The sequence below is a fragment of the Oncorhynchus nerka genome, linkage group LG3, assembly GCF_034236695.1.
Source record: "Oncorhynchus nerka isolate Pitt River linkage group LG3, Oner_Uvic_2.0, whole genome shotgun sequence".
NCBI lineage: Eukaryota > Metazoa > Chordata > Actinopteri > Salmoniformes > Salmonidae > Oncorhynchus > Oncorhynchus nerka.
In genome coordinates this window covers 21,705,790-21,849,256 of record NC_088398.1, presented here as the reverse complement: position 1 = coordinate 21,849,256, position 143,467 = coordinate 21,705,790, and the positions used below count along the sequence as shown (strand labels likewise).

The 143,467-nt window shown below is 42.7% G+C and overlaps 3 protein-coding genes and 1 long non-coding RNA gene across 4 annotated transcripts in view; 2 read left to right on the top strand and 2 right to left on the bottom strand.

Annotated features, from left to right (window-relative positions):
* Positions 1 to 67,275: 67,275 nt before the first annotated feature.
* znf385d (zinc finger protein 385D) lies at positions 67,276 to 116,969 on the top strand. The gene is made up of 8 exons (XM_029625933.2): positions 67,276 to 68,525; positions 76,642 to 76,787; positions 95,271 to 95,378; positions 99,058 to 99,226; positions 109,242 to 109,592; positions 109,859 to 110,040; positions 114,480 to 114,581; positions 115,400 to 116,969. The coding sequence occupies exons 1-8, from the start codon at positions 68,504 to 68,506 to the stop codon at positions 115,643 to 115,645; spliced, it is 1,326 nt and encodes a 441-aa protein (XP_029481793.1). The 5' UTR covers positions 67,276 to 68,503; the 3' UTR covers positions 115,646 to 116,969.
* LOC115104584 (uncharacterized) lies at positions 81,742 to 90,222 on the bottom strand. The gene is made up of 6 exons (XR_003859773.1): positions 90,137 to 90,222; positions 83,685 to 84,069; positions 83,279 to 83,382; positions 83,085 to 83,168; positions 82,687 to 82,970; positions 81,742 to 82,584 (listed from the first exon to the last, which is right to left on the bottom strand). It is a non-coding gene; the product is annotated as an uncharacterized LOC115104584 (long non-coding RNA).
* Positions 116,970 to 129,050: 12,081 nt separating the features above from the next.
* rab5ab (RAB5A, member RAS oncogene family, b) lies at positions 129,051 to 135,598 on the bottom strand. The gene is made up of 6 exons (XM_029625924.2): positions 135,432 to 135,598; positions 134,256 to 134,484; positions 133,882 to 134,033; positions 129,611 to 129,733; positions 129,378 to 129,471; positions 129,051 to 129,267 (listed from the first exon to the last, which is right to left on the bottom strand). The coding sequence occupies exons 2-6, from the start codon at positions 134,419 to 134,421 to the stop codon at positions 129,152 to 129,154; spliced, it is 651 nt and encodes a 216-aa protein (XP_029481784.1). The 5' UTR covers positions 134,422 to 134,484; positions 135,432 to 135,598; the 3' UTR covers positions 129,051 to 129,151.
* A 1,478-nt stretch (positions 135,599 to 137,076) lies between these two features.
* The window catches only part of efhb (EF-hand domain family, member B), a 7,894-nt gene continuing 1,503 nt past the window's right edge, over positions 137,077 to 143,467 (top strand). The window contains exons 1-11 of the mRNA XM_029625900.2: positions 137,077 to 137,316; positions 137,473 to 137,535; positions 137,792 to 137,935; positions 138,356 to 138,536; positions 138,656 to 138,766; positions 138,994 to 139,123; positions 139,259 to 139,342; positions 139,479 to 139,546; positions 139,735 to 139,889; positions 142,063 to 142,270; positions 142,396 to 142,617. Of these exons, the coding sequence (XP_029481760.2) occupies positions 137,248 to 137,316; positions 137,473 to 137,535; positions 137,792 to 137,935; positions 138,356 to 138,536; positions 138,656 to 138,766; positions 138,994 to 139,123; positions 139,259 to 139,342; positions 139,479 to 139,546; positions 139,735 to 139,889; positions 142,063 to 142,270; positions 142,396 to 142,617 (1,435 nt within the window). The 5' untranslated portion in view covers positions 137,077 to 137,247. The remainder of the gene's footprint in view (positions 137,317 to 137,472; positions 137,536 to 137,791; positions 137,936 to 138,355; positions 138,537 to 138,655; positions 138,767 to 138,993; positions 139,124 to 139,258; positions 139,343 to 139,478; positions 139,547 to 139,734; positions 139,890 to 142,062; positions 142,271 to 142,395; positions 142,618 to 143,467) is intronic.

Sequence of the window (143,467 nt, the reverse complement as noted above, 5' to 3'; positions counted from 1 at the left end):
GAACATTATTATTGCGAGGACACTGTCAATTCTGTCAGTCAATTCTGCGAGCTGCTGGAGGAATACCAGACAGAATACAGCAACTTGATATTTCACAATGAGGTGAGATGGCTGTCTCGTGGCAGAGTTTTGGAAAGATTTATCTCTCTCCTCCCTCAAACCATGAATTTGTTGCAAGCAAGGGGAGAGAGAAGCCAGAGCTGGGTGATCCACAGTGGATATTAAAGCTGGCTTTTGTAACCGACATCACCTGTCACCTGAACATGGGGAATCTCCAGTTCCAAGGGAAAACTAAAACTCCGGGCAAAATGCTGCGTGTGGTCACAGAATTTCAAATTAAAATCACCACATGTTCATACCTGATAGAAAGTTTGTTCATTTACCAAAACTCAGAGCTGTCATAACATCCTACCCAAACATACTGCAACATGTTTAGCTATGATGCATTTGTGTGTGTGTTGGAAGAGTTGAAGTTGGAGTTTGAGTCTAGATTCAAGCGTCATTTGAGTGTGTTGAGTCACTGACGTGATCTTCCTGTCTGGGTTGACGCTCCCCTTGGGTTGTGCCGTGGCGGAGATCTTTGTGGGCTATACTCGGCCTTGTCTCAGGATGGTAAGTTGGTGGTTGACAATATCCCTCTAGTGGTGTGTGGGCTGTGCTTTGGCAAATTGGTTGGGGTTATATCCTGCCTGTTTGACCCTGTCCGGGGGTATCATCGGATGGGGCCACAGTGTCTCCTGACCCATCCTGTCTCAGCCTCCAGTATTTATGCTGCAGTAGTTTATGTGTCGGGGGGCTAGGGTCAGTCTGTTATATCTGGAGTACTTCTCCTGTCTTATCCGGTGTCGTGTCTTTGGCTATGCCGGATTAAGTGATATGACATGCTATTCTATAAAATAATTTATCCGTAATTAATATTACCTGATTATATATTTATAGAGCTGTTATCTTCCGAATAAACTCTTAAAGACCTAGTAATATTTTACATCAATAGCAGTCAATATTAATCGTCATCTTAATTCAGTTTCATCTGAAAGTTGTAAATTCTTAGTTATCTGCACGAACCCTGGCTAACAAGTTGAATCAGCAATACAAAATTGGGTTTAATTATTTATTTACTAAATACCTAACTAATCACACAGAATTATACATACACATATTTATATCATAACTTGATTACAAATTACGTCATAAAGGAAAGAGTCCCTAGCGGGCAGAACAGATATGACACCTGGTTACACAAAAGAAAAGGGCTGGGTTTGAGTGAAAGAGCAGGAAGACTGAGGAACAAAGGGCGAAGCTGTGCTATCGTAAATACAGTATCTTATGCATTCTAAATTACCGCCCATTTGGAAAAGGAAAATGCAATAAATATTTACTCTGAGCTGCGCTTCGGTAGGTTGGTGGTAGATGGAAGGCCGTGTTGCCCAACCGAGTCCTTTGTACTTTGAAAAATGTCTCTGGTTGTCAATTGGATACGTTGTAGTAACGTCTTTGTGTGATAGACGGGATACTCTGTCTGTTCCTTCCTAAGCCTCGTTTGCAGCAGCTGTTGCTAACTCAACGGCTAGGAGGTATTACTTCTGTAGTGAATAAGAGTTCAAAGTTCATACCATTCGCAACCAAAGCTCACGATGATGTTGGCTTCGTTCTGTAGTTATTATCTGAACCATTCTGACATCGGACCGTCGTCCCCACATCCTCGGAACAGGACGTTATATTGTCGTCAAGGGCTTATATAGGAAGGGGGAGGAGGGCGTGTTTGAAAAGTTTTATAGCCCATGTCCCTTCACAGGGGCGGGCCACTGATTGAGCAGAGCCCTATCTTATGAAAACCCAAATCTCACATTTTAGAAGCTAAAATCACATTTCATCCCATCACGAATAATTTCATATTCAAAAATTTAAATTGAACAACAATTCCATGTGAATCCGACAGTAGTGTGCCCTGGGCCTGGGGCCTGGGCCTTCAGTGAAGTCCTACACAGTCCCACCCGAATTAATCCACCTCTTATTACCATCATTATGATGCCATGGCTCTAGACACTATACATTTAGACAGAAACGCAGTATAACCAGGCGTTGCGTCACCTTGAAATTGACATTTCTATTCAGAGAATTGCAGGGGAAGAGTACAATAACTTTTCCTTGTGCAGCTTCGTTGCCCTGTGCGCTTGTTCGTTGTGCTGTAGATCCACTCGGGTGTCCCCAAAAGTTTTCAAAAGCACCATTGCTTGTAAGTGCCCAGCCGTACTTTGGTGTCTTGTTGCTCCCTTGGTTAGACAACTCAGGTTTGCAAAGCCAGTGTGGCTCCAAACACCAAATCGATCACTTGCAAATAATAGGCATTCCCAGCAGTACAGTTTGCAGTGCTTCTCGGAGCCTGTGAGCCATTGATAGCGCTCGTAGTTGGAACTTTGAAAGTGGCGAACGAACCTCTTTCCCGCCTGTGACAGGCTTTGTAGCGTCGGTGTCGACCACTCCTGACAATGTCTAACTTTTCTTGAAAAGTTTGTCTTGAGAATGGCGTAATAATTATATCCTCGACCAAATCGATATCTTCTCCTTCCGCCATTGTGGGTTGAAAAAACAGCTTAGTAGTACGCAAATTAATTTGTTTATCAATTTCAGTTTCCTAGTTCTGAGTTTCATAGTTCTGAGACCTGCCCATATAGGACCTGCCTCTTAATATTGGTAATCCAATCAAAAGACGTGCACGCACTACGCCTGCTAGCTGGCTCCTGTGTAACACAATTTTAATTTCCATTCACTTTAAGCTACAAGCGCCCGCACTGTTGATTCTGAAGGCCTGAGGGCAGATTTTAGACCCCTGGCAACACATGATGGCTGAATATGATTGGATAAAAGATCTAACACCAGCCCTCCAAATCTCAACCTGGGGCTGGAAGCAGTGCAACCGAGAGGAAAGCTATGAAATGAAGAGTGTAACTCTTACTCTGGGGAATAATTTAATACATATTTGTGGGAAAATATATTTAAAAAATATATATATTCTGATGATGTTTAGGCCAGCAGAGAAGGCCTTGCTGGCCCTGACGGCCCACCACTGGAATCCGATAACTCTGATGTGTAGACTTTCCACTGTAGAGTTTACGTCATCTTATCATTGATGAGAATGTCTCAGATGACAACCGAACTGACATCATATTCATTAAGTACCACTGCATATGTTCCATTGGTCGGATTACCAGAATATAGTTAATTTCCCCCCACCTTCTGATGTTCCCAGAATCTCAATGTTAACCAAGGGTTTTGCAAATGTTACATCAGTAGGGTAGAGAGAGGAAAAAGGGGTGCTGACTTGTTGCACCCTCAACAACTACTGTGATTATTATTATTTGACCATGCTGGTAATTTATGAACATTTGAACATCTTGGCCATGTTCTGTTATAGTCTCCACCCGACACAGCCAGATTTGGACTGGCCACCCCTCATAGCCTGGTTCCTCTTTAGGTTTCTTCCTAAGTTTTGGCCTTTCAAGGGAGTTTTTCCTAGCCACCGTGCTTCTACACCTGCATTGCTTGCTGTTTGGGGTTTTAGGCTGGGCTTCTGTACAGCACTTTGAGATATCAGCTGATGTAAGAAGGGCTATATAAATACACTTGATTTGATTTGAGTACAAGGAGTTTTTCAACTTCATGAGAACCACTTTCATGTGCCAGTGTCATCTCTGACCCCAGTCATCACAGCCCTCTGTCCTGACCGTGCTGGAATAGAGAGTGCGATATGGAGCTTCAGGCAAAAGACACATTGCAAGGTGAACTAAGATCAGGTGTTACCCATTTCTGGAGCCTTGTGTCAGACACAGAGCATCCACTTCTGAAGCAGTGTGTGCAAAAAGTGCCATTTTTTGTCAGCACTTATATATGTGAAGCAACATTTTCAACAATGAACATTGTGAAACAAAAACAGAGAAACAGACTGACCAATGCACACATGGATTGCCTCACAAGGATAGCAACAACAGACTATACATTTAGAATTTATTCAGTCAAGGACAAGAAGAGACATTTTTGCTCATCCAACTACTGAGGTAACCCTTAATATGGGTCTTATACATGTGATGTAGCCTATTTGATGTGTGTATGTATATTTTTGTAATGTGCTGTACATCAAATCAATTGCATGTGCTCTATTGCTCTGAATATTTTCTCAATTGATAATTGATCATATTGGAAGAAAAAGTACAAAAAATGTAAGATCTGTGTGGCCCTCTGAATAATTGTCTCAACCCAAAGTGACCCCCTTACAAAAGAAAATAGTGAGTAACACTGAGCTAGGTTGACTATGAAGGTTTGGCTTGGAATTGTTTTTCCGCCACAAACAGCTGATGTGTTGTGGACTGAAGCCCACAAGCGAAGGAAAAAGGTCAATGGAGGAGAGCACATAGATAGATGCAAGAAGGAATTGTATATACAACAAGCTGTTTGTATGTGGCTGCTATGAAAGTGAACTGTGTTTGCGTGTGCTCAGGGGTGAATTCATTGCGCAGATTCTGTTGAAAAACTTTTCTTAAACGGAAGCAAACTGAACGAAACAGGGATAAACATATCTGAATTTGTCCAATAGACACTCTCGTTTGCAACTGCTGGACTAATGATTACACCCTAGATCAGCTAAATGGAGGCAAGAGTGTGCAAGGCGGTATTGAATGTGTCACTGTCTCTCAACTTGATTACATAAAAATATCTCGACCTGTGCACCTACGTTGTATACTTTAATTCATAGGCTAGGTTGTAACAACCTCATGATGGGTACAGGGAAAATTGTAGCATCATGTAGTAGCCTCAACCTATCGATGTTACATTGAGCTGGATGAATGGAATATGACTGACAGTCATCCAATATGCTGTAATAGGCACAAGGCCATGTTCATTCAAACATTTAAGGTTTGAATTCAAACAAAGTCTTTCCCTGCAAAAATAGCCTAATACAACACACTGTCATACAGGGCAGAGCTTCTCCTGTGCAGGGCAGAGCTTCTCCTGTATGGACTGTGAGATACTTCATTATGACACACTGCCTCACCATTTGATCCAAACTTATTCAATCAAATAATTCAATGTAGCCCTCCCATGCAATGCCTCCATGTTCCTCCCTCATTGAATGTTTATGAATTCTGATCCTCATTCTAATGAAGGCCTTTTGGATTACCCTTCACAGCCATTAGATCAACATAACAATAGCCTTCGGCCGTGGAAGGTCCTGACAGCGACCTACGGGCCAGTGTGTGAATAGAGTTGGCTGCAGCACAAGCACTTCCTGAGTCTCCCCCGACAAGGCTCAAGGTCAGCTCTGCACTGTGCGGAGGGCCTTTGTGATGGAAATTGCAGTGGATGAGTTTAAACCCAGAACAATTGGGAACTTCGTCCTCCATGTTCATCAGGTCCCCTCTCCACACTGAAACCAATGGAGAAGGAATGCTGAGTCTCCTGGGGCAGTTCACAGTTCGGGCCTACTAGGCTTGTCTTCAGATTGGCTGGAACTTGAGTTCGTGGCTGTTGTGCTTTTTGTGTGCGTTGAACAGTTGAGTGGAGTGACATTAGATTCACCAAATTCAACACAGATGTTGTGCTGCTTGAGAGAAACACATGCAATTAGGTCCATCTGGGCGAATGTGTCAGTGGATTGTATGGGGTGTAAATAGTATTTCACTGATAAAGCTGTTGAGCAAATGTAGGATTATTTGGAAGTAGTATCGATATTTGATATATTGAATTGTAGTTTTGTTATAGGCTACATGTCCACTGATAACACAATCACTAATTAAATGAAAACGACATAACATCTTTATAGAGAGTTATTCAAGCTACAACATATTCAACATAGCATTAGCTACAGCATATTCAATACCTTCCGCAGCAAAGCATGAGGAATAAGTAAGTATTGTGCCATCAAATGTCCAAGATTTGACCTGAGAGAGCGGCTCAGTTAAGCATTATGCATATCTATATACACTGCTCAAAAAAATAAAGGGAACACTTAAACAACACAATGTAACTCCAAGTCAATCACACTTCTGTGAAATCAAACTGTCCACTTAGGAAGCAACATTGATTGACAATACATTTCACATGCTGTTGTGCAAATGGAATAGACAACAGGTGGAAATTATAGGCAATTAGCAAGACACCCCCAATAAAGGAGTGGTTCTGCAGGTGGTGACCACAGACCACTTCTCAGTTCCTATGCTTCCTGGCTGATGTTTTGGTCACTTTTGAATGCTGGCGGTGCTTTCACTCTAGTGGTAGCATGAGACGGAGTCTACAACCCACACAAGTGCAGCTCATCCAGGATGGAACATCAATGCAAGCTGTGGCAAGAAGGTTTGCTTTGTCTGTCAGCGTAGTGTCCAGAGCATGGAGGTGCTACCAGGAGACAGGCCAGTACATCAGGAGACGTGGAGGAGGCCATAGGAGCACAACAACCCAGCAGCAGGACCGCTACCTCCGCCTTTGTGCAAGGAGGAGCACTGCCAGAGCCCTGCAAAATGACCTCCAGCAGATCACAAATGTGCATGTGTCTGCTCAAATGGTCAGAAACAGACTCCATGAGGGTCAAATTCGCCACTGTGCTCTTCACAGATGAAAGCAGGTTCACACTGAGCACATGTGACAGACGTGACAGAGTCTGGAGATGCCGTGGAGAACGTTCTGCTGCCTGCAACATCCTCCAGCATGACCGGTTTGGCAGTGGGTCAGTCATGGTGTGGGGTGGCATTTCTTTGGGGGACCGCACAGCCCTCCATGTGCATGTAGCCTGACTGCCATTAGGTACCGAGATGAGATCCTCAGACCCCTTGTGAGACCATATGCTGGTGCGGTTGGCCCTGGGTTCCTCCTAATGCAAGACAATGCTAGACCTCATGTGGCTGGAGTGTGTCAGCAGTTCCTGCAAGAGGAAGGCATTGATGCTATGGACTGGCCCGCCCGTTCCCCAGACCTGAATCCAATTGAGCACATCTGGGACATCATGTCTCGCTCCATCCACCAACGCCACGTTGCACCACAGACTGTACAGGAGTTGGTGGATGCTTTAGTCCAGGTCTGGGAGGAGATCCCTCAGGAGACCATCCGCCACCTCATCAGAAGCATGCCCAGGCGTTGTAGGGAGGTCATGCAGGCACGTGGAGGCCACACACACTACTGAGCCTCATTTTGACTTGTTTTAAGGACATTACATCAAAGTTGGATCAGCCTGTAGTGTGGTTTTCCACTTTAATTTCGAGTGTGACTCCAAATCCAGACCTCCATGGGTTGATAAATTTGATTTCCATTGATCATTTTTTGTGTGGTTTTGTTGTCAGCACATTCAACTATATAAAGAAAAAAGTATTTAATAAGAATATTTCATTCATTCAGATCTAGGATGTATTATTTTAGTGTTCCCTTTATTTTTTTGAGCAGTGTATATATTTTTTTTAACCTTTATTAGGCAAGTCAGTTAAGAACAAATTCTTATTTTCAATGACGGCCTAGGAACAGTGGGTTAACTGCCTGTTCAGGGGCAGAACAACTGATTTGTACCTTGTCAGCTCAGGGATTTGAACTTGCAACCCTCCGGTTACTAGTCCAACGCTCTAACCACTAGGCTACCGCCCCAGCGGCAGGGTGTATTATAAAGGCTTTATGTTGATGGCGCTCACATCAGTTGTTATTAGGGATACACGATATATCAGATGAAATCTCGCGTCTTGTGACGGCCGGCCGCCCAACAACCTGCCCACTTGACCCTATCCCCTCCTCTCTTCTCCAGACCATTTCCGGAGACCTTCTCCCTTACCTCACCTCGCTCATCAACTCATCCCTGACCGCTGGCTACGTCCCTTCCATCTTCAAGAGAGCGAGAGTTGCACCCCTTCTGAAAAAACCTACACTCGATCCCTCCGATGTCAACAACTACAGACCAGTATCCCTTCTTTCTTTTCTCTCCAAAACTCTTGAACGTGCCGTCCTTGGCCAGCTCTCCCGCTATCTCTCTCAGAATGACCTTCTTGATCCAAATCAGTCAGGTTTCAAGACTAGTCATTCAACTGAGACTGCTCTTCTCTGTATCACGGAGGCGCTCCGCACTGCTAAAGCTAACTCTCTCTCCTCTGCTCTCATCCTTCTAGACCTATCGGCTGCCTTCGATACTGTGAACCATCAGATCCTCCTCTCCACCCTCTCCGAGTTGGGCATCTCCGGCGCGGCCCACGCTTGGATTGCGTCCTACCTGACAGGTCGCTCCTACCAGGTGGCGTGGCGAGAATCTGTCTCCTCACCACGTGCTCTCACCACTGGTGTCCCCCAGGGCTCTGTTCTAGGCCCTCTCCTATTCTCGCTATACACCAAGTCACTTGGCTCTGTCATAACCTCACATGGTCTCTCCTATCATTGCTATGCAGACGACACACAATTAATCTTCTCCTTTCCCCCTTCTGATGACCAGGTGGCGAATCACATCTCTGCATGTCTGGCAGACATATCAGTGTGGATGACAGATCACCACCTCAAGCTGAACCTCGGCAAGACGGAGCTGCTCTTCCTCCCGGGGAAGGACTGCCCGTTCCATGATCTCGCCATCACGGTTGACAACTCCATTGTGTCCTCCTCCCAGAGCGCTAAGAACCTTGGCGTGATCCTGGACAACACCCTGTCGTTCTCAAATAACATCAAGGCGGTGGCCCGTTCCTGTAGGTTCATGCTCTACAACATCCGCAGAGTACGACCCTGCCTCACACAGGAAGCGGCGCAGGTCCTAATCCAGGCACTTGTCATCTCCCGTCTGGATTACTGCAACTCGCTGTTGGCTGGGCTCCCTGCCTGTGCCATTAAACCCCTACAACTCATCCAGAACGCCGCAGCCCGTCTGGTGTTCAACCTTCCCAAGTTCTCTCACGTCACCCCGCTCCTCCGCTCTCTCCACTGGCTTCCAGTTGAAGCTCGCATCCGCTACAAGACCATGGTGCTTGCCTACGGAGCTGTGAGGGGAACGGCAGGCTCTGATCAGGCCCTACACCCAAACAAGGGCACTGCGTTCATCCACCTCTGGCCTGCTCGCCTCCCTACCACTGAGGAAGTACAGTTCCCGCTCAGCCCAGTCAAAACTGTTCGCTGCTCTGGCCCCCCAATGGTGGAACAAACTCCCTCACGACGCCAGGACAGCGGAGTCAATCACCACCTTCCGGAGACACCTGAAACCCCACCTCTTTAAGGAATACCTAGGATAGGATAAAGTAATCCTTCTCACCCCCCTTAAAAGATTTAGATGCACTATTGTAAAGTGGCTGTTCCACTGGATGTCATAAGGTGAATGCACCAATTTGTAAGTCGCTCTGGATAAGAGCGTCTGCTAAATGACTTAAATGTAAATGTAAATGATATCGGTGAGCATATTGGAATCGGCCGATATAGCTAAAAATGCCAACACCGGTATCGACCCGATGTCTAGTTTAACGCCGATGTGCAAAACCCGTTGTCAAAGCTGACGTGCATACATGTACCCATGTACCCATACATGTACCCATACATGTACCCATATAACACAGCTTGGTTGGGTTGTGTTTCGGGGGACGCATGGCTCTCGACCTTGGCCTCTCCCGAGTCCGTATGGGAGTTGCCATGATGAGACAAGACCAATTGGATACCACACAATTAGGGAGAAAAAAGGGGTAAAAACAAACACACAAAAAACATAGGTAGATGACGTAATGACACCACTAAAAATGCAGCGCTACACAGAACAAAAGCAGAAAAATACTAAGCGCACACTTCCAACAACTAAACAAGTTAAAGTCGAGCAATCATTTGAAAGAGTAAGACAATTTCAGCAACTCAGAGGTGAAGTCCATTAATGCCAAACTAATCATTGCCCTTGACAATCAACCGTTCTCTGTCGCAGATGATGTTGGCTTTCGCCGACTGGTCGAGCACCGGTACACACCACCTACAGTAGGTGCTATTTTTCAGATGTTGCCCTATTGTTGAAACACATCCATGAGCTACTTGCTATGGGCGTCACTGCTATTAGCTTCCCCACTGACATTTGGACCAGCGATGTCAGCCCTATGAGCATACTCAGTCTGACAGCACAGTGGGTCGACGAGGATTTCGTACTGAGGAAAGCTGTATTGCATGCTCATGGGGCTGGAGTGTGCTGGTTCTCATACACCTGCTGTCATTTCAGTGGCATTTGAGAACATGTTTGAAACTTGGAAACATGAACACACTCCTCGCTCCATTCGAACAACTGACTGGAGAAATAAGCTCATCCACTGCGTCTGCAGCAGACATGATACCCTCTGTCATGGCATTGAAACGCCTGCTCAACAAAACTGCTGACACAGACCGTGGGGTTAAAACTTGCAAAAGTACTGGAGGCTGTGAACAAGTGATTAGGTGGTATTCTCTCTGAGCCTCTTTACTGTGTCACCACCATGCTTGATGCTAGGTACAAGGTCCGCTACTTCAATGCAGACAAGAAACAGGGTTAACGTGAAATGTTACAGACATAGCTGGACAAGATGGAAATGGACACAGTGACAGTGGGCACGGAGGAAGAGAGGCCATGGACAGACAGAGCTGAATCTTCGCTTCTTAACATGTATGATGAAATCCTGGTTGAGAATGAAACGACTGAACAAATGAATAACGAAACAGAACAGCAAGTAAGTGAAAGAAATAGGTTTTGATTATGTTTTACTGGTAATGGGCACATACAGTACGTAAATGCCAACAAAATAACTTTTTGGTCAGTTTGTGGTGTGTGTGTGTGTGTAACCTTTATTTAACTAGGCAAGTCAGTTAAGACCGAATTCTTATGGCCTTCCCCGGCCAAACCCGGACAACTTTGGGCCAATTGCCCTACGGAACTCCCAATCACGGCCGGCTGTGATATAGCCTGGATTCGAACCAGGTACTGTAGTGACACCTCTTGCACTGAGATTCAGTGCCTTAGACTGCTGCGTCTGTGTGTGTGTGTGTTAACTATTTAACTGTACTAGAATGCTTAAAAGGCAGCTAAAATGTTAAATATTGGTAATCGGTATCATTTTTTTGGCAAGGAAAATGTTGGATATCGGTATTGGCCAAAAATGTCATATCGGTGCATCCCTTGTTGTCCAACATTTATATGTTGAATCTATTTGAAGGCCCTATTCAATGGCAGACACAGTGATCAGATCCTGTCTGACATAAAATACATTGAAATGGCTCAACATCCTGAGATTCAGTGTGTATTAATCCTTTCCTGGTGTTGAACACAAGGTGGGGCTATGACACCTGCCACTGTGGCCTAATCAACTATCCTCTCCTGGACTTTCTCACTCTCTTCTGTACTGTTCTCCTCATGCCTGTATATACCCATGTTATTCTGTGGTCTGATACCACACTGACACCCGTGACATTTCTGTCATCTTAATGTCATGGTGATGTGGTGAGGACAAGGGGAGAGGAGGCCAGGGGACTGTCTGTCTGTCTGTCTGGCTGTCTGCTACTCGTCCATCCCAGGGACTGGCAGCAATTCAGGCTGAGAGACACTGATTGGACAGGAAGCCAGGGACAAGCAAACTCAAACATAAATATTTTCTTTCAGAGGGTGACTATCAATAGGAGCTTTGAGGAGTTTCTATTATCAAAGGACCTGTAAGTAGAGAGACCAAGGTGTTCTGGTGTTGTGTTTATTGATTATATTCAGGGGTTGAATTTGGAATATTCTCACTAGATATCTATTCAACGGCATCTGTTTTGCCCATCCAAAGGCAATGAAATGTAGTCTTATCTTATTATGGGAACCCAGACCAAGAGTAAAGTGTTTTGAGAGTCTCCTTTAACTCTTATAGAAGGGAATGACATGACTATTATCCACATGTAGATTGATAAATTATCCTATAGCATTACAATGTCAACATTGGTCTTACAGATTCAGCACTTTTGTTCATATCCGGCACCACTATAATCCTGTTTGAACTAATCCTGATTAAGTCAGTGTCCATAGATTCCCATCCATGTTCAGGAGATGGACTGAAGCCGGTGGTTTAGTCCTATACCTGATTAGTAAGCCTGCAGACATCACAGCCTTCTCATTTCAGAGTTGGCTGCTCCTGTTGTGAGAGCCACAAAGAATTCCTTTAAAAAAACATTCACTCAGCACATCTACCTATCATACCCAAGCCCATTGAAACCAAGAAGAGCTTTTCTGAGACAGACTTGAAACTTTTCCAATAATCACATAAGGCCTTGGACTGTGTAGAAATCATTCAAGTGTGCAATAGTGTTCTTTTGTGGTTGTCTTGTCCTATTTCAAGGCAAATTGTGTGAAACTGATTCTCTTGACAAAATGGAGCTGGACACCTGCCAGTTTGTTGCTGTTGCACTCAAGAATGATCGCCTCTGTTCAGAAGAAAATAAAAATCGACAAACATTTTCAGGGGTTAGTGATTTTTGAATTGTACTTGTGTATCTGAACCCAATACATATTTTTGGTTGCTTTTCTATTATGTAAGCATTAATCCAACCATGGGAATGCCATAAAACATTCCTTATCTCTAATGATTTTTAGCACAACGAAAATGTGCATCTTTCAAGGCATCCATACGTTGAACTGTCCAATAACCTTGATTTTAAATCTATGTAAGGGCATTTCAATGAAAAGGAAAGTTTATAGGAGGATATCAAATTGGGTGTCAAATGAAAGCTAAGAGTCTATATTTTTGAGAATGAAAACATACAATGCCTTTGGAAAGTACTCAGACCCCTTGACTTTTTTCACATTATAGCCTTATTCTAAAATTGATTTAAAAATAATAATCAGCAATCCACACAAAATACTCAATGAAGACAAAGCGAGAACAGGTTTAGACATTTTTGCAAATATATTAAAAATAAAAAACAGAAATACCTTATGTACATAAGTATTCAGATCCTTTACTATGAGACTTGAAGTTGAGCTCAGATGCATGCTGTTTCTATTGATCATCCTTGAGATGCTTCTACAACTTGGAGTCCACCTGGATTGGACATGATTTGGAAAGGTGCACACACCTGTCTATATAAGTTGACACTGCATGTCAGAGCAAAAACAAAGCCATAAGGTCGTAGGAATTGTCCGTAGAGCGCCGAGACAGGATTGTGTCGAGGCACAGATCTGGGGAAGGGTACCAAAACATTTCTGCAGCATTGAAGGTCCTGAAGAACACAGTGGCCTCCATCATTCTTAAATTGAAGACATTTGGAACCACCAAGACTCTTCCTAGAGCTGGCTGCCCAGCCAAACAAGGTCCTGTATTAGTGGCCTTTACGAGTCCTGTATTAGTGGACCAATATAGCCGTCTGAAGGTCAGGCAAAACATAATTTTATGCGCTCACATCAGTAGCCGGCAGCATATAATGCCCAACTTGGCAGTGGTCACATATCAATCACTGACTATTCAAACAAAATGAATAGTGTTTTGTTTTGGAATGAAAACTCCACTCAAATTACTAATACAATCACAGCTGATTGGTGCAGTGTATGTTGGTCAGAATCCAAAGAGATCAAGTTCTCATTGGCACTGACACAGCTAGTTACCTCCAAAGAAAGGAGAGAGAAATGTTGAAATGGTACACCTGTTCCACAATCTCTTAAATGATGACAGGGTATCAAATGAAAACATGCATCAATATGGATTTGCTATGGAATGTAAATATTACTGTATGTATTGATAATGGGATCAGTACTCAATAAAGGTCCTTAATAAATGGTCCAAACTCACAATAGGATAGTAACTCTATTCCTTGAAAACCAGAGTATTGGTTTTCCCATAGCGACCTATAAAATAGGGACCTTGTAGCAGTGGTAAGAGTGGAAATGTTGCAGGGAGGATCAGGCACAGTAGTTATGCTTTCCTTTGTTGAAAATGTATGGTCCATAGATTCAATTGGCAATATGATGATAAAAAAATATAAACTTCTCAATTTTACATGGGGTGGCAGGGGAGCCTAGTGGTTAGAGCATTGGACTAGTATCTGAAAAGTTGCAAGATCAAATCCCAGAGCTGGGCAGAACAACAGATTTGTCGTTCTGCCCAGCTCGGGGATTTGATCTTGCAACCTGAACAAGGCAGTTAACCCACTGTTCCTAGGCCGTCATTGAAAATAAGAATTTGTTCTTAACTGACTTGCCTAGTTAAATAAAAAACAAATAATGGAAAAGAAAATGCCAAGAGCAGGCAAACCTGTCTATACAGTAAGACTAAGGTTGGGGTATCTGAGGTACATGTCAGCCAAAATTAAAGACGAATCAGCCAAAGCGAACCCCAAACAGGTGTTTACATTCCACTAGCCTTTCCCTGGGATATACCACTGTTAAAATGGACAATTAACCAAATTACATGGTGTTCAAATCAAATTTTATTTGTCACATACTGTACACATGGTTAGCAGATGTTAATGCGTGAGTGTGACTGTGCTGAAATGCTTGTGCTTCTAGTTCCGACAATGCAGTAATATCCAACGAGTAATCTAACCTAACAATTTGACAACAATTACCTTATACACACACAAGTGTAAAGGAATGAATATGTACATAAATGTATGAATGAGTGATGGTATAGAACGGCATAGGTAAGATGCAGTGGATGGTATAGAGTACAGTATATACATATGAGATGAGTAATGTAGGGTATGTAAACATATAAAAGTGGCATTGTTTAAAGTGGCTAGTGATACATTACATCAAGATGGCAAGTAATGTAGGGTATGTAAACATTATATGAAGTGGCATTGTTTAAAGTGGCTAGTGATACATTTATTACATCAATTTTTCCAGTGGCTGGAGTTGAGTCAGTATGTTGGCAGCAGCCACACAATGTTAGTGATGGCTGTTTAACAGTCTGATGGCCTTGAGATAGAAGCTGTTTTTCAGTCTCTCGGTCCCTGCTTTGATGCACCTGTACTGACCTCATCTTCTGGATGATAGCGGGGTGAACAGGCATTGGCTCGGGTGGTGGTCGTCCTTGATGATCTTTATGGCCTTCCTGTGACATCGGGTGGTGTAGGTGTCCTGGAGGGCAGGTAGTTTGTCCCCGGTGATGCGTTGTGCAGACCTCACTACCCTCTGGAGAGCTTTACGGTTATGGGCGGAGCAGTGCGCCCTCTGCTGTTTCCTGAAGTCCACAATCATCTCCTTTGTTTTATTGACTTTGAATGTGAGGTTATATTCCTGACACCACACTCCGAGGGCCCTCACCTCCTCCCTGTAGGCCGTCTCATCGTTGTTGGTAATCAAGCCTACCACTGTAGTGTCGTCTGCAAACTTGATGATTGAGTTGGAGGCGTGCATGGCCACGCAGTCGTGGGTGAACAGGGAGTACAGGAGAGGGCTGAGAACGCACCCTTGTGGGGCCCCAGTGTTGAGGATCAGTGGGGTAGAGATGTTGTTACCTACCCTCACCACCTGGGGCGGCCCGTCAGGAAGTCCAGGACCCAGTTGCACAGGACGGGGTCGAGACCCAGGGTCTCGAGCTTGATGACGAGGTTGGAGGGTACTATGTTGTTAAATGCTGAGCTGTAGTCGATGAACAGCATTCTCACATAGGTATTCCTCTTGTCCAGATGAGTTAGGGCAGTGTGCGGTGTGATTGCGATTGTGTCGTCTGAGGACCTATTGGGGTGGTAAGCAAATTGGAGTGGGTCTAGGGTGTCAGGTAGGGTGGAGGTGATATAGTCCTTGACTAGTCTCTCAAAGCACTTCATGATGACGGAAGTGAGTGCTACGGGGTGGTAGTCATTTAGCTCAGTTACCTTAGCTTTCTTGGGAACAGGAACAATGGTGGCCCTCTTGAAGCATGTGGGGACAGCAGACTGGGATAAGGATTGCTTGAATATGTCCGTAAACACACCAGCCAGCTGGTCTGGGCATGCTCTGAGGACGCGGCTAGGGATGCCGTCTGGGCCTGCAGCCTTGAGAGGGTTGACACGTTTAAATGTTTTGCTCACGTCGGCTGCAGTGAAGGAGAGCTCGCATGTTTTGGTAGCTGGCCGTGTCAGTGGCACTGTGTTGTCCTCAAAGCGAGCAAAGAAGTTGTTTAGCCTGTCTGGGATTTTTTTATAGTCCGTGATTGACTGTAGACCCTGCCACATACCTCTCATGTCTGAGCCGTTGTATTGCGACTCTACTTTGTCTCTATACTGACGCTTAGCTTGTTTGATTGCTTTGCGGAGGGAATAGCTACACTGTTTTGTATTCGGTCATATTCAATGCAAAAGGGATGTTCCGGCATTGCGGATAGAGTTTTTAATTTAAATCAGGACTAGGCTAATTCTACTTAAATAAATCCAGATTTTAAAAATGGTTTTATGAGATTTGGCTTAACTTCAGATTAATTAATTAATTATAAACTAGGGAGTCCCAGACTACAGTAATTAAGGACCAACCAGTTAATCTTTGAAGCCTGATTCGTTTTTTAAATTTTATTTTACTGGGCAAGTCAGTTAAGAACAAATTCTTATTTTCAATGACGGCCTAGGAACAGTGGGTTAACTGCCTGTTCAGGGGCAGAACGACAGATTTTGTACCTTGTCAGCTCGGAGATTTGAACTTGTAACCTTTCGGTTACTAGTCGGTTACTAGTCGGTTACTAGTCGGTTACTAGTCCAATGCTCTAACCACTAGGCTACCCTGCCGCCCGCATTAACAATGCGCACTTGGTGCTGACCTGAGGATGATTCAAAAACCAGGGATGGGACACTAATACAATATAAGTATTGTGTGGAATTGGAGCAAGTCACCGAAACAAAAAAATGGATGGAGGTAAAAGAAAATGTTCAAAGAATTTCAATGACTTTGAAGAAAAATTTGTTTCAAGAGGTAAACGAGGACAAACAAAAAACAAGAATAAGAATGCCTGGACTACCATTTGTAATGAATTCATCTCGAAAGAAAAAAGTTTAACAAAAAGGATGCTACAACAACTTCAGGTAAGATACTGTATTTATTGTTGGCCCACTTTTACAAATCAGAGTCACTTTGGAATGTTAGTTGTCTTGTGTAACACAACATAGTGGGGCCTAAATGTATTTGTGTGACAGAAATGTAACACAAACAATACCATACATAATTACTAATAACATTTCTATGTTGTCTTGTCTTTCTAAGGTCCTGTGGAAAAACATAAAAATCTACTTAAAGAAGACATGCTGTTGCTCAAAGGGAGCGTTTCAAGACTGTATAGACCAGCGACCGAGAGAGAAAAATAAAAAAAAGCTGGGGGACTTGTTGACCAGGATCATTGATAGCCAGCAACCCCTGGAAGGTATCCCCGATGATGACCATTTGGACAGTTCAGATGGGGGACCGTTCCAATCCTCATTTGGTAGGACACATTCATTCAACATGTGTCATCCCTGGACTGCAAGGAATATGTCATGTTGTCAGTCATCTCTTGCACTCCCATAATAATAATTATGTAATGAACTCAACTCTTGACATGTTCTCTAATGCAGCAATGTCATCATTTTCTAGAGGCAGATCACCGTAGCTTGGAGGGGACTTGTCTTAACAGGAAGGTCAGCTCGTTACATCTGCAGCAGCCAAGAGGGAAGATTGTGTTACTAATCCGGGCCGGAGGACAAAGACAAAGAGGCTGAGCATGCATGAGAAACTGCCCATGGAATTTCACGAGTTCAATCTAATGTATTTAAAAGGGCATGCTATGAAGATGCAAATCCTGCATGTTGAGCTGGCTATGAAGGAGGAGGAGAGAAACACGAAGCAGCACCAGTTGTGGGTCTTGACATTTCCACTTGTGAATTAAAAACCTTTTTGTTACCAATACATGGGTGTTGTTTGCTTCAATCACAATCTATCTCTGCAGGCTTGACCATTTCTGTTATTGTCCGCTTCAACTATTGGAACATCTGGGTCATTCTCATCTTCAATGCGAGGATCTGGGCAGCCATGTATGAGGTAATTGTGAAGCACTGCTTTTGTAATTATGACAACGCAGCAGCTTTGTTGAAATCACAGTGTGTTTCTGAGACAATGGAAATGACTCGTCCATACAACAAACATGCGCTCAACTACATCTCTGGTGTGGATATGAGCTTGGTTGTGCCATTGTTGCTCAGGTCCGTTTGTGTGAAGATAGGGGGTGAACAAGCAGTTGGTTTGTGCATACCCACTGTTACCAAGTATGATTCAACTCTGCTCCTTCAAGCTGAGCATACAAAGAGGATCCTTAAGTCATTAGATGCACCTTTTCAACATACAATGTTGGAGAACTGCAAATTGGGAGTGAACACACTTTGTACATTTATTGAGAACCAGTTAAGATTCCAGTACTCCTCAGCATCAGCTGTAGAGGGACACTTGATGGGAATACGACATCATACAGCCAATGACTCCATATTTATATAACTATACCTTGTAGGTGGCTTGGGCAGCAGCATCAGGAAACTTGATGTAATTGTCTTTTAGTTCACATATAGCATTGCAGACTTTGTGGACTATTCTGCATAGAGTCAGTTCACATACACCACACAAATGTTCTGTTTCACAATGGAAGGTTCCAGATGTACTGATCAACTCAAGGTGATCAGTACATGGAGGGATGGGACTTCCCCAAAGAGATTCAGATGAAAGCCTTGGATCAAGCAAACAAATGTCAGCTGCATTTACTTTTGTACATACAGAAATGGTCACGGAAATCGATTTAATCAAAATCATTCACTGGGTTGCTTCTGTCTATAACCACCCTTCTGTCTGGCCTTGGTGGTGCTCTTTGATTATCATTGAAATAGTCCAGGTAATCAATTGTCCTCCATTGCCAAGGAGGGGGTCAACATCCATTCATCTGAAGTTAAACCTGCCTCTGGCCAGGTTCAATTTAAGCCTTCACTTATACTGAACAAAAATATAAACGCAACAGGCAACCATTTCTAAGATTTCACATGACTGGGAATACAGATATGCATCTGCTGGTCACAGATACCTTTTTTTTTTAAAAGTAGGGTGGCGTGTGTCAGAAAACCAGTCCGTATCTGGTGTGACCACCATTTACTTCATGCATCATAACACATCTCTTTAGCATAGGGTTGATCAGGCTGTTGATTGTGGCCTGTGGAATGTTCTCCCACTCTTCAACGGCTGTATGATGTTGCTGGATATTGGTGGGAACTGGAACACGCTGTTGTACACGTTAGTTCAGTGCATCCCAAACAAGCTCAATTGGTGACATGTCTGGTGAGTATGCAGGCCATGGAAGAACTGGTCCATTTTTAGCTTCCAGGAATAGTGTATGGATTCTTGCCACATGGGGCCGTGCATTATAATGCTGAAACGTGAGGTGATGGCGGCAGATGAATGGCACAACAATGGGCCTTAGGATCTCATCACAGTATCTCTGTGAATTCAAATTGCCATCGATAAAATGCAATTGTGTTCATTGTCTGTAGCTTATGCCTGCCCATACCATAACCTCACCGCCACCATGGGGCACTCTGTTCACAATGTTGACATCAGCAAACAGCTCGCCCCCACACGATGCCATTCACGTGGTCTGCGGTTGTGAGGCCGGTTGGTACTGCCAAATTCTCTAAAACGACATTGGAGGCGGCTTATGGCAGAGAAATTAACATTCAATATTCTGGCAACAGCTCTGGTGGACATTTTTTAGACAGCATGTCAATTGCATGCTCCCTCAACTTGAAACATCTGTGGCATTGTGTTGTGTGACAAAACTGCACATTTTAGAGTGGTCCTTTATTGTCTACTTCTTGATATTCCGCACCTGTCAGGTGGATGGATTTTCTTGGCAAAGAAGAAATGCTCACTAAAAGGGATGTAAACTAATTTGAGCATAACATTTGAGAGAAATAAGCTTTTTGTGTGTATGTAAAATTCCTGGGATATTTTATTTCAGCTCATGAAGCATGGGACCAACATTTTACATGTTACGTTTATATTTATATTCAGTGTAGATCTAGATGAACTCTAATCATCCTTCTCAAAATCAGACTTTTTAAATCAAGACAAGGGCAAATCTGAGACTATTTTAAACCATGTCTGAGAAATGTAATTTCAGTTAGTCCAGTTTAAAAGTGCAAAACCGCCCCTAAGAGTCCTTAGAAGTTTCAAGTGACTAAAGTGTGGCCAGTGAAGTGATATGGATTGTGCAGTCTTCTTTATTTGTAGTCCCATCAGTTATTGCACAACTCTCTTCAAAATGATACATTTTCATATATAATTCCCTCAACGTCTTTATAATCTTTTTAAAATAGAAAACAATATGTCAGTGGCTATGTCTAGCAGACTGGTAGCATAGAAATGACTAGCAGGTTAAATTAAAACATTATTATATATTACCTCACACTGTACCTTATACACCTTACTATTTAACCATAAAACATCTACTTGAATAAATCTGCCAATACAACCCCCCCAATCCCAATGTGCACCCCTTGGGGTCCTGAGGACCCGTTTAGGAAACCCTGCTTTATAGGGACATAATTTATAGTTCACTGGAAACATCATTACACGAGGGAGGAGAGGACGATTTATGCAGTTCCAAATGTGACCTGCAGATGACAGCAGCAGCATGCGCGTCACATAACGGTAGACCAATTAGCCAAGTAAAACTTAACTCCACGATGTACTTCACATCAACCGAGTTGAGGTAACCGGCGTGGGGGAACTGGAGCTCCGGCATCACATAAAATAGAGTTTTTATCAAAAACTACGGATTTTCAGCAACCACAGACTATCCCGCAATTAAAAGGGACGATGTCGAAGCTTTAGTCAACCCACACTAGTCGCCGCTCAACTCCGTGGATGTGAAGTACATTGTGGAGTAGAGTTTTACTTGGCTATAGACCAGTATACTGCTAGGCACTGTTGCATAATCTGAAACATGCTCTGAAATACCATACCCTCAGTGAGCAAAAACACTGATAATGTATCAGGAAGTGCATTTGCTCTAATTTAATCAAACTTGTCTTTTCTCCTGAAATTCTCCTGAATTTGTTTAACCTTTTTGTGGTTAATTAAAAGGAAGCTCAGAAGACTTCCCTTACCTGCACTGCAGTCTACGATAACACGTTTTATTTGATTCATGTTCCCTCACTACCAAAATGAAAGTTTCACACATACCTACTCATTCTCAGTGCAATATGTCCCCTTACCTTTAAACAGTGGTATTTTTTTTATTGAGGAGCAGTCCATCTCCAAAAAGGAAGCTAGGAGCAGATCTGCACTCAAGTGAAAAATGGATTCGATTTTTTTTTCTCATTTGGTTCAAAGTGGGGACATTTATTTCACAGTCCTGTACAATTCCAATAATGTCTCAGTGTGGGTTGAACTGCTGAGCGGGCCAATTGGAGCATTTTTCACAGTTTTTACCTCACTCCCAAGACTTTGTAACAAATGTCCACTAAGAGAAGGAAATGGCTTTGCTGACTTTTCACTTCAGTGTTTCAAACTGTGACATAGTGTTTTCTTTTATTTATACACAAACCAGACATTTTCATGACAGGTTTATAAAGACTTAAAAACTACTCTCAAATTTGACTGCTGGACGTCATCATGCTATGTGTGAGTGAGTCACTGTGTTAATTAGTTAGACACAGGAAAGTACTGTAGCATGACAGAAAAACAACACATTTGGGACAGATTAGGTGAGTGTTTCGGTAGATGCACTTTTTTGCATCAACCTTTTTCCGCACAAACGTTTTTTTTTCTCATTACATCACGCTGCTGCTACTGTTTCTTATCTGTCACTTTATTATTAGTTATATGTTCATATCTACCTCAATGACCTCGTACCCCTGCACAACTAGTACAACAAGTTATCGTTACTCATTGTGTATCTATTATGACTTGTATTATTACGTGTTTTACTTTTCTATTATTCCTCTACTTTCTTTCATTCTGCATTGTTGGAAAGGCCCAGAGAACATTTCACTGTTAGTCCACACCAGTCGTTGATGAAGCAAGTGACGAATAAAATGTGATTTAGATGTATTGTTCCTGCCATTAAACCTCAACACATATAGACGGACAGGGTAGCACAAGAGAAGGCGCCTGTACAGACACTATACTTAGAGATTTACTCCACACTTTCCAAGGGGGTTGGATCACTTTAATAAACAATGGGCTGACATACAGCTGTTCACACTATAGCAGAGAGCTTTGCAGGACGTCCAATTAAATGCCAGTCACAGTCCTAGAAAACCAGAGGGCTGTATACATCACTCATTTTGGCTGGATTTTATTGGTCTGTCTTGGAAGTAGAGGACCTCTCATAAAGCCACTTTATATGACTTCAAAGTACTCCGTATGGCAGTGCACCAGTCTGAGAAAGAATTCACAGAGCATTACCTCAAGGCTAATAGCTAGAGAATCTGACAATGGATGTCTGCTGCAAAATGCTAATCATAATCAACAAAGTGATGTCGACGACAAGATATTTAGCCTCGTACACACCAGTGCCAATTGCTGTTAGCATGTGTTATGGTAGTCTCTGCTTGATACAGTGGAGCAGCATTTACAACCTCTGTAAAGGACATGCAACTCATTGGGGACATCAAGGGGGTTCTGTGTTTTGGAGCGGAGGTGAAATGAAGTGGGAGAGACGTGAGTCAAGTCTATTATGTAGAGGACAGGATCAGGGAGAGATGTTTGTTTTGTTCCCAGGCATGATGAGGAAAAGGCCTAGAGTTGCTCACTGGCTCAGCTCTGTCACTACTCCTGATTACCAGGGGAAAGAAACCATGGGGGTCACCGAGGATATAGCAATGGTCTGTCACTACTCCTGATTACCAGGGGAAAGAAACCATGGGGGTCACCGAGGATATTGCAATGTTGCTTATCACCAACTAGCTGTAATAATGTCAGTTCTAGTAAACTGCATTTCTTTGTAGTGCTCTGTAATCCATGGGGGACCGTAAATGGTGTAGACATTGCATTTAACATGAGAGCTTGTGATGTGGAAGAGATGCTTTGATGTTCACACACACACACACGCAAACACAAGCGCGCTCACACGCACACACACTTTTCAAGCACTCTCTGTTGGCTTCTATTCAAACTAATGTGATCACCCTCAGTGCAAACCCTGCATTTTCCACATTCAATTTAGTGGATTGCGCTTGTTTTTGGGGACAGGCATTTGGGAGATAAAGTGGATGATAACTCTCAGGCAACAGTGCTCTTTTCCCCAACCAAATTGCAGTGGAGAGCACAGAGGAATTTTAAAAGACACATTTATCTGCTCCCGACAAGAACTTCATGCAGTGAATAATTAATGCAGTGGGCGTGATGTGTCTTCCAGCTCTGTCCTTTAAGGCTGTTGTCTCGGGGGACGTTGAGTGTTGAGTTGAGCGTCCAGAGGTTGTTTGCATGGAAGTCTTACGATACCCACGTTGGGCCATATATTTGTGTCTAATAGTCGATTTACCATAGGGGTTTGCTTCACTGGCCAAAGAAAATTGTACTATGAATTACCAGAGTAGTAGCTAAGCCACGTTGTTTTTTAAATTTTTTTAATCGGATAAATAAATCCAGAGCAATAAAAGGCTGAACTGTGATAGTAAAAGCCATTACTGATAGTGAGGAGAGGCTAAATGGATTGTAATGGCTGTGTGGAGTATGATGAGAGAGCGGAGATGACACTTTTTCTTGCTAACTCCCTGATGAAATATAGACATTATATGACATTATGTGTTATTATACTTTTTATTAGCTTTAGGCCAATATGAAAGGATATTTCAGGAAGAAAGACACTTTCGATATGCAGCGTTACACTGTCATATTAATAACATCAACATTTGTCTCAAATGCTCAGCAATGCAGCCATGGGCAGACAGTATCATTTTGATTTTAGGTGACGACAGTGTGATGCTGGTTTTACACTGCAGCATGGATTGTCAATGTAAAGGTATTGTAAGGTCAAGTATCTAGTGGAGCGTTGTCACTCGTTACCATATTCAACACGAGGTGAGATTAAGCTCCAACATACTAGGCTTCCAAATCCTGTGGCTTCACATTTTGCACATATTTCTCATATTTCTAAGTGTAATACAATAGCTTTAATCCTCTCTTCCCTTGCCTATGGCTATAGTTCTAGTACCTCTCCGTCTCTACACTCCCACTGTCATTTGGATACTTACTTTTCTGTGGCATTGATTACGGGTTGAGTGCGGATGTAGAGGATTTAAAGGGAATTAAGACACACTGTCGCACGCCAACGAGGTTTCCCCCAAATCCTTGGAGACTTGATTTTGTTTATCTGATGTTCACAGCTGTGAGGTCAGCTTATCGTCTTCTTTCACAGCCCTCAATTTATCTGGATTTCATCGAACGGAAATCTTGATGCACAGTTTTGTATTCGTTTGCTAACAACAAAACATGCACTATATACCTTTTTCTGTGTTATCTGACTGGGATTAGGCAATAGGGACAAAGTATCATTTTAACATGGATTTCAATTGAAGTCAATGTCTTCACTTTCATAGATTCACTTTAATGTGTAGATGTGAGCTTTCCCTTGTCTTTGTGTGTGATCTCAGTAAGAGACGATTTCCATGTCTCCGGATAATGCTTGCTTAATATACATTGATATGATAAAACTGGCCAGATTAGGTTAAATAATCAAATGATAACAGTTTCAGGGATGTGCAGCAGGTCTCTAAAACGGAGGTTATTCTGGTCCTCAAAGCCTGGGGATCGAGGTTGCTCAGGTTGACAGCTAGGAACATTGATTATCTTTCCCAGAAGTCGTCTGTGAAATAATCTGTGCTCTGAGGTGCTGGGGCTTACTGCGGGTAATTGACCTCAACGTTTCCAAAGTGTTATGTTCTTTTACAGGCAGTGGCCAATGTCTCAGAGTGATGGAGGGCTATTACGGCTCCTTTTGGAATATGATCTCATTTATCTCGGATTATGTTCAGTTTATGACCGTTCACCACAGACAAATATTTATAGGAATCTTAACTCAGCAAAAAACGAAACGCCCTCTCACTGTCAACTGCGTTTATTTTCAGCAAACTTAACATGTGTAAATATTTGTATGAACATAACAAGATTCAACAACTGAGACATAAACTGAACAAGTTCCACAGACATGTGACTAACAGAAATTGAATAATGTGTCCCTGAACAAAGGGGGGTGGGGTCAAAATCAAAAGTAACAGTCAGTATCTGGTGTGGCCACCAGCTGCATTAAGCACTGCAGTGCTCCTCCTCCTCATGGACTGCACCAAATTTGCCAGTTCTTGCTGTGAGATGTTCCCCCTCTCTTCCACCAAGGCACCTGCAAGTTCCTGGACATTTCTGGGGGGAATGGCCCTAGCCCTCACCCTCCGATCCAACAGGTCCCAGATGTGCTCAATGGGATTGAGATCCGGGCTCTTTGCTGGCCATGGCAGAACACCGACATTCCTGTCTTGCAGGGAATCACGCACAGAACGAGCAGTATGGCTGGTTGCATTGTCATTCTGGAGGGACATGTCAGGATGAGCCTGCAGGAAGGGTACCAGATGAGGGAGGAGGATGTCTTCCCTGTAATGCACAGCGTTGAGATTGCCTGCAATGACAACAAGCTCAGTCCGATGAGGCTGTGACATACCGCCCCAGACCATGACGGACCCTCCACCTCTAAATCGAAACCCGCTCCAGAGTACAGGCCTCGGTGTAACGCTCATTCCTTTGATGATAAACGCGAATCCGACCATCACCCCTGGTGAGACAAAACCGCGACTCGTCAGTGAAGAGCACTTTTTGCCAGTCCTGTCTGGTCCAGCGACGGTGGGTTTGTGCCCATAGGCGACGTTGTTGCCGGTGATGTCTGGTGAGGACCTGCCTTACAACAGGCCTACAAGCCCTCAGTCCAGCCTCTCTCAGCCTATTGCGAACAGTCTGAGCACTGATGGAGGGATTGTGCGTTCCTGGTGTAACTCGGGCAGTTGTTGTTGCCATCCTGTACCTGTCCTGCAGGTGTGATGTTCGGATGCACCGATCCTGTGCAGGTGTTGTTTCAAGTTGTCTGCCACTGCAAGGGCGCTCAGCTGTCCGTCCTGTCTCCCTTAGGCGTCTCACAGTACGGACTTTGCAATTTATTGCCCTGGCCACATCTGCAGTCCTCATGCCTCCTTGCAGCATGCCTAAGTCACGTTCACGCAGATGAGCAGGGACCTTGAGCATCTTTCTTTTGGTGTTTTTCAGAGTCAGTAGAAAGGCCTCTTTAATTTCCTAAGTTTTCATAACTGTGACCTTAATTGCCTACCATCTGTAAGCTGTTAGTGTCTTAACGACCGTTCCACAGGTACATGTTCATTAATTGTTTATGGTTCATTGAACAAGCATGGCAAACAGTGTATAAACTCTTTAAATCAAATCAAATCAACAGTGCAGTAATGCAGTAATAACCAACGAGTAATCTAACCTAACAATTCCAAAACTACTACCTTATACACACAAGTGTAAAGGGATAAAGAATATGTACATAAAGACATATGAATGAGTGAAGGTACAGAACGGCATAGGCAAGATGCAGTAGATGGTATCGAGTACAGTATATACATATGAGATGAGAAATGTAGGGTATGTAAACAAAGTGGCATAGTTTAAAATGGCTAGTGATACATGTATTACATAAAGATGCAGTAGATGATATAGAGTACAGTATATACATATGAGATGAGTAATGTAGGGCATGTAAACATTATATTAAGTAGCATTGTTTAAAGTGGCTAGTGATATATTTTTACATCAATTTCCATCAATTTCCATTATTAAAGTGGCTGGAGTTGAGTCAGTGTGTTGGCAGCAGCCACTCAATGTTAGTGGTGGCTGTTTAACAGTCTGATGGCCTTGAGATAGAAGCTGTTTTTCAGTCTCTCGGTCCCAGCTTTGATGCACCTGTACTGACCTCGCCTTCTGGATGATAGCGGGGTGAACAGGCAGTGGCTCGGGTGGTTGTTGTCCTTGATGATCTTTATGACCTTCCTGTGACATCGGGTGGTGTAGGTGTCCTGGAGGGCAGGTAGTTTGCCCCCGGTGATGCGTTGTGCAGACCTCACTACCCTCTGGAGAGCCGTATGGTTATGGGCGGAGCAGTTGCCGTACCAGGCGATGATACAGCCCGACAGGATGCTCTCAATTGTGCATCTGTAGAAGTTTGTGAGTGCTTTTGGTGACAAGCCGAATTTCTTCAGCCTCCTGAGGTTGAAGAGGCGCTGCTGCGCCTTCTTCACGACGCTGTCTGTGTGGGTGGACCAATTCAGTTTGTCCGTGATGTGTACGCCAAGGTACTTAAAACTTACTACCCTCTCCACTACTGTTCCATCGATGTTGATAGGGGGGTGTTCCTTCTGCTGTTTCCTGAAGTCCACAATCATCTCATCTGTTTTGTTGACGTTGAGTGTGAGGTTATTTTCCTGACACCACACTCCGAGGGCCCTCACCTCCTCCCTGTAGGCCGTATCGTCGTTGTTGGTAATCAAGCCTACCACTGTAGTGTCGTCCGCAAACTTGATGATTGAGTTGAAGGCGTGCATGGCCACGCAGTCGTGGGTGAACAGGGAGTACAGGAGAGGGCGCAGAACGCACCCTTGTGTGGCCCCAGTGTTGAAGATCAGCAGGGTGGAGATGTTGTTACCTACCCTCACCACCTGGGGGCGGCCCGTCAGGAAGTCCAGTACCCAGTTGCACAGGGCGGGGTAGAGACCCAGGGTCTCGAGCTAGATGACGAGTTTGGAGGGTACTATGGTGTTAAATGCTGAGCTGTAGTCGATGAACAGCATTCTCACATAGGTATTCCTCTTGTCCAGATGGGTTAGGGCAGTGTGGTTGCGATTGCGTCGTCTGTGGACCTATTTGGGCGGTAAGCAAATTGGAGTGGGTCTAGGGTGTCAGGTAGGGTGGAGGTGATATGGTCCTTGACTAGTATCTCAAAGCACTTCATGATGGCGGAAATGAATGCTACGGGGCGGTAGTCGTTTAGCTCAGTTACCTTAGCTTTCTTGGGAACAGGGACAATGAAGATCTTTACAATGAAGATCTGTGAAGTTATTTGGATTATTACGAATTATCTTTGAAAGACAGGGTTCTGAAAAAGGACATTTCTTTTTTTGCTGAGTTCATTTAATGTCAGTATGAGTAGTTCTATTGTATAACAAAAACACTAGTCAGAGATAACATGTATTTTTAGATTTTCTCTATGAATCATAGAGAATCAAAACATACAAGATAGAGCTATTTCTTCATCATTATATTACATTATATTCTTCCATAATGAAGAAATAGCTTTATTTTGTATGTTTTTGTCTATGATTTATAGAGAGAACCTAAGAATGGATGTTATCTCTGACTAGTGTTTTTGTTATACAATAGAACTACTCTTATCTCTTCACTTGCCATATTGGTTCTTCTCAACTCTACCCTACTTCTTTTCACATTCTTAGCAATCTTCTTTCTAAAACAAATTCTATATGCTATGTGACATGTATTGAAACACTGATATTATTTTATTGCCTAAATTACACCTTTTTGTTAGGCTAAATCATGAGGGACACTTTAGTTATTAGCCTTTGCATAGCTGAGAGTTTCTCTGAGGCAGTAGTGGTTAAGTGCCTTACTCAAGGACAGCTGTATCCTCTCATGGGAAACACATGAATGCAGTGGATGATCTCTCTGCCAAACCACAGGCCATAGACGAGGCTGGCTACTGGAGCTAATGCATGAACTGTGTACAAACTAGTGGTCGACCGATTAATTGGAATGAAGGATTAATTAGGGCCGATTTCAAGTTTTCATAACAATTGGAAATCGGTATTTTGGGACGCCGATTTTGCCGATTATATAAAAAAAAATTACGCCTTTATTTAACTAGGCAAGTCAGAACACATTCTTATTTTCAATGACGGCCTAGGAACCGTGGGTTAACTGCCTTGTTCAGGGGCAGAATGACAGATTTTTACCTTGTCAGCTCGGGGATTCAATCTTGCAACCTTACAGTTAACTAGTCCAACGCTCTAACCACCTGCCTCACGAGGAGCCTGCCTGTTACGCAAATGCAGTAAGAAGCCAAGGTAAGTTGCTAGCTAGCATTAAGCTTATCTTATAAAAAACAATCAATCAATCAATCATAATCACCAGTTATAACTACACATGGTTGATGATATTACTAGTTTATCTATCGTGTCCTGCGTTGCATATAATCGATGCGGTGCGCATTCGCGAAAAAGGACTGTCGTTGCTCCAACGTGTACCTAACCATAAACATCAATGCCTTTCTTAAAATCAATACACAGAAGTACATATTTTTAAACCTGCATATTTAGCTAAAAGAAATCTAGGTTAGCAGGCAATATTAACCAGGTGAAATTGTGTCACTTCTCCTGCGTTCATTGCACGTAGAGTCAGGGTATATGCAACAGTTTGGGCCGCCTGGCTCTTTGCGAACTAATTTGCCAGAATTTTACGTAATTATGACATAACATTGAAGGTTAAGCAATGTAACAGGAATATTTAGACTTATGGATGCCACCCATTAGATGAAATACGAAACGGTTCCATATTTCACTGAAAGAATAAACGTTTTGTTTTCGAGATGATAGTTTCCGGATTCGACCATGTTAATGACCTAAGGCTCATATTTCTGTGTGTTATTATGTTATAATTAAGTCTATGATTTAATAGAGGAGTCTGACTGAGCGATGGTAGGCACCAGCAGGCTCGTAAGCATTCATTCAAACAGCACTTTCGTGCGTTTTGCCAGCAGCTCTTCGCAATGCTTCAAGCATATCAACTCTTGAGATTAGGCTGGTGTAACCGATGTGAAATGGCTAGCTAGTTAGCGGGGTGTGCGCTAATAGCGTTTCAAACGTCACTCGTTCTGAGACTTGGAGTAGTTGTTCCCCTTGCTCTGCATGAGTAACGCTGCTTCGAGGGTGGCTGTTGTCGATGTGTTCCTGGTTCGAGCCCAGGTAGGAGCGAGGAGAGGGATGGAAGCTATACTGTTACACTGGCAATACTAAAGTGCCAATAAGAACATCCAATAGTCAAAGGTATATGAAATACAAATCGTATAGAGAGAAATAGTCCTACAATTCCTATAATAACTACAACCTAAAACTTCTTACCTGGGAATATTGAAGACTCATGTTTAAAGGAACCACCAGCTTTCACATGTTCTCATGTTCTGAGCAAGGAACTTAAACGTTAGCTTTTTTATATGGCACATATTGCACTTTTACTTTCTTCTCCAACACTTTGTTTTTGCATTACAGTAGAGTGCTAATACTGTAAGCATTCTTTAGTGTTAAGCAATGTGGCAAACAGATTATTATATACTGGCTAGACCAGATTAACTATGGTGAAATAATCTTAAGTGGCTTCAATTGCACCATAAACCCCTATAAAAGGAATCAAATTAATAGTGGTCATACAGTTGAAGTCGGAAGATAACATACACTCTGGTTGGAGTCATTAAAACAAATTATTCAACCACTCCACAAATTCCTTGTTAACAAACTATAGTTTTGGCAAGTCGGTTAGGACATCTCCTTTGTGCATGACACAGGTAATTTTTCCAACAATTGTTTACAGACAGATTATTTCACTTATAATTCACTGTATCACAATTCCAGTGGGTCAGAAGTTTACATACACTAAGTTGACTGTGCCTTTAAACGGCTTGGAAAATTCCAGAAAATAATGTCATGGCTTTAGAAGCTTCTGATAGGCTAATTCACATCATTTGAGTCAATTGGAGGTGTACCTGTGGCTGTATTTCAAGGTCTACCTTCAAACACAGTGCCTCTTTGCTTGACATCATAGGAAAATAAAAAGAAATCAGCCAAGACCTCAGAAAAAACATTGTAGATTTCCACAAGTCTGGTTCATCCTTGGGAGCAATTTCCAAACACCTGAAGGTATAAACACTATGGGACCACGCAGCCATCATACCGCTCAGGAAGGAGACGCGACCTGTCTCCTAGAGATGAATGTACTTTGGTGCGAAAAGTGCAAATCAATCCCAGAACAACAGCAAAGGACATTGTGAAGATGCTGGAGGAAACATGTACAAAAGTATCTATATCCACAGTAAAACGAGTCCTATATCGACATAACCTGAAAGGCCGCTCACAAGGAAGAAGCCACTGCTCCAAAACCGCCATAAAAAGTCAGACTACGGTTTGCAACTGCACATGGCGATAAAGATTGTACTTTTTGGAGAAATGTCCTCTGGTCTGATGAAACAAAAATAGAATTGTTTGGCCATAATGGCCATCGTTATATTTGGAGGAAAAAGGGGAGGCTTGCAAGCCAAAGAACACCATCCCAACCATGAAGCATAGGGGTAACAGCATCATGTTGTGGGGGTGCTTTGCTGCAGGAGGGACTGGTGCACTTCACAAAATAGATGGCAACATGAGGGAGGAAAATGATGTGGCTATATTGAAGCAATACCTCAAGACATTAGTCAGGAAGTTAAAAATTGGTCGCAAATGGGTCTTCCAAATGGACAATGACCCCAAACATACTTCCAAAGTTGTGGCAAAATGGCTTAAGGACAACAATGTCAAGGTATTGGAGTGGCCATCACAAAGCCCTGACCTCAATCCTATAGAGAATTTGTGGGCAGAACTGAAAAAGTGTGTGCGAGCAAGGAGGCCTACTAACCTGACTCAGTTACACCAGCTATGTCAGGAAGAATGGCCAGAATTCACCCAACTTATTCTGGGAAGCTTGTGGAAGGCTACCCGAAATGTTTGACCCAAGTTAAACAATTTAAAGGCAATGCTACCAAATACTAATTAAGTGTATGTAAACTTCTGGCCCACTGGGAATGTAATGAAAGAAATTAAAGCTGAAATAAATCATTCTCTCTAGTATTATTCTGACATTTCACATTCTTAAAATAAAGTGGTGTTCCTATCTGACCTTGGACAGGGAATTTTTACTATATGTCAGGAATTATGAAAAACTGAGTTTAAATGTATTTGACTGAGGTGTATGTAAACCTCCGTCTTCAACTGTAACAACAAGGCACCAACGTACTATAGGTTATGCCACTATAGTTCCATGATTGTAATACATAGTCTTATTGCATGGGATTTATCCTCTGTTTCCCATCATGCACTGAGACAGCTAGAATAATTAGTTATTGATAGAGGGCCGGTAATTAATGATGATGAGTCTAGGTGCAATATTAGCTGCCCGTGATTGCATCTGAGTGGCCTCTGTGATTGGTTCAGAGAGTCACGGAGACATGGACACTCGTTTGTTGTCCCTTGAACTGAATCTGGGGTAATGGGATGGAGTCACACAGTGATGGAAGGGGACCAAATTCTCTGCACCCCAGTCAATAGTTCTGAAATGGTCAGTGGGATTCATTAAGTGTTTATGAATTGGTAAGAGATATTGATGGTTACATATGAATGTTTATTAACTATTTACAGTAATCAATGGCATACTTTTGATAGAACCAAACAGAATAATTATCTGTTTTATAATATGTAGAACTACTCTGAATAATCGTAATAATCTTAAACTTCTAGCCGTTGAGATAATTGAGCTATGAAATGCAATAAAGAACATTTGATTTGCTTGAAATATATAATGTATCCCTTAGGAGTAGAGAAAGTGAGGACTGGAGCCTCTTGAAGGTCCCAGTGTGTGCCGTGTGTGTGTGTGTGTGTGTGTGTGTGTGTGTGTGTGTGTGTGTGTGTGTGTGTGTGTGTGTGTGTGTGTGTGTGTGTGTGTGTGTGTGAGATGTTTTTGCCTCTGTAACTAATGCTACTCAGCAAAGTCTCATAACACATATCTGCTTGCAGATCTTTATACCCAGCAGGAATGTAAACAACAAGGAATTAATTCCTATTATTCTTGACCCGTCCAATCAAAATCACCCCAGCATCCATCCATGCATGTTTGGATGTTTCATAGATTGAATATGTGAGTGCATGTGTGTGTAGCCTACGTGTGGAAGTGATCGTCTGTGTCCCTGCTCCCCCTGTGGGGACGTGTGTGTGAGTGATGGCTCTGTGTCTGAAACGGCGTTGTGTGTGAGCAGCAGAGCGTGTAATGAACGTTACCGTCACCCCCACTCCCCCCTCGTTCTCCTTCATCCCTCACTCTGCTACAGCAGATCCTGTACAGGGCCATTCCCATCACGCACATCACAGTACAACCCTCCTAATCACTCGAAGTTATCAGACCACACACACTCCAGAGAGTACAGTACACTAGTCCCTACGTTCTGCACTGATGACAACGTATGAACACAGACGCATAGGCTACAAGGAAGTCTGATCATCTCATTCACTCCATGACAATGGCATACAGTGTGATATTCTGTGCGCATAATTATTTTGTTATGTCTGACCTATGATACATGATGCTTGTGAAAGGTCAATGTGTCTACATCTAATTAGCTCATTTGAACACAGTTGATGTAATTCTGTGAAATTTAGGGGAAATATGATATTGGAAACAGGATGGAAACAGAAAAAAAGCTTTGTCAGGTTGGATGGGGAGCGTCACTGCACAGCTATTTTCAGGTCTCTCCGGAGATGTTCGATCGAGTTCAAGTCCGGGCTCTGGCTGGGCCACTCAAGGACATTCAGAGACTGTTCCCGAAGCCTCTCCTGTGTTGTCTTTGCTGTGTGCTTAGGGTCGTTGTCGTGTTGGAAGGTGAACTTTCGCCACAGTTCTGAGGTCCTGAGTTCTGGAGCAGGTTTCCACAAAGGATCTCTCTGTACTTTGCTCCATTCATCTTTCCTTTTGATCCTGACATCCCCCCCAGCATGATGCTGCCACCACCATGCTTCACCGTAGAGATGGTGCCAGGTGACGCTTGGCATTTAGGCCAAAGAGTTCAATGTTAGTTTCATCAGATCAGAGAATCTTGTTTCTCATGGTCTGAGAGTCCTTTAGGTGCCTTTTGGCAAACTCCAAGCGGGCTGTCATGTGCTTTTTACTGAGGAGTGTCTTCCATCTGGCGACTCTACCATAAAGGCCTGATTGGTGGAGTGCTGCAGAGATGGTTGTCCTTCTGGAAGTTTCTCCCATTTCCACAGAGGAACTATGGAGCTCTGTCAGAGTGACCATTGGGTACTTGCTCACCTCCCTGACCAAGGCCCTTCTCCCCCGATTGCTCAGTTTGGCTGGGAGAGTCTTTGCTCTAGGAAGAGTCTTTGTGGTTCCAAACGTCTTCCATTTAAGAATGATGGTGGCCACTGTGTTCTTGGGGACCCTTTTTGGTACCCTTCCCCAGATCTGTGCCTTGACACAATCCTGTCTCGGTCCTCTACGGACAATTCCTTCGACCTCATGGCTTGGTTTTTGCTCTGACATGCACTGTTAACTGTGGGACCTTTAAATAGACAGGTGTGTGTCTTTCCAAATCATGTCCAATCAATTGAATTTACCACAGGTGGTAGAAACATCAAGGATGATCAATGGAAACAGGATGCACCCGAGCTCAATTTCAAATCTCATAGCAAAAGGTCTGAATACTTATGTAAAAAGGTATTTCTGTTTTTTATTTTAATACATTTCTAAAAACCTGTTTTTGTTTTGTCATTATGGGGTATGGTGTGTAGATGGACAAATATGTGTATTTATTTAATCAATTTTAGAATAAGGCTGTAATGTTACAAAATATGGAAAAAGTCAAGGGGTCTGAATAATTTCCGAATGCACTGTATATCTAGATAAGCACACCGATTCCTAGAAAACATTTAGTAGTGCCGGCACACCTCAATGCTACAAATATACGTACATTATGCTTTGTGACACACATTCTGCTTATTAATCAGTACTCTTAAAGGCAAACAGTTGTACTTCTGGCTAGTGTTAACCCTTTTAGGGCAGGCAAAGCAACTTTATTTTACATATCAACATATTTCCTGAGACGGTATAGAAGTCCTGATTGGGTGAAATTTCTAAATCACCACTACATACAGGCATTCTATTACCAAAGCTACAGAGGGAGAGTCTGCTTCCCAAATGGCCCCCTATTCCCTACACTGTGCCCTACTTTTGATAGGGCTCTAGTCAAAAGTAGTGCACTAAATAGGGAATGTGTCATCTGGGAAGCCACCTGACTGTCCCTCTGTAGTTGTCTTAATGGAATGCCTGTATGTAGTGGTGATTTTGAAATTTCACCCAATCAGGAACTTTATACCATCTCAGGAAATATGTTGATACATTAAAGAAAGATGTGGCTGTAGGTTTTAAGGCTGACAGGTCACAGTTCGACGTCGAGGTGTTACCTGTTCTGAGGAGATTGGTTTTGTGATGAATTGTTCGATGCTTGTTGTCGCCTGCAGCGTATGTTCTTTTCTCTTCCCTCCACTTAGTTGAAATGCAGCCAGGGCCAAAGGTCCTTCCCATTCATCAGGCAACTGATGCCATCATCTGGCAAACTGCTGCATATGGGAGAAAATGTGGAAGGAAGGAAAATAGTGTGTATAGGAGGATTGATCCAAACATGTGATCTGTGATCAGTAGAACTGTCAAGAACGATCAAAATAGATACAATGCTAACTGGATTCAATCTATGAAACATCCAAACATGCATGGATGGATGCTGGGGTGATTTTGATTGGACGGGTCAAGAATAATAGGAATTAATTCCTTGTTGTTTACATTCCTGCTGGGTATAAAGATCTGCAAGCAGATATGTGTTATGAGACTTTGCTGAGTAGCATTAGTTACAGAGGCAAAAACATCTCACACACACACACACACGCGCACACACACACACACACACACACACACACACACACACACACACACACACACACACACACACACACACACACACACACACACACACACACAAAGAGAGCAGGAATTCCATCTGCTGGAAATATTATAGCTCATAATTTTCTTTGACCCAACATTTTTTGAAGATACAGTACATGTTTTCGGAAAAGGTTCGATGAACGCAGAGAATACAAACATCTGGGATGTGTGTTGCTTTCCACAGCTTTTGCAATTGATCCTTATTGTTGCCATTATTGTCAATTAGTTGAACACGTGGCTCATGGAACATGACTAACGATGGTGAGTTATGTAAGCATTATAAAGACCAGAAGGTTGTCAGAGATTACTGATGTGGTGGGAAGGATTTCTGTGGCGTTCTCGCTGGGCACTGCCTTTATCAAAGAGAGCTATCTTCTCCAACAGATGCTAATTGATACCAGCTCTGGCTTCTGGGAAATGTTGGAGACAGTTTTTTTCCCCACTCCTTTAAAGAATCCGCATGTTACCTTACGGGGTTCTGATGTCACAACTTTAAACGGTCTGTATCTCATTTTCGGTGATTGATACCACCGTTGTTTTTGAAGAATTGACATAGACTTTAATGGGTACAGTACTAGCATTAGAGAGATCAAGAGAGCTATTATAGTTATAAACAGTTTATTATCTTCTTGAAGCAATTTTGAGAAATGAGATTTACTCATCTCCACACGTGACACAGTAAATGTGTTTCGGATTGTGTGAAAAGGAAATAGGAAAGGTTTCGAGACAAACAAACAAAGGGATCAATGTCTGCCTCTGTATATCTCCAAGCATTTTTTTGTGTGCGTGTTTGATTTTAAAAAATGTAACCGTTATTTAACTAGGCAAGTCAGTTAAGAACAAATTCTTATTTACAATGATGGCCTACCAGGGAACAGTGAGTTAACTGCCTTGTTCAGGGGCAGAACAACAGATTTTTACCGTGTAAGCTCGGGGAGCCGATCCAGCAACCTTTCGGTTACTGGCCCAACGCTCTAACCAATAGGCTACCTGCCGCCCCAAAATACACTAACACACTGACAGGTTTGGAATGTTATGTCTCTAATGAGACAAGAGGCATTACTCTTTCTTGTCAACATTCTTTCCAAGCAGGGCAAAAAGGAATGCACGCCCTTTCTTGTCTGTCATATTGAAGAATGGGTTTCATTTTCATTCGTTAATGCTTTCAAATGTTTATGAATAATTCTCTGATAAGAGCTGAGGACCATCGGCTTCCAGATCTTTATATATGAGTTCCATAATCATACATCTAGTATGTTGATTGATGTATATATACTGTATGTATGATAAGATCTATATCTGTATCCTTATCATAAAGGGTTATCCTCATCTGTCTTTCTATGTCTCATTATCTTGCCTTTGCTGCAGAGTTCGTTACATGAAATGACTTGGTTTCAGAATTGCTTAACATTTCATTTAAAATCTCAGCATTTCTCCACATCGCCCTCTTCTAACTCATCTGCAGATTATCTGTACTTGCAAGATTGTAATCTCAAGAAATACTGCCACCCTCCAACGACTCCTTCAAGGTACAGTGGCTTGCGAAAGTATTCACCCCCTTGGCATTTTTTCCTATTTTGTTGCCTTATAACCTGGAATTCAAATCGATTTTTGGGGGGATTTGTATCATTTGATTTACACAACATGCCTACCACTTTGAAGATGCAAAATCATTTTTATTGTGAAAATATCTGTACATTAGGAGGATGTTGAGCACAGATATTACTGCTTACACTAACCTGTGATCACATTATTTATGACCAAACAAATGCAAATATTTGAGGACCCAACCTTGAGAATGAGATATTGCTCATGTTCCAGAGTGGTGATTCCTGATACAGTGACTTTTGGGGGTTTGTATCATTTGATTTACACAACATATCCTTTGGATTTGCAAAATATTTTTTAATAATAATAATAAGACAAACTTGAGCATGTATAACTATTCACCCCCCAAAGTCGATACTTTGTAGAGCCACCTTTATGCAGCAATTACAGCTGCAAGTCTGTTGGGGTATGTCTCTATAAGCTTGGCACATCTAGCCACTGGGATTTTTGCCCATTCTTCAAGGCAAAACTGCTCCAGCTCCTTCAAGTTGGATGGGTTCCGCTGGTGTTCAGCAATCTTTAAGTCATACCACAGATTCTCAATTGGATTGAGGTCTGGGCATTAACTAGGCCATTCCAATACATTTAAATGTTTCCCTTTAAACCACTCTAGTGTTGCTTTAGCAGTATGCTTAGGGTAATTGTCCTGCTGGAAGGTGAATCTCCGTCCCAGTCTCAAATCTCTGGAAGACTGAAACAGGTCCCTCAAGCATTTTCCTGTATTTAGCGCCATCCATCATTCCTTCAATTCTGACCAGTTTCCCAGTCCCTGCCGATTAAAAACATCCCCACAGTATGATGCTGCAACCGCCATCCCCATGTGGGGATGTTATTCTCGGGGTGATGAGAGGTGTTGGGTTTGCGCTAGACATAGCTTTTCCTAGATGGCTTTTTTTCTGGCCACTCTTCCATAAAGCCCAGCTCTGTGGAGTGTACGGCTTACAGTGGTCCTATGGACAGATACTCCAATCTCAGCTGTGGAGCTTTGCAGCTCCTTCAGGGTTATCTTTGGTCTCTTTGTTGCCTCTCTGATTAATGCCTTCCTTTCCTGGTCCGTGAGTTTTGGTGGGCGGCCCTCTCTTGGCAGGTTTGTTGTGATACTATATTCTTACAATGTTTTAACAGTGGATTTAATGGTGCTCCGTGGGATGTTCAAAGTTTCTGATATTTTTTTATAACACAACCCTGATCCGTACTTCTCCACAACTTTGTCCCTAACCTGTTTGGAGGGCTCCTTGGTCTTCAAGGTGTTTGGTTGGTGGTAACCCTTGCTTAGTGGCGTTGCAGAATCTGGGGACTTTCAGAACAATATACTGAGATCATGTGACAGATCGTGTAACACTTAGATTGCACACAGGTGGACTTTATTTAACAAATTATGTGACTTCTGAAGGTAATTGGTTGCACCAGATCTTATTTAGGGGCTTCATAGCAAAGGGGGTGAATACATATGCAGGCATCACTTTTCCGTTTTTTATGTTTTAGAATTTTTTGAAACAAGTCATTTTTTTCATTTCACTTCACCAATTTGGCCTATTTTGTGTATGTGCATTACATGAAATACAAATAGAAATCCATTTAAATTATAGGTTGTAATGCAACAAAATAGGAAAAACGCCAAGGGTGGTGAATACTTTTGCAAGACACTGTAGTTGATCATCATTGGCCAGGAGCAAGTGATGTGCAAATAAACCCGTGGAGATGTTACTAAGAGGTTTTAATAATGGATGAATCATCATTCAAATGTAAGGCAAATGTAGGGCAAAAAGGACAGGTGCATTCGGTTTTACTACTTCCTGTATGAGTCGTTAACGAACTAGGTACCCACTCTCAAAAGATATCAGTCTCACTGCAGCACTCACACACAAGGTGACAGAGGCCAGGTAGATCATTGTGGGAGCGTCCATCATCCATGCAGAAAGGACAGGGAACCTTTCAGTCACCAGGCCCATATTGTTCAATGAAGGTCAGTGACAAGGGGGAAATGAAATAGGGTGACACAGCAGAGAGATAACACATAATGGAGAGGAATCTGTCTTGCTGACATGTATTATGCCAACATAAAACATATTCATAACCACTCTATATCACTTAGAAGCAGCTGGTAAAATCCAATCATCTTATATATGTGCTCACTTACAGGGCTTTCCCAACAATGCAGAGAGAAACAAAGAACAATTACAGAAACATAATAACACAAGGAATAAATACACAATGTGTAATGATAACATCGCTATATACACATGGTACCAGTACCGAGTCAATGTGCAGGGGTACGAGGTAATTGAGGTAGATACTGTATGTGCATATGAGGTAGATACTGTATGTGCATTACTGCAACTCGCTGTTGGCTGGGCTCCCTGCCTGTGCCATTAAACCCCTACAACTCATCCAGAACGCCGCAGCCCGTCTGGTGTTCAACCTCCCCAAGTTCTCTCACGTCACCCCGCTCCTCCGCTCTCTCCACTGGCTTCCAGTTGAAGCTCGCATCCGCTACAAGACCATGGTGCTTGCCTACGGAGCTGTGAGGGGAACGGCACCTCAGTACCTCCAGGCTCTGATCAGGCCCTACACCCAAACAAGGGCACTGCGTTCATCCACCTCTGGCCTGCTCGCCTCCCTACCACTGAGGAAGTACAGTTCCCGCTCAGCCCAGTCAAAACTGTTCGCTGCTCTGGCCCCCCAATGGTGGAACAAACTCCCTCACGACGCAGATACATCATGTAAATACTGTCCAGTCGGAAAACACGTTTATTGGGTAATATTTTAAATAAATCAAAAGACTAGTTGGAGGCATGGGCAAACTAATGGTAAACAACATGCTGCGCACAGTACTCTGGAGTCATAATTCTGTCTGGAAAGCTTCCCAGGCAAGTCGGGCTCAGCACGAGTCTTTATGTACAGTCTTCTTTGAATTAGATCCCCTGGAATGATTAAACCTTTACAACCTAAAGGGATAAGTGAACAGCCCCCCCCCCCTCCAAGCAAATCAGAACCTCCTGTGTATTTCATCAATAATGATTTAGTCTCAAATGACTTTCATATTTTTGGATACAGATATTAAGTCCTCTGCTCTTTATCATGAGCTTTTATTTGAATAGGAAATGACATCACTGGAAGCCCAAGATGGGCCCGTTAATGGACAAAACAACCGCACTGCCCATTGGGACAAACATGCTAGGGGCGGTTTGTTTTTTTCACAGATGAGGGAACTGAAATTAAGGGTATTTTTTTCACTTACACTCTAGGGTCCAAAAAAGATTATGTTGGGACTTGCAGAGACAGCTGGATAGTTTTTTGTTTTAAAGGGGGAAAGAGGAAAATCCCCAGAAAGAAGCCTGGTCTTAATTACAAAAGGCTGATGGGAATGGTTGAATAGAGGAGCTTTGGAGAGCAGATATTTGCAGCGGGATCAAAGGAGAAACGAGGGATGACAAATAACCCCTGGACCAAGTCTGCTGGAATCCAACTGGTAGACAGTCTAACCCGAGGGATAGGGAGAGAGAAGGAGAGAGAGAGATAAAAGGGGGATGGGGATTGCATCCATCTATTTGAGTTTCCCTTTTCCGGCTTTTTTCCTGCAACGTTTTAGCATCATTTGTATCTACAAAATAAGGAGCAGATGGACCTTGCCAATACTATCTTTTAAACAATTGCAATCTCCTCGAGCTGTACCAATACAGTACTGTTTTACAACTTTTTATTTTGCCATCGCAGCATTTCAAAGTCATCAACAAACGACAGCAGAGTAGGAGAGTTTCTTTCAGCTCTTGTCGTGATGTGTTTTCAATGTCCAGTTCAATGTTTCACCAGCGCTGTCAACGGAACTGTCACGTTCGGCAAGCTTTGGTGAATTGAGAGTGCGGGTTACAAAAACAGGAAATAAAATCACCCGTCTTTCCTCTCATTCCGGCATTTGGATTCCCAGCTCAGCCACAGTATGAGTCCCAATTGTTTACACACTTCCTCTATCAACACCAGGCCGACTTTATGAGAGGCTTTATTGTGTGTTTGTAGGCTGTTCTTAGACCAGGAATAGGGATCAAGACTAAATGAAAGAGGATTGCCAATAATGTGACAATAGGCAATCCTTTTTGTTTGACATCTGTTTTCACTGGCGAGTGGTATCTTGAGTCATAGTCGCAGGAAGTAGGGGTGCTGAGGATGCTGCAGCACCCCTGAAGAATCGTAATATATCTATATTTTTTTCCACAGAAGTAGTATACTTGGCTTTTAATAGTTCTGTATTAGAGGACCGATATAGCCGTCTGAAGCGCAAACACAATTTAAAAGGATTGCACCTGATCATCTACTGTACCTTTGACATTACTGTAAGATAATTCAAGTACTGAGCTAATGCAGTATATTTTTCTTCCTGTCCTGTTCATGTAACTAACTGTGCCCAGTGCTTAAAAATCACCCATACAAAGGATTGCGAAACCGTTGTCAAATTGTTTCAAGGGGTTCGACCGGAAATCACATTAAGCTACAGTATGTCAATATTGTTACAGGTTTAAAAAATAGCCAAAGTAATCTTCTTCAATCTTTCCAGATGTTAGTATGGTGATAGAAGACATACAGTGGCAAGAGAAAGTATGTGAACCCTTTGGAATTACCTGGATTTCTGCATAAAATTGTAATCAAATTTGATCTGACCTTCACCTTCATTTGTGCTTAAACTAATAACACACAAACAATTATACGTTTTCATGTCTTCACTGAACACACCGCGTAAACATTCACAGTGCAGGGTGGGAAAAGTATGTTAACCCTTAAATTTAATAACTGGTTGACCCTCCTTTGCAGCAATAACCTCAACCAAACGTTTTCTGTAGTTGATCAGACCTGCACAACGATCAGGAGGAATTTCGGACCATTCCTCTATACAAAACTGTTTCAGTTCAGCAATATTCTTGTGAAGTCTGGTGTGAACCGCTCTCTTGAGGTCATGCCACTGCATCTCAATCGGGTTGAGGTCAGGACTCTGCCCCAGAAGGCGCATTTTCTTCTGTTGAAACCATTCTGTTGTTGATTTACTTCTGTGTTTTGGGTCGTTGTCCTGTTGCATCACCCAACTTCTGTTGAGCTTCAATTTGCTTCACCAGATATTCTTATATTCTCCTGCAAAACGTATTGATAAACTTGGGAATTCATTTTTCCATTGATGATAGCAAGCTGTCCAGGCCCTGAGGCAGCAAAGCAGACCTAAACCATGATGCTCCCGCCACCATACTTTACAGTTGGGATGAGGTTTTGATGTTGGTGTGCTGTGCCTTTTTTTCTCCACACATAATGTTGTGTGTTCCTTCCAAACAACTCAACTTTAGTTGAATCTGTCCACAGAATATATTGGCTGTAGCACTGTGAAACATCCAGGTGCTCTTTTGCGAACGTTTTTTGTTTTGGACAGCAGTGGCTTCTTCCGTGGTGTTCTCCCATGAACAACATTCTTGGTTAGTGTTTTACATATCGTAGACTCGTCAACAGAGATGTTATCATGTTCCAGAGATTTCTGCAAGTCTTTAGCTGACACTAGGATTCTTCTTTAAGCATTCTTTGCCTCTTTAAGCATTCTGCACTGTGCTCTTGCAGTTATCTTTGCAGGGCGGCCAGTCCTAGGGAGAGTAGCAACAGTGCTGAACTTTCTCCATTTAAAGACAATTTATTTTGCTGTGGACTGATGAACATCAAGGCTTTTAGAAATAATTTTGTAACCCTTTCCAGCTTTATGCAAGTCAACAATTCTTAATCTTAGGTCTTCTGAGATCTCTTTTGTTCAAGGCATGGTTCACATCAGGCAATGCTTCTTGTGTGTGTTTTGTATAGGGCAGGGCAACTCTAACAAACATCTCCAATCTCATCTCATTGATTGGACTCCAGGTTAGCTGACTCCTGACTCAAAGTCATTAGTCTAGGGGTTAACATACTATTTCCACCCTACACTGAATTTTTTAATTATGTATTCAGTATAGACAAGAAAAATAAAATAATTTGTGTGTTATTAGTTTAAGCACACTGTGTGTGTCTATTGTTGTGGCTTAGATGAAGGTCAGATCAAATTTTATGACCAATTTATGCAGAAATCCAAGTAGCTCCAAAGGGTTCACATACTTTTTCTTGCCACTGTACCCCAGTACCAACCCCATTCTAAAACACATCACAGGAAAGAGAAGAGTAGCATTACAAAACGGTCCCTGGGGGATCTCAAGTTGGTCTATATAAAATAAAGCCGTCTGGTAGGGGAAATGAGCGAGGAACATGCATTGAGTTACCTAAGAAGTAATACCTTCATCCAGTCCATTGATTTACAGTGGTGGCTAGTATTCTATGTTGCAGTAATTGGCTTTTTAGATAACAAAACAACTTTAATAGGTTTGTGCTGACAGGCTGAGCAGGCTTGTTGTTATCAGTAGTGCAGTGCACTTTGGATGATGGATTATGTGAGTGGTCTCAGTCACACGATGACTGGGTTTTTGAAAAATGTAACCTTATCTTGCTGATGTCATCAACGAGAGACTGTTGCCATGACTCATGATACAGCAATCATACATGTCTGGAATGTACAATCACAAGGGCAAAGTAATTACTTTTCCTGAGAGATATTTCTATTTCCTCACTGATTTACTGGAGTAAAGATACTTGACATTGGTTATGAATTTGAAATTCAAATATACCACTTGTGTTACTGGATAGCCATAGTCATGTTTACTGGATAGCCATGCTTAGTTTGGTGTAATTGGGAATAAAGTTGAAAGCACACAGAGAGCTTTTAAGGTGCTAAAACATCATTTCTGCGGTGAAGGAGAACTAATGAATGTCGGCCAAACAGTTTCCACCCTAGGAAAGAACATGGTTTATTGAATCTCTGTGTGTTCCACTATATCTGAGGCAAATTACATTCTAGAAGCCCTGTAATGGATTGTGCTGTCTGCTATTGTATTGGGCTTTCAATATCCGCCTCAGCTGGGGCAATACAGCCCTTCTACTCAGTGCCAAAGTTGCCGTTAGCCCAGTGAAAGTAGCCTGTTGCTTCTTTCCTCCCCCAGTTTTTTCTTTAAAATTGGATAAAGCCAAAGTTGTCCAAGTTGCTTCAATATGCTGACCCAAAACAACATAGCAGTAAGGGGAAGGCAAGTTGGTTGAAAACACATGGTTGTTTGTGTAACGGTTTTCCTCCTCTTCTGAGGAGTAGTAGGAAGGATCGGACCAATATGCAGCGTGGTAAGTGTTCGTCATTTTATTAAACTGAACTGAACACTACAATACAAAAAGAACAACCGAAACAGTTCCGTCTGGTAACTAATACAAAGACAGAAAACAACTACCCACAAACCATAGTGGGAAAACAGGCTGCCTAAGTATGGTTCTCAATCAGAGACAACGATTGACAGCTCACGCCCTGACCAAACTAAAATAGAGACATAAAAAAGGAACTAAGGTCAGGACGTGACAGTTTGTGTGATTTTTTTTGGTAGGTTTCATTTTGGGGGGTTATGAGATCCAGATGCATGTAAAATGAATAACCACTAACCAGTTATGAATATCTATCTATCTAATGTCAGATGTTGGCTTAAGTTAATATTATGTCAAGTGATTATTTAAAGCCCATGTTCCTCAGACACAGGGCAGACCCTTTAATTTAGGAATTTCATGTGTGCTCCCTCTCCGGCCTCTAGGTCACCAGGCTGCTCGTTATGGCGCACACCTGTCCCCATTGTTATGCGCATCAGCACATTATGATACTCACCTGGACTCCATCAGCTCCTTGATTACCTGCCCTATATATGTCACTCCCTGTCAGATCTCCCAAAGGAGACGTGGGTGTAGAGTCAGGCGCAGGAGAAACAAGTTCCGAAGGAAAAGGGCGTTTATTTTAACAAGTTCAAAATAACAGGACACCAGACTACAACAGTAGCCACAAAACCCCACTCAGACACAGTCCAGGGAAAAACCAACCAAAACTCACTGACAGTCAAACAAAAACAATCCCGCACAAAAACCCAAAGGAAATGGTGAGATTAAATACCCCCCTAATTAACCAAAATGGTGCCAGGTGAAACACAAAACAGACATAACCTCAAAAAAAGGAAAAGGGATGGGTGGCATCTAGTAGACCGGCGACAACGACCGCCGAGCGCCGCCCAAACAGGGCGAGGCACAGGGCGATCAGGATGGAGGCGGTGGAACTCACAAGATGTCCACCACCGGCACCCAGCACCTCTCCTCCGGATCCTACCCCTCCCAATCCACGAGGTACTGCAGGCCCCCCACCCGATGTCTAGAGTCCAGGATGGACTGTATAGTGTACACTGGACCCCCCTCGATGTCCAGGGGGGGCAAAGGGACCTCCCGCACCTCAACGTCCTGTAGTGGACGGCTCTCCAGGTCTCTTTTGAGCGCTGCACCCAATCCTCCACCGCAGGAGCCTCGGTCTGACTGATGCCACGGTACCAGGACCGGCTGATAGCCCAACACGCACTGAAACGGCAACAGGTCCATGGAGGAGTGGCGAAGTGAATTCTGGGCCATCTCGGCCTATGGGACGAACCTCGCCCACTCTCCAGGCCGGTCCTGGCAATATGACCGGTTCCGTATTTCACTGAATGAATAAACGTTTCATTTTTGAAATTATAGTTTCCGGATTTGACCATATTAATGACCTAAGGCTCGTATTTCTGTGTGTTATTATATTATAATTAAGTCTATGGATTGATATTTGATAGAGAAGTCTGACTGAGTGGTGGTAGGCAACAGCAGGCTCATAAGCATTCATTCAAACAGCACTTTCCTGTGTTCACCAGCAGCTCTTTCCAATGCTTGAAGCGCAGCGCTGTTTATGACTTCAAGCCTATCAACTCCCGAGATTAGGCTGGCAATACTATAGTGCCTATAAGAACATCCAATAGTCAAAGGTTCATGAAATACAAATGGTATAGAGAGAAATAGTCCTATAATTCCTATAATAACTACAACCTAAAACTTCTTTACTGGGAATATTGAAGACTCATGTTAAAAGGAACCACCAGCATTCATATGTTCTCATGTTCTGAGCAAGGAACTTAAATGTTAGCTTTTTTACATGGTACATATTGCACTTTTACTTTCTTCTCCAACACTGTGTTTTTGCATTATTTAAACTAAATTGAACATGTTTCATTATTTATTTGAGACTAAATAGATTTTGTTTACTGTATGTATTATTTTAAGTTAAAATAAAAGTGTTCATTCAGTATTGTTGTATTTGTCATTATTACAAATATATATATAAAAATCGGCTGATTAATCGGTATCGGGTTTTTTTTTTTTGGTCCTCCAATAATCGGTATTGGTATCGGCGTTGAAAAATCATAATCGGTCGACCTCTAAATAAAACTTCATTTAAAAAAATGTGTCAGCCTTGTCCAGGACTGGACTCTACACCTACTGGTGCACCATAGCCAATAAGAGCCACAGTAGGCCTATATGCAAATAAGTAATTTGCCACATGGGCCTGCCATCATTCACTTTGAACTGGACTGTGTGTTTACAGGCAGTAGCAACAGCGGAACTTTAGATCATTAGAAAGCATTTTCCAAAAGCCACAAAATAAACCTGAATGGATTTCTGTAAATATTTAAATACATTTACATTTAAGTCATTTAGCAGACGCTCTTATCCAGAGCGACTTACAAATACCACAGGATTCCTCTTAAATTTGGGAACTTTACAGTCCTATTAATCAAACATCCATGAAAAGGTAGGTCCTCTCTCCCTGAGTTGCTTATGCACATCAACAACAACAAGGTCAACAACTAATGTTACCCAGTGCAAGATGAGCTAAAATCTATTGAGGGAACAGTAGATAAACCCTCTCAAAATTGTTTAGCTTGTAGTTGGCCGTCAAAATTGCACTGATAAACAATGGGGAATAGTACCCTGCTCGCCCCTCTGCAGCTTTCCTGCCAATACATGCTTGTCCAACCCATGTTTTGACAACTGAATGGAAACTTGCCTACCTGCCCTCCCATTTGCTTGATGCCAAATGCATTTGATTTGCTAACTGTGGATAACAGTTGTTCAAGTTCAGCATAGCTAACTAGCAAAGTGATATCTAACCAAATGACACCTGCCACTGGAAAACAAACGATATGGGGGAAAAAGAGGGCCACTCGTCCAATGACATGAGATGCTTCCAGCAGCTAGCTAGTTAATGTTAGGCTCCATGTTTTTAGCATGCTAAATAAATAGCTACATAAATAGATAGCCTATTAGCCACGTTATGACTCTCTTGTGGTCATTGCCCTTGCTAGTTTGATTGTATTGACACTCCTAGCCTTAGTCATCCATTTTTGTTCGAAACATTGAGTCATTGAAACTGAAACATTGCATCCCGAACGGCTGGATGTACCAGGTCAGCTGTGATTTTCAACCTCTAATAGCACTATTTGTTGGACTACCAAGAAAAGTATTGTTGAATTAGCTATATTATTCATGCATTGAACTGCATCCATCTATTCTGCCAACAATGCCTTACATGCTGAACACACAGCCCACGTTGCATGCGCGAGCGTTGCAAAATAAATGTACAATTACATGTTATTCAATAATTTCATCCAAACTGCTCGCATGCGTCAACAAGCCTCTGTGTAGCCAGGTACAAAAATAGAACTTGGTTCTATTTTTGATGCTTCACAAGCTGCAAGTCCCGCCTCTCCCTTCTCCTCATTGGTTTTTAGGAGAACATACCAATGTGGGTGATTTGAAAGATGAACTGAGATCCACACTCCAGTCCAGTTGGTGGCAGTAATGCCCCTTAAAGTTGGTTGCCAACCGCCATATCAAGTCCACAGAAGAAGACTGAAGGAGGAGAGATTACTAGAAACTAACTAGGTTTCCCCTTTTATCTATGGATTCATTGTCAAAGTAGAGGACACAAGATTTTGTGTGACTCAAATTTTTTTGGAATTCTACAAAGATCCAGAAAAAAAGGACCCAATGTTTATATCCCAGGAGAAATTAGCTAGCAACATCAAGCTAGCTACAGTTGAAGTCGGATGTTTACATACACCTTAGCCAAATACATTTAAACTCAGTTTTTCATAATTCCTATTCCTATCATAAATCCTATTAAAAATCCCCCCTCTGAGGTCAGTTAGGATCACCAATTTATTTTAAGAATGTGAAATGTCAGAATAATAGTAGAGAGAATGATTTATTTCAGCTTTAATTTCTTTCATCACATTCCCAGTGGGTCAGACGTTTACATACACTCAATTAGTATTTGGTAGCATTGCCTTTAAATTGTTTAACTTTGGTCAAATGTTTTGGGGAGCCTTCCACAAGCTTCCCACAATAAGTTGGGTGAATTTTGGCCCATTCCTCCTGACAGAGCTGAGTCAGGAGCTGAGTCAGGTTTGTAGGCCTCCTTGCTCGCACACGCTTTTTCTGTTCTGCCCACAAATTCTCTATAGGATTGAGGTCAGGGCTTTGTGATGGCCACTTCAATATCTTGACATTGTTGTCCTTAAGCCATTTTGCTACAACTTTGGAAGTATGCTTGGGGTCATTGTCCATTTGGAAGACCCATTTGCGACAAATCTTTAACTTCCTGACTGATGTCTTGAGATGTTGCTTCAATATATCCACATATATACATTTTCCTCCCTCATGTTGCCATATATTTTGTGAATTGCATCAGTCCCTCTTGCAGCAAAGCACCCCCACAACATGATGCTGTTACCCCCATGCTTCACGGTTGGGATGGTGGTCTTTGGCTTAGGCCTTTTTCCTCCAAACATAACGATGGTCATTATGGCCAAACAGTTCTATTTTTGTTTCATCAGACCAGAGGACATTGATCCAAAAAGTACAATCTTTGTCCCCATGTGCAGTTGCAAACTGTAGTCTGGCTATTTTATGGCAGTTTTGGAGCAGTGGTTTCTTCCTTGCTGAACGTCCTTTCAAGTTATGTCGATATATGACTCATTTTACTGTGGATATAGATACTTTTGTACCTGTTTCCTCCAGCATCTTCACAAGGTCCTTTGCTGTTGTCCTGAGATTGATTTGCCCTTTTCGCACCAAAGTACGTTGATCTCTAGAGGACAGAACGCGTCTCCTTCCTGAGCGGTATGTCAGCTGCGTGGTTCCATGGTGTTTATATTTGCATACTATTGTTTTTACAGATGAACATGGTACCTTCAGGCATTTGGAAATTGCTCCCAAGGATGAACCAGACTTGTGGAGGTCTACAATGTTTTTTCTGAGGTCTTGGCTGGTTTCTTTTTATTTTCCTATGATGTCAAGCAAAGAGGCACTTCTTTTGAAGGTAGGCCTTGAAATACATCCACAGGTACACCTCCAATTGACTCAAATTATGTGAATTAGCCTATCAGTAGCTTCTGAAGCCAAAACATCATTTACTGAAAATGTCCAAGCTGTTTAAAGGCACAGTCAACTTAGTGTATGTAAACTTCTGACCCACCGGAATTGTGATACAGTGAATTATAAGTGAAACAATCTGTCTGTAAACAATTGTTGGAAAAATTACTTGAATCATGAACAAAGTAGATATGCGAACAGACTTACCAAAACTATAGTTTGTTAACAAGGAATTTGTGGAGTTTTAATGACTCCAACCTGACTCCAAACTTCCGTCATCAACTGTACCTAAATGTCATGTGTTTCGACCTGTCCCCAAATGAATATAGTTGGTTCAGAGTTTGTTTATATATTTCAACCTGCGTGTCCTGATGGCGTCTAGTGTGGATGGACAAAATCAACATACACACGATGGCGCACGCACGTGCCCGGTCTCGTCAGCATTTTACTCAATGTCATGGAATTTGTCAAATGGAACCTTTTTTAAAACCTTGAATTTGGTTTTGTAGCATTAACTGGGATTTTTGTATTTTTCACTGATTATGGTGGTCTGTTTTGTTTCACATCTGCGTAGTAATTAAAACGCTGTCAGTTCCACTTTAAGATAAGTTTTACCCAGTATTTCATTAGAGCATCATAGGCAGTATAATGCAGGAGGGATGGCACAAGCATGGCAGGTGAAACGCTGTGTATAATGACAATGACACTGAGATTGTATTACAAGTGTCAGGAAAGTGTAGTATTGCACTTGCTTTCCCAGAACTGAGGCAGGCCCTGAGAATGGCATGATACCAAAATACTTTGAAGTTAAAATAAATGCGCTGTTCCACTGATGACCTTTGAGATATAAGACATTTCAAAATCAGTTAAAATCTTATATATTTCTGCAGCGTTGAAGGTCCCCAAGAACACAGTGGCCTCCATCATTCTTAAATTGAATTGAAGAAGTTTGGAACCACCAAGACTCTTCCTAGAGCTGGCCACCCGGCCAAACTGAGCAATCGGGGGAGAAGGGACTTGGTCAGGGAGGTGACCAAGAGCCCAATGGTCACTCTGACAGATCTTCAGAGTTCCTCTGAGGAGGATAACCATCTCTGCAGCACTCTACCAATCAGTCCTTTATGGTAGAGTGGCCAGACGGAAGCCACTCCTCAGTAAAAGGCACATGACAGCCAGCTTGGAGTTTGCCAAAAAGCACCAGAAGGACTCTCAGAACATGAGAAACCAGATTATCTGGTCCGATGAAACCAAGCCATCCCTATGGTGAAGCATGGTAGTGGCAGCATCATGCTGAGGGGATGTTTTTCAGCGGAAGGGACTGGGAGACTAGTCAGGATAGAGGGAAAGATGAATGGAGAAAAGTACATAGAGATCCTTGATGAAAACCTGCTCCAGAGTGCTAAGGACCTCAGACTGGGGCTTACCTTCCAACAGGACAACGACCCTAAGCACACAGCCAAGACAACGCAGGAGTAGCATTGGGATAAGTCTCTGAATGTCTATGAGTGGCCCAGCCAAAGCCCAGACTTGAACCCGATAGAACATCTCTGGAGAGCCTCCCGGGTGGCGCAGTGGTTAAGGGTGCTGTACTGCAGCGCCAGCTGTGCCACCAGAGACTCTGGTGTCACGCCCAGGCTCTGTCGTAACCGGCCGCGACCGGCAGGTCTGTGGGGCGACGTACAATTGGCCTAGCGTCTTCTGGTTTAGGGAGGGTTTGGCCGGTAGGGAAATCCTTGTCTCATTGCGCACTAGTGACTCCTGTGGCGGGCCGGGCACAGTGGGCGCTAACCAGGTGCTTCCTCCGACACATTGATGCAGCTGGCTTCCGGGTTGGATGGCGCTGTGTTAAGAAGCAGTGCGGCTTGGTTGGGTTGTGTATCTGAGGATGCATGACTTTCAAAATTAGTCTCTCCCGAGCCTGTACGGGAGTTGTAGCGATGAGACAAGATAGTTGGATAGAAAAGGGTGTTACATTTTTTTTTTAAAGAACATCTCTGGAGAGACCTGAAAATAGCTGTGCAGCAGTGCTCCCCAACCAACTTGACAGAGCTTAAGAGGATCTACAGAGAAGTAAAATGACAAATGACAATGCTACATTCTGTGTAGATTGGTGAGGGGGGAAAAACAATTTAATACATTCTAGACTACGACGTAACAAAATGTGGGAAAAGTCAAGGGGTCTAAATACTTTCCGAATGCACTGTATATGAACAGATTTCAATAAGATTTCATGTTGCTAAAATGCTGTCACTTCCACTTTTAAAGTGGTTTTTTATTTAACTTAATATGGTTGTCAGTCTCTTTTGTCCAATAGAAAAATAACCATGTTTTAACTTTGATTCTCACAGCTGGTGTCAGTTCCCATTTGTTAGGTGTGGAATGAGCACGGCAACCGATACATATGTAAAAGTGGAATGCATTTTAAGTTCTCCGTGATTCATATGCAAGCATTACTTAGGTGTATATCAGGTTTCTGTTTGCGTATTCATTGGATAGATGTCACAGAGTCAACATTGAAGTAGGGATGGTGTTGTTATGCACTGCTTTGTGCAGTCAGGGAAGTTGAGGTAACCATAGAGGCAATCAACTGGGAGACAGACATCATATTGAGTTCTGGATGCTGGTTGGATGTTTGAAGATACCGAAGTTGAGCCTCACTGTTTAGTGTATGTCACTGTGTTAAATAAGGGCTCAATGAAATGCGGGGTTCATCACATTGAAGTGGATGAAATTAGATGTCTCATTGGCCAGTGCAGATCTCATCAAAGCAGAAAGGTCAGTGTTCTGAGAGCTTTCACTATCTACAGCAAGACCCTCCCCCTCTCATCACTGTGTTAATCTCTCTCTCTCTCTCTCTCTCTCTCTCTCTCACTCCATTTGCCTTCCACTCTTCCAATCCTCTCTCCTTCCATCTTCTTAGCATTCCTCCTTTAGCTTTCTCCTCTGTCTGCCTGTCTTCTTTTTCTCTCTCTTTCTCTTTTCTTCTTCGTCCTGTTGTCTTCTGCTAGGGTGACAGTGATACTAGGAAGTAGCAACCGTCTATTGTTCACACAAGCGTTTCATACATTGACACAGTCCTGGTGTCTCGTAGAATAGATCTCACTAACAAATCAAAATCAAATCAAATGTATTTATATAGCCCTTCGTACATCAGCTGATATCTCAAAGTGCTGCACAGAAACCCAGCCTAAAACCCCAAACAGCAAGCAATGCAGGTGTTGAAGCACGTTGGCTAGGAAAAACTCCCTAGAAAGGCCAAAACCTAGGAAGAAACCTAGAGAGGAACCAGGCTATGAGGGGTGGCCAATCCTCTTCTGGCTGTGCCGGGTGGAGATTATTACAGAACATGGCCAAGATGTTCAAATGTTCATAAATGACCAGCATGGTCAAATAATAGGTCTGGGACAGGTAGCACGACCGGTGAACAGGTCATGATTCCATAGCCGCAGGCAGAACAGTTGAAACTGGAGCAGCAGCACGGCCAGGTGGACTGGGGACAGAAAGGAGTCATCGTGCCAGGTAGTCCTGAGGCATGGTCCTAGGGCTCAGGTCCTCCGAGAGAGAGAAAGAAAGAGAGAAAGAGAGAATTAGAGAGAGCATACTTAAATTCACACAGGACACCGGATAAGACAGGATAAGTACTCCATATATAACAAACAGACCCTAGCCCCCTGACACATAAACTACTGCAGCATAAATACTAGAGGCTGAGACAGGAGGGATCAGAAGACACTGTGGCCCCATCCAATGATACCCCCGGACAGGGCCAAACAGGAAGGATATAACCCCACCCACTTTGCCAAAGCACAGCCCCCACACCACTAGAGGGATATCTTCAACCACCAATTTACCATCCTGAGACAAGGCCGAGTATAGCCCACAAAGATCTCCGCCATGGCACAACCCAAGGGGGGGCGCCAACCCAGACAGGAAAATCACATCAGTGACTCAACCCACTCAAGTGACGCACCCCCCCCTAGGGACGGCATGAAAGAGCACCAGTAAGCCAGTGACTCAGCCCCTGTAATAGGGTTAGAGGCAGAAAATCCCAGTGGAAAGAGTGGAACCGGCCAGGCAGAGACAGCAAGGGCGGTACGTTGCTCCAGAGCCATTCCGTTCACCTTCACACTCCTGGGCCAGACTACACTCAATCAAATGACCCACTGAAGAGATGAGTCTTCAGTAAAGACTTAAAGGTTGAGACCGAATTTGCATCTCTCATATGGGTAGGCAGACCATTCCATAAAAATGGAGCTCTATAGGAGAAAGCCCTGCATCCAGCTGTTTGCTTAGAAATTCTAGGGACAATTAGGAGGCCTTTGTGACCGTAGCGTACGTGTAGGTATGTACGGCAGGACCAAATCAGAGAGATAGGTAGGAGCAAGCCCATGTAATGCTTTGTAGGTTAGCAGTAAAACCTTGAAATCAGCCCTTGCCTTGACAGGAAGCCAGTGTAGGGAGGCTTGCACTGGAGTAATATGATAAAATTTTGGGGTTCTAGTCAGGATTCTAGCAGCAGTATTTAGCACTAACTGAAGTTTATTTAGTGCTTTATCCGGGTAGCCGGAAAGTAGAGCATTGCAGTAGTCTAACCTAGAAGTAACAAAAGCATGGATAAATTTTTCTGCATCATTTTTGGACAGAAAGTTTCAGATTTTTGCAATGTTACGTAGATGGAAAAAAACTGTCCTTGAAACAGTCTTGATATGTTCGTCAAAAGAGAGATCAGGGTCCAGAGTAACGCCGAGGTCCTTCACAGTTTTATTTGAGACGACTGTACAACCATTAAGATTAATTGTCAGATTCAACAGAAGACCTAGAACAAGCATCTCTGTTTTGTCCGAGTTTAAAAGTAGAACATTTGCAGCCATCCACTTCCTTATGTCTAAAACACAGGCTTCTAGCGAGGGCAATTTTGGGGCTTCACCATGTTTCATTGAAATATACAGATGTGTGTCATCCACATAGCAGTGAAAGTTAACAGTTTCCGGATGACATCACCAAGAGGTAAAATATATAGTGAAAACAGTAGTGGTCCTAAAACGGAACCTTGAGGAACACCGAAATTTACAGTTGATTTGTCAGAGGACAAGCCATTCACAGAGACAAACTGATATCTTTTCGACAGATAAGATCTAAACCAGGCCAGAACTTGTCCGTGTAGACCAATTTGGGTTTCCAATCTCTCCAAAAGAATGTGGTGATCAATGGTATCAAAAGCAGATATTGCTCGTGCTCCTAGACTAAGGTCTAGGAGCACGAGGACAGATGCAGAGCCTCGGTCTGATGCCATTAAAAGGTAATTTACCACCTTCACAAGTGCAGTCTCAGTGCTATAATGGGATCTAAAACCAGACTGAAGCATTTCGTATACATTGTTTGTCTTCCGGAAAGCAGTGAGTTGCTGCGCAACCGCTTTTTCTAAAAATGTTGAGAGGAATGGAAGATTCGATATAGGCCGATAGTTTTTGATATTTTCTGGGTCAAGGTTTGGCTTTTTCAAGAGAGGCTTTATTACTGCCACTTTTAGTGAGTTTGGTACACATCTGGTGGATAGAGAGCTGTTTATTATGTTCAACATAGGAGGGCCAAGCACAGGAAGCAGCTCTTTCAGTAGTTTAGTTGGAATAGAGTCCAGTATGCAGCTTGAAGGTTTAGAGGCCATGATTATCTTCATCATTGTATCAAGAGATATAGTACTAAAACACTTGAGTGTCTCTCTTGATTCTAGGTCCTGGCAGAGTTGTGCAGACTCAGGACAACTGAGCTTTGAAGGAATACGCAGATGTAAAGTGGAGTCTGTAATTTGCTTGGGGAATGCTGCTTTTTAGTTAGCTTTGCGACAGTATCAAAAATACATTTTGAATTGTTCTTATTTTCCTCAATTAAGTTGGAAAAATAGGATGACCGAGCAGCAGTAAGGGCTCTTCGATACTGCACAGTACTGTCTTTCCAAGCTAGTCGGAAGACTTCCAGTTTGGTGTGGCGCCATTTCCGTTCCAATTTTCTGGAAGCTTACTTCAGAGCTCGGGTATTTTCTGTATACCAGGGAGCTAGTATCTTATGAGAAATGTTTTTAGTTGTTTTGGGTGCAACTGCATCTAGGGTATTGCGCAAGGTTAAATTGAGTTCCTCAGTTAGGTGGTTAACTGATTTTTGTCCTCTGATGTCCTTGGGTAGGCAGAGGGAGTCTGGAAGGGCATCAAGGAATCTTTGTAACTATACAGGTAAATACAGTTAGTCCTAGTTGCTTTCTCTACTGTGCTGAGTCAAATGGTGCAGACATTTTAACATTAGTTTCCATTTTAGTTTTAGGATGGGGAAGGGAAAAGTAAGTTGAGTGTTGAAGAAGTAGGTTGCAATTTGAAATATAGGTTTGTTATTAATCAAATATAACAGTTGGCATTGAATCACATTGGTTTTACAGTTGACACATTTTTTTTAGTTTGACCCAAAGAGTCATTTTTTTTCTAGTGTGGTTGGTGTACATGTCTTGGTTATTGCAGTTAGGTTTTTTCTTCTTCTTCAGCGCTGTAGACTAATGTTTTCCTTCTCCGCTCTCCATCTGATGTGGAATGTATTTGCTTGCCTGATGTCGGTATTACAGTCTAGGACACGGGCTCACCTCAAAGCCAAGGTGTCAGCACTTGTTTCCAACCCTTTGCCATTGCTCAACGACAGTCGAGTCAGTGTCGACTACAAGCTCTCCTCCATTCAGTTAGTTCCCTGACTGGTAATTACAGCATTGTGATCTGTGTGTCCGCCTAACAAACAGCCCACCGCTCATGATTGGCCAGCTCAAGGGCGACCGGGCAGCCCACCCTGTCCGCTGCCATTGCTCAACTGTCGGTCCCGGTTCACCGCCGTTCACGCACCCTCCCTGATTCCATGACTCTCCTGCCAGGTGCTATCCTCCTTCACCCTGCCAGGGAAGACACATCAGGATGTTTCCACAGGATGTTTCCACATATATCTTGGTGATCGAGTTGGCAATGGAAAATAGGTTTGAATATCCAATAAAGTGCATCTTTCCTCGCTAATCTTGACAGAGGCAGGGGGAGGATGGAGGATGCGTCCATTTATCTTGCAGCTCCTTGGCGGGCCAGGGCATTTATTAGGATTTACGTGTCACTCGATGACAAGGTGCACATTCTTTCCGTTCATTATGGGTTGGACGATAGCGGTTCGAAAACAGTTAATAACCTCAAGGTTATATATTTTATTGAGTTAAACATTGTCGAATTTACGATTGGGACGAGGCCCACAGAGAAAACGATACAACTACAATACCCAATGGAATGTATAAGGATGTGTAGAAAAATATCTGTTTTCCAGGAGGGGTTCTTGTTTGGCCTGCATCATGTATCATAATGTTATGAATCAATTCATGGCAGTACCTGGACGTGTCAGAACAAATTCGTTTTGAGTTAAATTATGTGCACTCACACTGAATCGAAATAACTAATGTATGTTCACGCTATCTATGAATAAAATATTAACGGTATAACACATTTAGTGATGAGCCGTGCAGCTATGGGATGTGACTATAGCGATAATGAGATATCTGCAGAACTCATCCTTTGTAAGGATATTAATGTCCTCATGATTGAATGTTGCCCTAGTGTCATCAAGTTAGCCAAATCGGGTATAATATTGGGGGGTTGCATTAGTTCTACATTGGAGAATTTCCTCTTGTAGTACTCAAATCCAGGAATGATTCAAATGGATTAAATAAGCACAACAACCATTGTCTCACATATTTCACAATAGCAACCTATATGGACCAGCCTAGAAAGTTTGTATTGGGCTAACAATATTGGGTGTCATCGATGACGTGCTTGACTGGAGAGACTGAATCCCTTCGTTTTGTACTTCCCTCAGCCAAGCGGTGTTGTGGAAAAACACTAACAGTGGGGGATCCAAGATGGAGATCGATTGTTCAAAGTCCTACTCACATCAGTTTTTCACGAGTAAGCAAAACTGGAATCGACGATTTGATTCTATGACAGTTGGCTCTGGTTTCTGATGGGAGGAAAAGTTGAAGGAAGTGTTCCCTGCAGGAGAAGCTAGATAACTCAGGCTTGGTTAGGTTCTGCTGATCAAATCCACAATGTCTCTTTAATTACTTGCCTGCACACTCAGCAACCTCCTCAGAATACGTCTGCACATTTCAGCTAAGATCCAACTCATTTCTGTGTGGCGCAAATCAAATCCATATTGACCCGGCGTCCTGAAGGCTTGGTGAGCTGAGGAGGCTGCCAATCGATAACCCCCACAGCTCAGATCGGCTTTAGCACCGAGACGCCATCTGTCCGTCACCCCACTACCTCTGTGATTCATAGCAGCTAAAACTCCCCACTCATGTCAGCAGCAATTAAGCTCTGGCTGTGCCAACTGTAATAGAGAAAAATAGATGTTGAGATGAGATCCAATCAGTTAAAGGAGGGAGCTTTTTCTTGTAAGACACTTTCCCTGAAATGTCCTTCATGAAGCTTTGTCATTTGACACTGTCATGAGAATGACATAGCTTATACTATGAGCAGCCATAAAACTGTAATCAGTGTGTGTGACAAATGACATGGCACTGTTCTCCATTGCAGCAGTACGCAACTGATAACCATGATCAGGTGATTGGCTACATCCCTAGCCAATCATAATTCATCATGGGCAACCACACACAGGACCCATCCAACCAATTTATCCTATTTGCGGTACTTGTCCTGAGTAATATAATAAATGTGTGTGTTTTTTGTTTGGTTTCTGTTTCTACCCAATGTTGCTAACTTCCACCCGTTTAGCCCAGTTTACATTTTCTGGTACTCATAAAGTCGATGTTTAAATAGCAAAGCCATCTTAAACAGCATGTACTTTGTCTTTTAGGCCGTTCTCTCGGCCCTAGATTTGCGTGAGTTTCTAACAAGAGCTCACAACTGGTTGGAATTCGACGATGTCAAGTCCACATCAGTATCCAATTAGAAGCTGTTAAAGCTTGGAACCTCTCCCGTCGAGTTTGGCTCGGCTAAAAGTTCAGAGCCGTTGCTTTTTCTCGTCCAATGTCAAGAGGAGAAGAACATTCCCCTGTTAGCCCAGCAGTAAAAGAGCTGGCAGACAAAAGCTCAAACGAGATTACATTTGTTTGAAACGCCTGTTTTCAGAGATCACATCATCCCCAAACCTCTGGATGTTTAATTCCCATGTTACAAGGGAACAATAATATGTAAGATGCGTTCTTTTGCCATATTTCTCCTGCCATGGAGTGACTTCATAACTCTGTATAATGTTGTGCTGTGAAATAGTATTTGCTCTCTGTCTGATTTTCACATTTTTGCATATTTTTTGATACCGAATGTTATCAGATCTTCAACCAAAACCTAATATTAGATAAAGGGAACATGAGTTCACAATAACACACCATTTGTTTAACTTTTATTTATTTGATTAACAACGTTATGCAACACCCGATTCCCCTGGGTGAGAAAGTAATTGCCCCCTTACACTCAATAACTGGTTGTGCCACCTTTAGCCGCAATGACTGCAACCAAATGCTTTCCATTTGCTATGGATGATGCTGAGTTGTAACTCAGAGACATTTGTGGGTTTTCAAACATGAACTGCTCATTTCTAGTCCTGCCACAACATCTCAATTGGGATTTTGTCTGGAATTTAACTAGGCCTTTGCAAAACTTCAAATGTGTTCCCTTTTCTACATTTTCATGTAGACTTGTGTGCTGAGGATCATTGTCTTGCTGCATGACCCAGTTGCGCTTTAGCTCACAGACGGATGGCCTGACATTCTCCTGTAGAAATCTCTGATACAGAGCAGAATTCATGGTTCCTTCAAGCAAGGCAAGTCATCCAGGTTCTGAAGCAGCAAAGCATCCTCAAACCATCACACTACCACCACCATGCTTGACCGTTGGTATAAGGTTCTTACTGTGGAATGCAGTGTTTAGTTTTCGCCAGGCATAATGGAACCGTGTCGTCCAAACGAGCAGTTCATGCTTGAAATCCCACAAATGTCGCTGAGTTACAGCAGTTCTGTATGCAGGAGTAGGACACGATTCCTCTACAGCGACGTGAGCGACTGATCAACAACTACAGGAAGCGTTTGGTTGGAGTCCTTGCAGCTTAAGGTGGCACAACCAGTTATTGAGTGTAAGGGGCAATACTTTTTCACTGTGGGGCATTGGGTGTTGCATAACTTGGTTTATGAAATAAAGGAAATAAGTATGTCGTGGTGGTGTTGTTTGTTCACTCGGATTCTCTTTATCTAATATTAGGTTTTGGTTGAAGATCTGATAACATTCAGTATCAAAAATATGCAAAAGTAGAGAAAATTAGAAAGGGGGCGAATACTTTTTCACGACACTGTATGTACAGTATATGCAATCGCAGGTATTTGAATAGAGCAATACACAAAATGGTCTAAGGCTACATATGTATAACAGATTTAGCCAGAGCCATTTGAACATACAGTGCATTCGGAAAGTATTCAGACCCCTTGACTTTTCACACATTTTGTTACGCTACAGCCTTTATTCTAGAAGTGATTTTAAAATGTTTTTCCCTCATCAGTCTACACACAATACCCCATAATGATGAAGTAAATACAGGCTTTTAGACATTTTTTCAAATGTATATAAAGAAACAACTGAAATATCACATTGACATAAGTATTCAGACCCTTTACTCAGTACTTTGTTGAAGCACCTTTGGCAGTGGTTACAGCCTCGAGTCGTCTTGGGAATGACGCTACAAGCTTGGCACACCCGTAATTGGGGAGTTTCCACCATTCTTCCTCTGCATATCCTCTCAAGCTCTATCAGGTTGGATGGGGAGCATCGCTGCACATCTATTTTCAGGTCTCTCCAGAAATGTTAGATCAGGTTCAGGTCCGGGCTCTGGCTGGGCCACTCAAGGACATTCAGAGCCACTCTTGCGTTGTCTTGGGTGTGTGCTTAGGGTCTTTGTCCTGTTAGAAGGTGAACCTTCACCCCAGTCCGAGGTCCTGAACGCTCTGGAGCAGGTTTTCATCAAGGATCTCTCTGTACTTTGCTCCGTTCATCTTACCCTCAATCCTGACTAGTCTTCCGGTCCCTGCCGCTGAAAAACATTCCCACAAAATGATGCTGCCACCACCATGCTTCACCGTAGAGATGGTGCCAGGTTTCCTCCAGAAATTATGCTTGGCATTGAGGCTAAAGACTTTAATGTTGGTTTCATCAGACCAGAGAATCTTGTTTCTCATGGTCTGAGAGTCCATTAAGGAGCCTTTTGGCAAAGATGATTGTCATGTGCTTTTTACTGAGGAGTGGCTTCTGTCTGGCCACTCCACCTTAAAGGCCTGATTGGTGGAGTGCTGCAGAGATGGTTGTCCTTCTGGAAGGTTCTGCCATCTCCACAGTGGAATTCTGTCAAAGTGACCATCAGGTTCTTGGTCACCTCCCTGGCCAATGTCTTTCTCCCCCAATTGCTTGGTTTGGCCCGGGCGGCCAGCTTTAAGAATAGTCTTTGTGGTTCCAACCTTCTTCTATTTAAGAATGATGGAGGCCACTGTGTTCTTGGGGACCTTCTCTGCTGCAGAAATATTCTGAGCCTCGACACAATCCTGTCTCGGAGCTCTACATACAATTTCATCGACCTCATGGCTTGGTTTTTGCTCTGGTGTGCACTGTCACATGTAGGACCTTATATAGACAGGTGTGTGTATTTCCAAATCATGTCCAATCAATTGAATGTACCACAGGTGGACTCCAATCATCTCTAGGATGATCAATGGAAACAAGATGCACCTGAGTTCAATTGCAAGGCTCATAGCAAAGGGTCTGAATACTTGAATTAATTTGCAAACATTTCTGAAAACCTGTTTTCACTTTGTCATTATGGGGTATTGTGTGTAGATTGTGAAAATGTTTTTATTTAATCCATTTATAATAAAGCTGTAACGTAACAACATCTGGAAAAGGGGAATACTTTCCAAATGCACTGCGTCTGCACACATAATCATGCCTTTCCCCTTTGTGTATTCCCTTGACAACATCACCCCCACCGTCTATTCATTTCCATTTCTCTCTCTATTTATTTTCCTTTGATTCAAACCAGTCTGATCTATTTGTAGTGGGAAACATTTGTCTGAGGGGGATGTTGTTTTTAGTGGCGTGATAAGCTCTTGACACCAATGTGTGTTAGACTGCAGTAATTCTCTGTCCTCTGGAGATCAATACTTCCCTCCTTTCCTTCCAACTGCTCCTCTTACAAGCTGTAAAAGCAGATAAAGGAGAGAAGAAAGGAAAAAGAGAGAGAGAAAAAGAGGGGGACGGAGATAGGGAGAGAGAACAAGTACATTAAAGAATATGGAATTGTTTTGAATGCCGGAGCCTGTCTTGCCTGTATTCGTTTGGCTCTGTGATGTTCAGTGATAAAGTGAGGAGTGGGTGGATGAGGGAACTTTCCCCAAACTCTATCTAACTATGTCCATCGGGGTACTTTATCCCAGCAAAGTGATGTGCTTCAAATCACCCAACTGGGTACAGAGCTATAGTGCACACACGTGGTGCAGATGATGGGACCGTGATGTGGTTGCTTTGTTCTTCACTGCTGAGAAAATAAATTACTGGATGATAACGTCATTGATTGATAACTGAAGCAGATTGCTAAAATATGATTAGAAAAATTGTTGAAATATATTGTGCGCCAGTTTTGTTTAAATGGCCTCCTACTGCTGTTGGGCTTGGCTGAGACTCAAATAGAAAATATAGAGCATGTAGGGCCCAAACCATCTCTATCATGTAAAAGGTGTTTCTGCATATTTTTATAGGTGGTTTAAAATGCTACTTTGCGAGCATTCCACCCTCTAGGTATATGAATGGTATCTCCCTGCTGTACACTATTGACCTGATGATGTAAAACACATGCTGAGGAAATGGTGGGAACCCAAGTTTTATTCCCAGAAGGCACTGCAGGAGGGAAGTGGGCCAAATTGCCGTCCTCACACATGGAGGGATTACACACAACTGATGGTCCTGTTTGCATGTGATGTTTCATTTCATAAATGATGTGTAACTGTCAACTATCATCAGCGTAATATGCAGTTTACCTACCGAGCTTGTGGTTAACATGGCCAATGGTGTTACGTTTCCAGTGCTGTGGTTGTGATATTTTCTGTCTTTAAATGACTCATGTTCTTGAAAGAGTTTGACCTAGTACTGTTTCTACATCTTCTGCGGTTGTCATGACAGTTCGACTCTGTACCCACAACACAGTTCCAACAGTATATTACAAAATCTTGCATTGCACCAAGTTTGTCAGTATAAGACAGCATCTATGAATATTCACACGATGCCTTGCGTACATTGTTTTCAGAGAATTGTGGGGTTTGACTAACGCTGAGACTAGGGCTTGAGTACCAAACAGTATGGCCTAATAAAGGACACAACCAGAATGACATGCCTGAAGGGCATTTCTCTCTGGTGGGTTTATTCACTTATTCAATGTGTTTATCAAAATGCAGTGGCGTATAGTATCAAGGCACAAGGCGAGACCCAGATGCAGACACAGGAGTCTTACCGTGTTTATTAATCCAAAGGGGTGGGCAAGAGAATGGTTGTGGACAGGTCAAAGGTCAAAACCAGATCAGAGTCCAGGAGGTACAGAGTGGCAGACAGGCTCGTGATCAAGGCAGGCAGAATGATCAGGCAGGCGGGTACAGAGTCAAGAAACAGGCAAGGGTCAAAACCAGGACTAGAAAAAGGAGAATGCAAAAAGCAGGAGAACAGGAAAAACGATGGTTGACTTGGCAACATACAAGATGAACTGACACAGAAAGACAGGAAACACAGAGATACACTGGGGAAAATAAGCGACACCTGGAGGGGGTGGAGACAATCACAGGAACAGGTGAAACAGAGACATGGCGTGACAGTAAAGAACTTAAGTAAAAATACTTTAGAGTACTACTTGAATATTTTTGTGGGGGTATCTGTACTTTACTTTACAATTTGTATTTTTGATAACTTTTACTTCACTACATTCTTAAGAAAATCATTTTCCCTGACACCCAAAAGTAATCATTACATTTTGAATGCTTAGCAGGACAGGAAAATGGTCTAATTCATGCACTTATCAAGAGAACATCCACAATAGTGTACTTAAGCAATAAGCCCCGAGGAGGTGTGGTATATTGGCCATAAATCACAAACACCCAAGATACTTTATTGCTATTATAAATTGGTTACCAACGTAATTAGACCAGTAAAAATTATGTTTTTGCCATACCCTTGGTATATGGTCTGATATACCACGGCTTTCAGCCAATTCAGAGCACAACCCACCCAGTTTATAATATGGTATAAATACTATAGCATTCACTGTAGTGTTTTTGCCGAAAAAACTGTCGATGTGCTCTAGATAAGAGTGTCTGCTAAATTACTTTTTTTTTAATGTACTGTTGTGTTTTTGCGGACTGTACTTTACAGTAGTATTTACTGTAGTGTTCTTGCGGACATTACTGTAGTATTTACTATGGTGTTTTTGCTTTATTATCTTTGACATAGAAGTGGAGGCTTTCTCCTTCAGAAAACCAGTGGAGAAATACTAAGAGAGCTAATTTTCTATAACCTGTAGGTAGGTAGGACTGGGGTCTGAATGGATAGTTCAGAGCTTCTGCTCTGTCTTTAACCTGTAGGTAGGTAGGACTGGGGTCTGATCGGATAGTTCAGAGCTTCTGCTCTGTCTATAACCTGTAGGTAGGTAGGACTGGGGTCTGATCGGATAGTTCAGAGCTTCTGCTCTTTTCTATAACCTGTAGGTAGGTAGGACTGGGGTCTGATCGGATAGTTCAGAGCTTCTGCTCTTTTCTATAACCTGTAGGTAGGTAGGACCGGGGTCTGAACGGATAGTTCAGAGCTTCTGCTCTGTCTATAACCTGTAGGTAGGTAGGACTGGGGTCTGAACGGATAGTTCAGAGCTTCTGCTCTGTCTATAACCTGTAGGTAGGTAGGACTGGGGTCTGATCGGATAGTTCAGAGCTTCTGCTCTTTTCTATAACCTGTAGGTAGGTAGGACTGGGGTCTGAATGGATAGTTCAGAGCTTCTGCTCTGTCTATAACCTGTAGGTAGGTAGGACCGGGGTCTGAACGGATAGTTCAGAGCTTCTGCTCTGTCTATAACCCGTAGGTAGGTAGGACTGGGGTCTGAACGGATAGTTCAGAGCTTCTGCTCTGTCTATAACCTGTAGGTAGGTAGGACTGGGGTCTGAATGGAGTTCAGAGCTTCTGCTCTTTTCTATAACCTGTAGGTAGGTAGGACTGGGGTCTGAATGGATAGTTCAGAGCTTCTGCTCTTTTCTATAACCTGTAGGTAGGTAGGACTGGGGTCTGAATGGATAGTTCAGAGCTTCTGCTCTTTTCTATAACCTGTAGGTAGGTACGACTGTGGTCTGATCGGATAGTTCAGAGCTTCTGCTCTGTCTATAACCTCTAGGTAGGTAGGACTGGGTTCTGAACAGATAGTTCAGAGCTTCTGCTCTTTTCTATAACCTCTAGGTAGGTAGGACTGGGGTCTGAACGGATAGTTCAGAGCTTCTGCTCTGTCTATAACCTCTAGGTAGGTAGGACTGGGGTCTGAACAGATAGTTCAGAGCTTCTGCTCTGTCTATAACTTGTAGGGAACACAACAATGTTGTATACTTGGCATGTAGGAGAAGAATGAGCAGGGTATATGCAAATGAAATACTTTAGTATTTACTATGGTTAAAGTGTAGTGTTTCTGTGGACTGTAGTGTTTTTGCAGACATTACTGTAGGTTTCTACTGTGTACTACAACATTCTATAGTAAGTATTACACATGATTGAGGGATACTACAGTGTGAAGTATAGTATTCTACAGTATACTTACTACAGTTTACTATAGAATTCTATAGTAAGTACTGTAGTATTCTATAGTAAACTGTGGTATTTGTTCATGTGCATCTCTCTCTCTCCCTCTCTCTCTCTCTCTCTCTCTCTCTCTCTCTCCTGGCTCTTTCCCAGACAGGCTTTGAAAAGCCGGGGAGTCTGCCTGTTGATCAGATAGCCATATAACTAATGGAAAGCGTCATGAAAGTGACAGCCAGATTAATGAAGTAGCCCAGGCTGCACTTGCATGTGGTGCAGTGGTGCTCCTATGGGCTGCATCACTGCTTTAACCGCTATTCATGGTGACAAATAATGCACCATCCCACTGACACCTGCGAGTCAAGGTTAAAAACACATTCGCCCAGCCACCACAGCCACTGCCAGTGAAAGAGAGAGAGAGAGAATGACCAAGAGAGGAGGGAGAGAAGGAGCGGCTGCCGTTTCAGATATGGAATAAACGTATTTACTGGAAGTGGGCTCGGGGGTTGGGCGAAACAGAATGGGAATTCAGGATTAATTGAAAACATCTGTGCGGCGCGAGATGGCCGCCATAGCTGAGCCTGAGGGGACAGGAGGAGAGGAATCGCAACACTTCAGAACATTGATTTCTTTTTGGGGTCTTAAGGAGACAGTTATGATGTCACTAATGGCTGGGCTGGCTATCTCGCGGTGTGTGTGGACAGACATCACTCTACTCAGGACTGTCTCATTTGTAGTCGATAGCTGTGGCCAGGCTTTGGAGTGGTCAATGCTGCTGTCTGACCTTCAGAGGCATTACAGTGAACCAATCAAAGTGATTGTGTGAAAACAGAGCCAAGGGCGGTGGAGGTTAAGTGGGTGGATGCTGACACACACACACACACACATATATATATATACAGGCGAACCCTTGTTGTGTATCACAAAAGATAGTTGATATTTATGGGTAACAGCGAACAGCCGTCTCTGTGTGGCCGGTGGCTGTCCCTTGTACATGGTGCTGTTCTGTCCTGTGTTGTGTTGTGGTGTGTTGTGGTGTGTTGTGTTGTGGTGTGTTGTGTTGTGCCTGAGGAGCCACCAGAAAGAGACAGAGAAGAGCAGTGGCGCTCACACCAACAGCACAGCACTGATATCAGCCCAGCTCCAGGAGTCAGATTACAGACAGTGAGAGAGAGAGAAATAGAGAGGGAGAGAGAGCATGGAGAGAGAGATGGAGAGAGAGGTAGAGAGAGATGGAGAGAGAGGTCGAGAGAGATGGAGAGAGATGGAGTGAGAGGTAAAGAGAGCATGAGAGAGAGGTAGAGAGAGATGGAGAGAGAGGTAGAGAGAGATGAGGAGCGAGAGAGATGGAGAAAGATGGAGAGAGAGATGGAGAGAGAGGTAGAGAGAGATGGAGAGCAAGAGAGATGGAGAAAGATGGCGTGAGAGGGAGAGAGAGATGGAGAGAGAGGTAGAGAGAGATGGAGAGAGAGCATGGGAGAGAGGTAGAGAGAGATGGAGATAGAGGTAGAGAGAGATGGAGAGAGGTAGAGAGAGATGGAGAGATAGGTAGCGAGAGATGGAGTGAGAGGTAAAGAGAGCATGAGAGAGAGGTAGAGAGAGAGCATGAGAGAGATGGAGAGAGAGCATGAGAGAGATGGAGAGAGAGCATGAGAGAGAGGTAGAGAGAGAGCATGAGAGAGAGGTAGAGAGAGATGGAGAGAGGTAGCGAGAGCATGAGAGAGAGGTAGAGAGAGCATGAGAGAGAGGTAGAGAGAGATGGAGAGGCAGATTAAAAGCGAGTAACAAGGGAAGAATAAAGGGAGTAAGAAAACAGACAGAGAAAGAGAGAACAGAGGAAGATATGTAGTTAAAGAAAGAAGTAAAGAATGAAATATATTCAAAGGAGAGAAAAAGAGGGAAAGATATATAGAAAGGGTGAGGCGACGGGGAGAGTTTTACACATTTAACAAAGAAGAGACGGACAGAGAAGAAACCCAGAGAGAGAGAGAGAGCGAAAGGGAGAGGAGCAAAAGATCAGAAGAGAAGCTGTAGCTGGAAAATGTAGATTGACACCTTGGAGAGAAGAGAAGCACGCAGAGGGACCAGCACTCAAGTAGAGTAGAGAGGAGAGTGTACAGGAGGAGGGGAGGAGAAAAGAGGGGAGGAGAGACCGACAGAACCAGCAAGGAGGGAGGGAGAGAGAGAGAAGTGTGTGGAGAGAGAGAGTGTGGTGTGTGGAGAGAAAGAGAGAACAGTGTGTAGAGAGAGCAGTGTGTCGAGAGAGAGGGAGCAAGAGAGAGAGAGAGAGCGAGAGAGCGAGAGAGCGAGAGAGAGAGAGAGAGAGAGAGAGAGAGAGAGAGAGAGAAAGAGAGAGAGAGAGAGCGAGAGAGAGCGGGAGAGAGCAAAGTGTGTAGAGAGAGAGAGAAAGAGAGAGAGAGAGCGCGAGAGAGAGAGAGAGCGAGAGAGAGAGAGAGAGTGGGAGAGAGCAAAGTGTGTAGAGAGAGAGAGAGAGAAAGAGAGAGAGAGAGCGCGAGAGAGCGAGAGAGCGAGAGAGAGAGAGAGAGAGAGAGAGAGAGAGAGAGAGAGAGAGAGAGAGAGAGAGAGAGACGTGTGTGGAGAGAAAGAGAGAGAGAGCAGTGTGTGGAGAGAAAGAGAGTGAGAGACGAAGGAGGGGGACACAGACCACTGTTAGAGGAAGGTGCCGGCTGTGAACAGTAACGGCTGCAGACAAGACACTCCGATAGAGAGACGGACTCCAGCGCTGCACACACACACACAAACACGCATAAAGAGTGTGTGAGACATGCCCAGGCTGCTGCCCATGGACACACACACACACAACCTGGCAGGGCTTCCGAGAGGACATACAGACCCCTATGTCTAAGGAGTCATGGAGAGCAGCATGTTTTTCGGTGAGTTGATGTGTGTTTGTGTGTTTGTGTGGTATTAGCAGTACATACATCATCGTCAGAGATGGAGCGGATGGTTTGGTTAACGTGAAAGGAAGGAAAGTGTGAGGTTCACATAAGCCCTAGGCACTGTGTCTATCCCCCCTAGCCATTATCCATCCTGCCAGACTAGATCCATGTGTGGGGTTGAAAGTCCAAGGTTCGGATTTCATCTCACATGTTTTATAGAGTTTCTCCGATGTGTTTATAGCGAAGGAATTCAAAGAAGGACAAAATTAGCTCACGGTCGGCTTTGAGAGCCACTTGATATGCTGTGTAGAATAGTTTGAGAAATGAAAGAATTTGACTTGTTCCATTAGATTTGTGTTTGATGAGAGGCTTAGACAGACTTAAAGCAGGAGTGCTTTCCTTTCAAGTGCTCTTCACATCGCTGGCTTACATTCTCACGTTAATTACACTGATTCTTCCGCAGCAAAGCTTCGGAAAAAGGGCCCTGTCTTTTTTGTGGGATTAAAATCATCTCAAATTACACTGCAGCCTTATAGAGTGAGATTCTGACATTATACAGTGTTCATTATAGATCATGCTCATGACAAGACTTGTAATGCATTATAACTGCTTTATAATGCATTACACCTGCAGGCTTTAAGTAAAGTGTCACAGAGAGTTTTTGTTTTGGAGCCAGGTGACATTGTGAGTAGACTGTTAATGTGTCCTTTAGGAAAGAGGTTATGATGTAGGATGTGTGTCAGGTGTGAGATACTAGCTCTCAAAAACCTGTGACTGTTGGTTGCCTGGCAGGTGTTCATGTATTAGCTCACAGAGACCTGTGACTGTTGGTTGCCTGGCAGGTGTTCATGTATTAGCTCTCAGAGACCTGTGACTGTTGGTTGCCTGGCAGGTGTTCATGTATTAGCTCTCAGAGACCTGTGACTGTTGGTTGCCTGGCAGGTGTTCATGTATTAGCTCTCAGAGACCTGTGACTGTTGGTTGCCTGGCAGGTGTTCATGTATTAGCTCTCAGAGACCTGTGACTGTTGGTTACCTGGCAGGGGTTCATGTATTAGCTCTCAGAGACCTGTGACTGTTGCTTGCCTGGCAGGTGTTCATGTATTAGCTCTCAGAGACCTGTGACTGTTGGTTGCCTGGCAGGTGTTCATGTATTAGCTCTCAGAGACCTGTGACTGTTGGTTGCCTGGCAGGTGTTCATGTATTATCTCTCAGAGACCTGTGACTGTTGGTTGCCTTGGCAGGTGTTCATGTATTAGCTCTCAGAGACCAGTGACTGTTGGTTGCCTGGCAGGTGTTCATGTATTAGCTCTCAGAGACCTGTGACTGTTGGTTGCCTGGCAGGTGTTCATGTATTAGCTCTCAGGTGTTCATGTAGACCTGTGACTGTTGGTTGCCTGGCAGGTGTTCATGTATTAGCTCTCAGAGACCTGTGACTGTTGGTTGCCTGGCAGGTGTTCATGTATTAGCTCTCAGAGACCTGTGACTGTTGGTTGCCTGGCAGGTGTTCATGTATTAGCTCTCAGAGACCTGTGACTGTTGGTTGCCTGGCAGGTGTTCATGTATTAGCTCTCAGAGACCTGTGACTGTTGGTTGCCTGGCAGGTGTTCATGTATTAGCTCTCAGAGACCTGTGACTGTTGGTTGCCTGGCAGGTGTTCATGTATTAGCTCTCAGAGACCTGTGACTGTTGGTTGCCTGGCAGGTGTTCATGTATTAGCTCTCAGAGACCTGTGACTGTTGTATTGGCAGGTGTTCATGTATTCATCCACAGGACTATTTTTGTTGTTGTATTTTATTCAGATCCCCATTAGCTGTTGCTGAAAGCAGCAGAAAACATGAAACCTGACATATAACAGAATATCAATAGAAAAGAACAGCTCAAGAACTGAGCTACACACTTTGATAATGAAAAGAATAGACCCAAAGAAAGGTCCTACTGACAGTTAACAGTTACACACATTACTGACAGGTACACACATTACTGACAGTTACACACACATCAGTACATATACATATGCCTAAAAGCCTAAATGTTGTGCGTGTTGTTTTATTTGCTTGCTTGAATAATTTGATTGAAGGGAGTTTATGGCTCTATATAATACTGTGTGTTGCCTTGAATTCATTCTGGATTTGGGGACTGTGAAGAGACCCCTGGTGGCATGTCTGGTGGGGTAAGTATTTCTGTCAGAGCTATATGTAAGTTGATTATACTGACCATTTGGAATTTTCTACACAATAATATTTCACAAAAACAAGAATTGATGCAGTCAATCTCTCCTGTACTGATATGAATACTGTTGACATTAGCCCTCTGTGTACATTGAAGGGCAAGGAGTGTTGATGTAGTGGGGACGTGACTGGTCTAGTGTCCTTGGTCTGTGGAGTCACCTTCCTGGTTCTGGCTCAGCCTCATGACTCATCAGCTTTAGCCAACACACAGACCCACCTGGTGACGGGTAGCCCTAGTGATGATAAGGTGGTGAAACTCTATGTTGTCACTTTTGTCAAATGTACGAGAAGTGCATTGTGAATAAAATAATGGGAATATTTTGTTTTTGTACCAATGTCTAATGCCGTCATTGCATAATGGAGGAAATGGGAGGAAGGAATCTTGTTAGGTTTTGGTTGGGGAGAACTTGCGTTGCTTAAGCATTTGTGGATGAAGATATTAATATAGTTTGCATAATATGTTAGACTATAAACAAGCTAAATTAGCTGTTGTGTCAGTGATAGAATACTTGGAGTTTGTGGTTTTCCTCAAAGACGTTTTTGCTTTAAAACTTTTTTTAAATACGCATTTTGAATAACATAAATTCTCATGTCACATAGTACTTCTACAAATTCCTATGAATTTGATCCCTTATAATTTCCGATGGGGAAAAAAATCAACAAAAATCCAGGGGGAAAATACCCCTGTCCCCTACACAAATAACCCTCTTCATGAACCAAATGGATGAAGAAGGCCAGTGGAAGGACAGTACATCAGCAGGAGTAATGTGTGAGCTGTAATCATACGAGGGATTAGTGTTGAATTGGACGTATGTGGTGTGTCTGGCCTGGCGGTTGGAGTTTAAGAGCACGTCAACGTCTCTTTGGTTAACCTCAGATTACAGAGCACAGGGGAAGTAATTGTTGGATCAAACTCCGAGACAGCTGTGCTTATTAGAGGTTACACCGCGAGAGTCATGACAACAGAGCGGGTTACGTTGGGAGGGTGGGGTTCTGGTGTTAGCCAGGCTACTCGAGTCTGAGCCCGGAGCTAAATGCTAACTGTTAGCAATGCAGCGGAGAGCATAGTGAAATGGATACAAACATGTAGCCTAGGGGTACATTGGCATAAATCTGTTTTCTAACTGATTAATCTTCAAATGTTATTGATTAATAAGAGATTTGTTATGTTTCTACGTGCTTTGTTGTTTTTGTAAATGGGGTGAAACCACTGTAACCCCGACATCTTAATTACAGTGATTGATTCTGAGTGTCATTTTAGGGTCATGGAATACAATCATACAGCCCCTGAGAACACAATGCTGTGAAACACATCTGAATAGACATCACGGGATATGAATGTTTTTGACACGCAGTTGAACTCATATTTCCCAATAATTGGATTTATATTTGCTCCGTGAAATAGTAGACTGTTGCTTCGTAGAGTCTATATTCCATGACAGCAGTTTTATGGCTGTGTGGAATCTCGGGCCAATTGGACAGATCTTTTCGGAGAGCAGTCGGGATCAAGACCAGGAGAGGCGGAGGTGGGAGAGAGCAGTGGAAGACGATTAATTATTCACGTTAGTCTGTGTCCTTCAGACATCTTAACTCTCACTCGACACACTGCCGCAGGATTTTAGACCCAGATAAAGACGTTTTTAAGAGGGCCGATATGCAAGGCGCCCACACGCACAGACATGCATGAAAAGACGTGTGACGCACAAGACAATGACAGGTACACATTAAACAAACTTACGAGGACACGCTTACATGCATTTACGAGCAGCACACATATCTATTTTACATGTGTTTCAAAAAACACCCTTGCCCACTCCCCATAGGAGAACCCTTTGGTTCCAGGTAGAACCCATTTTGGGGTTCAATGTAGGACCCTTTTCAGAAAGAGTTCTACCTGGAACCAAAAAGGGTTCTACCTGGAACCAAAAAGGGTTTTACCTTGAACCAAAAATGGTTCTCCAATGGGGACAGCTGTAGAACCCTTTTTTCTAAGAGTGTACTATCCACAGCTAGGGAGTCTCATACCTAGAGACAGGACTTACTCAAGTCTACAAGCTCCACTCTTAATACTACAATGAGCCATGAGCCAATATAACATTCAAGTCAGGGAGTTGAAACACTAGCCTTACACGAGGCAATGTTAAAAGATGGAACGTCTCCTTGTGTGTTCGTGCATGTTGGGAGATCAGTGTTGCTTTGTTATCCTTCGGAACGAAGGAAAATGCGAAAATGAACGCATGAGGTTAAAGAGTCTTGTCTCAGTACTCCATCCTGAAATGAGGAAATTGTTTTTTGAGTTACTGCACTCTGTTAGCGGAGACTAAAAGATTGGCTAAAATATTGACCTACAGTTGAATTCGGGGGTTTTACATACAGCTTACCCAAATACATTTGAACTCAGTTTTTCACAATTCCTGACATTTAAGCCTAGTAAAAATTCCATGTCTTAGGTCAGTAGGATCACCACTTTATTTTAAGAATGTGAAATGTCAGAATAATAGAAGAGAGAATGATTTATTTCAGCTTTTATTTCTTTCATCACATTCCCAGTGGGTCAGAAGTTTACATACACTCAATTAGTATTTGATAGCATTGCCTTTAAATTGTTTAACTTGGGTCAAACGTTTCGGGTAGCCTTCCTTAAGCTTTCCACAATAAGTTGGGTGAATTTTGGCCCATTCCTCCTGACATAGCTGGTGTAAATGAGTCAGGTTTGTAGGCCTCCTTGCTCACACACGCTTTTTCAGTTCTGCCCACAAATGTTCTATAGGATTGAGGTCAGGACTTTGTGATGGCCACTCCAATACCTTGACATTGTTGTCCTTAAGCCATTTTGCCACAACTTTGGAAGTATGCTTGGGGTCATTTTCCATTTGGAAGACCAATTTGCGACCAAGCTTTAACTTCCTGACTGATGTCTTGAGATGTTGCTTCAATATATCCATGTAATTTTCCTCCCTCATTATCTATTTTGTGAAGTGCACCAGTCCCTCCTGCAGCAAAGCACCCCACAACACCCCCATGCTTCACGGTTGGGATGGTGTTGTTCGGCATGCAAGCCTCCCCTTCTTTCCTCCAAACATAACGATGGTCATTATGGCCAAACAGTTCTATTTTTGTTTCATCAGACCAGAGGACATTTATCCAAAAAGTATGATCATTTGTCCCCATGTGCAGTTGCAAACTGTAGTCTGGCTTTTTTATGGCAGTTTTGGAGCAGTGGTTTCTTCCTTGCTGAACGTCCTTTCAAGTTATGTCGATATATGACTCGTTTTACTGTGGATATAGAAATTGTTGTACCTGTTTCCTCCAGCATCTTCACAACGTCCTTTGCTGTTGTCCTGAGATTGATTTGCTCTTTTCGCACCAAAGTATGTTCATCTCTAGAAGACAGAACGCGTCTCCTTCCTGAGCGGTATGACTGCTGCGTGGTTCCATGGTGTTTACACTTGCGTACTATTGTTTTTACAGATGAACATGGTACCTTCAGGCGTTTGGAAATTGCTCCCAAGAATGAACCAGACTTGTGGAGGTCTACAATGTTTTTTTCTGAGGTCTTGGCTGATTTATTTTTATTTTCCTATGATGTCAAGCAAAGAGGCACTGTGTTTGAAGGTAGGCCTTGAAATACATCTACAGGTACACCTCCAATTTACTCAAATTATGTGAATTAGCTTCTAAAGCCATAACATCATTTTCTGGAATTTTCCAAGCTGTTTAAAGGCACAGTCAACTTTGTGTATGTAAACGTCTGACCCACTGGAATTGTGATACAGTGAATTATAAGTGAAATAATCTGTCTGTAAACAATTGTTGGAAAAATTACTTGATTCACGCAAAAAGTAGATGTCCTAACTGACTTGCCAAAACTATAGTTTGTTAACAAGAAATTTGTGGAGTGGTTGAAAAACGAGTTTTAATGACTCCAACCTAAGTGTATGTAAACTTCCGACTTCAACTGTATGTATTTCGTTCGCCTTTTGTAATTCAGTAGAGCTGAGATGCTGGACTCCTATGTGCCTTCTGGTAAGTGCAAACATGTACTGTCTAACAATTCCATCACAACCAGATACATTCCCTCTTTTTTTCTATGGACACGTTTATATTTGAAAAACCACCCAATGGATACTGTAGCTCACTCCTCACTCCTCAACCAGAGTACAGTTCTGGTTGTTTGAATTGGCTGTTTTGACTGCACGTTGCATTTCTGGTCGGCAATCTGGCTTGTCGGCAGCGTGTTTCCAGGGTGACGTCAGGCAACATGTCAGTGGAGGATCCTGCAGGGATGATGGCTGCAGAAGGACATGCTTTGTTAAAGGAGAACTGGGACGTGTCTCCACATGAGCATCGGCATTTGCTGCTTTCCAACAGATGGCAGCGCTCCTTCGAGCGGAGGGGAAAAAATACGTTTGGTTTCCCTCCCTCTCTCTCTCTCTTTCTTTTTTACAACTGTTTCTTTTTATTCAGCCTTACCATCGTCTGGGGACTTGATGTGGCAAACATAGTTTTTATTTGCCTCAAGCCGGTGTTTTGATATGGTATCTGTGCTTTTAGTCATGCTGGCTCCGAGTTCATCATGTTGTTAAATGTGCTGTGTTATACAAGTCATCTCTGGTTCTAATTAATGGGTACGGAATGGCTTTCTTTAATTCCTAATGTTTTGGAAAGCTGCTATCTAATCCTCCAGTGTTGAAGAAAGGCTCTGCTGGTTGTAATTGTTGGCTTATAAAGCCTGCTCTGGCTCGTCTTATGTAGATGACAATACAATTATTTACATCGGTTTTTCCAGGGAGTTTTGCACCCCTTGCTATTGAATCTTCTTAGTTTATGGGTCTGTCTGGCATGGTTCCCTCATTTCACATTTGTAATTTAGAGGATGGTTTCAGCATTAGGACATTTCTGTCTTAAAGATGCACTATGCAGAAATCTCTCCACTATTTCCTGTTTGCTAAAATTCTGAAAGTTTGCCTAATTTCAGTTTATCTGACAAAACAAGGAACTATAGTGGAGAGAATTATTGTACCATCTTAACCGCTGTGAAATATAGTTTCAATACCCGAAAATATAGTATTTTCATCTGTTTGAAGCTGGTGTACAAAACCGAAAGTAGAAGATGCAAAAGCAAATCTTAGAATTAATAGAAATAGCACACAGAACATATCTGCCACTTCTTAGGCTTGGTTTCAATAAGAATGACAGATTTATAACTTACATTTCTATGTGAATTTGGTCGGGTCACCCAAAAAGTTACATATATTGATTGCAGATTTAAACAGTGCTTATGAGAAGGATTATTAAATAGTCAAATATAACTGGGTAACACTGACATGGCATTCCCATGATCCAATTAACATCATACTGTATTTGTCTCTGTAGGCTGTCTCAATTGTCTTAATTTATCTACAACTTGTTCAGACTCAGTCTAGAGGCCTTGTTTTCATTAGCAGAGAGGTCATCATAGTCAGGGAAGGCAGAACAATATCAGATTTTTTAAACCTTTATATAACTAGCCAAGTCAGTTAAGAACAAATTCTTATTTAAAACGACGGCTTACCCCAGCCAAACCCCCGGACAACTGTGCAGCACCCTGTGGGACTCCCAATTACGGCCAGATGTGATACAGCCTGGATTCGAACCAGGGACTGTAGTGACACCTCTTGCACTAAGATGCAGTGCCTTAGACCGCTGGGCCAAAATACACTCGGGAGCCCCCCAGATACAAGTGCCCTCATATTTCATCTCATTTGAATCTGAATTTTTTGGCGGTTTGGTCTATGAGACGTTTTACAGTTTGCTCATAATATCATAATCCTTTTTAACCGAGAACCACCACAGCACAGACCATCTAACATGGCATATTCTCTTTCTTCTCCTCTACAGGTAATGCATGTCAAAATGGCCTCCTGCCGACGCTGATACGTCCTGCTCTGCCCACCATCCAGCAGTCTCTGGGCATGAAGCAGTTCCAGCTCCCGTTTCCCCTGGATACGGCCTCAGCAGTCAGCCTTTTCCCCGGCTTCGGCACGGTAAGTCCCGGGTCATGTGATAAGGGTCAGCTCAGGGCATTTACAATCCTGGTTAGGTCTGGCTAAGGTCAGAAAGTATGGTATCTGACATCGTTGGTGTCATGGTTTCGATTTAGTATGATGCCATCCATGTCTTAGGGCATGTGATTTGTCTGTTGAAGTGTGAGCCTCTTTCAAACATTTGACCATACATTTCCAATACTTTCAGCTGCTGATGTAAACAATGATTTAGGACAGTCGTAAATGTGTGCACTAAACCAGAGCAGGTAGTCAACCGGGGTCATTTAAAAGAATATATTGGGATTGGGAAATACGTATAAGTATATATGTATAAATACGTATAAATAAGTTAAATACGTTGCATGTGAACAGACTTCCCACATATCCAATGTGCACTTATTGTAGAAGTTGACTGTATTCTCTTGCACTGTTTTCTTTGTACGCAGATATAAAGTATAGGCAAATACTGTATGTGGCCTCATCAGGTTTGAATTCAGCAAAATCATGTGACAGATAAAAAGTCTACGGCTTGAGGTTTTTGCGTTTGAATTACAGGGGATAGCTCAATTTAAAGCCTGCTTCAAACAGAACCATACATATGGAGCACAGCTGCAGGAAAACACAGGAGACAAGTGGGGACATCATAAGGGAACAAGGCTTGGATAGTCCAGTTGAAAGCCAGATAGTATCAGGAATGGATTTCATGAGAAAGTTCAAGTCTTGCCTCCATTCCTCTTCTCACCTTCTAATCTGCATTTAACAGACCATTCGGCAAATAATGAGTTCACTTTCCGTGATTTGGGAAGCCTCCAAATCACGGGAAGCTGATACTGGATTAACATGGGGTAATTACCTCTCCCATACGCTATTTTCTCTCTCTCCATCTTTCTCTCTCACACGCTCTCTCTCTCTCTCTCTCTCTCTCTCTCTCTCTCCTTTCTCTGTGCCCTTGACGTTTAATCACTGGCAGAATGAATAAGGTGATTGTAAAAGCTAGCGTTGGAACGATCAACAGTGCTATAAAAGTGTTTATGCGCGAGTTATTGTTCCATGTTTGGTTATGCTGCTTACACTTGCGTATCTTTGTATTGGTTTGGTTTCAGGGACATAACAAAGTGGTGATGTCTGTTTCTTGCATGTGGGATGGAGCGCTTTTTTTATGTGTGTGTGTCCATTTGAAAGGACCCATGGTTCGTTTTGTGTGAAGAGGTTTCACAGCATTGTTGTGAGTGGGATCAATTCAATGTTTTGAATTCGAAAACTCAAACTCAATTGGAAACTCAATGCCTTGTTGATTTAATTTGAGTTCAAATCGTGACGTTTCAACCGTCAATGCCCTTCATCAGAAAGAAGGGATCAATTCCATCAAATGATTGATGAAGTGGGTCAATAACATGTGTGGTAATCCTGCATTATTTTCCAGTGTAGATACAGAGGTATTAGGTTTTATTAAATGTACTATACAAGGTTTAGCTAAAGCTTCTTACCATCATGAGCTATTGGAAAGGTCGCTGTTCTATCAGATATGAGGTCAGTTTTGCTAATGCGCCTCTAAGGCACAATAAACATTTATGCACTCTGATTCGCAATATACAAAAGAATGATATAGACTACGATGACGACTACAGTTTTCCATTAACCTACTCCAGTGTAATAAAGTGTCAGAGTTCTGGCGTGATATTCAGCAGACACGTTCCGCACCTTCTTTCCAGAGCCGGGGAGTTACTTGCATGACCACACCTGCATCTGATGAGATAGATTCCAAGTCTCCTTGCAGCTCTCAGCCAATGATGTTTTGTAATACAGAATGTGACTGGATATGTTTCGCCAGAAAGGATAGCAGGAAACTTTTCTCAATGTTTTGTTGCACTCCCCCTTGGTTGCTATTCCTTCTTCCTGGGGTGCGATACTTCTTATAAAATAGAAATGTGTCCTTGTGTAATGTGTATATATAATATATAATGTAATAAACATTTGTTTTACTCATTTGCTCTATAAAAGCTGTGCAATTCTTTGCATATTACATTCTGGGCATTATGCTGCAGTATTTCATGTTAGAAGGAATTTGTTTGTAAGAATCTCCTCTTCACATTTCCTAGAAAACATTAGGTTTATTTGTCAGGATGAGAAAGAAAGTTTTTGTAGACAAAGGAACAACAGTGCAGGAAGGCCGTTGACGGCTAAGGTGAAACCAACCGTGAAATAGGTGTCGAACTTTAGATTACAGCAACTCTGCAGTAGTGATATTGAGATGACCAGAGTGAAAGAACAGAAACAAACCAAATAAAAAGAATGAGAGCTCAACACTCAGCACAGGCAGGTGTTGGTTTGGGGGTGTAATGAAAGGAGTGAATGGGAAAAGTAGTTTTCAGTTAAGGGGGCTTTCTTCAACCCTGAAAATACCATTTATCTTTCTAGGGGCCTACATTTGTCTTCAAGAAACAATACAAAACTCTATTTCCTCTGTAGAGTAATCAGGAATGTGAGTTATTGATTCCTTCTCACCGGTCTGTACGCTGGAAAATTGCTTTGTAGTTCCGGACTGAGAATGACACATGGGTTTCAGCCCGGAGTCCCTCAAGCATCACAACCCATTACAACCCCCCCCCTCTAAAAGTCAGTTATTCTATCAATACCAGTAATGGAAATGTAGGTTTCAAATGCACTTGCGTATAAGCATACAGCTTTGTCTGTTTTTTCTTTGGATGATAAATGATAGCGGAGGAGCGCTGCGTGATTTGAAAAAAAGAACAAAGGGCCAGAGACTATTTGCAGATTTTTTATTTGATTTACGCAAGTCTCGTAACAGCTAATGGATTCTATAAATTGTATTCCCAGAAGGATAGCAGCTGAACCACCAAAGAGGAGAACACAGTGGGGATAAGGACCACCCTTGTGGTGCGCCCTTGCAAATTACACCTGATGTAAAAACGCAATAGAGACTATATGATTAATGCAATGGTTGCTATCAGTTAGCACTCTGTACTTTTTAAACTCTTCCCCTAACAGTTGCTTTACGTGGCCAGCACTCTCTTAATGGTTTCTCCCACGATAACATTTCACTCTCCTGGGTAGCGGCCTGCAGAGCTCTCTCAGTAGGAATGCAGAGATAAACTGTGGAGCTAAAGCCATTTTTTTATGGGGATGCTATGTGCCAGCAGCTTGCCTGGCAACGTATTGTCAATTCTTGTGCACGTATATTTTGTAGTGCTTTCTCTCGTCTCAAGATTTGCAGTAAGCCCTCTCCAAAGTAGAATATTTACAAAATTGATTTAGATGGGACAGTTATATATGTTGTAAAATGTTGTGTGAAAAGTTGACAATAAATCATACTGTACTAGATGTGTTACAGTGCATTCAAGGGTCTATGTAGCCCCAAAGTCTATGATATACAGATTGATTTATACTGGATCAACCAATGAACCCTTGAGTTTAAAATCTTTCATAAGAAGGAAACATGATTCTGTTGCATTATTAGTTGCTCTCAAAGTGGGCCAAGATTAATAAGAAAAAGTGACAATGTATTAACCTTAAACTGTTCATCTGGCAATTTGAAGATGTTCACCTGTTTTCTGTATATTACCCAACTGCTCTTTCTCACACCCCTGGTAGAGGCATCTGTCCATTGTGGGGATGTGTGCGTGAGGTTCAGGTCTGCACGGTTCCATGTTTCACTGCTAAACCAGAAACAGCTGGCGAGTCAACCTAGCAGTTTGCACCTGCAGCACCGATTGTTCCCTAATGAAAAGCACACTTGCCATGTTCGGTCCCCGGGGAAAGATTTAGTGGAAGAAAGATCTTCACACCGAGACAAGGTTGACTCAGTGGATTTACGAGACTGACAAACTTTCAAGACTACATCATTGTTTAGATTGTTAGCCTAGAGCGGCCAGAGGGCTGAACGTTCCTAACGTAGAAGATCTTTTGTGGTGTTTTGCCACACCCTACCAGCTGGGATTCTGTGAACATGTATACTTCCCTTCCGCTGTGCTTGTGAAAGGTTTATGATATGTATATAAGTCTTCCTCCACGCTTGTCCACCTGAGACCCCTGAAACATCCTCTGATTTGTACACAAACGACCATTTCTAGAGCTCAGTAGTATTACAAACTTCAAAAGATATAATTCCTTGCATTCACATTTTTTAAAAAGTATCATATCACTTCGGGCCAGGGCCGGCCCTAACCTTTTGGGGGCCTTTGCCATGGAGCTGAGAGAAGATTTTGCAATTATAGCACATTTCATGCAATTCTACTCGTTTTGCCATCAGGTGGAGGGACAAATGTGCAGTTTTACAGATCATTTCCTGCAGTTCTACATATTTTACCATGACTTATGCCATGTTGATATGATATTTGAGTGAGAGTGACTAACAAAATCAATTGGGGCCTGTCATGCTAAACAATGTCCCCCAGACAAAAAAGTGTCGTCGTCCCCTGCATCACAATGGGATTCGATAAACTGTTAGCGTCCGTTGCTATATCAATGGTATGATGACCTAATGCTTCATTTTGTTTTTAGATCATTACAGCCTAAATGGTTTTATTTTCGGCACGCTATACAAACAAAGTTGATTTCCACAAGACAATCGCCATTTAAACATGTTTTGTTTTGCCAATAAGATGGAAACATTACTTCTAGCTACTTTTGTGTACCTTGTTAACATTATATTCATATTATTTCAGTAGTCCTCTATTATGATAAAATATAGATATATATCTATCTCGCATAGTTCATTAGTACACCCTTGTGGTTGAATATATATATGTAGCTAAATGACTTAAATATAAATGTAAATGTAGCTATTGTAGGTCCTAGGATACAACAATGAATCATGTTGAACTAACAAATACCATCAAGGGATACCTTACAATTTATAACAACAAACACCTTGTGAAACAGCTGCGAAAACCAACCTGGCCATTTTTAAGATTTAAATATATAAATGCTGATATTTGTTGGGTACAGCTGTCATTCATTTATTTTCACCACATTTGTTTGGAACACTCACATGGCAGTCATAGACTGAAATAGTGAATTCTGGTGTGTGGAATAGAGAGGAGGTGGGTGCTGTGTGAGTGGGAGGTTCTGCCTGTCACTTGTTCTCAACAGGCATCCAGTCTCAGAAGGGGGACTTGAAGAGGGAGACTACAAAGTCCAGGCACTGAGTGTTTGCAGTGCTAGTGTTTTGAGTTAATCTGTGTATCTCACATATTATGTGCCCAGTATGATGGAGCAAGAAAACTTTCTTAGCAGGTAATGACAACGGTCGCTGTAGATGTAATGAAAAGTTGTAGAGTGGTTGATAATGAAGCATATCAGTTGGATCCACGTCTGGTTGTTAGGCAGAACCCCTAGGTCCTGGAGAACAGGAGCAGAGTAAAAGGAACAGAGTAGGAGACAGAGACATAAACAAGCAAACACACAGGTTACATTTAATGTCATGGATTAGTGCAGTGTTACAAATGGAAGATGTGTAATCTTGAACCCTTTTTGAAGGTATATCCTACCTCAAGCTGGTTACCCCGCCTACTCAGAGCACAGAGAATCAGACTGATACAAACTAAATGGCTCTGTTGGTTGAGATACCTCCTGGGTATTGATAATCGATTGCCCTAAAGTCATTTGGAGAGGTAAATTAAGGAGTGACATTTTTATAAGCTTTCTCAAATGTCAAGCAAAGCTTAACATGTTTTGTCTCATGGGCTTCGCCGAAGTGTAGGGTGTCAGGGCTTTCAGTGGTGGTGCATCCATCCACTCCAACTGGAGAAGATTGCTGGCTTCCGCCGAGTTAACCCTAGGAAGACGAAGACAAAAAGATCAGTGTTGGGGAAACTACAACTTCAGGTTATTTTGTGTGTGAATGCAAATAGTTATTATCTGAGATGTTTATATTCACCTTAACAGATGGTGACCCCAGCTAGGAGCGAAAGCGAGGTTTCCCAGGTCTCGCCTTCCTTTCGTCCTTCTACCAAACCAAGTTATTTACCCGGATGTCAAGGCACTTGGTCCCCTTCTTGAATCTCCTCCAGTTGCTCTTCTGTTTCTCCTCCACTCTGTGGAGGCCTGGACGCTGCTGTTGTGTGCAAAGAGAATTAGGTTGTCCTCTCACCGTTCCTGGTACCTGTCCAGGGACTTGCCCATGGCAGTCTTGAGGGTCTGGTTGGTCCGTTCATCCAAAACCTGAAGGGGGGGTAGGAAAAGGATATCTATTGACAATGTAAAATATTGAAATATGTCTTATGTACCATAAAATCAAATAAATAAAAAACAGAATATAACCAATTACATCCGTACCTTGTTTTACTCAAGATGGCCTCAGGAGAACTGTGGGTGTTGAAGATGACCATCACCTTGGGAGGTGGCCTCGCCAGTCTTGTCCTTGATTGGCATCATACAAAACAAAAATCCATTTTTGGTTCCAAGCTCCCTTTTTAATAGGTTACAGAAGAGAATTGAGAATTTAAAGCACATTCTCTTCCTTTACTGACCTTAATGGATATTGCTTCCACCCACTTGGTAAAGTGATTGGTCACCGTCAGACACTAGCGGTTTCCATTCCTGGATTTAGTGAAGGGTCCGATGAAGTCCACCCCTAACATTTTAAAGTGTTAGAGAGAAGATGACTTTATTCTTACCCGTATCTGTGTCATGCAGTATGCAGATTTTCACATTTGTAAGGATACTAACACACATGCACACACACACACACACACACACACACACACACACACACACACACACACACACACACACACACACACACACACACACACACACACACACACACACACACACACACACACACACACACACACACTCAGACACATTCTATAATAAATAAAGCAACCATTACAAAACAACTTATCAGGGCAAAAATGGTATTGTTACACTTACCGATCATGGTGAAACAACTTTGATGGGCTTCAACTCTGGCGCAACAGTCTTCAACCTCTCAAACTTAACTTCTGGCAGGCTAGACAAGTACTGACCTTTTAGCACAAAGTCACATTGAAACACCGTGTGCTCTCTGATATGACATTCATTGAAATCCTAATCATTTCAGATATAATAGAATGTGATTGATAAACAAAAGGTTATTTCACTTGCCAAGCTGTCCACATCCTTGACAAGCCCACTCCAGAAGAAGCGTAGGTTTGTTTTGGCAATCATGCGCTTCATTCTGAATTGGCCAAATGCTTTCGGTCAGCACAGCCTCCTTAATAAAAAAGCACCCTCCTGTGTGGCTGGCCATCCTTCCCTCGTAGGTACATGGGATTGCCTAACAAGTTGGAAGAGAAGAGTTGTTGAAATAGTGATGTCTAAGTCAATTTGCAGTGCTGTCTTTCTCCGTTTCTCTCTCCATCTCTCTCTCTCTGTCTTCCACTCTCTTCCCAACTCTCTTTCCCTCTCTCACTTTCATCCTTTCTTTAAAATGTCCCCCCCCTCTGTCTGTCTGTCTGTCTGTCTGTCTGTCTGTCTGTCTGTCTGTCTGTCTGTCTGTCTGTCTGTCTGTCTGTCTGTCTGTCTGTCTGTCTGTCTGTCTGTCTGTCTGTCTGTCTGTCTGTCTGTCTGTCTGTCTGTCTGTCTGTCTGTAAGTACTGTATATGTCTGTCTAGCAAAGACACCTAGTTAAGTGCATTTGGAATTATCATAATTGCTCACACCTATCTATTTGATTGATCCAGGTTAATTATAGCTAGATACCTCAATATGACAGACATATAACTACATGTATTGCTAGCAACATGTACAGTAGATGACCAACTAGCTAGACGGAGCATGATTGTTGAAAAATGGTTATCTAACAGAAGTAAACTGCTTAACATTACCCTGAATTATGAATTTGTGAATGTCTCTGCCCCCTACAAAACGTGCTTCTCTTGTCGAGATCAGTGCTGCCTTCATAGTATTTTGCCTGGTTGGAAAGATAAATGGGTAATTTGGCCAGGATTACTATAAATTGAGATAGTCTTCCCAGCTAATTGACCAATCTAAAAAATATTATCTGACATGGGCAAACAAAATGGTCACTGAGTTTATCAAGAAGTGGATAGGAGATGTTGTGACTATTCAAAACCTACCCTAACCAGAAACTGTGGATAGATTGCAGCATTCGCATAAAACTGAAAGCACGAAACACTGTATTTAACCATGGCAAGGTGACGGGGAATTAGGCAGAATACAAACAGAGGAGTCGTTCCCTCCGCAAGGCAATCAAACAGGCAAAATGTCAATATCGAGACAAAGTGGAGTCGCAATTCAGCGGCTCAGACACAAGACGTAAGTGGCAGGGTTTACAGACAATCACGGACTACAAAAGGAAAACCAGCCACGTCGCGGACACCGATGTCTTGCTGCCAGACAAACTAAACACGTTCTTTGCCCGCTTTGAGGAGAACACAGTGCCACTGATGCGGCCAGCTACCAAGGACTGTGGGCTCTCCTTCTCCGTGGCTGATGTGAGTAAAACATTTAAACGTGTTAACCCTCGCAAGGCTGCCGATCCAGACGGCATCCCTAGTCACATTCTCAGAGTATGCGCAGACCAGCTGGCTGGTGTGTTTACGGACATATTCAATCTCTCCCTATCCCAGTCTGCTGTCCCCACATGCTTCAAGATGGCCATGTTTATTCCTGTACCCAAGAATGCAAAGGGGTAACTGAACTAAATGACTATCGCCCCGCCCCGTAGCACTCACTTCTCTCAACATGAAATTCTTTGAGAGACTAGTCAAGGAACATAGTATCTCCACCTTACCTGTCACTCTAGAGACACTTCAATTTGCACACCTCCCCAATAGGTCCACAGACGATGTAATCGCCATCACACTGCACACTGCCCTATCCCATCTGGACAAGAGGAATACCTATGTAAGAATGCTGTTCATTGACTACAGCTCAGCATTCCACACCACAGGACCCTTCATTCTCATCATTAAGCTTGAGGCCCTGGGTCTCAAACCCACCCTGTGCAATTGGGTCCTGGACTTCCTGATGGGCCTCCCCCAGGTGGTGAAGGTAGGAAACAACATCTCCACTTCGCTGATCATCAACACTGGGGCCCCACAAAGGTGCGTGCTCAGCCCCCTCCTGTACTCCCTGTTCAACCATGACTGTGTGGCCATGCACAACTCAATCATCAAGTTTGCAGATGACACAACAGTAGTAGGCTTGATTACCAACAACGATGAGACAGCCTACAGGGAGGAGATGAGGGCTCTCGGAGAGTGTGGTGTCAGGAAAATGACCTCTCACTCAACGTCAACAAAACAAAGGAGATGATCGTTGACTTCAGGAAACAGCAGAGGGAGCACCCCCCATCAACAGCAGTTGAGAAAGTGAAACGTTTTAAGTTCCTCTGCATACACATCACTAACAAACTGAAACGGTCCACCCGCAACAATGCCTCTTCAACCTCAGGAGGCTGAAGAAATGTGGCTTGTTGCCTAAAACCCTCACAAACTTTTTATGCAGAATTGAGACCGTCCTGTCGGGCTGTATCACCGCCTGGTACGGCAACTGTACCACCCACAACCGCAGGGCTCTCCAGAGGGTTGTGCGGTCTGCACAACGCATCACCTGGGGCAAACTACCTGCCCTCCAGGACACCTATAGCACCCGGTGTCTCAGGAAGGCCAAAAAGATCATCAAGGACAACAACCACCCGAGCCACTGACTGTTCACCCCGTTATCATCCAGAAGGCAAGTACAGGTGCATCAAAGCTGGGACCGAGAGACTGAAAACAGCCTCTGTCTCAAGGCCATCAGACTGTTAAACAGCCATTACTAGCACAGAGAGGCTGATGCTTATATACAGACTTGAAATCATTGGCCACTTTAATAAATGGAACACTAGTCACTTTAATAATGCCACTTTAATAATGTTTACATATCTTGCATTACTCATCTCATATGTATATACTGTCTATATATGTATATATGTCTATACTATCTATTGCATCTTAACTTATGTCGCTCTGACATTGCTCATCCATATAGTTATACATTCTTATTCCATTCCTTACTTAGATGTGTGTGTATTAGGTTTTTGTTGTGGAATTGTTAGATATTACTTGTTAGATATTGCTGCACTGTCAGAACTAGAAGCACAAGCATTTCGCTACATTCACTACAACATCTGCTAACCATGTGTATGTAACCAATACATTTGATTTGATTTGACTGTCAGTAAGAAAAGGGAAACTGCTGCTGCACCACCAAATGTAGAAATGGTGTATTCTACTATTCTCAACAGTAAGTTCACAAACAAAAAAAAACGTTTAGAAAATGATGGTCGGGGCCTAGGAAAGAGTTTTACAAAATCGGTCCTGGGGCCCCCTCTGGGTGCACGTTTAGGTTTTTGTCCTAGCTCTATACAGCTGATTAAAATAACCAACTCATCATCAAGCTTGGATTATTTGAATTAGATGTATAGTACTAGTCAAGTCAAACTTTATTTGTCACATGCGCCGAATACAACAAGTGTAGACTTTACCGTGAAATGCTTACTTTACAAGCCCTTAACCAACAGTCCAGTTCAAGAATAAGACAATATTTACCAAGTAGGCTAAAATAAAAAGAAACACAATAAGAATAACAATAACAAGGCTATATACAGGGGGCCCCAGTACCGAGTCAGTGTGCAGGGGGTACAGGCTAGTTGAGGTAATCTGTACATGTAAGTGGGGGTGAAGTGATTATGCATAGGTAACAAACAACAGCGAGTAGCAGCAATGTACAAAAGAGGGGGGGGGGGGTCAATGTAAATTGTCCGGTGGCGATTTTATGAATTGCTCAGCAGTCTTATGGCTTGGGGGTAGAAGCTGTTGAGGATCCTTTTGGTCCTAGACTTGGCGCTCCGGTACCGGTTGCCGTGTGGTAGCAGAGAAAACAGTCTATAACTTGGGTGACTGGAGTCTCTGACTATTTTATGAGCTTTCCTCTGACACTGGATGGCAGGAAGCTTGGCCCCAGTGATGTACTGGGCCTTACACACTACCCTCTGTAGCGCCTTACGGTCAGATGCCGAGCAGTTGCCATACCAGGCGGTGATGCAACTGGTCAGGATGCTCTCGATGGTGCAGCTGTAGAACCTTTTGAGGATCTGGGGACCCATGCCAAATCTTTTCAGTCTCCTGAGGGGGAAAAGGTTATGTCGTGCCCTCTTCACGACTGTCTTGATATGTTTGGACCATGATAGTTTGTTGGTGATGTGGACACCAAGGAACTTGAAACTATCGACACGCTCCACTACAGCCCCGTCAATGTAATCCATGATCAGGCTCCTTAGTCTTGCTCACATTGAGGGAGAGGTTGTTGTCCTGGCACCACATGGCCAGTTCTCTGACCTCCTCCCTATAGGCCGTTTCCTCGTTGTTGGTGATCAGGCCTACCACTGTTGTGTCGTCAGCAAACTTACTAGGGCAAAAACCAAAACGTGCATCCAGACGGGCCCCAGGACCAAGTTTGGAAAACCATTGCTTAGGTGACCACCTACATAGCTTACAGTATACCAAGGGCTGGCCCTGGTTCAAGCAGTGTAGGCATGTGTGTAAAACCCTTGAATTCATTGATATTAAAGTGTTCACCATTATTATATTCTGTGTTTGCAGGTAAGCCATGCATTTCTCTATTTCAAGGCATTGATTTGGAAAAGAGGGATTCAATAGCAATGTAGGTTTTTCTTTCATTGCATTTCTTTCATCGTGAATATTGGCCTTGTTTGATATTCATGGAGAATATTATGAGAAGATAAATTGTTTCATCTTAGATTTCATTGAGCCATGTCACGAGAGAATAACTCTCCTCGATCCAGCGGGGTGTTGCCAGAGAGGTTTGATAGATTGATAGAATAGAAATTGGGTTATGAAGGAAATTAGCAAAACACTACCGAACCACATCAACTTGATCTATGGTACACCAATGAATTGTGATGAATATGCGAAAGATGAAATCACTTTTTTATTGTGGTGAGTTTGGCTCAAGACCTGGGAAGATATTGTATTGCTGTAGATGCATTGAATTAAGTTGATTTGTTTTAGGTGTTAGTTAGGGTTTTTATATCATGTCATGCGTGACAGGTCTATGGATAAAGACAATTTGATGGAGCTCAGATGTGCTTTGTTCTGAGGCAAGGGGTGGGTGGGGCAGGGGTTAAGGGGTTAAGGTGTTACATTTTCATCTGAGCAGGTCGAGGGACAGTGTGAGACAGCCAGGTGGCTCTGGGGAGCAGAGGAGACACCCTAGTTGAATATTTCATCCTGACGGATCTTGATGGCGGTGAGAGGGGTCAGCGGTGAAGACCGATGGGAAAGTGCTAAAGGACCGCTCCTTCTGGAGAAAATACAATCTGAGACAAGAAGCAGAATGCCGGGGTATAGATACGTGGAACGAGAGGCGCGACGGAGAAAAAGAGCAGACAGAGAGAGGGCGGGAGAAAGGATGGGTTATAAGGAGAGATTGGAGAAATAGAGAGGGAAAGAGAGAATTATCATTATGCTTGCTCTGTGTTCATCAAAAGTAGTCCATTCAGGTTCTCTCTCTCTCTCTCTCTCTCTCTCTCTCTCTCTCTCTCTTTCTCTCGCTCTCTACTTACATTTGAATCATATAACACTCTTATTTAGCGTTACTGACAGTAAGTGCCTGTATCAAGGGGAACAACAGCATAAAACGTACACCCTTTTATAGAATCCAAAACCTCTTAAAACCCCTTAAAAAGCAGTAATATGCACAGGAGCAATATGCATAATGAACCCCCCACCCCAGCCTTCTGTGCGGCATATTGAATAAGAAGCCCAATTGAAGAGCTCAACAGTGCCACTGCCCCTTTGCATAGTAATGATAGACACACACACACACATTCCACTGAGATCCAGTAGACCTATTTTCCTCTACACATGATGAAGAAACACACTTGAATCATTTTCAATTTGAGATGCTTCAACTCTAAGGAGGAGAGATAAACAAGTGCAACAATAGAAAGAAAACAGACTGTTCCCTGGGGCTTTTTGAGCCAAGTTAACACTTTGAAGAAGATCAAATTGATCTGCACTAACGGAATAATATTGCTATTAGAATATTAAATTGAATCAAGATTCTATGAGTTTCATTCTACTCACGGTCACTGTGAATGTTCCTATCCCGTGTTCCTATCCCACTCAAGTACACTATGGGGAAATTCCTTCTCATCTCTCTCTCTCTCTTCTCCCTATCTCTCCTCCTGTTGCAAACAAATCCATACTACAGCCAAACATATTCACTTCTCACAGTACATGATTACGAAAAAGTACTCAAAGTTTAACAGTTGTACTAAGACAGTGGGGGGAAATGGATTGATCTTTCTCTACCTCTGTCTTTCAGCATCTTCAGGGGATAAATCCACTAGTCTGTGCGCTCAGTTTACAGCAGACTCTCTTCTCTTCACCCCCCAGACCTCATTGCTTCCTCTCTTTCCCTCTCAACTTCCTCTCATGTGATAAGGGTGTGCGTTTTTATTAACACCTGGGAAGCTTGTTGTTTCTCATAAGTTATGAGCTTCTCCCGCATTTGACTTGCAAATGTTTTGGTGTGGCAACAATCTATAGCGGCATGGCTGATGATAACTAACTGACTGGCCTAGGCAGCGAGGTAATTGGGAAACGCATAGGACGGAGGATTACTTTTGACAGGTCATTCATCCCACTTTAGTTAATGGTAAGCGTGCCTGGCGGCCGTGAATGGAACATTCAGACCTCACGGTTGGGGCTGGCTCAGTTTGTTGACCAGTCATTCTGCCTCTCTCTCTCATTCTCATTCTCATTCTCTCTCTCTCTCTCTCTCTCTCTCTCATTCTCCCTCTCTCTCTCATTCTCATTCTCCCTCTCTCTCTCATTCTCATTCTCCCTCTCTCTCTCATTCTCATTCTCCCTCTCTCTCTCATTCTCATTCTCCCTCTCTCTCTCATTCTCATTCTCTCTCTCTCTCTCTCATTCTCCCTCTCTCTCTCATTCTCATTCTCCCTCTCTCTCTCATTCTCATTCTCCCTCTCTCTCTCATTCTCATTCTCTCTCTCTCTCTGATGCCGTCACATTACTGCAGTGGTGGAATCCTAAACAGTAGACTACGAGGACACATAAAGCATAAGTATGGCCACAGTATTTTACTAAATGTATAAGAACACAAAATACTATTATTTTGAAAATAATTATGACAATATGCAAAAAGGCTGATCTATGGATTCATTTGACCTAATGTTTTATTCAGTGATATATGGGCATATAGAAAATATAATGTTGATAAATTAACAAACATAGTGCTCAGTGTTTTGTTTGCCAAGTTTATCACAGTTAGGAAGGGAACGTCACCCACACACACACTGCCACTGCGTCTCATCACTGTCTAGTCTTGTTGCATTATCTCCTGCTCTGAGTGAACCGGTCTCACGGCCGACGAGCTGAGCTGTCCGACAGACATGCTGCTGTCGGCTGTCGGATAGTATCCATTAAACGGCCTGGTTATTTCTCTATCGTCAGGGGCGATGGTCCCCTGACATCTCCCCAGCACATCAGCATGAATCACAGAGGACACATGAATGAAAGGAGACACTCGCACGGACAGAGAGAATGAAATAGGGAAAACTACATGTACGTGGGCTTTGATAACAGGCGTGTGACTTAGCATAAAGATGTGAGTGTGGATGGGGAGATATCTCAATTGAAGCCGGCTCCCAGCAGGAGGTTCTCTGTGGAGTATGTGGCGCAGTGGGTGGCTGATGGGAGAGTATGGTGGAGGAATAATGTGTCGCTTGGAATGCAGCTGTGCTGGCTAAGGCCCTGTTCACACTCAAGTGTGAACTGATTTACAACACATTTGTTTAAACGGTTGTGATTACAACAGAGTTTTTCCAAAATAATTACACAAGTGCTGTAGAGATACCGCAAAAAAAATGTTTTGCAGACAAGCTCTATCTGGTTGTATCACCATTGTGTCAAATACGTTGTACATCAGTTGTACAACCGGAGTGTGTACGGGGCCTTAGACCACAGCTTTGTGGTGGAGGACTGTGTAATGGACAGATTTTATACAGTAGATCTAGAAGAGAGTTCTGTGAACGTTATGTGATGAGGCTATGTGAACACACACTGAATATACACCGAAACACACCAAGGTTACTTGTGTGAAGTGCTTCCCTAGTAACTTTGGTGTATTGTGTGTTTATTATTCTAAGTCTACATAGCCCTGTCCCAACATTAATTTGACACTGATTGTGATGGTATTTCTGACACTCGAGCCCAGTGCGTGTTTTAAGTCGAAGGTCATCCTTTTTTCCGTGGCACAGATGTTTCTCACACTCGATACATTTCCAGCCCTCCATATTAGCCTATTTCCCAGCAGGCTGTAGCTAATGTATCGGTACTGAAGCTCTCCCTGCCAGGGACCTGTGCCAGATTCATGTCATCCTCTCTCCAGAACTTGGGTGAGATTTACAATGGAAGAATGTTGCGTAACACAAGTTTCGTCAATTCGCCCACAGTATAGCACTACTCACAAACTTGTGTCGACATTTTATGATTGTGTAAATCCAGTTACGTTCTTGTAGAATGTTCCCTTTTAACAGTATAGTTATAGCCCTATAGATCTAGATCTATGGACAGGTGGGTTATTTAGCAATAAACCGATGCGTGCGTAACTGTGGAGCATAACAGGCAGGGTTGGCTTAAAATCAAAGGATTGTTGACATGTCAACGATATTTCCTCTCCAAATATTTATTGGAAACATAAATACATTAGCACAATGAGCACTTATTGTCTCTCAAATACATTGTTACTGTAGTTGGTTAGCTAGCTAGCAAATGTTTGTCACATTAGCATAGACGTGGCAAGAGTCAAAAACACCTCAAAACCAAGTTATCAATAACAAGATGCAGCAAGCTGAAACGATCCACCTATGATTCCCCACATGGCAGCTTCTTGTCATTGTTGCTATAGCGATTTGACGGTCTGGAATCAAACCAGCACATAGACCTCTGCTGTGGATGCTCGTGCATCGTTTTGTGACATTGTCATCTAACCCGTCTATATACACTACTGTTCAAAAGTTTGAGGTCACTGAGAAATGTGCTTGTTTTCGAAAGAAAAGCAATGTTTTTGTCCATTTAAAATAGCATCAAATGGATCAGAAATACAGTGTAGACATTGTTAATGTTGTAAATGACTATTGTAGCTGGAAACGATATCAACATTGGCGTACAGAGGCCCATTATCAGCAATCATCACTCCTGTGTTCCAATGGCACATTCTGTTGGCTAATCCAAATGTAGTTCCTCTGTCCAGTGTCTGTGTTCTTTTGCCCATCTTAATATTTTCTATTTATTTGCAACTCTGCATAGAAGGCCAGCATCCTGGAGTCGCCTCTTCACTGTTGACATTGAGACTGGTGTTATGCGGGTACTATTTAATGAAGCTGCCAGTTGAGGATTTGTGAGGCGTCTGTTTCTCAAACTAGACACTCATTATTATTTAATTTTTTTACCCCTTTTTCTCCCCAATTTTGTGGTATCCAATTGTTGTAGTAGCTACTATCTTGTCTCATCGCTACAACTCCCGTACGGGCTCGGGAGAGACAAAGGTTGAAAGTCATGCGTCCTCCGATACACAACCCAACCAGCCGCACTGCTTCTTAACACAGCGCACATCCAACCCGGAAGCCAGCCGCACCAATGTGCCGGAGGAAACACTGTGTACCTGGAAACCTTGGTTAGCGCACACTGCGCCCGTCCCGCCACAGGAGTCACTGGTGCGTGATGAGACAAGGACATCCCTACCGACCAAGCCCTCCCTAACCCGGACGACGCTAGGCCAATTGTGCGTCGCCCCAAGGACCTCCCGGTCGCGGCCGGTTACGACAGAGCCTGGGCACGAACCCAGAGTCTCTGATGGCACAGCTGGCGCTGCAGTACAGCGCCCTTAACCACTGCGCCACCCGGGAGGCCTAAACTAGACACTCTAATGTACTTGTGCTCTTGCTCAGTTGTGCACCGGGGCCTCCCACTCCTTTTTCTATTCTGGTTAGAGCCATTTTGCTCTGTTCTGTGAAGGGAGTAGTACACAGCGTTGTATGAGATCTTTAGTTTCTTGACAATTTCTCGATTGACGCGTTTCAGAAGAAAGTTCTTTGTTTCTGGCCATTTTGAGCCTGTAATCGAACCCACAAATGCTGATGCTCCAGATACTCAACTAGTCTAAAGAAGGCCAGTTTTATTGCTTCTTTAATCAGAACAACAGTTTTCAGCTGTGCTAACATAATTGCAAAAGGGTTTTCTAATGATCAATTAGCCAACATTAACAATGTCTACACTGTATTTTTGATCAATTTGATGTTATTTTAATGGACAAAAAAAATTGCTTTTCTTTCAAAAACAAGGACATTTCTAAGCTTGTGAACGGTAGTGTATATCTAACCTTTTTTACACTGACATATTCAAAGCCATTGCTACCCCGCCTGATTACTGTCATTTTTATTCAAAATTCAAGGTTTCAATCCAATTTTAACCCAATTAATTTGAGTTTACTGATCTAATGCACATTAAAAAAAAGTATGAAGTGTTTTATGTATTTGGTATAGAAAGCCAACAGCAGGTAGCTCCCCTAATCCAGCTCTAACAATGGAACTTTTCTCTGTTAGATGGCTGTTCACTCCTTTAAGGTCGGTCATTAGACAGATTGAGGTGCAAGCAATATCAAACAGAGAGAAAGAGGGTGCAGCAACACATGATAGAGGAAGTAAATGCTTCAACAGAAGTATCTTTTACACCTTCTTCCTGCCCTAAACGTACAGAATTTGATCGATAGACTTTTGTTTTGGGGTACAGCACGACGTTATTTGAATTGATCATGCATTGTTGGCTGATGACTATTGAACTTGATTTGAACAATGAAAGACCAAAGAGAGAGTGAACAATTACATTTTATTGTGTCTACTGACTAAGATGAATGTGCAATATGTCTGTGTCTGAGTTGGAAGACAGCTGCTGTAGCTAATATTAAACGTCTAACCCCCGAAGAAGCTCTAAAGCAGGGCTCATCAACTATATTCAGCCGCGGGCCAATCTTTTCTTGAGCGGATGGTCAGGGGGCCGGAACATAATTACAAATAATTTGTAGACTGCAAATTGACTGCAAGAAGCCCAAACATATATAATATTTGACTAAAACAGAATCATTTCAAACATACGATCACATATATCTCTCTACTATGGAACAGATTTCCAAAATTAAAATCACTTGTAGCTGATTTGCTGGTGTTTTTACAGTCTTTTGTGTCCAGCAATAGAAAAATAAATAACAATACAAATAAATCACCTGCCGCAAGTTAGGGAACCCTGCTCTAAAGCAAATCATTTTCTCTTTCCACCACACCGAGGGATGTAAGGTGGTTGATTTAGTGGTCCGCTCCAACACTGTATCTCACTTAGATTCTATACTCTCCTCTCCTCCCCCCAGATGGACCCAGTTCAGAAGGCTGTTATGCATCACACGTTTGGAGTTCCTCCCTTGACGAAGAGAAGACACGTCTCGTGCAGCGTGTGCCAACTGAGATTCAACTCACAGGTGAGGGAGCTTCTGGAGATCACACGGGGTACCAAATGCCCTCGATGAATCCTGCGTTGTGTTGAGTCGTACTGACCTGAATAACAAAGCACCACGGTCCACTCCTACATGTTCGACCCATATTTACAGGATTGCAGAAGATGTTGATGAGGTCACACTTCAAGCAAAGTCTTGCTTGAAACATAAGACATAATGGGCTCATGAATCTTGAAAAGTATATGTAATTTGTTATAAAAGAGGACACATTGCATCCTTAAGTCAGTTGTGAAATAGCACATGATGTCACTCGTCTCAAATGAGGATGTGTCCTGAATAATATATCCAGCACAACATGCCATCTCTGTAATCTAGGGCAACTTTCTTGTAACGGCTTTAAAGTTGGAGTAAGCAACTGTTATCTTGCAATACATTACAGCAGTTGTTTAATAATAAACAAAGTAGTTCTGATATAACCCTCATTACTAAAATGCTTGGAAGCTGAATGTACAATTTCCTTATTCTTACGCATTTTCCTACAATTGAAAACACATTTTTGAGCCAAGGGTACTTAATTCAGTAGCATTTACAAAATGGCATCGTCATACTTCCTCCTCTAAGGAAGCTAGCTATCTATTCAGGGCCCCAATGTGCTAGTGATTACTCAATGCGACGGTTATTATTTCTTCAGCATTGAGGTCTAGCTCAGGATAATCATCATCCATCCCAGGCATCAATCACAACTCCTGAGCAAACAGATAAAGATGGTGTTTACCTATCAAATCTCCGTGGTGCCGAGATAGGGAGAATACTTCTCAGTTTGATGTCACTTGGGCATCAAAAATACTTTATCATCTTTGCAGATTGACTATATAGGAGTTTAAATTGGATGGAGAAACCTGGTGGACTTGGAGGTTGTTTGGGTGGTGGATGGTGTGTGTAGCTTAGCTTACTTTGGTGAATACCTGAACTTTTGAGTGGTGAAAAAAACTAAAATACATACAATATGATTGAATTAAAGCGGTCTTTCCATTGTACCATATAATTGGGATTTTCCCACCCAGTTTTCCTCTGCGCTAAGTAAAAAATGCCTCAATAAGCTGACACCGCTCTCAAATATATTGCTGAAACAGTAGAACTATTTTTTGACCTTGAGTCATTCTTTAGAGGAGGATGTCTCCTCACATTTCAACCTGAGGAGAGAACTACTGATGTTCTGATTGGTGACCGGTAAAACACAAGCCACAAACACACTCACTACCACCAAACCAGTCTCACACTGTGGAGAACTTCACACTGATTCTTTCCATCTCTTGCTTGGCTGTTGACAGACAATGTCAGTCTATAAAAAGGGCCTGAAGTATCTGCTTCTCTTCTTCAACTTGCTGCCCTGGATCGATGGATGCATCCTTATGGGTGTCTCCATCTACCAAAGTGAATATGGATGGAAGCAGTATTGCAGATGAAGCAGTCCCAGCTCTAAAACTGCACTTGGTCATTGGAGTCATCATGGTATTTGGCTTCCTGGGTTGTGTTGGAGCTATTGTTACAAGGTAGGGGTGGTATACGGAAGATAGCCCTATTTGGTCCAAGATAAAGTCCATATTATGGCAAGAACAGCTACCATAAGCAAAGAGAAACCACAAGTCCATCATTACTTTAAGACATGAACGTTAGTCAATCCTGAAGTTAAAGATGAAAGTTTCTTGAAGTGCAGTCGCAAAAACCATCAAGCGCTATGATGAAACAGGCTCTCATGAGGACCGCCACAGGAAAGGAAGACCCAGAGTTACCTCCGCTGCAGAGGATAAGTTCAATAGAGTTACCAGCCTCAGAAATTGCAGCCCAAATAAATGCTTCACAGAGTTCAAGTAACAGACATGTGGTTTTATTGATCTAATTACACCGCCAGCAATATATTTCCATACAGCCACCCATATACTGTATAGTGACTATAACCCAACCAAAAAATGTCACCGGTTTGGCTGATCTATATGTTTAGAGTATATTTTAAGAATGACTTAAAGAATGCACAGAACATGAAATATCACACGTGGGAATCCACTTAAATCTTTTTTGTGCGATGATTGACTGACTAAATGGCTAATTGACAGTCTTATTTGATAAGATGTCTTTCTCACTTATAGACCATCCAAAAACGGATTGCCTCCTTCCCCACCTTAATCTGGTCTGTGTCAAATCTCAAGTATCGTTAAGGCAATTCTTCCACATCATTGCTCTAATGAAAGATGAATTATGGTCTTGATTACACTAAACACTCATCCATATCACTTGTCTTCTGGCAAAAATCCACTGATGGCTTGGATAACTGGAGCATGACATAAGGAAGCAATATATTGGAGGAAAGATAACATAGACATTAACCAGGTTTCCATCCAACCTTTTTATGGGTGTAAAGAATATGTCGGATAAAAAATGGCGTGACAGGCCTGATGGAACCAGCAAATTTGTCAGAAAACGTTCCAAATTTCAACCAAACAAAATACGCTAGACAAGGTGGGATCTTTTTGTCTCTGTAAAATGAATGATGCAGGAAATGGAGGGGGAAATGCCTTTATGCTCAAATGTTGATAGAATGACAATCATCATATCGAAGTCAATTTGAAGACACGCGATGATATTGTGTGGCCCTTCCACTACGACTCGTTTAGCAGGCTGTATATTAGGCTACAGATGAAATAAGTTATGAACTTCACAGGGTGGTGAAAGTGCAAGTTGATGAGCTTGATACTCCTTTCCAATAAATATCTAGGGTCTTATTCTGATGACATGATTATCGAGGCTTGGCTGCCATTTGGAAAAATCTAAATGATCTTGCTCTTATCATGTAGGTATCTACCCGCACTGTATCTGCGAGATGTTGGTTAGAAGGCACGTGCCAAGGCCAGAAATTCGCTATGTAACGCATAATTTCTTCTGACTTCAGAATATTTGCATGAAAATCTGTTGCCAATTGGATGGAAAGCTAGCTAGTGCCATGCTTGGCTTTTATTTTGGTTCCTTGCATTAGAGGATTTAGTATTTAATGCATTTTCCAATGCCAATAATTGTCTATGTCCTCCACAGACTAAATCAATTTAGGTTGAGTGTAGAGAAAAGGTTTTTATTCTGGAAATTTCCATTTGGTTGATTTGCAGTCATGGCATGGAGAAATTTTCTCCTAAAAATTGCAAACAGCAAGTAAGAATTCTTGTCACGGGCAAAGTCAGCCAGAAAGTAGATGGAGGTAAACAAGGACGACTGAAAGTTCTTGCATGTGGCCCAGTCCATGCGTCTGGGTAAATCCGTTGTGAAGGTGAATCTTGGAAGAATCGTGTCTGGACTCTAAACTCAAACAGCTACATTAATGAAACATCAGACTATCACAGATTCACCATCACATGGCCCCTGATACTATACTGACATGTGAGACAAAACAATCACATAACAGGCAAAGGAGCATGGATAACATTGTAAATTAAACTGGGACAAACTCTGCAGCGCATTGTCCTTGTTAATGTCATTATTGTTCTTTTGATGCTGAACCCCTTTAAAGTTTGTGTCTACTCAGCACTATAAAAGGCAAAGCGTTGTAATACCTGCTCACTGTGTTATGTATATTTCATGAGCCACTGATTTGAGTTTGTTTTTGGTCACAGTTTGGCCAGGTTTAAATCGAGCCTGCTACTTGTTCTTCTCACAGAGCCAAGCCTTAGCCCACTACAAAGGAACAAAACACGCCAAGAAGCTGAAATCTCTGGACGCTACCAAATGTAAGCTCCGAGGTTCAGTGGTCACCAAGGAAACCACCAACCATGAAACCCCTAAGAGCATCAACCCTCCAGCAATGTGCTACGGCACTGACAGGAAAGGTTGGTCAATTTCCTTTACTTTCCTTCCGTATCCACTGTTTTTTCCATTCCCCATCCACTCTCTCTGTCTGTCACTCTTTCCTTTGTCACATCCATCCAACAAATTTCAAAAGGTGCCGAGTCTGACGAAATACCTGACCAGGTCCCTTCAGTGTAAAGGTTGCAAATGAAAACAGTACAGAAACAGTGTGCTGATAGTTCTCTTTCTCCACATCCATTTGTTATCACCTGGATAACATTACTGTACATGTTGTATATCTGATCATGGTGTCACAATAGAGGAAGTTGGGAGCAGGAGGAAGTAGATACAGGAGACGTCTTGATGATGTATATTTACTACAGGAGACAGGCACCAGGACCAGATAAGCGTCACTGTCTTTTAATCTTCCTAAAATGTAGTCAGTGGAGGGTGACCTTCTGTCAATTCCATTAGTCTTACAGCTAAACCCATTGGACCTGGAGAACCAGAGTGCTCTCTGGGTAACCTCTGTCCACTCGTGAAGTCTTCCTGTATCCATCTTTAATTGCCTAATAAAACAGCACCAATGAAACCTTGGACCATGGCTCTCCAGGATTAGGTCTGAGTGCCTCAGTATAGGGCCTACAATCCAATGTTCCATGAGTAAACGATTTTAAACCAGGAGCACATTTCTGGAGCACATACAAGCATCCATATTTTTGTATTTTATTTTACCTTTATTTAACCAGGCAAGTCAGTTAAGAACAAAATCTTATTTTCAATGATGGCCTAGGAACAGTGGGTTAACTGCCTTGTTCAGGGGCAGTACGACAGATTTTTACCTTGTTAGCTCAGGGATTCGATCTTTCGGTTACTAGTCCGACGCTCTAACCACTAGGCTACCCGCCGCCCCATAATCGAGCTCAGGTTCTGCGAGTCCTCTTTACACTCTGTAAGGCACTGCATTGTGAACCCTCTGGTCCCGCATCCTCACACCTGCAGAATAGGATCATTCACAATTTACAATCTACCTACATGTACGAATTACATCGACTAACCTGTACCCCCACACATTGACTCTGTACCGGTACCCCCTGTATATAGCCTCGTTAGTCAACAAACTGGTCAACAATCTGGTCATTCCACATTTTAAATGTAGGAGGGGTATTAGAGGCCCACAATAGAAGAATACATTTCTTAGCCATGTATGTAATAGTCATAAGCAAATTTTCTCTGTCAGAATCAAGAACAAAGTCCTGCTGGGAATTAAGATAGATACACGGGGTCATTTCAAACTGTACATCTAGTATTTTCTGTGCAGCAGTATGTATAGATTGCTAAACATCTGGCAATCTCTCTACAGTTCCAAAATACATGCATATAGGTTCCACTTTCAGAGGTACATCTTTTACAGTTAGGAGAGATGTCCGTTTTCATTCTATGGAGTCTCAAAGGAGTGTAATAAAATTTGTACAAAAATGTGTAATTAGATTCTTTCATTTTTACATTAGTAGAGGAGTAGTATACCCTGTCGCAAACCTCCGCCCATAACTCATCACTGATAGTCAGACCAAGGTCCTTTTCACAGATTATTTTCAAAGGAGTAAAGGAGGAGCCTCCTTTTTCAGAAAGGAGTCTATAGATATAAGTGATTTTGCATTTAATGGATTGTGCTGTGACAAGAAGGGTTTCAACTTCATTCAACTTCATTCAAGTTCTAAACCTCCTCTTGGAAGTAAATGAGGAAATTACATCTAATTTGAAGATATTTAAAAAGAAAATGGGATCTTGGCACATTGAATTCACTGCAGAGCTCTTGAAAAGATTTCAGTGTGGTGGTTTTCTGATGAAATAGGTCTGAAAAGGTCCTGATTCCTAGAGTATGCCAAAGATTAAAGTTGGCATCCTTCAGGGCTTTTGGCAAGTCTGGGTTACCTACTATGGGCGAGTGAACATATTTGGGAGGAAATGCCCAGGTATTTCTTACAGTCCCTCCATGCTAGTAGGGTGCTGTAAATCACAAAGGTTTTGGCTATGTTGCCCACTTCACTAAAGTTATTAATGAATATAATTGAGCTTAAGGGCAATGAACCACAGGATTGGGCTTCCATCTGAATCCACGTTGACTCTTGTCTGTTTGTGATCCATGTTAGCATGTTGCGGATTTGGGCAGACCAGTAGTACAATTGAAGGGAGGGAAGGGCAAGACCACCCTTAGATTCAGGTTTCGATAGAGTGGAGAACTTGATCCTAGGTTTTTTATTGCCCCATATAAATGTGGTGATGCTTTGGTGAGTTGTTTTGAAAAAGGAAACTGGGAGATAGCATGGGACATCTGAAATAAATAGTTCAGTCTAGGGAGGATGTTCATACGGATTACATTCATTCTTCCTACTAAGCTAATTGGGGGGGATCCAGGTTTGGAGATCGTTCTTGATTCGGTCCAGGAGTGGAATATAGTTTTCCTTGAAAAGGCTATTCAGATCTGGTGTTTTACATTGGAAATGACACAGTGTCTTCATAGAGCTGGTGAGTGTAATATTGAGAGGGCAGACAGTGGATTTGTTAAAATGTATCTTATAACCTGAAAACTTGCCATACTGAGCAATTGTGTCTAAAATGGGAGGGATTTCTCAGGGTTGAATATGTAGAGCAAGACATCATCCGCGTAAAGCGAAATCTTGTGCTGCAGGCCGCCTGCAGAAACACCCGTAATACTTGGATTGCTCCTTATCAACTCTGCTAGCGGCTCCGCTCCCAACAAGTATAGCAGGGGGGACAGCGAGCACCCTTGTCTTGTGCCCTGTCCCAAAGGGAATCTGTCAGAATTCAGTCCGTTATTAGTCACCATGGCATTTGGATGAGAGTATAGTGATTTGATCCATTTAATAAAGTCTGGGCCCATATTGAACTTTTCTAAGACTGAAAACAGAAAGCTCCACTCCATCCTGTCGAACTCCTTCTCAGCATCCAATGAAGCCAGCAGGACAGGGATCTTCTGTGCGTTTACTTGATCAATAATATCAAAAAGATGGCAAATGTTACCAGAAGAGTATCTGTCTCTAATAAATCCAGTTTGGTCTGCTTTTATTATTTTGGGAAGAAGAGTGTTTAGTCTTTTGGCGAGCAATTTGGTAATTATTTTGTTGTCGAAATCCAACACGCTTATGGGCCAGAAGGACGAGCAGGATAGAGGGCCTTTGTATTTTTTGAGCAACACTGTGATGCGAGCTGTGTGCATTGAGTCTGGAAGAACTCAGTTTTTGCAAAAATCATCCAGCATTGGCATGAAAATAGGGCTAAGCTGGGGCCAAAAAGTTTGGTGAACTCTCTGGGGAATCAATCTGGGCCTGGGGACTTGTTAGGTGGCATGGAGGTAATTGCCTCCAGGATCTCCTCAGGAGTGAAGGGGGAGTTGAGATCTTCTTGGTCGGTATCTGATAGTTTAGGTAGCGAGAGTCCCTCTAGGAAGGAGTGGAGTTCTGCCTCCATGTGTTTTCTCTCAGAGGTATATAGTTTGCAGTAAAAATCATGAAAAGTTCAATTGATATTTTTTGGGTCATATGTGACCTCGTCTTCTGCTGTTCGGATAGCCGTGATTGTACGCTCTGACTGCTCTTTTTTAAATCGGTAAGCAAGCAATCTACTCGGCCAATTGCCATATTCATGGTATTTCTGTTTAGTAAAGAAAACTTATTTTAAATCTCCCAAGTATAGTCCAAATTCAGTTTGGCTTTGGCTGCTTTAAGTTGACTCCAGGAGGTGCTGTCTGGGTATTGTTTATGTATTCTTTCACAGCGTTCCAGCTCCCTCTCAAGATCTAGCCTGTGTGCTTCCATTGCTTTTTTCTTAAAGGAAGCATATTCAATTAGATGACCTCTTAGTGTGGCTTTGGCAGCGTCCCACATTGTGGCCGGAGAAACAGGAGAATCTTTGTTGTCTTGTGTGTAGTCGTCTATCCATGTAGTTACCAATGTATGTAGCGCTTCGTTTGATAACATGGAGGTGTTGAATTTCCAGCTCTTTGACCTCGGGATGTTTTCGCAGAGGTCAAAGCGGAGGTGGACAAAGGCGTGATCTGAAAGTGCTATGGGTCCGTTTGTACACGTGGCTGAATTTATGATACTGTTTGGGATAAAAATTTAATCTATACGGGAGTAGGTGTTATGGACATTGGAGTAGTATGTATAGTCCATAGATGAGCTATTACTCACTCTCCAGTCCCATCAGTCCCATCTCTTTAGTAAGAGAGTTCAACATCTTTGCAGATCTAGGATTTGTGATGGGGACTTTAGATTATTTGTCTAGGGTTGGGTTAAGGGTGCAATTAAAATCTCCGGCCACCACGCCAAAGGAAACACAATACTCATTGAACAGGGTTATCATTTTTGGCATGAAAGCAGGAATATCTGTGTTAGGGGCGTATATGTTTAAGGGCTTGTAAGTAAGCATTTCACAGTAAGGTCTGCACCGGTTGTATTCGGCGCATGTGACAAATAAAGTTTGATTGGAGTTGTGAAGGTAGAGTATACCAGGTAACTTTTTAATATAACGTTTGCTCCACAATGGGGGATTTCGTGAATGTATGTGTTGGTCCTCCTCATGTTTTCTTAATTGAAACCCCCTTTAGCGAGAGCGATAGTGATATCACCCTTCAATCTGGTACACACCTAGTGAATTCCAAAACAAGCTTTAGTTTATTCAGCCAGTATATCTTTTAATATTTATGCATTTGTTAAAGAAATGCAGTCCAGAGCTCACTCATAGGTGTGTTTCAAGAGCAAGCCCACATCTCACTATGTGGAAAATATTGTTCACAAAATAATATTTAAAAATAAGACAGACCAAAGACAGACCATTAAACACTGTACCGGGAAAGGAACAAATAGCCATAAATCATTTTCATCACTGACCTCCCAAAACAAAACAAGCAGGTTTCTCCTCCACCTCACTGTCGTGTCTACAAAGCGTGGGAGCATCCGTTTGTCAAAAGTGGCGTTGGGTAATGAATATTAATGTGCTCAGATGTCAGGGAAATTAATTGGCGAGGCGGGTAAACGCCACATTATCTTTAGGGCTGAAGTATTTAGCGGTATATCAGTGCCCTTGAGCTCCTCTAATGAAAAGCAGAGGTCAGGGAAGAGAAATGGCTACGGGGAGAGCAGATATGAGGAATGGGGAGAGGAACTGCAGTCTCTCTTGATAGTGGGATCTCAGTGTTGATGCAAAACTTCTGCCAAAGAGCCATTATAACACACATTCTGTGTACATGTGAGTTCATGTATTTTCTGTATGCATTTTGAGGATGTGTGTGTGTGTGTGTGTGTGTGTGTGTTTTCGACTTGTGAACTTGTGTGTGGCTTCGAATTGACAGCTGGCCACAGTGAGATTGTATAGATTAACCAATGACTTAGCCACTGCATGTCAAGCTGTGTGTGGGGGTGTCTGTCTGTGTATGTGTGCATGTGTGCGCGCATGCACGTGGCTAAGAGAAGAGTTGCCCATAACGCAGTCACCATCTCTCTGTTCCAGTCCAGTGCCTGAGGAAATGTACCCTGATATTAGCTATTAAGGAGCAGATTGTCAGGGGAGCCATGCCTGCACTGACAGCAGCTGCACAATAGAAAAGGCATGGGACATGGGGGCTAGCTTAGGCTTGTTCAGCCATCAGTTAACCACTAAAGCTCCCCATGCACGTCTCCTAACCAACGAGGAATTCAAAGATCCAAATCTGTACGCACTGAGTTGGAAAACACCCTTACACACAGACCTGCATCACAAAGTGGCAAAGCTGATGACTCTGTGCATGAAACCTGCTTTTCACTTGTGTGGAACTATGATTTACTGTAAATACCCTCATTTGTGAGAAGTTCTGAGGAGGTTTAAAGCTGTAGAAACTTTTCAAAAGGATTTTGTCTGGAGAATGAATGAGGAAGGAGGGGCTGAATGAGTCAACGGAAGATCTTTGACCCTTGCTGTGAAATATCTCAAAGATAATTTTGCTCTGTTATCCAAATGATAATCACTAACATTATAAATACACTTCTGTATCAAAGGAAAGAATGCCTCACAACTGCAGGGCCTTGAGGGGTTTCTGTCCTTTAAGTCATGGTGGCATATAATGGGGCTCAATCATTTTAATTAAAGCGCTTAATCCAGCATCATTGAGAAAGGTAATCAGATCTCATGGGGCGCTCTGTGATTGCCTGGAAGCCTAACGAGAGTGGAAGGATTTGAGAAGAGCATTTCTGCTCTATCGCCAAAGGAAATCTCATTGGCAAACTGAGAGCTATAGAGGTATAGAAACAGGTGACGTGGGCCTCCCGAGTGGCGCATTGGTCTTAGGCACTGCATCGCAGTGATAGAGGCATTACTACAGACCCTGGTTCGTTCCCGGGCTGTTCCACAACTGGCCGTGGCCAGGAGTCACATAGGACGGTGCACAGCGTCATTCAGGTTAGGGGAGGGTTTGGCCGAGGGGGCTTACTTGGCTCATCGCGCCCTAGCGATTCCTTGTGGTGGGCCGAGTGCCTGCAGGCTGACCCCGGTCGCCAGTTGAACGGTGTTTCCTCTGACACATTGGTGCAGATGTTAAGGAGCGCGGTTAGGCGGGTCATGTTTGGAGGACGCATGACTCCACCTTCGCCTCTCCAAAACCCGTTGGGGAGTTGCAGCGATGAGACAAGATCAAAATTGGGGGGTAAACAGAAACAGATGACGAAAAAGATGGGGAGCTCTCCAAGAGGGTCATGATAGCTGTCTCTTTTCCCCAATCGAACTCCCTCTTTCTTTGTGGCATCCACTCTCTTTCCCTCTCTCTCTCTTTAATTGTGTCCCTCTTTTGATTTGATCTCCTCTCCTCCCCCTTTCCTTCTGGGGCCCTTGCACTCCCTCCTCTTCCTTTCTTTCACATACTGTATTTTTCATTCCCTCCTTCTCTCTCACTGTTGCTTCCTCTCCAATCTCTTTTTCCCTCTTCACGCTCTCGTTCCATCTCCTTACTCCTTTCCTTATTTACTCTATTACCCTTTATCTTCCCTTTTCTCTCTTTCTCTCCCTCACTACCCCCCTCTTAGCCCATAGCTGTCAGTCCCCACCCGCCACCTCTCTAGATTGATCACAGTCATTACCTTCATTAATGAGAGGTGATTGAGTTCTTAACAGAGCCAGTTAGGTCACAGCGAGTGGGGATATGGATTACTGGAGCCTTCCCAGAGTAGAGGGCGTTTTAGGCCAGCCAAGTACACTATAATCACCTGCTCGCGAAAGGCAAATGGCGCTTTTAATGGCGTTATGGAACATGTGTGCCCTGCAATGCAAGAACAGACACATGCATGTGCCTACATTGCCTTTTGAACAGGCCGCCCTTGATTGAAATGGAGGTGTGCCACTGAAATGGGATTTCCTTGTTTAAAAGATGAAGCAACGAAGAGTCACATCCGTGCTTGTGTGTGAACAGTACACAACCACACACATACTGTAAATATAACATACTGCGTATACTCACCACAAAAACACAGTGTACATAGAGAGAGTACATACTCAAAAGCACATGTATAGAGACACACATGTGCGCATGCAAGCACAATACATGCATGTTGACAGACAAACTACAAAAACACATTTAACCCTGCTTTTCAAGGACAAATCAAATCATTATCTCGTGCTGAAAACCTGCCCACAGAAAGAGGTAGGTTGACAGCTCTTGGTCTCTAGTGAGTTGGCTTTGATTGAGGGATTGGCTTAGTGTGACTGCGGGGTGTTTTCATACCTGGCACTCAAGAGAAGGCTGGGAGTAGCTGGATGATAATTGCAGGGGGGTGAGGGCACTGTTATTGTTTTCCTCTTAGCATAAACAGTATTCAACGGTGACAATGTGAAGCCCACCATCAATTAACATCCAATTAAAGATTCACCCAAATGCTAATTATGGTGGTGTCGTGTCTTTACTATCATTAAATTGAAGACATAGTTTTTATCAAAGATTCTCTGTAATTAGTATTACGCGATCAACTGATTAATCATGTAAATGTAATTAACTAGGCACCAAGGAAAAATATTCAGATTGCAAAGTTATAATTTCCTAAAATAACTTTTCAAATATTTTATCTGATCAATTAGTCTTCGAATTAAAGAATTATTTACTTTACCTCACTATAGTCTCATTCCAAACATCGTAAATTGTTGGTTATCTGCACGAACCCAGTCTTCACTATGAGTCATCCATACATCAATTGTCTTAAATCATTTGTTTATTACTAACTAAGTAATTCACAGAAATGCATAAACAAACAAACAAACAAGGTAAATGTGGTTACAAGAAATGATAGAAGAATGTGCCCTAGTGGGCTAAACCGGCATTGCGGCTTGTTAGACAAAAGGGAAGTGGGGGTCGATTTATGAAGTCACAACAGAGTGATAATTATAACAATTTAAATGCTAATCCTTGCTCACTCATTCGGGAACAATTGCAATCAATATATATATTTATGCTCAGTGTGTCGTCTTGATCGCTGGTGAAAAGTTTGTTTCTTTTGTAGAATTGTCCGTCTCTCTCCCTCTCACTCTCTCTCGGTTGTTGTTAGAGTGGATTGTTCAGAGTGACATTCATTAGTTTCGTAATAGAATGGATGTTTCAATGACACCGAATTCCTAGCTGCAGACTAGTAATTAATATCAAAGTCTTGTTCTTATTCTGTCGGTATCGATAGTCTAAGAGTTTAACCACGTGGTATGGTTAAAAGATTCAGCAATGGTCTACAACCTTTGTCTCCTCCTAATGGAGAAAAACATGGTCTGGTGATCATTTCTCAAAGTTGGGTTTTATTCGGAATGGCAGAAAAGGGCTGTCCCAGGACGCCTGACCCTAACTGGGCTCAGGGGCGGTCCTCTGATTTAGTTAACTCCAATCCCCTTTTTGAGTTTTCCTTCATTAAACAGTCCAAAATCACATTGTAAAATTGTGTAAACAGTGTCATACTCACTCATTCATCTTATACAACAATTAGATGTAAACCTCATATCTGAGGACCAGTTCGTAGCTGGATTCTTCACCGATCTTTTATACTTTCTCCGGAACATGAAATTTGTTCGTACCTCAAGTTCTGTGAGGTGGAAGGAATTATTTTGTTCTCTATGAAAATGTACTCTCTCTATACTGTTTGTCCATGAGGAGATCCTCAGGAATTTACGACGTCTCTCTGACCACAGCAGACTACTTGAAGGCAAGAGGGGGATGGGGCTTGCTATACCCAAAGAGGCCAACGTCATGACAGTGGCATCATGATATAACAGAAATATCAAGTATCAAAAGTGTCAACTAGAGTTAATGGTGTGTATTGTAATGTGGATATTGTAGAGTATTATGAATTGAATGGTTTGGGGTCATGTGAAACTTCATGTAAAGTCTTCGAATAATTTAATTGAGATCTTATGGAATAAGCAATTACAATTCATGCACTGGAAGATTGATCAATACTCAACGACATTAAACTGTCACAAATCACATTCATTCTTTTACGTTCATCAACACTAATAAATGAAAGCATTTTTGTGTTTGTAATTACATACCAAAACTAACAGCTGCTCTCAAAATCACCTTAATAGCAGAAAGTGAATGAATTGCTTGTTCTTGGACTGTGATAAATGTATGTCTAGTGATGTTGTAACTCCCATCAGTATTGTGCTTCTCTGACACGTCTACTGGGATAAATAAGAGCCATACATAGTGGTTCGCTAAAATAGCACGACATAATTCACTATTGATTCACTCCCTTGGCTGCCGATCTTCACTCTGTGTCATTGCAGTAGAGAGAACTGAGAGGAATTGACATCGATCAGGGGATGCTGCCAAGACTAAAATGTCATTTTGGTAAATGAGGAGCCAGTTCACTGTATTTTTTATAACGACTTGTGTTGTTTCTCTCATCAGATCTTATTGATCCATAGATGACTTTGATCTCTCTACATGAGACAATTATTTTTGGTGCAGTAGTCGTCTTGTAACATGTTAATTTACCTTCCCTGCTGAAATAGCATATCTATCGCCCTCTGCAGATGGCTTTCCAGGTGCATCGCCGCTACCACTATCTCCTGTGCTCACACTGGCTCCAACCCTGGGATCCCTGGCATCAACCCTGGCACCCATGACATCAATGTTACCACCCCTGGCACCTACGCTGGCATCGAGTCCCAACTCATCCACAGGGACAGAGACTACCTCAGCTACAGGATGGGACGACAGGGCCTCGCCCAAACCCAGCTCACCTATAGAACCAGACATGGAGGAGGAGCAAGAGGCTGAGACAGACCCGGAGACGGAGGAAGAGAAAGCCAGGCGTCTGCTCTACTGCTCGCTCTGCAAGATGGCCGTCAACTCGGCATCCCAACTGGAGGCTCATAACAGCGGTGAGAGGACCTGCCCTCCTCTCAGGGTCTCCTGTCCCTGAGGGGCTCGATCGCTAATCCTGTATAGCAGCTCTTAAATAGTGTTCACTCTTCTGTCAATGTGAATAACACAGCCAATCATGTCCATCAGTTGATTGGTAGGGTCTATTCATTGGCAAATAATGTCAGTGCCTCTCAATGCTGTTTCATAATATTGGCAAATGACTGTGGATGCAAATGCTTGAAAGACCTTATTGTGGCTCACTTTTTCCTATTTTATCATCCAGGTACGAAGCACAAGACCATGGTAGAGGCCAGGAGTGGTGTGGGCTCCATCAAGTCCTTCCCCCGGTCAGGGGTCAAGAGTAAGCTGGCTCCGCCCACCAAGGCAGCCACGGGCCTGCAGAACAAAACATTTCACTGTGAGATCTGCGATGTCCACGTCAACTCTGAGACACAGCTAAAGCAGGTGGGATACACCAGGGTGTTACATGAACATTAGCCATTGTATATTACCACAGTTTCCATGAGTGAACATTGTGAATTTGGTTCATGGAAATTGTTTGAATTCACTATATTTAAAATGTCATGTTTCTTATCAGTGGTATAGCTGTATCTGTCTCTCTTACTTCCGGCGCCGACAGAAATGGCTGCCTCGCTTCGCGTTCCTAGGAAACTATGCAGTGTTCTTTCTTACATTGGTACCCCAGGTCATCTTAGGTTTCATTACATACAGTCGAGAAGAACTACTGAATATAAGAGCAGCGTCAACTCACCATCAGTACGACCAAGAATATGACTTTCGCGAAGCGGATCCTGTGTTCTGCCTTTCACCCAGGACAACGGAATGGATCCCAGCCGGCGACCCAAAAAAACAACTTCGTAAAAGGGGGAAACGAAGCGGTCTTCTGGTCAGACTCCGGAGACGGGCACATCGCGCGCCACTCCCTAGCATTCTACTCGCCAATGTCCAGTCTCTTGACAACAAGGTTGATGAAATCCGAGCAAGGGTAGCATTCCAGAGGGACATCAGAGACTGTAACGTTCTTTGCTTCACGGAAACATGGCTCACTGGAGAGACGCTATCGGAGTCGGTGCAGCCAGCTGGTTTCTCCACGCATCGCGCCGACAGAAACAAACATCTTTCTGGTAAGAAGAGGGGCGGGGGCGTATGCTTCATGGTTAACGAGACGTGGTGTGGTCACAACAACATACAGGAACTCAAGTCCTTCTGTTCACCTGATTTAGAATTCCTCACAATCAAATGTCGACCGCATTATCTACCAAGGGAATTCTCTTCGATTATAATCACAGCCGTATATATTCCGCCCCAAGCAGACACATCGATGGCTCTGAACGAACTTTATTTGACTCTTTGCAAACTGGAATCCATATATCCTGAGGCTGCATTCATTGTAGCTGGGGATTTTAACAAGGATAATCTGAAAACAAGACTCCCTAAATTGTATCAGCATATCGATTGCGCAACCAGGGCTGGAAAAACCTTGGATCATTGCTATTCTAACTTCCGCGACGCATATAAGGCCCTGCCCCGCTCTCCTTTCGGAAAAGCTGACCACGACTCCATTTTGTTGATCCCTGCCTACAGACAGAAACTAAAACAAGAAGCTCCCGCACTGAGGTCTGTTCAACGCTGGTCCGACCAATCTGATTCCACACTCCAAGACTGCTTCCATCACGTGGACTGGGATATGTTTCGTATTGCATCAAACAACAACATTGACGAATACGCTGATTCGGTGAGCGAGTTCATTAGAACGTGCGTTGAAGATGTCGTTCCCATAGCAACGATTAAAACATTCCCAAACCAGAAACCGTAGATTGATGGCAGCATTCGCGTGAAACTGAAAGCGCGAACCACTGCTTTTAATCAGGGCAAGGTGACCGGAAACATGACCGAATACAAACAGTGTAGCTATTCCCTCCGCAAGGCAATCAAACAAGCTAAGCGTCAGTATAGAGACAAAGTAGAATCTCAATTCAACGGCTCAGACACAAGAGGTATGTGGCAGGGTCTACAGTCAATCACGGATTACAAAAAGAAAACCAGCCCCGTCACGGACCAGGATGTCTTGCTCCCAGGCAGACTAAATAACTTTTTTGCCCGCTTTGAGGACAATACAGTGCCACTGACACGGCCCGCAACCAAAACATGCGGACTCTCCTTCACTGCAGCTGATGTGGGGAAAACATTTAAACATGTTAACCCTCGCAAGGCTGCAGGCCCAGACGGCATCCCCAGCCGCGCCCTCAGAGCATGCGCAGACCAGCTGGCTGGTGTGTTTACAGACATATTCAATCAATCCCTATCCCAGTCTGTTGTTCCCACATGCTTCAAGAGGGCCACCATTTTCCTGTTCCCAAGAAAGCTAAGGTAACTGAGCTAAACGACTACCGCCCACTCACTTCCGTCATCATGAAGTGCTTTGAGAGACTAGTCAAGGACCATATCACCTCCACCCTAACTGACACCCTAGACCCACTCCAATTTGCTTACCGCCCAAATAGGTCCACAGACGATGCAATCTCAACCACACTGCACACTGCCCTAACCCATCTGGACAAGAGGAATACCTATGTGAGAATGGTGTTCATCGACTACAGCTCGGCATTTAACACCATAGTGCCCTCCAAGCTCGTCATCAAGCTCGAGACCCTGGGTCTCAACCCCGCCCTGTGCAACTGGGTACTGGACTTCCTGACGCCCCCAGGTGGTGAGGGTAGGCAACAACATCTCCACCCCGCTGATCCTCAACACTGGGGCCCCACAAGGGTGCGTTCTGAGCCCTCTCCTGTACTCCCTGTTCACCCACGACTGTGTGGCCACGCACGCCTCCAACTCAATCATCAAGTTTGCGGACGACACAACAGTGGTAGGCTTGATTACCAACAACGACGAGACGGCCTACAGGGAGGAGGTGAGGGCCCTCTGAGTGTGGTGTCAGGAAAATAACCTCACACTCAACGTCAACAAAACTAAGGAGATGATTGTGGACTTCAGGAAACAGCAGAGGGAACACCCCCCTATCCACATCGATGGAACAGTAGTGGAGAGGGTAGTAAGTTTTAAGTTCCTCGGCGTACACATCACAGACAAACTGAATTGGTCCATCCACACAGACAGCATCGTGAAGAAGGTGCAGCAGCGCCTCTTCAACCTCAGGAGGCTGAAGAAATTCGGCTTGTCACCAAAAGCACTCACAAACTTCTACAGATGCACAATCGAGAGCATCCTGTCGGGCTGTATCACCGCCTGGTACGGCAACTGCTCCGCACACAACCGTAAGGCTCTCCAGAGGGTAGTGAGGTCTGCACAACGCATCACCGGGGGCAAACTACCTGCCCTCCAGGACACCTACACCACCCGATGTCACAGGAAGGCCATAAAGATCATCAAGGACAACAACCACCCGAGCCACTGCCTGTTCACCCCGCTATCATCCAGAAGGCGAGGTCAGTACAGGTGCATCAAAGCTGGGACCGAGAGACTGAAAAACAGCTTCTATCTCAAGGCCATCAGACTGTTAAACAGCCACCACTAACATTGAGTGGCTGCTGCCAACACACTGACTCAACTCCAGCCCCTTTAATAATGGGAATTGATGGGAAATTATGTAAAATATATCACTAGCCACTTTAAACAATGCCACCTAATATAATGTTTACATACCCTACATTATTCATCTCATATGTATACGTATATACTGTACTCTATATCATCTACTGCATCTTTATGTAATACATGTATCACTAGCCACTTTAACTATGCCACTTTGTTTACATACTCATCTCATGTGTATATACTGTACTCAATACCATCTACTGTATCTTGCCTATGCTGCTCTGTACCATCACTCATTCATATATCTTTATGTACATATTCTTTATCCCCTTACACTTGTGTCTACAAGGTAGTAGTTTTGGAATTGTTAGCTAGATTACTTGTTGGTTATTACTGCATTGTCGGAACTAGAAGCACAAGCATTTCGCTACACTCGCATTAACATCTGCTAACCATGTGTATGTGACAAATAAAATTTGATTTGATTTGATTTGAAGTCGTGTCTAATTGGAAATGATTACAAAGCCTACGTAATATAACCTTGAAATGACAGAAAACAGTTTTCAAGCAATGATTACACTAAATTAATAGAAACAAATTAGTAAGTAGGCTTTCAAAACTGGATGAATGGAACATGTCTTCAAGTTTTTTTATATATATATATTTGGACGTTTAGAGTGCCACATTGATCATGCAATTTTGACATATTGCATTTACTGGCAATTTTCTTGTACCTCTACGGCTGACAACCCTTCCAAATCAATTAGTGGTGTTCTGTCCTCCTTGGTCGTTTAGAGCCCCCTTAACTCTTAAGGATCTGGCCCTTTTTTTCAAATTTCACCTAAAATTACATACCCAAATCTACCTGCCTGTAGCTCGGGATCTGAAGCAAGGGTATGCATATTCTTGCTACCATTTGAAAGGAAATTAATGTAGGAGAATATGTCTGCATTTCTGTTCAAAATGTTGTATCAGGACTGCCCAAATGTGCATAATTGGTTTATTAATACATTTTCAAGTTCATAACTGTGCACTCTCCTCAAACAACAGCATGGTATTATTTCACTGTAATAGCTACTGTAAATTGGACAGTGCAGTTAGATTAATAATAATTTAAGCTTTCTGACAATATCAGATATGTCTGTGTCCTGGGAAATGTTCTTGTTACTTACAACCAATGCTAATCACATTAGCCTACGTTAGCTCAACCATCCCGCAGGGGACCCACCGATCCTGTAGAGGTTTAAATAAATCTAGGACCAATCACTTGTAGTCACTCTCTTTCTTACTATATAACCTTACTGTCCTCTCCATCTCTCCTCCAGCACATTAGCAGCAGACGTCACAAAGACCGAGCGGCAGGCAAACCGGCCAAACCCAAATACAGTCCCTACAGTAAACTCCCGAAAGGCCAGGCCACACAACCAGTAAGTCCCTCCTTGTCTCAATACTGACAAAATACAGAATCATAGGAATCACCTAAACAATCAGAAAGTCTCCACAAATCTATGTCACCAAGATGTGAGAGACAAGATTGAGGGTATCTCTTTCTCTTGTTTTGTCATCTAAAACAGTGTTCTTCATGATTTGTTTATTCAATAGCCCCTGGATATGAAGCTGATACGGTTTGTGACTTTACAGGCCTAGTAAAAATGAAGGTCTGAGACCAGCATGCTAAAGGTGTAATGTATTGGGGATTCATCTGGGGCCAAATGGCAGAAAAAAGTGAGGGAAAAGTCAAGTTTCCATCATGGGTCTCATAAAGTGGCAGACAGAGATAACTTGCGACCAGGCCTAGGGGTTGACAATCTCTGGGAAATGACTCCTATAAATCCCATCCTCAACTGTATTAACCCAGAGGAGACACTTTTATATGGAAAGAGCAAAGATTCCTCCCAGTAGGTTAGAATACATGAGTCAGTTGATTGACAGCACATAACAATTTCCATCTTGGTGTTCAGAGGAAGCTCCATTACCCTATCACTAATACAGAAGAGGATTTCAAAGGGCTCCATTGACCTTCAAACCCATACTCTCAGACACTGATTTAGTTTTTGTTCTCTCTCTCTCACTCTCCCTCTCGCTTTCCCTCTCACTCACTCTCCCCCCCTCTCTCTCTCTCTCTCTGTCTCTCTCTGTCTCTCTCTCTCTCTATGTCTCTCTCGCTCTCTGTCTCTCTCGCTCTCTCTCTCTCTCTGTCTCTCTCTCTCTTTCTCTCTCTTTCTCTCTCTCTCTCACTCTCCAGGTGAAGCTGACAGTGGGGAAGGAGTTGTGCCAACCTCAAATAACCCAGATAATGCCCGCTCACCTGGCAGCATTGGCATCAGCAGCAGCAGCTATGGGCTCGGCCTTCCCCGGCCTCCGCTCCACCCACGCTCCCTCCCATGGCCCCACCCTTTTTCAGACACAGACCCTCCCTGCTGCCCTGCTCCGCCCCGCCCCCGGGCCTGTCAGGACCTCCCATACACAGTTACTGTTTGCCCCCTACTGACTCACAACCCCACCCTATAGACTCTATGGACTTCCCATGACGGCCGTGCCACGGAAGTTGTTATGAACCAGAGTCCCCTTCCCTCTGCTTATCCCTCTATACATTTGGACCACAGGCCACCTTCACCAGAATATGGGGATAATAGGCACAGAGGAATAGTTTAACCCATACTGCCAGATAAACCCTACTGGGCTGACCAGACCTCCCGTTATGGATTTCCCAAGGAACCCATCAATGACCCAGAATTGATCAGCGTCCCCCTTCCCTCTGCTGTTCCCCCTACATTCAGAGAAGAACCACACCGGAACGAATAACGGCTCAAATAAACAGATGGGCGCTGTGTGTTAGCGATCACCTGCTGGGTGTGAACGATCCAACATGTAGAATCGTGGGGAAATAATAGCCGATGTTCTGGTCAGAGGCGATAGGACGGCCACCCACGGCTTTTAACTGTTCGTCGTCCTGGTGTGTATCCTCTGAGGACTACCATCTTCACCAAAACATGTGGACTACAGACAACCTGAAGCATTACATCTGGACTACTGCCCACTCTATTCCATTTGGATTACTACTGCTCTACAGCATTAACCCTGCATCTCCTGTTTAACTGGACTACAGGCCGGTCTCATCATTACTGTAGGACCACCCTGTCGAATCTACTCGCCCATCTTCACTGAGTCATTGACTTATCACAATTCCCTCCTATAGTAGTTAATACTTAGTAGTACCCACACAGCCACCCACGTTCCTGTGCCATTCTCTTACCCATGAATCATACCCAAGAACAGGACTTGGAGTTATATTGTACTGCAATAATGTATAAGACAAACCGGTGAACTATGCAGTGTCATTTCTGTCTAATACAAGGCACCGTTTGAGCTATAATTGTGCTATAGGGATATCATATTTGTAAAGATAGTGGCACACTAAGATCATTGCTTCAGTGGAGGTAGCTATCACTCATGTTTGTAAAAAAGACTGGTAAGGATCTCCTCTTTTGCTGTTTGCACTTTAAGTCCCCTCTCTGTTGATGTCTACAGTGCATTAGATGGCTAGAGTATGTGTTGTAGTTCCTCTTGCATTACGTGTATGTGTCTGTTAGTGTGTAAGTGTTTTGTTTCTTTGTGTGTGTGCGTATGTGTGTGAGTGTATATGGGTGTTTGTGTGTGACCTTGCCCTCCACCTTAAAGCCATCCCAGCTGACACCCAATAACCATTCTGAATGACCACGTCATGGGCTCAAGGGACCACTAAGGCTTGTGTATAATATCTGTTCATGTGTAAAAGATGAACCATTTCAAATAAAAGAGTCTTACTTTGTTAACTTTGTTGATCCTACAATTCACCAATGGGACTGTACAGTTGCACATGCATGTAGAAGAGTGTATGCACAACCGTAAGTCACTCTGGATAAGGGCGTCTGCTAAATGACTCAAATGTCTAGTCACACTCTCCTACATGTCATAGAGACATACACCACAATTGAAAGCTCTCAGCTTGCTTGCTGAGTTTTTTTTGTCATGAATCTTGTTCTGGAGGCAGCTCTGCAGAGTGATCACTAGCTGGCACAGCCACAAAGTAATATAATCAGATTTTTTACCTAACCCTAATGTTAAATGAAGACCTAAAAGCAACAACAACAAAAATAAAAATAAAAAAACATGCTTTTTTTTTTACAATATAGCCAATTCGGACATTGCAGCTGGACTATCTAAGGGGAAATCATCCTGTTCTGCCTCCAGGACAAGACTCATGACAATAAAAGTCAACCTGCAGCTTGCTTCCCCTTAGGAAGTAAAATCATTGACAAACAGGTTTCGGCGCTAGCAATTTCGGGGCGGCAGGGTAGCCTAGTGGTTAGAGAGTTGGACTTGTAACCGGAAGGTTGCAAGTTCAATCCCCCGAGCTGACAAGGTACAAATCTGTTGTTCTGCCCTGAACAGGCAGTTAACCCACTGTTCCTAGGCCGTCATTGAAAATAAGAATTTGTTCTTAACTGACTTGCCTAGTTAAATAAAGGTTAAATAAAAACTAAATTGATATCACCAAAACATGATAAGTCATCAGGTACATATTGTAGCCAGTTGTTCAGTCTGTCTGTGGTCCTTTCCATGAACCCATAAGGCTGTGCGTCAATCCCCAGTCTGTAGTATATCTGCCCAAATGACTCCTGACAACATTCCTGACATACACAACTCCCCTCTCCAGCCAGAGAGAGCTTACTTCCAACTCCAAAAACATCAGGCTGCCTGATGACCAGAGAGCAAGTCATTTTTAAAAATGTATTTAAATAGGCAAGTCAGTTAAGAACAAATTGTTATTTACAATGACGGCCTACCCCGGTCAATTGTGCCCCGCCCTATGGGACTCCCAATCACGGCCGGATGTGATTCAGCCTGGATTCGAACCAGAGACTGTAGTGTCACTTCTTGCACTGAGATGCAGTGCCTTAGACCGCCGCACCACTCAAATCAAATCAAACTTTATTTGTCACATGCTCCGAATACAACAAGTGTAAACTTTACCATGAAATGCTTACTTACAAGCCCTTAACCAACAGTGCAGTTCAAGAAGAGTTAAGAAAGTGTTTACCAAGTAGACTAAAATAAAACATAACACAATAAGAATAACAATAAGAAGGCTATATACAGGGGGCACCGAGTACCGAGTCAGTGTGCAGAGGGTACAGGTGAGTTGATGTGCCTGAGCCCATTGAGTGTGTGACAAATGGGTATTGAGGTTCCTTGGTACCACACAGTACCATACAGAGGGACTTATTTCCAAAATATCATCACCTTACATTTATCACCCTTTCACTAGATCTCCTGAGAAAACCACAGATTGGATTGATGAATTGCTTCATACTTGATGCCAACCAAACTTTAGATATCTTTTGCCCTTCATTTAGAGGGGTTTTATTTAACCTGTCTTTTTCTCAGACGACAGAAAACATTCCTTTTGTGATTGAAAGAGGGGATTACGAAGAATTGATCTGGTGGGCTGTGGATTGGTAACAGCAGGCATGTTTATACGCAGTAGCACACACTGCTGAACGAATAGCTGGTAGTTTTCTGTCATCTTAAAAAAAGACAGAAGTTCATTGCACTATCGCTTCTATTGAGTTGTTTTCCCTTTCTGTCTTGTAGGTGTAGGCTGTAGAAAGCGATGCCGTGCTGGAGGACTAATGTACAGGCAGGGAGATGTGTAGTAACAGAGTAGGAACAGGATCTGAAGTCGGATACCCTTGGGACACAAGGGCAGATTCAGACAGCGTGTCTGTCCGTGTTCACCTCAGATTCCACATTATGATAAATGCCTCAATTAACATTCCACGTCCAAGAGAACGTTGATATATTTCTTCCATCAGGTTTTATACAGTTTTGAAACCTGTTGCTGTTATCTTAGACTGTACACCTGCATCACATGCCAGTTGTTTTTTACAGTCTCTTTATGTTTCAGCAGACTGCTTTCATTGCCTTTCATGGTTCAAGTTAGGATAGGGATTTGATTAGAAGTCCCAGTCAAATACTTTTGTCAGAAGGTAGAAATATTGGAGTGCTCAAAACAACAATTGCAATCCATTAAAATGTATACCTCCCGACCCTAATGTCAAACATAGGTCAGAACACTGATAGGGGTTTTGAGGTTTGTTTTCGAAATGCCACAGAGTAATGTGTCTAGAATATACAGTTTACCTTTTGTTTCCTGTCTTAAAGAGCTATACAGTACCTTTGACCTTGACAATAACGTTAGTCTTAAAAATGAGAACAAAGCCAACAAGCTTCGGCTATGGTTAACATGCAGTTCAGATTGACCAAGACACAACAACATTACAAACATCTTTCCCCAAATGTGTTGGAATTAGTTGGAATTAGTTTGTTTGAATGGAACTGAGATCCAAACATAATTTAAGGAAAGCATTTACAAGCAACACAGAGGCAAACGAATAGTCCACCTAAGTTCTCTGCTCTCCACATTGTACAGGATAGCTATTGTTGACATCTCCCATTGGCGCCAAATCCACCTTCATTCCGAGGCTTTGTCGTGTCCAATATCAAATTGGCTCAATTAGTAAACAAATAAATAAATAATACGAGTCTACATGATTACTAATGTTGTCATGGATTCATTGCATGCATACAGAAACCCTTACTCTGTTAGCTCAGATTACTACTGCCTGACCCCTCATACTAAATTAGTATATTCAGTTATATGACCCGCCCTTGCCTTGCTCTCCTTGGCCACATCAATTATTAAGCCATTCATTATTGGCTCAAACAGATGTCACTCAAGTGAGACGGAGACTGTGACCTTAATGAATAACCTGCTGCACATAAACACACAGAGGACGTGTTGGACCAGACTGAACGGATCTGAGAGGTGCTGTAAATTACAAGGACAGAGAACTAGTAAAAGGGTTCCATGTCAGTGACTGGCCGATATATCAGCCAGTATGATGTTATAAATGCTTATACTGCTCCATGTCTCCTCTAGGAACCAAGTAAGTGTTCCAATAGAACATGTTAATACAGCTGAGGCAATATGGGAGGAGTAGCCTACCTATAAAAGGGCACTGGGTGTGCAGTAACTACCCAGCTAGCACATAACGTTCTGAGAACCATATGTTTCTTTGAGCTTGGTGAGAGCGTGGTTGTCTTATGATTATTTTGCATACAACATTCTAGGTGCAGGATACCCAGCTAGGGCGAAATATTCTGAGAACCATATGCTTCTTAGGAGGGAATTTCAGTACTTCAGCATAACATTTCTTAAAGGTTTCCTCATGGTTCTATTCAAAATAATGTACTCAAATAGTTCTGAGAACGTTAAGAAACAACGTTCTTCTGTGGGAATTTCAGTACTTCAGCATAACGTTTTCTGCAGGTTTCCTCATGGTTCTATTTGAAGTCATGTTCTCAGAACATTAAGAAAACTTTCCATAAAAAACACAAGTAACGTTCAAAGAATGTATTAAGAATATACATTCCGTTCTCTGGGTCAACAAAACTCTCTCTATCCTCTGTCTTGTTAAGTGTGTTCAGATGTGCCCATTAATTGGCCACACCTGATCTTAATGAGTGCGTGTTTCCTTTGAAATGGGGTCTTTTTGAATAGACAAAAATGTAAAACTTTTTATGGGTAAACAGGAAAAAAAATATTTGAACCATTACGTTGACTGAGAACAAATTCTCATGTAGAGCAACAACCTGGGGAATAGTTACAGAGGAGAGGATGAATGAGCCAATTGGAAGCTGGGGATAATTACATGTCTATGATTTTGAATTTAGCCAGGACACTTGGATTAACACCCCTACTCCTATGATAAGTGCAATGGGAGCTTTAGTGACCACAACGTCCCATCCGAAAGACATCACCCTATACAGGGCAATCCTCAATCACTGCCCTGGGATATTTGCTTTTTTTCAGACCAGAGGAAAGAGTGCCTCCTACTGGCCACTTCCAGCAGCATCTGGTCTCCAATCTAGGGACCGACCATGGTCAACCCTGGTGTAGTTTCTGAGGCAAGCCAGCAGTGGGATGCAGGGTGGTATGCTGCCCACTTCTGTTCTCAGAATGTTTTTAAAAAGTTTAGTTTTACCGGCCAGAAAACGTATGCCTTAATTCCCAGAACCAATTGGAAACCAAAAATGTACGTTCCCACAACTTCCAAAGAACCAAATGTCCAAAGAACCAAGCTGGGTATGATATAGAAGGCAAGGTTATGCACTTTATAGAGTGCTTAAGAAAATTAAAGTGCCCCTGGGCTGAGTGTAAGGTTGTTTAAGGTCTGCAGAAAGCTTGTATAAGTGTGTGTGTGTGTGTGTGTGTGTGTGTGTGTGTGTGTGTGTGTGTGTGTGTGTGTGTGTGTGTGTGTGTGTGTGTGTGTGTGTGTGTGTGTGTGTGTGTGTGTGTGTGTGTGTGTGTGTGTGTGTGTGTGTGTGTGTGTGTGTTCTGTGTTCAGTGTTCTCTATCAATGTCAAGTGCCTATTAAGATTTAGTGGACAGGTTATATTCAAGCTATTATTAAAAGTAGAGATGGAGATAATATAAACTGTTTACCAATGACACATTTTGCTTAGTCATTAAAAAAAAAAAACTTACTATAGATGACATATCTCTGCAGGCAACTGCCTGATTCTGATCGTTGGGTATTTGTGTTAGTTCCAGTGTTGCTGTCAAATTTGCATCACCTAAACGCTGACATAGAAATATAGCACTAATGTATGCAGGGCCAGGAGAGTTACCATGGTAATAGAACTGTCAGGGAGGTGACATCTCAGGGCTATGGTGATGACATCTAGGATAGGTGATGCATGCCGCCAACTAAGGAGATCACGCCAGGTAGCAGCTGTGACTTTCAGGAAGTGTCACCTTGTGTTTCATGTCAACTGCAGTTTTTTAAATGTTTTATTTAACTAGGCAAGTCAGTTAAGAACAAATTGTTATTTACAATGATGGACTACCCCGGCCAATTGTGCACTGCCCTATGGGACTCCCAATAACAGCCGGTTGTGATACAGCCTGGTATCAAACCAGGGTCTGTAGTGACACCTTTAGCACTGAGATGCAGTGCCTTAGACCGCTGTGCCACTCAGGAGCCCCTAAAGGTAAGAAGGGAGTGAACACATTCTTGCATCCCACTGCTTCCCTAATGATCTATCGAGTCTGTGTCATGCAGTAATGTCTGTACATTGCAGCAGTGTGTTATAGCAACATTTTCACAAATGTTCTGTAAGGTACACTATAATTACAAAAGTATGTGGACATCACTTCAAATTAGTGGATTATATTATTTCAGCCACACCCGTTGCTGACAGGTGTTTAATAACGAAGCACACAGCCATGCAATCTGCATAGACAAACATTGTTAGTAGAATGGCCTTCCTGAAGTGACTTCCAACATGGCACCGTCATAGGATGCCACCTTTCCAACAAGTCAATTCGTAACATTTCTGCCCTGCTAGAGGTGCCCCGGTCAATTGTAAGTACTGTTATTGTGAAGTGGAAACGTCTAGGAGCAACAACGGCTCAACCATGAAGTGGTTGGCCACACAAGCTCACAGAACGGGATCGCCAAGTGCTCAAGCGTGCAGCGTGTAAAAATCGTCAGCACAAGAACTGCTCGTCGGGAGCTTAATGAAATGGCTTTCTATGGCCGAGCACACCCACAAAAACCTAACATCACCATGCGCAATGCCAAGCGACGGCTGGAGTGGTGTAACGCTCGCCGCCTTTGGACTCTGGAGCAATGGAAACGGGTTCTCTGGAGTGATGAATCACGCTTCCCAATCTGTCAGTCCGACAGACAAATCTGGGTTTGGCGGATCCTAGGAAAACTCTACCTGCTCCAATGCATAGTGTCAACTGTCAAGTTTGGTGGAGGAGGAATAATGGTCTGGGGTTGTTTTTCATTGTTTGGGCTAGGGCCCTTAGTTCCAGTGAAGAAAAATCTTAACATTACAGCATACAATGACATTCTAGATGATTCTGTGCTTCCAACTTTGTGGCAACAGTTTGGGGAAGGCCCTTTCATGTTTCAGCATGACATTGCCCCCTGTGCACAAAGTGAGGTCTGAACAGAAATGGTTTGTCGAGATCAGTGTGGAAGAACTTGACTGGCCTGCACAGAGCCCTGACCTCAACCCCATCTAACACCTTTAGGATGAATTGGAACGCCGAATGTTAACCAGGCCTAATTGCCCAACATCAGTGCCCGACCTCACTAATGCTCTTGTGGCTGAATGGAAGCAAGTCCCCACCGCAATGTTCCACAATCTAGTGGAAATCCTTCCCAGAAGAGTGGAAGATAGCACCTAAGGCGGGACCAAATCTATATTAATGCCCATCATTTTGGATTAAGATGTTCAACAAGCAGTGGTCCACATACTTTTGGTCATGTAGTGTGTTTGAGGTGCCTTTAGCGATGGTATGGATGTGAAATTCTCATTCTAATTGTTAAAGGATTATTTCATTAAACTCCAAGTATGAAATTATAGATTTGGTCAACATTTCAAGAGTAGCCTATAAGGTAGGCTGGCTCACACTGACTCTTATTGGTTTATGGTCCCCTTTGAGATAGTGTACTACTGCTGCCATCTGTTGGATAAAAGAGGGGCATACAGGTGCACAAAGCCAGCTCTTTAAGTACTTTAAGTAAATTGACAAGCCTGTACTATTTTTGTTGTTTTGTTGTTGTCCCCTTCCCCTCAAAACTATTAATAAAACTACTACTTTACTCTAAATGTTCATAATGACCAAAAGCCTACCAAACATCTTTCTTCATTTTATCCCCCCCCCCCAAAAAAAAAAAAACTTATTTGGAAGGCTCTTGCACAAGCTGCACAATTTTGTCATAGTGCCTTTAGTTGCCAAAGGAAACTGTTTCCGTGGAAAGGCCAGTAAACAGCTGAACCCAATCTAAAGTACTGCCATTACTTGAGGCGAACATAAATGGACTCATGGTACACCTCTTCACATTACATCTGGAAATATTCACTAGGCTAGTTTGATAAATAAGTAAGTCTTTGTTACTAATATAATGCAACTTGTGAAATGGAAAATGAAAGGGCGACACATTTCAGCCCTGATTTGTTTGTGTTTGTATTCCCATTCTTTGAATAATTCTCACTCCAGTATTCCCATAGATGAGCTCCCTGGGGAATCCTTTGACTCCAGTCCTGACACAGGAAAGCCCCTATCCTTCCCAACACCATGCCCTCCACCACAGTGGGAGCAATATACATGGAATCCCATCTTCCAATCTGGAGAAAGGTAAGAGCCGCTTCAGCGTCAGGGTCCAGTGTGTGGACTTTGTCAGCGCATGACAGAATACAGCGTCACCAAGCACAAAGGGAGCAACCCGTTCATCCGTGCTGTGGCAGCGTGTGAGGAGGAAAAACTCCACATGGAAAAAGAACATGGAGGATGTGACCGTTTTTCCATGAGGGGTATGGAGGCAAAGAGGGGACCAGCTTTTTCGGGGTCTTTGACGGGTTCCACGGACAAATTTCTGCAGTTACGGCAGCCAGGGAGATGCTTGTTTTAGTCCTGGAGCAACTCTCCAAACAGGACCCCTTGCTCTCCTTGGAGAAGGACCAGGTGAAGCTACTGTCACGCTTTAGGCCCTGTTCCAGGAATACTACAACAGACCTTACGCAGGCCAAGCCCAGAACATTGCACTAGGCCTAGGCACTAAGCAGCTGGAGAATCTGACCAAAGTGGAACAGGTGAACCTAGCCTTCACCACAGCCTTCTGGAAGATGGACCGGGTCCTGGGGCTTGGCAAGGACGAGACCTCCAAGATCCGCTGGAGTGGCCTCACAGCGCTACTCTGCCTTATCGACAGTGGGCTGCCCTCCTCAGACGAGAAGGAGCAGGATACAGGACAGGAGAGTAATATACCAACCCCCTCACAGGAGTTACAGGGTGGAAGAATTCTCATTGCTGACTGTGGTCAGTATTTTACTAGCATACTGATACTAGCAAATATGATACAGAACAGGTCTTATTCATTGAATACTATACATTTACAATTAACGTCACTTGTTGATTCCGATTTCACAGGTAAAGTCCATGCGGTGCTGTACAAACAAGGCAGTGGCTTCCGTCTGACCAAAGCACCTCCATCCAACCCAGTGATAAATTCATTAACTTCTTTGAGGAAAAGATCCTTATCATTAAAAACTCCTCTTTAAAGCTGCGTATTCCTCCAAAGCTCAGTTGTCCCGAGTCTGCACAACTCTGCCAGGACCTAGGATCAAGGGAGACACTCAAGTGTTTTAGTACTATATCTCTTACATTTACATTTAAGTCTTGACACACTGATGGAAATAATCATGGCCTCTAAACCTTCAAGCTGCATACTGGACCCTATTCCAACTAAACTACTGAAAGAGCTGCTTCCTGTGCTGCTTCCTGTGCTTGGCCCTCCTATGTTGAACATAATAAAAGGTTCTCTATCCACCGGATGTGTACCAAACTCACTAAAAGTGGCAGTAATAAAGCCTCTCTTGAAAAAGACCCAGAAAATATAAACAACTATCGGCCTATATCAAATCTCCCATTCCTCTCAATTATTTTTGAAAAAGCTGTTGCACAGCAACTCACTGCCTTCCTGAAGACAAACAATGTATACAAAAAGCTTCAGTCTGGTTTTAGACCCCATCATAGCACTGAGACTGCACTTGTGAAGGTGGTAAATGACCTTTTAATGGCGTCAGACCAAGGCTCTGCATCTGTCCTTGTGCTCCTAGACCTTAGTGCTGCTTTTGATACCATCGATCACCACATTCTTTCGGAGATTGGAAACCCAAATTGATCTACACGGACAAGTTCTGGCCTGGTTTAGATCTTATCTGTCGGAAAGATATCAGTTTGTCTCTGTGAATGGCTTGTCCTCTGACAAATCAACTGTAAATTTCGGTGTTCCTCAAGGTTCCGTTTTAGGACCACTATTGTTTTCACTATATATTTTACCTCTTGGTGATGTCATCCAGGAAACATAATGTTAAATTTCACTGCTATGTGGGTGACACACAGCTGTACATTTTTGTTGTTGTTGAATTTGACCCCTTTTTCTCCCCAATTTCGTGGTATCCAATTGTTTTAGTAGCTACTATCTTGTATCATCGCTACAACTCCCGTACAGGCCTCTCTACACTGGCTTCCTGTTAAGGCAAGGGCTGATTTCAAGGTTTTACTGCTAACCTACAAAGGGTTACATGAGCTTGCTCCTACCTATCTTTCCGATTTGGTCCTGCCGTACATACCTACACGTACACTACGGTCACGCAGGCCTCCTAACTGTCCCTAGAATTTCTAAGCAAACAGCTGGAGGCAGGGCTTTCTCCTATAGAGCTCCATTTTTATGGAATGGTCTGCCTACCCATGTGAGAGACGCAGATTCGGTCTCAACCTTCAAGTCTTTATTGAAGACTCATCTCTTCAGTAGGTCCTATGATTGAGTGTAGTCTGTTCCAGGAGTGTGAAGGTGAAGAACCGCCCTTGCTGTCTCTGCCTGGTCGGTTCCCCTCTCTCCACTGGGATTCTCTGCCTCTAACCCTATTACAGGGGCTGAGTCATTGGCTTACTGGTGCTCTTCCATGCCGTCGCTAGGAGGGGTGCGTCACTTGAGTGGGTTGAGTCACTGACGTGATCTTCCTGTCTGGGTAGTTTCTTCTTAGGTTCTGGCCTTTCTAGTCAGTTTTTCCTAGCCACTACACCTGCATTTCTTGCTGTTTTGGGTTTTAGGCTGGGTTTCTGTACAGCACTTTGAGATATCAGTTGATATAAGGGCTTTATAAATAAATTTGAACCCTAAGGAGCGCAAACACATCCTCTGGTCCGGAGGGACAATCAGCATCAACAAACAGCACAGTCTGGTGGAAGGGCTGACCAAGGCCACCCGAGTGCTTAGTCATTATGGCGATCGCAAGCTGAAGTCAGTCATCCCTGTGCCTTACTCTGTGTCGCTGCCCACAGACCCATCCTACCAGCTGCTGGTCCTAGCGTCCAGTGGCCTCTGGGAAGTATTGGATGATCATGCAGTGGCTGAGAGAGCTGAGTGTCATTGAGTTGACTCAACAGAAATTAATATTGAAGACCCTGTGCCTCATGCAAACTGTTGAGGATTTGTCCGTTTCAGATTCAGTCAAGACCAGGGTCATCTACTTTTGATACTGAAGAACCTTCCAGTGTCAAGGATGAGGACAACCCACCAGAGTTGGACATGCCAGAGACTATGGGGGGTAGCTAGAGATATGCAAATGCAGAGGAAACAGAGAGACATCAAGCCTCAGTCCTGCAGCAGGAGTGAGGTCAATGTGAAGGAAACTATGGCTGACAGTCTGAAGAATCTCACCTTGAACTACGAGTGCCTTGCAGCTGACATTTGTAGAGAGCTAGTGGACACAGTGTTGGTCTCAGGTTCAAAGGAAAACATTTCAGTCATGGTCATACTTATTCAGGGGTTGGATGTGCTCAGAGAAAACACTCTCAAAGGAGTTGACAAACCAAACAAATACCACGTAATTATAACTTCAGACCAATTGTTCAAGTTTTGCAGAGAATGAATAGCTCTTGCATTTCTTGTGATATCAAAAACATAAAGGCATACAATATACCTAATTTATTGACTTGTACCCTGACACTCAAATTGATCCTTCACTAGTCATCTTTGACATTGTTAAATCCACCTGGCTTCAGAAAGAATACCAGTCAGTTAGTACCACTTCCGGTTGTTTGAGGCAATAGGTTAGCAAGTCCGACACAGTGCATCAGTTTTATAAATTGTTATGGCCAGTCATTAATTAAAATTATAACCAACAATTGTGCAATGCAATAGTCTTCTCAAATATGAACAGGCCATTGAGAAAAGTAACAAGACACAGGAGATACAATTGAATTGTTAATAACACTACATATTTAAAAAGAACACCATTGTTTAGCATTTAACCAGTTTGTTTGTGACAAGGTAACAAACCCATAGCAGACCTAGACCTACATTGGTGTACTGTAAAATTGTTCGGAATCTCTAGATACTTTCCTGACAAGCTTATGCCCTCCAAGCTGTATTGGTAGAAGACAACATTGCAACACCCTATATAACAGAGTAATATTCCACAGACTGATGATAGGTAATAGTCAAGACTTAATGTTGGTGCATGGTTTGAGGCCTACTTTTAAACACCACTAATTCTGACAAGTTGATAACTGAACAATAACAGTTTGGGGAAACAAAGGACTAGACATTTTACAAAACTTGTCTGAGCATGTCCAACTGTCTCAGTGTTCTTCCTTAAATCAATGTATCAACCAGAGAATATTGTGGTTTGAAGAAGGACTTCCCATGATGCACAAGGCAGTCATCATAGATGTGACAAACTTGCAGAGGCACCAGCCATCCAATCACAAAACCACCCTTTTATCCTATTCAACCGGTTGCAGTGGGCCAGTGGTGTAATGGCGTTGGATGTTCTTGCCAAACTTCTCTGCAGACGGAGATGTCGTCGTCTCGGCAGCAGGTGCAAGGGGGAATGCTTGATTTGATAGTCCTTACCTGACACTGCTTCAATAATGGTATTATACCCAGTACAAACTGTCATAGCCTCCAGGCATTTCACAATGGGGGAATTTGATTTGTTCTGGTTGGAAGGACACTCAACTCACTTTTACCCCCAGTCCAATAACCCTATGACCTAGGTTACACTTTCTCTTCAGGGAATCAGTCACACACACACACTGCTTACTCTCTCTCGTAGGGGCTAGTCTTCCAACTGAAGTAAAAAAATAAAAAAAAAAATGTTTTAGGCCTTGTAGTGATACATGCATACATTATACTGATATACACTTTAAAATGAAAAGTAAAACCAAACAAAGTATTAGAAATGCAGCTATACAGAGTCTTCAGCTATTCCCAGGAGAAAGGACGAGAGATGGAAGGTCTGATGTCAGGAAGGGGAACACCATGTCCAGATGTGATTCAGAGTTAGGAAGAGTGGGCCAGGTTTAGGTACTGCAGCAGGAGCGGCTGGCTGGCTGAGCTGTCTCCGTAAGATCCACTCCCCGGTTCCGTCCGCTGTTCGCTCCGGCAGCTTGAGGCTCGTTCTTGGGTAATTTCTTTGCTGTGAAGCAATAGGGAATTTTTTTAGTACATATGTATCTATTATCAGATTGATAGAATCTTTAACATTTTCAAACTAAGTGTAATGAACATGGAACATAAAACACTTACCAATAGCCATGAACATCTCATTAACGTTCATAGAGGTCTTTGCTGATGTTTCCATGAACAGTAAACTGTTATCCTCTGCGTATGACTGGGCATCCTGGAAGAAAACCACCAAAATCAGTCAATATGTAACAAATGTTGTGTTTAACTGCCTTATAGGTCAAATTGTATGATGACTCCAATGAGAATAAAACTAGCACAGTGTAATGTTCAATAGCAAATTCACTGGCACAAACCTGAAAATCCAATGCTCGTTTGTTTGCAAGGTCAGCTTTGTTCCCAGCCAACGCTATTACAATATTTGGACTGGCTTGTCTCTGAAGCTCCTTAACCCAGTTCTTTGCTCGTGCAAAGGACTCCTGGCAAACATCAGAGGACGAGAGATTAAGTCAGAAAATAACAAGGTCCTTGCGGAAGAATGACAACACAACCACTCCCTTCATTCCCTGGTTATGCGATTCACTTTGCAGGATATCCAAGACGTGGTCTCGTTAAAGGAGAACTTCTATAAAATATGACAATTAGATATAATGTTCCCCAGCTTACATGTATGGGGAGTTCGTCAACGAGATGTATCATATTGCTGAGTTGAAGTCATGCTCTGCTCCAAACATTGGCTTAAGATTTGTGTACAAAACTTTTGAGTTAGAAAACCAAGCTCTTTTGACATCTTATTTCCATGAAATACAATGTTCTAACAACTTCCCAGCAAACGTCTCAGCAAATAGAATTTCTCATTGGAGTTGCTCTTTTATTTTTTTTAACCAGGTTTGTTCATCTCTTTTACAAGAGAGACCTGGCCAAAATAGTGGCACAGGATATCAGAAACATTTCCAACATAACATATACATTTACACATCGAACAGAAAGATGGTTTGGGAAAGTGTGGTGCAACTAGGGGTCAAAACATTGACAGCCCCTCAATTAAGTTGTTAAAACAAAAGTACCCTAGATGTGACAGGTTTGTTAGGACCAAATTAAATTAATATGGATATTTTAGACATGTCAAATCTAAGAACTACAGAAAAGTGCTTGAAAACATGTCAGCAAAACGAGGCTAGCCTTTTTCTCAATCTTTTCTTCAGATTCTCAACTAGGCCTATTATATAGGGCATAATCTTCAAACTCCTGCTAAATTTTCACAAAATGTCTTCAGCTGTACCTAATGCTATACAGTTCATTCGGAAAGTATTCGGACCCGGACTGTTTCCACATAATGTTACGTTACAGTCTTATACTAATATGGATTCAATTGTTTGTCCCCCCTCATAAAATCTACACACAATACCACATAATGACAAATTTTTGCAAATGTATTATTAAACAAAAAATATCACATTTACATAAGTACTCAGATCCTTTACTCAGTACTTTGTTGAAGCACCATTGGCAAAGATTACAGCCTCAAGTGTTCTTGGGTATGACGCTACAAGCTTGGCACACTTGACTTGAACCCTGTCAAGTTTGATGGGGAGCTATTTTCAGGTCTCTCCAGAGAAGTTCAATCGAGTTCAAGTCCGGGCTCTGAATGGGCCACTCAAGGACATCCAGAGACTTGTCCCAAAGCCACTCCTGTGTTGTCTTGGATGTGTGCTTATGATAATTGTCCTGTTGGAAGGTGAACCTTCACCACAGTCTGAGTTCCTGAGCCCCCTGGAGCAGGTTTTCATCAATGATCTCACTGTACTTTTCTCTGTTCATATTTCCATCGATCCTGACTAGTCTCCCAGTCCCTGCAGCTGAAAAACATCCCCACAGCATGATGCTGCCACAACCATAGGGATAGTGCCAGGTTTCCTCAAGACGTGAGACTTGGCCTTCAGGCCAAAGAGTTTAATCTTGGTTTCATCAGACAGGAGAATCTTGTTTGTCATGGTCGGATATTCCTTTAGCGAGCTGTCATGTGCCGTTTACTGAAGAGGGACTTCCATCTGGCCACTCCACCATCAAGGCCTAATTGGTGGTGTGCTGCAGAGATAGTAGTCCTTCTGGGAGGTTCTCCCATCTCCACAGAGGAACTCAGGCTCTGACAGAGTGACAATCAGGTTCTTGGTCACCTCCCTGGCCTAGGCCCTTCTGCCCCAATTCCTCAGTTTGGCCGGGCGGCCAGCTCTAGGAAGAGTCTTGGTGGTTCCAAACTTCTTCCATTTAAAAATGATGAGGCCACTGATGAGGCCACCTTCAATGCTACAGAAGTGTTTTGGTACCTTACGACCAAAACTGTGCCTCGACACAATCCTGTCTCGGATATCTACGGACAATTCATTCGACCTCATGGCTTGGTTTTTTCTCTGACATGCACTGTCAACTGTGGGACCTTTCACAGACAGGTGTGCGCCTTTCCAAATCATGTTCAATCAATTTAATTTACCACAGGTGGACTCCAATCAAGTTGTAGAAACCTCTCAACGATGATCAATGGAAACAGGATGCATTGGAGCTCAATTTCGAGTCATTGCAAAGGGTCTGAATATTTACAGTTGAAGTATTAGGTTGGAGTCATTAAAACTTGTTTTTCAACCACTCCACAAATTTCTTGTTAACAAACTATAGTTTTGGCAAGTCGGTTAAAACATCTACTTTGTGCATGACAAGTAATTTTTCCAAAAATTGTTTACAGAGATTATTTCACTAATAATTCACTGTATCCCAAATCCAGTGGTTCAGAAGTTTACATTTTTTATTTATTTTACCTTTATTTTACTAGGCAAGTCAGTTAAGAAAAAATTCTTATTTTCAATGACGGCCTAGGAACAGTGGGTTAACTGCCTGTTCAGGGACAGAACGACAGATTTGTACCTTGTCAGCTCGGGGATTCGAACTTGCAACCTTTCGGTTACTAGTCCAACGCTCTAACCACTAGGCTACCCTGCACTAAGTTGACTGTGCCTTTAAATAGCTTGGAAAATTCCAGAAAATGATGTCATGGATTTAGAAGCTTCTGATATGCTAATTGACATCATTTGAGTCAATTGGGGATGTACCTGTGGATGTATTTCAAGGCCTACATTCAAACTCAGTGCCTCTTTGCTTGACATCATGGGAAAATCAAAAGAAATCAGCCAAGACCCCAAAATGGTAGGCCTCCAAGTCTGGTTCATCCTTGGGAGCAATTTCCAAACGCATGAAGGTACCACGTTCATCTGTACAAACAATAGTACACAAGTATAATCAACATGGGACCACGCAGCCGTCATACAGCACAGGAAGGAGACGCGTTCTGTCTCCTAGAGATTAACGTACTTTGGTGCGAAAAGTGAAAATCAATCCCAGAACAGCAGCAAAGGACCTTGTGAAGATGCTGGAGGAAACAGGTACAAAAGTATCTATATCCACAGTAAAACTAGTCATATATCGATATAACCTGAAAGGCCGCTCAGCGAGGAAGAAGCCACTGCTCCAAAACAGCCATAAAAAAAAGCAAGACTAATGTTTGCAACTGCACATGGGGACAAAGATTGTACTTTTGGGATAGATTTACTCTCGTCTGATGAAACAAAAATAGAACTGTTTGGCCATAATGACCATCATTATGTTTGGAGGAAAAAGGGGGAGGCTTGCAAGTCGAACAACACCATCCCAACCGTGAAGCACGGGGGTGGCAGCATCATGAAGCACGGGGGTGGCAGCATCATGTTGTGGGGGTGCTTTGCTGCAGGAGGGACCGGTGCAATTCACAAAATAGATGGCATCATGAGGGAGGAAAAATATGGGGATATATTGAAGCAACATCTCAAGACATCAGTCAGGAAGATAAAGCTTGGTCGCAAATGGGTCTTCCAAATGGACAATGACCCCAAGCATACTTCCAAAGTTGTGGCAAAATGGCCTAAGGACAACAAAGTCAAGGTATTGGAGTGGCCATCACAAAGCCCTGACCTCAATCCGATAGAAAATGTGTGGGCAGAACTGAAAAAGCGTGTGCGAGCTAGGAGGCCTACAAACCTGACTCAGTTACACCATCTATGTCAGGAGGAATGAGCCAAAATTCACCCAAACTATTGTGAGAAGTTTATGGAAGGCTACCCGAAACATTTGACCCAAGTTAAACAATTTAAAGGCAATGCTACCAAATACTAATTGAGTGTATGTAAACTTCTGACCCACTGGGAATGTTGAAATAAATCTCTCTACTATTATTCTAACATTTCACATTCTTAAAATAAAGTGCTGATCCTAACTGACATAAGACAGGGAATTGTTACTAGGATTAAATGTCAGGAATTGTGAAAAACTGAGTTTAAATGTAGTTGGCTAAGGTGTATGTAAACCCCCGACTTCAAATGTATGTAAATATGGTATTTCTGTTTTTAATCACTGTCATTATGGTATCTGTTTTTTATTTTTAATACATGTTAATATCTAAAACCCTGTTTTCGCTTTGTCATTATGGGACATTGTGTGTAGATTGAGGGAAACTGTCTGAATAGTTTCCAAATGCACTGTACCTAATTTATAAGTCTCTTATAATGTGTGACAGAGTGCATAAACCCGGCTGCTGACTCACTTTGTTAGTTATGTCGTAGACCACGATGGCAGCCTGGGCACCTCTGTAGTACATGGGTGCTAGGCTGTGGTAGCGCTCCTGACCAGCTGTGTCCCAGATCTCAAACTTGACTGTTGTGTCATCCAAACATACTGTCTGAGTCAGGAAGGCAGCTGAGAGGGGAATAACAGTCATTGCAGCATTTAGAATTTTGTTTGCAGTAGGCTATAAGAAAAACAGCTGGCTGTCCAGTTTCCAACAATGGACTAATATATATCATGGGAGATTGCATAACCTACAGAATGTAGTGAGAATCACCACAGGACAAAAATATAGTGGTTTTGGGTTATGTCCATTCCACTAACACATGAATAGAAGATGTCAGATCAGCCTACCTCCAATTGTGCTCTCTTGGAATTCATGAAACTGGCCCTTGACAAAACGAAGTACCAGACTGGACTTTCCCACAGCGGACTCCCCTAAGAGTACTAATTTGAACTGGGAGATCTTGTTGCCTGTGTTAGGCCCATTGGGGCGTGTTGCGCCACCCCTACTTGCCATGTCCTTACACCCCAGTCTCTTGCTCTGGATGCAGAAGCACTGCTTGAATGGTCACTCCTAGAACTGCCAAAATGAGATGTCACATTACTTAAATTGTCAACAGATCAACAGTGAATAAAGTAGTGTGGGGAAAACAAATACATAATTATCAACTTTGACGTTTAATTGGATATAAATTATTCAATTAGCTGTGTCTCTGATCATCATTGTAATATCATTGAATCACAGGATGTAGCTACTTAAAACTAGACAATCTTTGGAAATGTGACTTTCACTTGGCTATTAGCTAGTAACGTTAGACTTGTTTACAAAGACTATATTACACTTATTTCTTAACTGACCCAACAAGTAAACATAACAAGCCCATGTCTAGCCAAAAATAATTGCAGTGAAGACATGTGGTTCGAACTCGTGTTACGTCAGTCTTGCCCACTAATAACCAGTGTTGACTAGCTAGCTAGTCAGTTAGGATGGCGGCTCAAACTTGCTATCAACAAGCACTGTGTCCGTCGAAAAATAATGATTAGCTTTCTCAGTCCCACCCATTGGTCCAATCTTGTTTTAGACCAATTGGTTAGCTAGCTAGCTGGTTCACGCTAGATAGCCAGCCAATTACAGCTAGATAACTAGCTTTATTTAGAGTAGGTGGCATGACGTATACTGTTAGCTGCTAGCTAGTTTACTATAGCTAGCTAACTACATACAGTATATTGAATAATTTAGCTAGTTCGCTAAGCTAGCTCGTACACGAAAGCTATCGGTTTTACGGTTCGTAAACTACATAAGGTTGAACCACACCTCACCCTGCTTCACACACGCAAATACGTAGTAACTAGGAAGCTAGCCACACATATACATACACATTGCAATGACCAACTCACAACGGTATATTATGAACGGGTCACTCTGTTGGTTTATTATTTGATGTGAGCTAGCTAACAAAACATAGCTTTCGGCCTAGCAAGCTAGTTCTGCCGGTAAATCAGCTAGCGAGAATGATATCTACTTACCCTATCCGAGTTAACTAACTAGCTAGGTAGCTGAATGGATTTCCAAAAAATAATATTTTCGGGCACTGAAATATATTCACAGAGCGAGAAATTTCATAAAACTTGTCCCTTTCCCACTTCTTCCAACTTCCCGTTTGTTTTGCATGGCACAGTGTATGATGATAGATCGAATGGCTACGTAGCACTGAGAATAAACCAATCACACACTCGTGTTCCAATTTGTGAACGTGTTAAAGGGGCAATCTGCACTTGAAACAACAACGCGTTCATCATACCCCGCCACTGTTTCGGTCAAATCTGAGGGATGGGACTGGAGAAATGTAACAGCTCTCAAATTAATAGACAGATCTATGGATACAAGGACTGGCCATCCATGGTATCAACATTATAGTTTGAACTATGTTTTGAGGTTATACAACGTTTGTTTACATGTACTTTGTTGGAGTAAAACAAACGTATATTTAGGGTTCTGATGGGGTCCGACAGTTGAACTAAGTTCAATAGGCATTTATAAGTTATATTTTTAAATAAATAATTGGTACATATAATTAATTTACAAGTCCAAAAATCAATGTAGCAACTGCAGATTGGCTCTTTAATGAAAGGATCAGGGAAACTAATCGTTTTATAAGGCAAAGAGGAAATGTTACACAAGTGTGCTAATTCACAAAAAACCTTTGTAACATATGACGTATGCAACTTTATGTCATAACATGCCATACTGCCAAAGTGTAGGCTAAAGGCAAACATGGGCATGCATTTGCAATGTTCATAATCATACAGGTTCTTAATTGGGGTTGGTTGGGATTTAACCATTGTTTCTTTAACATTTCTTAGTTTGGGTCTGAAAAAATTGTTTCCATTTATCAGTTTCAAAGACAAGTCATTACATTATATATATATATATATTTTTTTACAAAAACTTTAATTATTCAATACATTCTAAATCACCATAACATAAATCAGCATAGATGCGGTAAAATGGAACGCAGTTTCCATTGCCCAGATTGGCGCACATCCAACAAATCCGTCATGATGTATGCATTGTAGAAGGCCCACAATGTGGTTACTTGAGTCCGATTAGGATATATTTAGCTGTTTTTGCTTTAGAAGTTGTCCCTTTTCAGGTTTAGAATAAGTGTCTGCTAAATGCTAACTCCCTTTCAGATAAACTGGTTAGCATAACTAGCATGCAGAAATCAGTAGTGGTAGTCTGTCGTTGATTGGTGACAATGACATGTGCTGGGGTTGACATCTATACAAGCATTATACTCCAATTTTTACCCCAACATAGTGTGAAATACACAAACAATAGCCTAAATGTAGGCACATTTTGCTGGGAGGCAATGAGAAGATTGGGATATTTCCCTCACGGATCTTTTCCCCACGCGTTTCCATGTCAATTCCATTGTTTTGATCGAGTTCGATTGACCTCTTTACGCTGGAGTCATATTTTCCCCGCATAGTAAAAAATACATTTAAAAAATGTTTTTTTTAAAACATTTGTATTTATTATTTATTTATTTTTATTGCCATAGTAATTATAACAAGGTAGAATTTTGGTGTCTTTATTCTAGAACACTTGCACAGTAAGCCTATAATTATAGCGCCAATCAGATCAAGCCTCGGTTTCCTAGTGGCGGTTGCCATGTGACTCGAGATAAACATTCTATCAGAATGTCCTGGAATTTGATACAAAGTAGCCATCTTAAGCTTCTCTCTTCAGAATTAAACATTGTAACTAGCAACTAGACATGTAAACCCGTGTTGAGTAGGCTACATATTTTTTATAGCAACTTGTTGATACGCTAACTTTATGAATATGATAGAAAGGAATGCAACCAACACCTGGAAATACACCGAAAGTTTACCGAATATTCGAAGGGTAACAAGCAAATAGGCTTGGTAGCCTAGTAATTTCTTTGTGTTTGACTGATTCATCTGGTAACTATTTTATCTCGCAAGATGTGCGTATATGATGCGGTCTACTGTAAATGCATGTTACCATACTGTATGTCTATGATATCCCCATGTCACCTAGGCTGGGAAACTTATTCCTGTAGGTGACAGAGCTAAGACTTGCTTACAAGAAATATCACCCAAGGTAAGTTGAGATCGTGCTGCCAAATAATAAACATAATTATGATATAGCTAGATCAACACACTAACTGAATTAACATCACCACCAAACTGTCCTGAATGGTAATATACAATAGCATCTGACAAGTCTGCGATATACAGTGCAGTCCTTTGTCATTCTCCTTTTTGCCTCAGCAGCATGTTTAGGGGGATTGTGCACAAGTGCATGTGTCTGTTTGTGTGTGTGTGTATATTCACTATCTCACACCTTCCTTTTAAAGCCCCAAACCCCACCAGTAGTGAGGAAGTTTCTCAACACAACACGCCCAGGTGCAGGGGCTATCCGAGTGTTCCATGGGAAAGCCAACGACCCTGATATTGCCAGTACTCTAGTTCATGGAGTGAGCAGCCAATCTTCTATTTCTGTGAGTAGAGGCCTAAATAAACAGACATGTATAGTGAGTTTTAAGCTAACTAGCCTCAGGTTTTCATGTTACAGATGTAGGATCTTAATTTGATCACTATTTTGTTGCTGAGAATTTTTACTGCATGACAGGAAATGCAAACTTGTAGTGTTTTCATGGTTTAAAAATGATTCTAAAGTTTCAAATTTCCAGACTTGATTTGCCCTAACAAAAAATGTATCCAACGCTACAGAAAATGTCCATTAATTATAATCCACATAATAATTCAAATTTCCTGTTGTTGCAGGATTGTTTTCCTGCTGTAGCAAACTGGCTAAAATGAAGATCCTACATCTGTAGATGCATTTAACATGGTAGAGATCATCCACACATTCATTCATGGAATTGGTATGGTCGCATTTGTTCCTGTATTTCCTACAGGGTGGATTAGTGATCAACCCACCACCTAAGACCATCTATCAACAGAGGTTACATCAGCTCAGTGAAGCTGGGTATTCCACCAATCAAAAAGCCCCCCTGGGCAGGTCACATGATCAAAGCCCTGGGCTTCCAAATTGTCTCGACATTGGCAACGCCACATTTGGTGTGAAATCCCCCAAAAGTGAGTCAGACAATAAAGAAAGACCCTAGAAGCTACAATGTGTCACGATGAACATTCATATTATGACTGAAAGACATATCCACAAGCCTTCATGTACAAGTGTGTTCCTTCTGATCCAGGTGCAGCTGCAGGTGTGATTATCAACCCACCTAAATGTGCGGAGCAGGTGGCGACAGAGGCTCAGGAGGGACACCAGTCTTATATCCGCTCCCACAATGCCTACTTTGTCGGTGAGTATTGTGGACATTTGTCTCTCTTTGGTTCTGACAGTGTTCAAATGGGGACTTCATTTTGGCTTGAAAGTCATTTATATGCTATTCAACATGTTGTTTAACACATTGATTTAACACCCATAATTTTCAGACACATTTCTGAAGAAACACCATAGCCAGTGGTTAAATATTTCTCTGTTTGATTTTAGCCTGGGTAAATCCATCATAACTGTGTTGTGTCCCAGGTGAACAGGTTGATAGGAAATACAAGTGGAGCCATTATGGAAAGGATGGCAGGTTCGGAGTGCCTACTCCCCACCACAACGATGGACGCAGTGTCTCCAAATCTCTCCACTGGTTGTGTGATACTCAGAAGTAAGCACTTATCCTAGCTTATGTTTATTCAAAACACTTGACTTCTTATCGCTCATCACCATTCAGTGTCACACAATGCATTGCCAATAGTCATGACATCAAATGTTGATTTGTGTACTGCTATTTTTCCAATAGGCATAACAGTGCAAAGTTTGTTTCTCGGAGATGTGATGACTTCAGGGAAAGGACACAGCCACAGATTGGCAAAGTGCATGACCCGTAAGTCTATCACATTAACTCTTTAATGCAGATCTAGTTAAATGCCTGTTCAGTGTACGTTCCAAACCTGTGTATTGCACAACTCATGCCAAGCTACTACAGCAGCTTTAATTCCTCTGTTCCCGGCCTTTTACAGCATAGCAGACACATTGAAAGTGCCAGTAGGTCACACATTTGGAATCTTGATGCGGCCAGATGACTTTGGTGAGTCAAATTTGAATTAATAAAAGGACACATATTCATAAAAGGACACGTATTGAGTTTTCTATTACAATGCCAGTATGAAATTGGTAAAAATGGGTCAAGCTATAATTTAGTCTAGAGGAGTGACCAAAATGTAAGCCTTTTGTTATTGTTTGAAGATGAAGAATTTGGTTTAACTTTCTCCACAGGTGCAGGTGACCTTCTCCACTCAACCCCTCCAGCAGAGTACCAGAAAGGCACAGACAGACGGCGCACCCTGGTCAGTGCTGTACGCCAGCACCTCAAGAAGGTCAACTTCCACCACTTTAACTCCCTGCTGCAGGCCTTCAGGCACTACGACAAGGTAACATACAGTGCATTCGGAAGGTACCCCTTTTTCCACATTTTGTTACGTTACAGCCTTATTCTAAAATTGATTAAATAAATAAATAAATCCTCATCAATCTACACACAATACCCCATAATGAAAAAGCAAAAACATGTTTTTAGAAATCTTTGCAAACTTATTACAAATAAAAAACAAATACCTTATTTACATAAGTATCCAGACCCTTTGCTATAAGACTCGAAACTGAGCTCAGGTGCATGCTGTTTCCATTGATCATCCTTGAGATGTGTCTACAACTTGATTGGAGTCCACTTATGGTAAATTTAATTAATTGGACATGATTTGTAAAGGCACACACCTGCCTATATAAGGTCCCACAGTTGACAGTGCATGTCAGAGCAAAAACCAAGCCATGAGGTCGAAGGAATTTTCTGTAGAGATCCAAGACAGGATTGTGTCGAGGCACAGATCTGGGGAAGGGTACCAAAAAATGTCTGCAGCATTGGAGATCCCCATGAACACAGTGGCCTCCATCATTCTTAAATGGAAGAAGTTTGGAACCGCCAAGACTCTTCCTAGAGCTGGCCGCCCGGCCAAACTGAGGAATTGGGGGAGAAGGGTCTATGCCAGGGAGGTGACCAAGAACCTGATTGTCACTCTGACAGATTTTCAGAGTTCTTCTGTGGAGATGGGAGAACCTCCCAGAAGGACAACAATCTCTGCAGCATTTCACTAATCAGGCCTTTATGGTAGTAACCAGGCGGAAGCCATTCTTCAGTAAAAGGCACATGACAGCCCGCTTGGAGTTTGCCAAAATGCACCAAAAGGACTCTCAGACCATGAAAAACAAGATTCTTTGGTCTGATGAAACCAAGATTGAACTCTTTGACCTGAATGCTAAGCGTCACGTCTGGAGAACACCTGGCATCATCCCTATGGTGGTGGTGGCAGCATCATGCTGTGGGGAGGTTTTTCAGCGGCAGGGACTGGGGGACTATTCAGGATAGAGAGAAAGATGAATGGAGAAAAGTACAGAGCGATCCTTGATGAAAACCTGCTCCAGAGTGCTGAGGACCTCAGACTGGGGTGAAGGTTCACCTTCCAACAGGACAATAACCCTAAGCACACAGCCAAGACAACACAGAAGTGGCTTTGAGATACGTCTCTGAATGTCCTTGAGTGGCTCAGCCAGAGCCCGGACTTGAACCCGATCTTAACATCTCTGCAAAGACCTGAAAATAGCTGTGCTGAGACGCTCCACACCCAACCTGACAGAGCTTGAGAGGATCTGCAGAGAAGAATGGCAGAAACTCCCCAAATACAGGTGTGCCAAGCTTGTAGCATCATACCCAAGAAGACTCGAGGCTGTTATCCCTGCCAAAGGTGCTTCAACAAAGGACTGAGTAAAGGGTCTGAATACTTATGTAAATGTAGATTTTAAAAAACATTTTAATACATTTGCAAAAATGTCTAAAAACCTGTTTTTGCTTTGTCATTATGGGGTATTGTGTGTAGATTGATGAGGGGGAATAAACGATTTAATACATTTTAGAATAAGGCTGTATCGTAACAATGTGGGAAAAGCAAAGGTGTCTGAATGCACTGTATATACTGTATTAACTTGATAATATCACAGAATTTCTAAACCCAAGGCACAACATCGCAATACTTCTGGAAAAGCTTTGCGAAGCAGACTCGACCGACCAGACATGGGTTTGGGGTCTGCAAGTCAATGGGAGAAGTGAAAAATTATTCCTTAGTTGTTGATTTTCCTGGAATCTAAAGGAACAACCTAGATTCAAGCCAATGTCGAAAGTAGCTGACCATGTTAGTACTCCAACTTTGTGAAAGTGGCTGACACATTTTCATAAAAAACGACTTAATATCGAAGGAGTGCCTCTGATTTGATTGCCTGCACATGCGCAGTTTGGCGTGAGACTACCATTAGACCTGATGAGATGTTTCTGCGCATGAGCTTAGCTAACCAACGTCGCCATGACATCGCCTACAAGCATGATCTGGGATTTCTATTGGAGAATCAGTTTCTAGATATCTTCATACTGTACCGTCTTTGATAATATTATGTTGGTTTGAGATAGACACAACCTCTGTTCAGTCTGTCTGTGTGTGTGCTATGTGCGTGCGTTTGTGTGTGTGTGTGTGTGTGTGTGTGTGTGCGACTCCACAGAAGGGTCAGGGTGTGATCGACAAGGAGGACCTGCAGGACGTGTGTCGTCAGTTTAACCTGGACCTGAGTGGGCCGATGCTGGATGACTTGATGGAGTACTGTGACGTGGACAAAGACGGACTCATCAACTTTCTGGAGTTTGCCAACTTCCTTAACTGGAAGGACAAAATGCCCATCAGTAAAGTGGAGCAGCGCATTCTGACCAGTGGTTAGTTACAGTGTCTAAGCATAGAAATATAATTACTAGAAGGCTCATTCCCATTCAAGTCAATGTTCTGTGATTGGTGGACTGGCAGTAATTCTATTCCCTTTTGATTGACAACTCTACCTCAGAGTGTAAGACTAGCACAGCCCCAGATAACATGCAGAGAGAGACTCTCCCTGTGAGACCTGCAGCCTCAGAGGCTTTGGCCAGACCAGAGGACCTGGAGCCTGCAGAGGTGGGCAGCATGCTGAAGACCCCCAAGACCCTCAACAGACCCAGGACCATCCAGGACCGCTTCATCACCTCCTCCTCTCTCATCCGGGCTGTCGTGGGTGGTCTCCCTACAACTGGTCAGTTGTGGTTGTGTTGTCTTGTAACACTTCACTGTCCAGGTTTACCTCAAATTACAGTAAATAGATATTTAGGTGAAAGATGCATGTTTGATATACACTACCGTTCAAAAGTTTGGTGTCACTAAGATATTTCCTGTTTTTGAAAGAAAAGCACTTTTTTTTTTGTCCATTTGAAAATAACATCAGATTGATCAGAAATACAGTGTAGCCATTGTTAATGTTGTAAATGACTTGTGTAGCTGGAAACAGCTGATTTTTTTAAATGGAATATCTACATAGGCATACAGAGGCCCATTATCGGCAAACATCACTCCTGAGTTCCAATGGCACGTTGTGTTAGCTAATCCAAGTTGATCATTTTAAAAGGCTAATTAATAATTAGAAAACCCTTTTGCAATTGTTAGCACAGATGAAAACTGTTTTGCTGATTTCAAAGAAGCAATAAAACTGGCCTTCTTTAGACTAGTTGAGTATCTGGAGCATCAGCATTTGTGGGTTCAACTACAGGCTCAAAATGGTCAGAAACAAAGACTTCTCTTCTGAAACTCATTAGTCTATTCTTGTTCTGAGAAATGAAGGCTATTCCATGCGAGAAATTGCCAAGAAACTGACTATCCGGTACAACGCTGTGTACTACTCCCTTCACAGAACATTGCAAACTGGCTCTAACCAGAAGAGAAAGAGGAGTGGGAGGCCCCAGTGCACAACTGAGCAAAAGGACAAGTACATTAGAGTGTCTAGTTTGAGAAACAGACGCCTCACAAGTCCTCAATTGGCAGCTTCATTAAATAATACCCGCAAAACCCCAGTCTCAACGTCAACAGTGAAGAGGTGACTCCGGGATGCT

What these genes read in the sequence shown, in the direction of transcription:
- znf385d (XM_029625933.2), top strand. Translation starts at nt 68,504, where the DNA reads ATGGAGAGCAGCATGTTTTTCG. An exon ending in AACTGAGATTCAACTCACAG is followed by an intron (nt 95,379 to 99,057) that starts GTGAGGGAGCTT and finishes TTCTTCTCACAG; the next exon opens with AGCCAAGCCTTAGCCCACTA. An exon ending in CTGAGACACAGCTAAAGCAG is followed by an intron (nt 110,041 to 114,479) that starts GTGGGATACACC and finishes TCTCTCCTCCAG; the next exon opens with CACATTAGCAGCAGACGTCA.
- rab5ab (XM_029625924.2), bottom strand. Translation starts at nt 134,421, where the DNA reads ATGGCAAGTAGGGGTGGCGCAACACGCCCCAATGGGCCTAACACAGGC. An exon ending in AACGAGCATTGGATTTTCAG is followed by an intron (nt 129,472 to 129,610) that starts GTTTGTGCCAGT and finishes GTTTTCTTCCAG; the next exon opens with GATGCCCAGTCATACGCAGA. An exon ending in TGAGATGTTCATGGCTATTG is followed by an intron (nt 129,268 to 129,377) that starts GTAAGTGTTTTA and finishes ATTGCTTCACAG; the next exon opens with CAAAGAAATTACCCAAGAAC.